Raw genomic sequence first — 144,179 nt, forward strand, 5'->3', positions numbered from 1 at the left:
CGGAGCACATAAGAGAGTGTGACGTGATTAAGATTTGAATAGAATTACATGCCCGAATATAGAGGGTGTTTTTTCTGGTCTGGTACATCTTAATAAAAGGAGGATCATGCTGTGCTAAGGAGATTGTCAGTTCGTGATCACCCGTGGTAAGATCAATGTCACATTCAGTTTATATATATTACTTGTGCACAAAAATATTTGTAGAATAAAAATATGATAAATTTAGATATGCGTTTTAAATAATTAGTCTAAACAAGATGGGGTTTTTTTTTGCTGTTGAAATTGTACATTAAAAACTTTATTGTTATACTAGAAAATAACGGTAACACATTACAATAAGGCCCAATTAGTAACATTAGTTAATGAATTAACTAACAATGAGCAATATTTTGACAGCATTTATTAATCTTTGTTATTGTTACTTAATAAAAATACAATTATTCATTGTTTGTTCATGTTATTAAGTAATGTTAACAGATACAATATTTGATTTTAATAATGCATTAGTAAATGTTCAAATTAATATTAAAGGTACACTATGTAACTTTTTTTGGTTCGAAATTAACACAGTTTAAATAATGAGTCATCAATACTTCTTCCAAAACATGTTTTTGTCTCACCCTGATTCACCATGGTAAGCCTGTTATGTGTTTATATTTTAGACCTGGTGGAATAGTTTTCGCTGGAAATTACATACTTCATTCGTCCGTGTGTGTCTCGTCATATCCATAAATAGAGAAAAGTTGCTCTGGCTACTTTGACGTGTTTGTGTTGTGGGAGTTGCAGAGGTTAGTTATAACAACGAGCAAGGAAAGTTTGAGATGGAGCCGCTAAATCTCCAGCCTCCGCCGAACAGAGGAGAGTCCGCTGACAAAAAGGGCTTGTAATAAAACAAGAATCAACATTGACTTATCTTTTCAGAGATGGCGAGAACTGAGGCGTTTGAAATGTTGTTAGAGTCGGCCCGGGCATTTTGGCCCAGACTGGCCCACTATATGATCATAAACACCACCCATCTTTGCACGCCCTTAAATATATGCATACCATCTCCTATTCCTTAAAACCACTAATGCCATGTAATGAGTGAGTAGGAACGAGTGAGAGTTAACAGATGAAATAAGTAAAAATTTGACATTTATTAATACAGTTGAACTATACTCCACAGTGATGAATCCTAAAACAAGCTGTAAGCTGCATTGGCATAGCAATACAAGTGTTTCTCACAGGATTTTTGGTAAAACTGTGGAGGGTGGACCTCGGTCCTTCTAGGGGGGTTTGGGGGCATGCCCCCCCGTAAGAACATTTTGTGCATTTTAATGTTAAATTCATCAATCTGGTGCACTTTGAGAGTTCAAAATTAAAAGCTCCAACCCATATTCAGTGTGCAAATTAAACAAAGAAAAATTTAAACCTCTTTTAGTTACAGTGTAGACAGTAATGTCTATTTACATTACATAATAATAGTTATAACATTAATCGTATGACAGTAATAGCTATATTTTGTAAAACAAATGCACTAAAAAATAAAGGAAACTTTCATAATTAGTTTTGTACCAATTTCTATACTTGAAAGAGATAAGCCCATGATCTTTTATTTTGAGATTATTTAAATAATCTGTAACTGGGTTATGGGTTCCTACACTCATGACATGGCCTAAGTGTTTTGAAAGTAGTTCTGCTTACCGCGGACTCTACACTCTCTCATCTCTCTCCTGATCCTCCTATCATCATCTGCCACAGGAGCTGATGAAGGTCAGAAAACATATATTTTGACACATAAAGTGCCTGTTTCTATTTTTTTTTTTACACTCTATGATTTTTTCACGCTATTTCTCTGCACATTCCTTGCGTTTCTTCTCCATCTCGCTGACTATTTTGACAGATACACACTGACACTGCTGTACGCTCGCTCACTCGCTTAAAGTTGTGATTGGGCCAGCCCAGTGTCAATCAAGAAAAGAACCAATGGGCCGCTGATCTACGTGTTTCATGGGCTGGTCTGTCAGAAAAAAAAAGCTAACGCTGACTTTTTTTGACCAATGCATTACACCGGCACAAACCCAGCGGCGCCAATTAAGCAAAACAAAACAAAACGAATGGGCCGCCGATGTACAAATTTTATGGGCCGTAAAAAAAGAAAGAAAAAATAATAATAATACAAATTCTGTATGAGTATGAGATGTATCGGCCTAAAAAGCACGTCGGCCCACCGGGAAAATGCCCGGTAAGCCCGATGGCCAGTCCAGCCCTGAGCCCCACCCCTTTTCAGCGCTGCGCTCGTTGTGTTCTGTCTTCCAGTTTTTATTTCCACAGCATGAAGGTAAGATCTTACGGATATATGAATGAACTGCTTGTTTTAAATCTTCCCGTTCTACTGACGTTTTGTTATGACATCCGCTTCAAACATTACAATGCTCCTGATAACTTTCGTTAACTATTCAATTTGTAAATTCACCTTATCAGCTAATCACTCTTCAACAGCAACGCCATAGAAATATACAGAAATACAGCAAAAACATACAGGTTCAAAGACAAAATTCTAAAGATGGCTGCTGTGCGCTTGTTTCTCTGGCACATAAGGACTATAATAATATAATAATATAATATAATTTTTTTTTCAGTGCAATCAATATCTAAACCTACTACTGGTGAGAATTTTTCCATTTATTTTTGTTCTGTTCATCCTCTTGGATTTGCATGATATTTTCACAACATCAGTGTTTTTTTTTCGCAGTTTCGGGTCATCATGAGCAGCGATGCAGAAATGGCCCAATACGGGCCAGCCGCAATCTACCTCCGCAAACCCGAGAAGGAGAGAATGGAAGCTCAGAATCGGTCTTTTGATGCCAAGACAGCCTGTTTTGTTCCTGATGCCAAAGAACTGTACAGAAAAGGGACATCATTCAAAACAGAGAAGGAGGCAAAGCAACAGTCCAGACCGAAACTGGGGAGGTGAGATGCCATGAAATCCATTTTGATTGAAGAGTCTTTTAAATGGCATTACACTGCAACCCATTCAATTCAAAATACAAAGAAATGGCATTGCATAGTGACTGCTTGAAGACTGCAGTTACATGACTTTTTCTCTGCAGACAGTGAAAGTGAAGGATGAGGAATGTCACCCAATGAATCCACCCAAGTATGATAAAATTGAGGACATGGCCATGATGACCCACCTCAACGAGCCCTCTGTGCTGTTTAACCTCAGAGATCGTTACGCGGCGTGAATGATTCATGTTAGTAATGCCTCAGTTCTGAAAAATGGTCAGACAGGAGCACTTAATATCAGTATAATGAATATCTGTGATTTCTCTGCAGACCTACTCTGGGCTGTTCTGTGTTACTGTGAATCTTTACAAGTGGCTCCCGGTGTATAACTCAGAGGTGGTGGTGGTGGCATACAGGGGCAAAAAGCGCATGAAGGCCCCACCTCACATCTTCTCTGTCTTACGATGCATTTCAAAAATTTGCTTACAGGTCGGTCTATTTCAGAACAACATTAAGGGCACATAATTAATTGAGGGAAAAGCTCTAAAAGTCAGTTTTTTAAAAGACACTGATGTTTATTTTTATACATTTTTTTTTTTTAAATCAATTTTATACTGCAGTTGAGTGTTAATCTGTATTAATCTGTCTGTCTACACTGCACAATGAATGTACTGTTTATTGGAGCTTTGAGCTAGATTCTTCTGCACAGTGACTAATTAAATGCCTCTGATTGGCCATTGCGTTTATGTGCTTGAGCATGTAATTACGATGCTCAATGATGCAAAAAACAACAACAACAACAAAAACAGGATAAATGGGCAGTAATTGTAAGCATGATCATTATTTTTCTGATTAACCATGTAGCTTTAATTTATTTAATGCACTGAGAAAATCGTGTCAAGTTGATCGATCATCTATTTGCAGAAGATTCTTGATGTGGAGATTCTTGATGTGGATCAATGTAAACACTGTGTTCTGATTGGGTGATGCTTCGATGACGTATTTTTGTAGGTCAAAAATAGTTTGCATTTTAGCACTTCTGGTTCCATCATCCCAAAGTCAATGGGGGAAACAAATGTAAATATGTTTTGTTTTTTGAGGACAATAAACCAGTGGGCCAATATTGCAGATGATTATGGCTAATGGAACCGTTTCAACGACTGTGATGACGCGTTTTAACGGTCATCAGCATTGTTTTACTTTTTATTTTATTTTATAAATATATATGTACATTTATAACACTATACTTTGTATTATACCTTTGCATCAGATTACAGAAAACGTCTCGGGTTATGACTGTAACCCCTGTTCCCTGAGAAGGAAACGAGACACTGCGTCGAATACGACACTTTGGGGAACGCCCCCCAATAGCGCCTCTGAAGCATGAATGAAACTAAGCCAATCGTGATTGGTGTCATGACGTGACGTGTGACGGCATACACGGAAGCTACAAAGGGACGCTGGTACACAACAGCGTTAGCTTCTGTGATGAAGCAAGTCGCTCCCAGGCAGAAGAAAGCATGGCAAAGGGACGCAGTGTCTCGTTCCATTCTCAGTGAACAGGGGTTACAGTAGTAACCCGAGACGTTCCCTTTCGAGGGAACTCAAACTGCGACGAATATGACACTTTGGGGAACGAGTACCCACTCTGCCACAACGAGCCCTGCCTGTCCCAGTGGTGGCCCATCCTGCTGCATCGCACACTTCTTGGATCGGGGCCTCTGAAAGGAGGGCTCTAGAGGACGCCATGCCTCTGGTTGAATGAGCCCTCACGGCCAAAGGTGAAGGCAAGCTGCGCACCTGATAGGCCATAGAGATAGCCTGAACGATCCAGTTACTGATGGTCTGTTTGGATGCGGGAAGCCCCTTCCTGGGCAACCTGAAACACACCAGCAACTGGTCTGACTTCCGCCATGAAGAGGACCTCTGGATATAAATCTTGAGAGCTCTGACAGGGCAGAGCAAATGAAGTCTCTCTTCATCCGCCGTCACTTGAGGTGGAGGATGAAAAGCCTGCAGAACCGTAGGCCGTCCCACATTAGATGGCACTTTGGGCACGTAGCCCGGCCTGGGATGCAAGATAGCCTTAACAGGTGATGACATTGTGTGAATGCAGCATAAGCTCATTGTTTTGGTTCAGGAGGAACTGTAAAATGCGGCTGCTGTTTGTTTGTAGCGCTTGGTGACTGTCTGTCCACAACTCTGTGATGTCTGCACGAGCTGAGGTGTATGGAAACACATATTTTGACTGGCAGGTAGGACATTATATCGTACTGAATACACTGATTGGACGAACATTTTTTGGTCCTGAGACTTCCACAGGAGATATATGTAGGCCTATATGTTTTAATATTTAGACCACTTCTATTATTGATTGCTGTCAGGATGTGAAGAGAGTTTCAACCAGTATAACAAAAAGTGTTTAGAAAACAAATTACTTTAACGTTTATATATGAATAAAAGCCTAAATTCAATCGTTTCATCACTTGATTCATAATGGATTCATTCTAAACCGCTTGATTAATATGGATTAGTTTTATAATTTCTTTATGAACATAATGAAGCGTCAAAGTGGTAGTTGTGTAACTGTCAACGGAGGGACAGAAAACTCTCAGATTTAATTTAAAATGTGATTTAGGATGAACAAAAGTCTAATGGGTTTGGAATGACATGAGTAATTTTATTTTATTTTATTACATTTTTTTGTGCATTTTTGGGTGAACTAACCAAACTAACTCATTGAGACCAGACCAGTACCAAAAAATGTAGGATAAATACTGCACATAAAACCTCAAGGTTGTTGACTATTAGCTTGCCATACAAATATAGTTATATAACCTATATTTATATGTCCCAACTTGTATGAAATGTCATCTACTGTATATCAATAAAGCCTACTAATTTCTCCGCAGCTTTATTGTTGTCTATCATAAATAGGAATAATAAGAATAATCATCTGAACATGAGTCTGTCTGATTGGAAAGTCAACTTAAGAGGATGTCCTAGTGGTTAGAGTGAAACATACCTGTGTTTTTAGTGCAAGCATGAATTGAGCACAGCACAATTGCCTGCTGGTTCTCAGATTAGACACAAACTCGTCCTGGTTTTCCTATGTTTCAAGGATAATGAATAATTCATGATTGTTTTTTGTTGTTGTTGTTGTTGTTGTTTTTTCAGCTGCATATGTATTAATAAATAAAGGGAATGAACAGATGTTGCAACAGGGTCTAGTCTTACAGAGTCAGAGTCTTGGGTGTAAAATCTGAACCGCACTGCATCTTCTGCTGGCAAAGAATCTCCCACTTAGACAGGAAGGAGCCATTTGACTGATATGTAAACATTACATTAATGCATGGGTGAATCAATGATGGCTCAATATTTGACCAATTATTGTAGAAATTGGTGGAACATAGACTTTGTGGCCAGACATTTCAGAGGTCCAAAAGTAATAATCACTATTATAATTTAACTTTGAACACAAAGCAAAATATACAGTTCTGCTCAAAGTTGGCTTGCTAGTCAGTGCTTCAAATACCATTTCAAAAACCCAATGCCACGAACATTCAGATTGGAGCATGTGAGGTTCGAACTGTTTTTATGTAGAACAGAACAGATGGTCTGTTAGCAGTCCATGGGGCTTCATCTGAGGCCGAAATTTTGGACAGATAAGCTTGGGAACTTCTTTCAACTTCTATTACCTACATAACTTCAATCATTTGAGACATGGAAGCAGATATTAGTTTATGTGCAAATTGTGTATGGAATGTAAGATTGTATATCACACACAGAATTGAAAGTTGAAAGTTCTAGAGCTTCATAATTTATTGCATCTCGCTAGAACATGGTGAATTATACCCACTTGGATATCATGGAATACTCATTCACTGCCTCACATTGTCACGCATGGTTGTAGAACAGAGGATGAAGAAGAATAGAGGTTCAGAAAGTAATTTAAAATCCAGTTAATAATGAATTTCTTTGTTCTGCTGAACACAAAAGGAAGATATTTTGAAGAATGTGGAAATTAATGTGGAATGCTGAAAAACACAGCGTATTTTATGGGTCGCCGAGAGTTGAAGAATATTCAACTTTGTTTGGGTAAAACGCAGTGCTCATCACTAGGGCTTTGACTCCGAACTTCGTTATTCGAATATAATTAGAATATTTAAAAAAATAATGATATTCAAATTAATATTAGGCAGCCTTTAATATTCGAACCTGTTATGGGCATTATTTTTTTGTAAATGTGTTTGCTTGTAAACATTGTTTTCAATTCAGATTCAGAGGCTTTTTTTACGCCTGGTGAAGTTGTGAATCGCGAGCTCATTAGCAAAGCATCCTGGTAAGCGCCTATTTTGTATAGCAAAACAATGTTCGAAATCTACACTCCTGTAGATGGGTGGCGAGGCAGGCCAGAATCGACTCCATGCTATCTCTGTCAAAATATTATTGATAAATATTTGCATATATTTGAATATTAATATTAATAAACAAACAAACTTCGAATATGATGTTTTGGCATAAGTCAAAGCCCTACTCATCACTGTCACTTTTTACCCAGCCGTCCAGTCACAGTGAAATGTGATGTTCACTAGTTCGCCTGCCCATTCAGTCTTAAAGCTACACTGTGTAATTTTTTTTGTTGATTCTTAGCAAAAACACTTAGTTCTTTCAAAAATATATGTGCTCATTCATGTATATTCACTTCTTTCAAGTAATAAAGTATTCTCGTAAGTTTATAATCTGCCATTGAAAGTACATACGGGTGAGGGGTTCGAATGCCAGTCGCCATGTTGCCCCTCCATCTTGAAACTACATTCGCCAAAGAGGGACATACCTGTAAATTCAAGCTTTGCCTTTCGCGCTTTACACGCAGTGACACAGAGACGAATGCGAGGGGGAGATTACTCGCGACTGCCGGCAGATTTGAAAGATTGCTGATGGAGGATCACGCCTATTCTCGAGGACATGTAGCAGAGTCGCCAAGGAAGCGAACGAGAGAATTAAAACGTCAACGCGACAGGCAAATCAGCAAGACCAAAGTCAATATTGGAGTAACTTTTCCCTGATGGAAAGAGCTCATGAGGAGCAAAGATTTTAAAACGGACGCCGAAGTTGCCTGCTTTCTTCTCGACAGGTAATTCAGCCTATTTGTGTAAATTCGAAGTTTTATAGTTGCTTTTCTAACCATAGCATGGTTGTGCATAACACCAGAATGACCTCTAGTAACTTATAACTTGCGTTACTTTTCCTCGCGTCAATGGTGAAAAAGTATTGTTTACCTTGTAACATAAATCTGTGCTGCGACGGATCACAGGTGATAGTTTTAAAGGCGCAATTGGACGAAGTCGAACTGGAAGCCATGTTAATCTTGGAATAATACGGCCACCGTAGGAGTTAAAATTGAAAGGAACGGAAACTAATATTCACTGGGTAGTCATATACAATTTTACCGCTAGATGGGGGAAAATATCACACAGTGTAGCTTTAAAGGTTAATAGTAAACTAACTTGGCTGGCTGTCCTTGGAGGAGACTCGAACCCGAGGCTCGGCTTGAGCTCTGAGTTAACGCGCATAAGAGGATGGAGATAATTTACTGGAGGAGAAGGGGAGGAGTAGGGCTGCCGGAAGAATTTGTCAATGGGATGACATGGTGTCTGCTGCTTATATAGTACGCTCGTAATGATGATTGACAGGACTGAATGTTTAGGCTCCTCCCAAACCTACATTTAGAACTTCATTTAAACTAAAGTAATTTATTGTTTATTCCTAAAGTTGAATGGTTAATAAAGTGAGATTAAGTACATAAAGTATATTTGTGTTAATAACAAATTTAATAATTGGAGGTTTGCCTAATATTCAGAATTACACGTTTTTATTCGTTGAGAATTATTTTGAGAAATACTGAATCTGTTTTTGTGCAAGTGAGATGAGTAAATGCCTGTTCACATTTAGTCGAAAACTACAATAAGCATCATGTTTACACACAGCGCACACAAACGCCTCTGCACTTTCTCACAGTTTCTCTCAACATGGGTACAGGAGAGCGGTCAGTCACTAAATGCGATAAAGTAACTTTTTTTCACATTTCAAAAAGTAGCTCAGATATTTTTATGTAAATTTCAAAAAGTAATGCATTACTCTACTAGTTACTTGAAAAAAAAAAAAAATCAGATTTTGTAACTCGCATTACTTGTCCGCAGAAATTCCTTATCAGCACATATAGCGTCTCAACTGTAAAAAACGCTGCAATGATAATGCGCTCTCAAGCGCCCACAGCAAGACGTTTTCAGAAGAGCGCTGCCGTTTTCAGCTGGCTAAAAACACTTAGACACACTGCCTAATTCAATTGTTGATCCTGTTTTTTAAACCGTTTCAGCTTTTAAGACATCTTGTGGCCCCGTTGGAAGTTTGCTGAGGCCCCCTGGATGAAAACCACTGCTTTAATAGATTTATAAAAATCCAGAATGCACAAAATATGTAACATTTAGTGAACAAAATAACCAATCAACTTTTAGCAGACTCACTTGGCACACACAATTGTAGCAAATTAGCCAACTGCAGCTGACTGCCTGCACAAAAGACTGTAAATGGGCGAGTGACAGAGGATTGTTTACTGTGACACAGCTTTTTTTACCCTCTCTGCACTGAAATGGAGCCCATGAGTACAGATAGCAGTGCCTGAGACCGTCTATCCACATCATCGTCTTATCATGTCTAATTTAGACGCCCAGCTTTAATCAGTGGTGCGGCTGTTCTCACCTTTAATTAGGATTGTGTTAATTAAAACTGGCCAAGTTTACTTCAGACTACAATGTCACAGTTAGGTGATTTTGCAGCAGAGCTTTGGTGGAGCTTGGTGGGGGGAAAACGATACAGGAAGGCTTTTGTTTCATGCTAATTAATCGCTTGACTTCTCTTGACAGGCGTGGAGTCTCAGACTTGCCACAACCATTTGTCAGTGCCAAGATTTACAGGGTTTCATTGCATCCACAAGAACACATTCAACACATTGTGGCTGATAAGCTGTTGCAATATGACGAGCCAAACCTGCTATATCAATAAATAAATAAATGCACATATAAATTGTAAATATTTGAAAAAGGACATGATCGATGCAATGCAAATAGGTTTAACCATGTAATGTCCACTACAGTCGCCAAAAAAGCCATTTTCACAATTACACGTTTAGCCTATACTGTCTGTGAACTTTATCCATAATTCTATGAATTTCCATACTTTCAGAGAATGTACTGAATTTGAAGAACCTTTCAGCTATGCACATTATGTTCTGTAATTACTGTATGTAAATGCAAATTACATTGTTTAAAACATTTTTTTTTGAAAAAGGTTTGAAATTCAAGGTTGAGTTTATTGTCATTCGGCTCATATAATGACAAAATATTGTTACATCAAGGGCTTCTTGAAATAAAAGTACTTTCAACAAGCTTTATTTCTTTCATGATTTAATAATGCATTAAATGCAAAAAAACAAAAAAAATGCTTTAGAGGACAGACTTAAGTTTTATCTCTTTTAAGACGACACTTGGCAGATTCTTAAGTTTTAAAAAGTGAACTTAAAAAAAGTTACAGAATTGTACATTTATTGTTATGAAAAATATTATATTTTATATGAAATATATATTTTCAAAATCATGTTTTACTCTAAAATGGCAAGAAAATCAAAGCTAATAATCAATCAAATTAATAATCAATAAATCTAAACAGGTTGTGTTCCAAATTTGAGCTTGATATCTCATAAAATGAGCTTTCAGTAAGATTTTGTTTGGCTGCAGTACCAAAAGTTTCCACTAGATGAAATTCGTCTCCCATTCATTTCCAATGTGGTCATTTTTGAGCACGAGCAGTACAAGGGTGGCTTTTTTTTTTTTTTTTTGGACCATTTACCCTGCTCGAATCATGATTTTTTGTGTGTGTGTGTGTGTGTGTGTGTGTGTTCACATAACAAGTGCCAAAACCTTTACTAAGTTTCGTACCATTCCGATAAAGAAAAAAAAATAAACTGCAAGTGTTGTACCTTCATAAAGCACAGCTGCTGTTAGGACCCTAGAGAATTCTTGTATTATAAGGGCACTGCTTTAATTCTGCATGTGTGTCTGGTCTGTACAGTGTTTGTTGACACTGCTTTTAGTCCTTAATGATGTGGTGTACAGTGCACAGTGCCCCCACAATCAGTGGGTGTTTTCTGCCCACAGATAGGTTTGTTTAACTAAAGAGGAGTTGCTGATGTGTCATGCACTAAAGATTATTTTGTTCATCTCCATTCAGACCAGGAATAAATGTGAATGCAGTCCCGTTTGTTTGTGAGCACACCAAGGGGTCAAGGTTTGGCTGGTTAGTTTGGTCCAGCAAGCCCCTGCTGGTCGATATCGTAACTACAGCATCTGGCAGTAAAAAGCATAATCAAAAGAAAATGATTCCACAGCATCAATACATTTAAATATATTAAAAAAAGTTTCGTTGTCTTAATTAAATAATTGTATTATAATTACATGAAATGACTCGTGACATGCTGTCGTGACTATACCCTTCTAGGCTCACTATTGGCTGATTGAGAGGTTGAGGGCAGCTATTTTGGGGTTGACATATGTAGTCCTTAGTTCACAACACATAAGTGCTTCAGTTAGCACCTAAGAGGCAGTCTTAAAAAGCATTCAGTTGCGTTCTAGACGCTGGGACAAGTCTGTGGCAAAACTCAAGTGTTTTCCACACACCATTCAGAGCAGAAAGAAGATGGAAAACACTATAGAGGCACGAAACATCTTTTAGCGTTAGGTAAGTGCCTTTTACCAACACAATCCAATCTGAAGTTAATTAATACATCGTTAGACCGGACATAACTGTTTTATATAAATATAGGTTGTTTGCACACGTGATATCAGGAAGCAACGTAATACACACATGAGGACAGGAGGGAGACGGCGATGCGCAAATTGAGTTACCGCTCCCACTTCAGCTAGTTTTACTCAGATATTTTATCCCGTGCGAATTGGCCATTAATATTACAGACGTCCTGTGGTCAAATTACATTACTCCATCTACCCTTGTAAAGTTAATCCCGTCCGAATAGGGCTTTAGACTTTGCTGTTAGCTTCTTTATAAATAACTCCTAAACAAGTCTTTTTTACTAAGAATTTTTTTGACACTCAAGTCAAAGCTTAAGCCTATTCTTAGCATTTTTGAGTAGTTTTATACATATGGCCCCAGGTATACTCACACACACACACACGCGCGCGCGCACGCACGCACGCACACAATGCCATTGAATGGGTTTCCATGTTTCATGGGGACTTTCCATAGACATATTGAATTTTATACTGCACAAACTGTATATTCTCTCTATACCCTTACATTACATTTTCAAAAAAAACATCAATTGGAATGATTTATAAGCTGTTTTCCTCATGGGGACAACAAATGTCCCCACATGGACAAGAATTTCAGATATTGCCATGTTTGAGTCATATTTTGATGTCCCCAAAATGTGTTTAGAACCACATCATAACCCTATAACTCCCAAAAAGAAAATATTTAAGTTTTAATTTTTATTGTCCATGATGTCACAAACAACGTAAACGTTTAACGTATTTATGTAGCACAGAGCAAGTATGTAGAGAAAGTAGAGAAAAGAATATTCATCTAGTCATTTTGATGCACGCATTCATTGAGGGTGGAAAAACTCTAGATTTAAAACTATTAGAATTAGTGTCTTGTAAGATTGACTTGGTCTGCAATTGCACAGCATATTTGTTTTAAATGAGTTGTTTAGCCTGCTCCTACATGTTATTTCAAGAGGAAACCATGAGAAAGTTTGATTTGGTGGTCTGTGGTCACCCAATTACAAAGATAGTTGTCGTATTCATTTCCTCTAGACTTCTGTAACATCCAAGGATGTGTCAGATTCCCTGCCAGTTAGTGGACTTGAGTTTGTGCAGGAAAACTTTCCTTCAAAATGCCCCATTTAGGCTGCAGTCTCAAGACAGCATTTTGTCTTCTGTCTTCCGCCTTTCCTTCCCTTTTAGTGATCCGTCTTGTCAGTGGCAAGAACAGTAGAGCACTTCTAGCTCTGTTTGAGAGTGCCATTAAAGGAGGAAGTGAGGGACTACATGGGCAGCAGGCGCCGCACACAAGGCTCAATTTGATTTAGTAGAAAAGGAGAGTTTGACAGCACAAAACAGGCCTTGTTGCTTAAGAGAGTGCCATCGGCCCATCCAAACAGTGTCAGACATTGTGCTGCTGTTCAGCCCTCAGAGAACGGCCAGATTACGGCACTAGACTCTCTTAGTTCTCCTACATCTGGAACTCCCAAAACAAAGGCTTTCAGAAATCACTCCAGCCCAGAAACCAGAGCAAGACATTTTTTGTCTGACCCCTTTTTTGTGAAACTTGAAAAGAGAGAAAAAAAAAAGTGCTAAGTGATATTCAGGCTAGTTCATTCTTTCTGTGTCTTTAGCTCTGACCATAGGCCATTTGATGCATGAAGGAGTGAGAAGTTCCATGTGTGAGAAGTTTGGCTGCCTCTCTTTGAAACACTTGGACGGCTCTTGGATGTGGGCCGTACGTACTTAAAGTGAACTACTTTTCACATCGCTGGGAAAGGCTCGATTGAAATATTATGGTAAGAGCTTTGTTATGTTTTTAAAGAGTGTATGCCTCTGTATGTTACCTAAAGGAATATTCTGGTTTAGGCTCAATCAATGGAATTTGTAGCATAATGTTGATTACCACACTTAAACGCACTTAAAGCTTAAAACGTGAAGCTCAGCATTTTATAAAAGAACTTACATTAATTAAGCTGTTAAAACATGTAAAGTTGTTCTCATCTTTTGTGCAGTCAGTTCAGGGTTTTAGATGTTATGTGGTAATGACAACAAATTCGTGAAATTGGATGTACAGTGTGACGAGCAGGACGGTGGTGTGATTACTAATGAGCGACACCTGCGCGTCCCACCGGTCTCGTATTTCTCACGGCCCTCGGCCTTGTCCTGTTCGCCACATACAGTAACTTTTACACACACACAAAAAGGTTGGTACGTTTTTTTTCACACTTACTTCATGTGAACATATATCATTTATGTATTATGGCAAGTGCTTGTTGTGTTTAAGTGTTCTGAAAAACTGATTGTGTCCAGTAGGGGGAGCTTTATGAGAACGTAGGGGGTGAAGAACGTAGAGAATAAAGTGAGTGAAAAGTAAGCAATGCTGCGTCCACATGTTCTTTGCTGATACTATGTGAAAAAATAACAAATTGGCGAGGATGGCATCTTCCGTCCCTGCCCCTGCTCCATTTACCCTGCCTGACGAGCCTACCCTTCCCTCTATGATTTAGTGAAGATGGGGGAGATGGAGGACGAAATGATCAGAGACCAATTAATAGAGCATGCACACCTTTGTCAAAACGCATCCATTCCCAATGGGGGTTATTGCAATCCATAGATCCACTTTCTAAAGGCAGCTTAAATTCCGCTCCGGGAAACAGCCGAGAAAGCCTCCACCAGAGCCTGATGGAATAAAACAGGAAACGGCCTCCTTCAGGTGTGGTTCACAGTATCATCTGGCAAATGCTAAAAGTTGGCCTACTGCATTAGTGACCTATAAGTCATGTGGAAAGAAAGGACGCTTCGCAAATATTTGCAAATCCACAGTTAACCCTCTGGGGTCGACAAATGCGCCGGCGCGTTTTGCTGCATTTTTTTTTCACATAGCAGCAAAATAGACTTAAAATACTCCATCATTAGACATACAGACATAGGAAATATTGAAAAATAAATGTAAAAATAAAAATAAGTTGTAAAATGTCTACTTTTTTATGTGTCCACTTACAATCGAAATAAAACATTGTGCTTTTTTTAAATAAAGAAAATAAACAGGGTATGCTTTCTGCCTCACCCTAATTTGAGTAAAAAAAATAAAATAAAAAATAATTCTCTAAGTTATATCATTAACCTTACTTTCATTTTATAAGTTTAAAAGATGTTATATAAAACTTAGTCTTGTCAACATTTTGGAAATAGTTTTTGTGTTCACTGAGATATTGTTTAAAATGTTACTTTTCAAAGGGGGTGAACCCATTTATGCTGAGCATTGTACATACATGTTGCTCACATTTTATGGTAGCCCTGTTTGTGCTGAATAGAGTGTAATGACACCTTTGTCATTAATAGGTTTATAAGCAACTGAAAAAAGCACAAATGTCAGGGCATGTCAAAACATCTCAAGGAAATCCCCAAAAACACCTTATACCCCTAAGGGTTAAAGATGTACATGAACTCATTGTTCCCTTACTATCTGTTACATGAGTGATGTGAGTATGTCTGACAAGATTCGTTGTAAAGTCCAGATAGAAGCACCACTTGTAAACACAAAATGTGTTGATTTAATAGTGGACACTGGATCGTCTGTGTTAATATTGCCAAAACAATTGTAACTGGAGTGTTTTGCTGAACGCCCCTTGATGGAAACGAAAGCTCGTCTAGTCACCTATTCAAAGGACAACATTCCAGTACTAGGCTGCATATCCGCTTCTGTGACGCTAGGATACATGACGACTTCAGCTACATTTTACATTGTTCAGGCATGTAAAATGCTGTCAGATCAACTGCTGTTGAGTTATTGCATCATTTGCCACTTTTCAGTCATCTGACAAAACTGCCAGAACGCATCCAGCTCCTCTGCAACCTGTTGAGCTTCCGCAAGGTCCCTTCCAGAAGGTTGCGGTGGATATCATGGGGCCGTTTGAGAAAGGGAGGTATGATTGTCGTTTTGCCATATGTTTGGTGGATTACTTTAGCAAATGGCCTGAAGTTGCTTTGGCCGCTAATGTCACTGCCACCACCGTGACTCATGTGAGGGAAATCCTACAATTGTGACCGATATTGGTCCACAGGAGGGCGGAATTAAACACATCCGCTCAAGTGTGTATCATATGCAGTCGAAGTGCTGTGTTGAACGTTTCAACAGGGTCCTGAAAAACTGCATCCGGTTAGCAGAATTACAACAGACACCCTGGAAGCCTGAGGTCACAAGGATGTTGCGAGATGGTACAGAGCAACTCCGCATGCCACTATCAATGCGACTCCTTTTCAGCTGATGAGAGGTCGACCGATGCATACTGAATCAAACATCTTGCCTGTTCACGCTAAAGATGACTACAGGAATGTTCACGACAGAGTTACAAAGCTGAAAAAGAAGAGTAAACAATACGTGGATAAAAGGAGAGGTGCCAAATGGCTTTGGCTTAAACCAGGGAAAGAGGTTCGCATACATAAATCTCAGCTAGTGAAAAAAGGAGATGTGAGGTCTTGTGCTGTTAAATCTGTTATCACTGTTATCATTCAGACGTTATCGTTGTCCATTTTCTTTAAGGTTAAAATGGTTTGAATAACAAGAAGGTTACAGATCTGTAGAATTCTAATATGTGTTATTGCTAGTGAGATTATGGGGTTATTTCATACGGTTCACTCTTTATTTCTAATATGTGCTTTCATTGCCATTAGTTAACTTGTGTATGTACTACCCCTTGATTTAAAGTTCAAAAAGCACAATGTTTGTTTTCATACTGTATGCTGCAGCACCTCTTTTCACCTTCTGCCTGAAATGCTCTATTTTATTTCCTGTCTCTTTAAAGCCCATCTTTCTGAAAAGCACAGTCTGTGGTGATTGGTCAGCCGGCCCCAGTCTTTTGTGATTGGTCTACTGCTTAGAGCATTTGTGGGAAATGTGACACACCTTACCGTAACCGGGTTTCAGCTCCTGTGGCTTCATGAGCAGCTGTAAACAGTATTATGTCTATGGTAACAATGGCATCGGTATACTGGAAGTTTATACATTGTTTTTTTTTCTCCTCACATACCAATACCACTTACCCAACTGTTCTTTGAGGGTGGGCCAAAGCAGCCAGTAGGCGGGTATTATGCAAATGTATTCATTGTGATAAAGCTACACAGAAATAATGGCAGGACAAACAAGGCGGTTAAGGCAAGTGTTCTTTGCTGGAGAGATTGACTCATTTGTCATGGACTTTGTTCATTTATACCATTTGATTTCATTCAATACATCAAAACCGAATTTTTAATTTAGTCGAAATTAAAGCTTTGGTAATTTTGTGTAACTGGGTAAATGAATCTCATCGTGATCTCAGGTGATAAATGAATCCAGCCATAGTAGCGTGTTCTTGAGCAACAAGTTGCCTCTTGATACTTCAGCGAACAAATTGTAAATATTGCAATAGCATCCTTTTTGGTCAATGCATTGTTATAGCTTATTATTATTAATTTTTTTTTTACACTCTTTAAAATAAAGGTTCCTAAGGGGGTTTTCACAGCAATGCCATAGAAGTACCATTTTTGGTTTCTCAAAGAACCTTTCAGTGAACAGGTCTTGTTTTTTTTTTATTACATTTTAAAGATCTAGAGAACCTTTGTGCAATGCACAGTGTCTATGGACGTTATATTAAAGGTTCTTCAAGGAATCATAGATGCCAATAAATAACCTATATTTTTACTTTAAATGATACTAAAGGGTCATACTGTACCGCCCCAGTAAAGTATGTCAGATTGTGGTAGTCTGCTGCATCCATTGTAACCTCACTCTCAACCAACCCGCAAGATAGGAATTTCATAGTTTAAATTGTGTTCAGCTCTGATATTTTGCCCATGTTTGTGCCTTTACCTGATTTATATAATTCCTTTAGTGAATTGGTTGCTAAAACAACACAAATAGAATGTGCAAATAAATGTGAATCTCTCTAAGCCTGTGTTCACCAATTTCAGTCATTTCTTCATATTCCTTAATGAAGTGCTGTCAAAAAAACAATAACTGTATCAAATTTCAGACCTTGCCATTGCATCTCTGTGAGTATCTGTATTCTCAAGCCCCTGCTGTTGACATTCCCCCGTCTCTATAAATCCTCCTCTTGTCGTGAAGGAGAACAGAAAAAGCCCACGTCAAATGAAGTCTGGTTTGTTTATAGTAATATTCATTGGCTTTCTCTAGTACGGCTCTTCTGTTAGAATTTGGGACAAAGCAAATTCCCTCATACATTTGTGAGAGGGTTATGTTAGTAGCCCCTAATGAATACAGCTCAGCTTATGAATTGAGTTAATCTTTTTTTTTTTTTTTCGGTCAAATCATTGATACTGTATGTGGCCAGTTGGTTTCTATGGATACTAATAGTAGAGCTGGAGTCAGAGGCAATATCAAATTAAGATTTCTGCTATAATAATATGCTTGGCTTAGTGCCTGTTGATCACTGAAAATCACAATAATGTTGAGTTTAAATTTAGGATGTGGTTGCACTATTTGTTGGGTATGGGAATGGGCCGTCCCTTGTAAAACTGAACACACATAGTACACACATAACATAATCATATGATAATCACATCAAAACATAATCAGCAAATTTGTGTGCCAATTTTGGAGTATTATTGTGTTTCAACTTAAAATGTAAGAAAATACTGTAAAATACTGTAAGTTTAAATATATATATATATATATATATATTTTTTTTTTTACATTCACATTACATTTTTACATTGTACTTTTTTCACATTCACATTCACATTCAGTCAGAAATCATTTGATTTTGTTGCGATTTTTACAAATATGTGAATTTATATGTGAGTACTAACTTTGAACAGGAAAAAAAGCATATGTCTGATACACTGTCAATGTAAAAAACAGAGTCAATATTTTTCAAATAATACTTTAAGAGTTTGCTGCATTAGCAGAGTTTGTAAAATGACGATAACTAATTTATATCTATTAACCTTATTAATTTTAAAGCGGACCTATTATGCCCCTTTTTACAAGCTGTAAAATAAGTCTCTGATGTCCCCAGTATGTGGAAGTGCGGTTTAGCTCAAAATTAAAAATGCCATTTTTGGGGGGTGAGCAAAACATTTTTTGGGGGGTGTCCTTATAAATGCAAATGAGCTGCTGCTCCCGGACCCTTTCAAGAAGAGGGCGGAGCTTCAAAAGCTCATTCTCCGGTGGCAACAAAACAGGACAATCTCACACACTGAAAAGGTCAGTACTGGTGTTCAGTTCGAAACAGAGTCGGACTACAGAGCTAGAAAATATATGCTGCATGAAGTTAGAACAGGTATAGTTTAGTTTAAATAACCATAAAGTTCAATTATAAAGTTGAAAAAAGAAAAATTACTTTATCTAAAGTAATTTCCTAATCTGATATCCTGAAAAAAGTTTGTAATTAAATTCTGTCAACTATAGCGGCCAGTTGAATGTTTTTTAGTTGCTTTTGCTGACGGATACTTCCCTTTTTCCTGGGTTTCACTAAACTGACTGCTTGTGGCATGGAACAAAAGCTGCTTCATGGAGAAAAACCTCCACTTTCCGTGCTTCCTTCACAGACTTTTAGTAGATGAGGCAGATAGATAAAGGGACAGATGTAGGTAGAGAGGTTCAGACAGAGAGAAAAGTGGGGGTGGACGGAGTGGGTGCGGAATCTCTTTTATGTTATGCATCAAAAGAGGGATCAGACCACAGTAGTCCTCACTGACTGCTGCTGTAAAATGCACGATCGCCTGTGCTATTCAGTTATTAGCCCTTAATATTTGCCTTATTCTATGAGTTGCTCTGTGCTGAGATGGCCAGTGTTCATTCTTTTTTGAAACACTGTTTAATTGCTGCACTAACATTTTTTGTTTTCAAATAGCTTTCCTGAACAGTTCCATATGGTCATATTTATATGCAAGTAACAAAGTTGGTGACTTAAACATATGGCTGCTTCTTCAGTAGAGACCTATTATTAGAATAATATTTTAAAATGTACTATTAAACATTTTATAAAAAAAAATTAAAATTTTTTTTTTTGGTGGTTAATTTGAAATGGAACAGTTAATTTAGACAATTTAAAACAAAACATGTGCAAGTGTTTTTTTGGTGAGTATCATTTGATACATCAGGCTTTATGGTTAGGATGATACATTTGAGCAAAAATGTGCAATTTAGTGCAGATTCTGATATTTATATGGCCAAAAAAGTAAGAATTTTTTTTTATCTCCCAGTAATATGTCCGTAAGGTCAAATCAGGTAAAGGAAGAGGAGATGGGGAGGTTGATCCAGAAGCAGACATAGAACTTTATTTATTAACAAAACAAACATAATCCACATAACAGGAGTAGTGAAACATAACAGCTTTGGCACCAGCAAGAAGCCAATACTAGACAAAACTGAGATGAAAGGCATGGCAGAGCTGAGGGGATGAAGACGAAGCTCTTCACCTCAAGCTTGTGGGACTGAGGTGGAAACGTAGGGCTTGCCAGAGCAGGTTGGAGCCGATGGGAGCATGGAGCCGATGGGTCAACAGGCCGAGATGGAGTCCAGGAGGGCCCAAGGTACAGCCAGTGGATCGACACACCAGGGTAGACCAGGAAGCCCAAAGTGGATCAGAGCAGCAGGGCAGAACCACAGAAGGCAGAGCTGAGAGGCTGAAGGGAGACAACGAGGGTGAGGCCGAACTTGATGGCTTTGCCAGAGGAGAAGGGAGAGAGATAGAGATGAGAGATGATAAACCATTAGCGACAAAGGAAACTTGGAGCTGGGCGGAACCAGCGGTGACGTAGAAGACTTGGAGCTGGGCGGAACCCTTAGCAACGAAGGAGACATGGAGATGGGCGGAACCAGCGGCGAATGAAGGAGACTTGAAGATGGGCGGAACCATTAGCAACGAAGGAGACATGGAGATGGGCAGAACCATTAGCGACAGAGGAGACTTGGAGCTGGGTGGAACCATTAGCAATGAAGGAGACATGGAGATGAGATCTCAGCAAACTCAGCTGGAGGATGTGTGGGACTCCATGCCCTCGAACTACCTAATGGGATAGACATTGGGGCTGGTTTAGGCTCTGGGTCTGCAGTGGGCTCTGGCATTGGGTCCTTGGTGGGTGCGGGAGAGAACATTAACAGGTATGCAAATTCCAAGCAGAGGAGGATAGATTCTCTTCATGTGAGATTCCCTGATCTCTGGTATGTCCAGCCACCCATAATAGTTAGCCCCAATCCAAGAAATTGATTTCAGAGTGATGTCATCAATGTTGGAGAGCTTGGCCAACTCCCAGAACCGAGCGGAATACTCCAACAAGGGAAGACCTTCTCGAACGAGATCTGTGAAAGCATCTGCTAGACCATGTTTTTTTGTGTTCCAGTATTCTATAACATCAGGTCAGGCAAAGGAAGATGAGATGGAGAGGTGGATCCAGAAGCAGATGTAAAACTTTATTTATAAACAAAAACAAAGATAATCTCATATCAGGAGTAGTCAAACACCTAACAGCTTTGGCATCAGAACAGAATCAATACTTGACGAAACTGAAAAGAAACACATGGCTATAAATACACAGGGGCAAACAAGCTATATTAACCAGACACAGGAGAACTGAATGGTATATAATTCCACATAAGAGTCCTTTTACAAAAAATCAAGGCAGACCATGACAATGTTTTAATAAGATAATATTTAAATGCTTAAAAGAATGCAGTTTTTATTGTTGGGGCTAATTCAACATTACATAACGGGTTAAACAAATGATATAATACACTAGAGGTGTGCGAAATGGCAAAAATATCATATCAAGTTTTTTTTTTTTCAGGCAGGATCACGATCTTATCACAATTCGTTTTCATGTTGGATTTTGAGTCTATTTTGCAAGTCATTGAGCAATACAGCCAGACAAATTTCCCTATTTTAAAATCTGACAAGGTAACAAAAGGAAAAAGAAAAACAATGACAGACCATTTAGACCAAAGGTGGGCGATACGACCAAAATCTTATTTCACTTTATTTTATTTAACTATTTTATCTGTTATTAAAATGAAGGATAAAGATGCAAATGACAAATTATAGGACAAATACAGTATACGGATCAAATGAAATGCTTTAATTTTTCTGCTACAGTAGTTGTATTTAAAAGTAGCATTCACGTGAGCAATTGTATGTAAAACACTTGACTTCACTGTATTAATTAAATATAACTGATTCTGATTAAAGGTAGGCTACTGAAGTTAATCAGTCAAGCCCAGTGAGTGTTTTCTCTTTGTATTTTGTTGTTTGATTAACATTAACGACATAGATGGCAGTAGATTTATTAGGCTGCCTGTCACTTTAAGACCAAAAGCACGGATACTGACACACATGCATGTCATACTCATAATATTCTGACACGCATCCGAACTATGTAAAGCTTGTGTGTATTTGACAGTTTAAGCGCAATATAAGACACGAAAGAGAACTAAGTTCACTACTAAAGCGGCGCTGTGTGGCTTTTGTTGTGCACGCGCTTCGGGTGAACGCGCTCAGAAAGGTAATGTGAGCTTATGTCAAGCTTGATTATAAATTTATTTATTTATATCTGTTTATATTTATATCTGTGCATCTTGTTGCTGCTTGTTTCTGTAGCAGAAGCCAGTAGTCTGCTGTATGCCAACAGAGGAAATCGAGAATGCATCTCTTCCTGTGGGTTGGAAAAGCTACAGATCACCTGAGGGACGGAAATACTATGTCAACCCAAGCACTAAAGGTATTATTACTGATGTCCTCTGTGTCTTTGTTGATGTCAGTAAACTTGTTTTGGCTGTCTAGAGTTTGAGCAGTATTTTTATGGAAGCTGCTTTTTTTTTGTTTGTTTTTTTAAGCTGCCAAAGCTTTTTTCTAGTCCCTTTCTTGGAATAGGCTCGCTGAATCTCTAGAACTGTTTTAAGAGACAAACAAAAACAAAAACAAAGAAGTTCGGTGATTTATTCATTCAAAGGTGCTCTTTTGTAGAGAAACATTACAATTAAAAAAACTTTTAAAAAACACATTATATAAAGCATATATTCAAATGGCTCATAACATTTAAAAAGTAGGTGACAAATAATATCTCAAGAAAAAAGTTCTCACAAGAAAAGGCTCTCTCTTGTGTGAGAACCTTTTTCTTGAGACAATTTTTTGTTTGTTTGGAGGAAGGCATTTGTGGCCAAAACACGGGTTTGCAGCCAATTATTTGCACTATCTTTTTGAAATGTTCTATTATGAAATAGCAAGTTGAATAATTGTATTTATTTATTTTTCAGAATTGGATTATTGTTTTTGGGTTGTCTATAGTGCTTTGAAAATGAAACCGCATTCCTTTCAATAAAAGTACGGGTTTTCCTGATAATACTGCAACTTTTCCCAGCATATCTTTTATGTTGCTGATATACTGATGCTTTAGGGAAAAATTATGCTTCTGGGCAATGTGCCATAGAGATAAAAACACTATGTAATGTTCTGTGCTTTGAGAATCCCGGTCAGGGTTTGTAGCATGATACAGTGATGGCATCCTATAATATCTCAATTTCAGTTAGTCTGAAACAAATGCAGTGTTTTTTTTATAAAGACCAGCATTTCTGACACCTGTGCACGTGACATGAATGGTCATACTGTATATAAAAGTAAAAAAGCTCCGAGCTAATTTCATTGGCCTTTCCAAATTTATCTCATTTACTGGTCTTTTCACTGCTGCTGTGGTACCAGCTACAGTGATTCATTCATATACCCTCAGGCTTCTTTTTACATGTGTGCGTTGCCTGATAAAAATGCGAAACGTTGATACGGTATCTCAGAATGTTGTTGTGTAATCATAGAATCCAGTTCTTCCACGTTCTGCGCCACAGGCTGGAAAACTTCATTAGCATTCTCCATCCTCTTTATAGCCTATTCATCTGAAGAGGGACCAATCAAGCTGATCTGGATTAATCTGATAGTCTTCTCATGTCCCTTCTCACATACTGTTTTCATCTTTATTCTTCCTCTTTTCTGACAAGTCCCAGCACGCTGCCTGGGACATTTAAAGCTGCAATGACCTCTTGTTTTCCACTGAAGCGTAATTGAAGTGAATTTTGAATTCATGGTGGTTTAGTCATGCCAACTATCAGCAATTTAGAAGTTCAGAAGCCAAAGGACATTTTGTATAATGCAGGATAAAGACCAGATGGATAGAAAGACGCACAAACTATACTGTATAAAGGCATGTTCAGCAAATAGGCCTATTTTCCCCAAACAATATTGGCGCTGTAATGTGGTAGTTATAAAGATGTCCAGCCGAACCTTGACACCTTGGTGCGACTATCCCTTTCGTTTGGGATTTTGATATTATATCCTGATGTTGTTTTTGCTCTTCAGGTAACTGGATGTTGTGAAGGTTAAACTTTACTTTAAAACAGCCATCCTGTTCAATGGTCTTTTTTAAACATGTGCTGTGTATTTCTGTTCATTCTGAGCTGGCAACCAGCATGATTCTCTAACAGTCTGGCACTAAACTATGACTGCCCTGTAAACACTGGCAGAACTGTCCAGAGGCGATCTGTTTGTACAGCGCCGCAACCATGTGCTGCTGTTCTTCCACTGTAAACACTTTCTCTCTATGCTTATGCTTTGTTTCTCTTTGCTGATTTTTTTTTTTAAATGCTGTAGTCTATTAAGGACTGGTTCTTATTTGATCAACTAAATTAGACCTGCGCTAATTTTAACATGTACTGTATCTTTTGGGCATCGAATTGTGTTATCAAATTTCCATGGGAGCTTTCAGAACTGTCAGAATCAGAACTGTTAATATATTAGTGGTTCTCAGCTGGTTTTGATTCAGGAGTAGTCTGGCTATCACCAGACCAAGCTCAATCTTTTAAGATTCAACATTAGTCTGGGGAGTCTGCTCTGTATTTTCTACTGCACAAGAGGCGTGATCAACGGGCATAGTTCAAATGACTCTTTACACAGTTGGATAGTCCTTCAACCAATCAGACCAACGATCCGGGTGAGGTACTTTGCCATTCCATCCGTGCGTTTCTGGGTGAGGTAGGGCTCTGACGGTCACAAGAGTTGTATCACGTGCCTGGGCTTAAAGCACGCTGAAACAGCTCTTGTGGATGAGTCATGTTCTCATTGCGGGAATTTGACCATCTCGGTGTTGAGGTCGAGACTCGCCTTTGTTCGCGAGGGTGGAGTCCCCATCCCCAGGCCCCGCTCTAGTGTTTCTTCTGGGCTACCTTCCCAGAAGAAGCCTGGAGTGCCGTCTGGGCTGGGTGACCTGAGGATTACAGTGAGGGATAATCCGCCCGGCAAAGCCCCATGGATCCCTCACTCCTCTTTCGCACCGAAGCCGGTGGAGCTCCCCGATGAGCATGCTGGTCCCTCTGTAGTGGACCAACCAGCTGTTTCATTCGGGGGCCCTCCAGAGGACAGGATGTCCATTGTAGCATCGGAGGGTGAGCTGGGCTCTGGAGATGACGACTTGGCTGTGCTGCCTCCCTCTGGGAGACCAGCGTTGCCCGAGCCGGATCCAGAGATGGCAGCTATGCTTAAAAAGGCTGCCGAGGTGGTAGGGCTCGAGTGGAATGAACCACCGTGTCCCGAACTGTCTCGGTTGGATGATTGGTCACTTAAGGAAAGAAAGGTAACGGAGCGGCGGGCTGAGAACCAGACCGACCCGCTCCATTACTTTTCTTTCCTTAAGTGCATGAGGAGTTGACAAAGGCATGGACGGGACCTTTCTCTGCCAGAAATCGCCTGAGTAGCTCCTCCCCCCTCCCCCAGGTCTCAGCATGGAGCCGGCCGCAGAAGGTGTGTGTTTGTCTGTTCTGCCGCTGGCTCCCAGAAAAAAAAAAGCGTAAAAGCGGAGCCAGCGGTACCCACATGCTCAAAGAAAGAGCAATTTCTCCATTACTGGGCCCCAAGAGGGCTAGTCTGGCGGTGTGTGACCCTGCAAAGCCTTGCACCCTTTCAGCCCCCTCTTATTCGCCAGCTGGGTGCGGTTCTAGGACCCGGTCATCCGCCTTCTCACGCATCCCCTGCCGCTTAGTGGAGTCAGTTAAGTGTTGCACTGCACACTCAGACCCCGCTTCGGGCTGCCTTAGGGCCTCTCGAACTGGATCCCTATCCTCCACCTCGCTGCCCTGGCCTTTGGTCCCTGGCCCTGGCCCGGTTTGTGGAAGCCTAAAAATGCTTCCCAACCAGTCCAGCTGGCCCCAAACTGTACCATCAGACTCGGCTTGCGATTCATTTCGCTTGGCTTCCGCCCAGGCTCAGTGATATCCATCATACATAGGTGTTGAGCACAGATGCTCCTAAAAATGTGTGATATCCATCAGTGCTCCTGCCCTGTGTGCGCACGTCGCTGTCCTACTGGCGAAGGATGCGATGTAGCCTCTCCCTCCAGCCGATATGAAGACTGGCTTCCATAAGCCCATATTTCATTGTACCCTAAATATGTGGAGGGTTATGAACATCTTGGACCTGTGTCAATTGAAACAGACCCTTTTTCGAAAGCATCTGTTCAAGTTGCTAACACAGAGATGCGTTTCCAAATCAGTGTTCGACCTGAAGGACATGCACTTAAGATCTCTATCCTTCCACACCACAGACCATCCTGTGTTCTTGCGTTCGAAGGTGCAAAGTATCAGTACAAAGTCCTACCCTTCGAGTGCTCCATAGCCAGTTGGGTCTTCAGATCAACTGGGAAAGAATAAACTCGCCCACGGGTTGAGGATCTCTTTTCTAGTTTGGAGGTGGACTTGGTCCAACGCATCTCTTAGCAAGAGTATGTGTCAGGTCAGTGCTGTTAAAGAAGTGAGAAAGGGTCCCACTGAAACTTTTCAGAGGCTCCTGGGGCATATGGCAGACGCAGCTGCAACCGCTTCCTCCATATGAAGACCGCTTCAGCACTGGGTTCATGACCGGGTTCCAAGGTGGCCGTGGCTGAGGGGCCACATACAAAGGGCATGCAGTAACAGAGGTCTCGGCGCCCTCTGACTGCATTGGCATCCATTGCCTCGAGTTGCTTGCAGTTCACCTCGCTTTGAGACACCGCTGCTCAGCGACCGTGTACTGGTCTGAAAAGACAACATTGCGCCCGTTGAGCTAGGCTCCCCTCGCATGTTGCAACTCGCCCGCCACCTCCTCCTCGGGAGTCAGAAGCTGCTGAGATCGCTTCATTCCACGTATTCCTGCTGGCCTGCTCAATTGTGTCGCAGACAATAGTGGGAGAGTGGAGACTCCGTCCCCAGGCGGTCCAGCTGTTTGGGACCACTTCAGGGCCGTACAGTTACATCTGTTGCTCCTCCGGACTCGTCCCTCTGCCAGTTGTTCTTTCTCCTGTCTGAGTGGACATCCCTTAACACAGAAAGACTCTGGCCACAGCTGTCCCCGGGGTCCTCACATAAATGTGTTCCCCAGTGAGCCTTCTTGCACAAAACTGTGCTAAAGTCAGGGAGAAGATGGAGCAGGTGTTGCTAGTTGCCCCTTATTGGCCCAACCAGACCTCTCTCCTCTCAACAGCCCTTCCTGACTGCTTCCTCTGAGTACATTCTCAGAGACGGGGCATGTTGGCACCCGCGTTCAGACTCTGGAAAGTTCCAGATCTGGTTCTAAGAAGAACGGGACGCGGAGGTAACAAGCTGAGCCATATCGCATTAATTATCGCAGGCGATACGTCCGTGATAATTAATGCGATATGGCTCAGCTTGTCAGTGAACTACGGCTCTGTGTAGTAAATGCCGCTCCATCTGAAAGCAGGTGATGGCGATTTACTACTAATCAAGGAACCGCCTTTACTGACGAGATGCGCATAACAATGTCATGCGATATATCGCCCAGCCCTATCCGTAACTAAATATTTCAGACAATTTAACCGATTTATCAGGGCCATCGCTTGTATCCGTTTGAACTATTTCATTTAGCCATTCTTGTTTGAAAGTCAAACAAACCTTTTTTTAGGCTGTTGCAGAGATGTTTCATCTTTTCGTTTTGCCATTGCTGAGTGGACGCACGTCGTCTTCGCGGTCTGAACAGCGCGGGACCTTCAATTAGTCTGCGCATCCGCGCATGCGTGCAGCTTAAAGGGAACATTGGTTGTGATTGGTCAACATAACCGGCAGTTAGGCCTAGGCCTCACCCCCTTTATTTTGCAAATTTATGAATACTCGCCGTTAACAGTCACTCTGTAGTTTGTGCAGCAGCCTCCTCCAGGTCCTAGTACCTGGCCGGTAGAATGTTATATTTATTTAGCGGGGGCGCTGTTGTCATAATATTAAAATGAAAAGTAGAATACTCAGACAACTTGATGTTACTTCAGTTTATGAATAAACAAAGCAGTAATTGATGTCTTAAATGACAAGCATTACACTTGTACATTAAATAATTTTATATTTCAGTTTTTTAATCTGTAAGAAATTTTTATCAAATGGATGATGAAAATAACTTGAATCCAAGAAGCTCTAAAATAATAGTAGAATTTTTATTTGAAGCTAAAGACCACATCAGCTGAAGTCATGCCACCCGCCGCACTTCATGTGTTGACGATATAAAAAAGCAAAGTTCTGCTTTAATAACATTGAACAAAAATACAATGAACTTCATAGGCCCAATAATAGACTAAATTATTAACATGACATACACATGTATTTACACATAGAACAAACACTGGGTGTATTCGTTTTAGTTATAATACCAAATGAATTTGCATGAAAATACCATAACGTTTGATTGGAGACACAACTATTAACGTCAACAACAAAATCACAGGCATTATTTACTTAGAAACTGCAGCAGCAGTTTATTTTCACTTTAATACGTTTTTAAATCGGTGTTATCCTGATTATGTACAATTATATAACCTCATTTAAAAAAAGAAAATTGCAGTTAGCATTGCTTTTTTCTGCGGATCATGACCCTATCACAACAGACAGAGAACCACTGCTGTACTGCCCTGGATGGCCTATCTGAGGCTGATTAGAAAATTATGTTTGCACAAGAATGTTTCTGTGTGGGAAAATCGTTTTTGACTGAGTGCTTGGAATGAGGGATGCTGTTTTGCAAGAGTTAGCATAAAAAAATCCATCTTGATTCACAGGAAACATGGGGCGACTATGTAAGAAAAATATGGTAACAATTTTCAGCCATGGCTGTGAAAAAGAAAAATTGCTTTTACAATGTTATTCAGTTCCTGCCCCCTACTTGGATAGACTATGAGGGATATTGATTGAAGAAGAACTTTAGTTTTATTTAATCAGAAACAGTAATATGGCAGCTCAAAGACAGAAGACAATTTATGTGTACCGTCCTAAACCTAATGTAGAGCAATCAAAACTAGTAAGCACTACCAATATGAGTGGGGCATCATACTGTAAATAATGCCTGTGTTTATGTTAGAGACAACGTGGGAACGGCCAAGCACATCCACCACCATCTCGAAAGCTACTGGGACTCACCGACACTCAGGTAATATTTCCACAAGAGCTTGGAAACAATATTGATTTTCAATTCAATAAAATAGCTTTTATTATATAGAGAGTTTACAGCTTCCACCGTTTTACAGTTTGCATCTTATATTCAAGAGATAACCTAATGAAACCTTGACAAACACAATTATGTTATTGCTAAAATACATTAAAGGTATTGCTAAATCATGCGATGACATACTCAGACCAATAAATCAAGATTTTACCATTTTAAGATTATCTAAATGGGTTCATAACTGTATCATTACCTGCTTTGGCAATTAACAGTTAAAGGCAAACATTTTAATTTTAAATTGCACTGGACAAAAATGTAAGGAGAGAACATGGTGGACAGAACAGGGGTTTTCCTGGACCCAAGAAAGGGAACACGGTCATCCACACACTCACAGCACACAATTTCATAAGAATAAACTATGTTTAATACAATGCTAATTGGCACAGCCTTTATTATTGAATAGAATGCTATAAAATAACATATTTTCTGCTACATTCTGTGATAAGAAGCTTCATCAGGTCACAAAAGGAAGTTATTTCAAACACTCGACTGACGTTGTATTGTGAGTTTGGAACAAAAATGGTATTAATGTAATAAATTGTTGTTTTGATGCTATGCTAAGATAACATGCTAGCTAGCCTTTATGCACCTGTTGCTTGGAGCAATTATGTTTTATGACTAATTTTAAAGAGTAAATCCACTTAAGATCATTGCAATATTTATTTAATGGAAGGGCATTTGATACAGAGACAAAGAATGTGAAGTTAGAAGTTTGATAAAATAGGGTGACCATATTCCAGGTCATGTCCGGCCGGGATTTCGAGATCGCCCGAAATTTCCGCGATTCGGCTTTTGCTTTCTCGTCGCCATTCATTTTGTTTACATGTACACCTTTTGATTCAGTAGTACTGAATTAATTCCGATTGGTTAATCTGAATGTAGTGTTTACATGAACGCTAAACAAGTGATCGGTTGATGTGCGTTCTAGCATTGCTAAGAAAATTCCTGTGTTTTCGTCTCGATCGGGATCCGTGTGAATCAGAATGCATGACCTGCAAAGCTGGCACGTACGTGTCAGTGTCAAATAACGTAATAATGTAAACATAATGAATGGTGACTGTAGAAAGCAAAAGCCGAATCCCAGGCATTTTGGGCGATCTCGAAATCCTGGCCAGATATGTCCTGGTTAAACAGGACGTATGGTCACCCTAGATAAAAGAAATAAGGGATTTTACAGCTCTACCGCAGTCATCAACAAGCTTGCCATGCCACCATTACAAGCAATGCAGTCATCTCATAAATTAAATCAAATGATCAGATAAAGTTAAGGTGGGAGAAATATTCATTTTGGGGGCCACCAAAATATTAGAATATTATATTAGAAAAGAGGTAGAAATAGAAGGGGAATGTGATATAGTTGTGGAGAGAGTAAAATGTGAACAGAGACAAACAAATAATAATACATGGTGGGCAGTAATATAGAAGAAAAAGATAGTAAAAAGATAGAGGACATTGTGGAGAGAGGCACAAGAGGTGACATGGTTGACAAAGGTTTAAATAGAAGACATGTTGCAAGATAACAGACTAAGAATCAGAGACATGGGAACAGCAGTAAGAAAAAGAATGTCCCAGTATTTCAGGAGAATGTAGTCTGTTTATCAAATGCTGGATGTCAGTGCTTATATCAGGGAAGGCTGACTCATTAATGCTCTGACTGTGTGTGTTTCTTCAGCCCTGAGGGAGGGAGAGGGACAACTCAAAGAAGAACAACATTGTACCACAGCCTCCATCATAATAATCACTCACCACTGGACACAGTCACTGAACACGCGCACACACAGGCTGTTCAGCCTTTGCGAGAGCTGAACGTTAGCCATCTGTGGGCCATGGGGCCAGACTCAGTGATATGAATACCATTTGGACATTATGTATTATCTTGCACGTTAGCTTCAGTGTAGTGTCAATAAGGGTTTATTAAGTCAGTGTGCACGCGTCACTGCTCGCATAGGCTGATGAAAACATAAAACAAGCTCCATTCCAAAATACAGACCTGTCTAAACCAGGGGTTCTCGACTCTGGCTCCCGAGGTCCACAGAGCACCAACCCTATCAAATACACTTGAACAAACTAGTCAGTGTCTTGAGAATTATTAGAAAGTTGCTGGTAGGTGAGTTTAAATATCAATATTGGATATAAACTCGGCAGCAAAGTGCGTTTTGGTTGATCAGATCACAAGTAGACGAGGGAGACGTATTCCTGTTTACACATGATGTTTTAATTTGTCTCTTTTGTCCACTTTCAACCACTTCTGTCCTGATTTCTTCAAAGGGAGGGTCTATGGCCGGGTAAATGTGTATATATATATTTTAGATCTTTCGATTCAATGGAAAAAATTAACTTTTTATTTTTACATGTGCAATTTACATGTGTACACGCCCGGAGACGACGGAAAAACACACAGAGAGCAGCAGCTCATTTGGAATCATTTAGAAATGATTAGAAATCAGGAATGATGAGAGAACGTTGTGCTTGGTACGTTTTTCGTCTTCAAACCAAACTTGGGTCTTCAGCCCTCAGAGTTTAAATCCCGTCTGGCTAGCACGCTTCCCATAATGTTTTCTTATTAAGTCAGTAGGCAGAGAGTAGGCGGTCTTTTGTGGCTGTTCGAACACATTCGACCACATGAGAATTTGCACTAGGAAAGCAATCTAGTCAAATGCATTTTCGACTTCCTCTGGAAGTGGTCGAAACGTTTTAGACCCCATTTACAGCTGTATTTAGCGCCGTCCACTTGTGATCCGATCGACCAAAACGCATCTTAATACCAGGTGTAAACAGGGTCTTATGAAGCACAGCTCACACAGTCAAGTTACTTTGAAATCAAGAAACTTTCTGTTGGTCATCGCTGTAAACCAAATTGAGCCTGTTCTGAAATCTGCATGGGGAACACCACCCTCACACCAAACCTGTGTACTTTTCAAATGACTGGATTTTGCACTATTAAAATATATAAAAAAAAGAAAAAAAGATCCCCCTTGTGATTGGCTCCAGGTCCCGTGAGATTCTTTCTGAGATTAAACCAGCAACCATCTGGTTATCAGTCTTGAAATTTAATCACTATTCAACTTTTGAACATATGTGAGGGAAACCTATGAGGTTAATGAAGATTCACTTTCTGCCTCTATGTTGCAGTAAATGGTCGTCAGTCTCTCGGAGCCTCCGGTCATGTGCTGGAACATCCAGATGTGTCCCTGAGGAAGACCAGCATAAGCAACCAGGTACAGTCCCATTTCGAGATATCACCTGCTCATGAATATAGCGTAAAGTAAATCTGAACTCCTGTGGAGTATCTGTGGAATGATTCCAAGAATAACTCGGAAACAGTTTACAAATACCAAATGATTTGGTCTTCCATTGCTGCTTGGATTCTGACAGAAATATATGAGTCAGTAGATCTGGTGCCATCTGCGCCAATCTGGGGACAGTAACAGTTAAAGATGGTGAAGCAGGGCCAAGTAAAACCCTCCCTATCCCACGTGATCTACGAACAGCCAGACAAGGGCAGCTCATGCCATCAGCAAATGGGAGCGGCAAAGAGTGGGCCATATGGGCGGCCCAGTTCTGGATCCTTTTACGCTGTAAGAGTTTGATCTCAGGCCAGGATTGGGAAGGTGTTGGGTTTTAAGCGGAGCTGGTGAGGGTTAGACGGATAGGACGAGGTACGCTGGGAGAGTCTGGGGTGCGGAACAGTTATCGAGCGGGACTGGGTGAGCGGCGAGGAACGAAACCGCAGGTTGCGGGCCTGCGCTGACATGTTCTGCAGGACGGTAAGACAGAAAGTGTGTGGTTGTGCACGTTCATCAGCTTCTCGTTATACGGAGTGCTGTGCATGCTGGATCTTTGGCCATGTACCGGCTATGTTTTTTATTAGAAAGATGGAGTGTGTACATAAGTGTACAGACGCTCTGCAAATAATGCAAACATGCACTTTGCTAGTACAGTTAAGCACAGACGGGAGGCAGTGTAGTGTGATGCATGCTGGGAGATGTTTGCTTATACACATGCTAAGCACAACGTCTCAAACACCTGCTAACACAAGGATGGTGATGCAGCGTCTGCAGCTTGAAATAAGGCTCATACACACACAGGCACACCTCTCTCGAATCACTAATACTGATGCAAAATGAATACAGATACCTTGAGGCATCAGCCAGTCTGAAAGATAAGCTCACACCAACACACACACACTCGGGCGGTGAGAAATGCTTTGTTTTCGCTGGTCATGTGTTTTTTTTTCTCTCGTCTGACAGCATGCTGTTGTTTGCAGCTTACCTCCAATGATAATTAGCCCCATTTCCCCCCCTCCTCCCTCTCTCTCCTCCCCTCCTCTCTCTCTCTCCTCCCCTCCTCTCTGCTCAAACACACGCACGTTGTACAGAAGGAAGAGGGTGTGTGGTTCTGTTTCAGTAAATCATTTGCCTCCCATCATTTTTCTCTCCTTATGTTTAACCTTATTTTGTTTGTTATTAATATTATTATTTAAATGAGTGGTGTTTGCTAAGACACATCGCTATTACTATCGCTTATTGAGCTTTGGCTCATTGCTCACTTCACACCTTTTGTACTGTGAATGATACCTCAATTATGTAGATTGTTGAGGGGATGTGTGTTATTACTTTTCTAAGACATATGATGATCTTTTTGCCTGGCATGCAATCAAACTGGTGAAAAAACCCATAGATTTACCCTGAAAAAGAGACCCGAGACATCTCTAAAGACTAGAATATCTTAGAGACTTGGGGGTGGACTCTTTTGACTTGGACCAGTAAGCAACTGCCTAGCAACCACCCTGAACTTCCTAGCAACCGCATAACAGCACGCTAACAACCACTAAGAGCATTTTTTCTCAGCTGTTCTCCATAATATGCATCTCTCATGTACGGCTCTTTTTAAAGGACAAAAACTCTGGTTGTCTGTTTTTATATTTCTGTTTTCTTGAGTGAATTTCACAAAAGAAATGTCCAGCCAATATTTTACCTCAGATTTAAGAGAAAAAAAAGTGTATTTGTTTTTTCATATTTTATATATTTTCGATTTACTTGTTTAGTTAATTATTTATTCACTGTGACTTTGTTTACATGATAATTAATTGTATTACCCCCAAACTTTTAATTAAACACTTACTTTTTTTAATACGTTTTTTTTTACAGTAGAAAATGTGCTATGAAAATTGGAATTGATTGCTGCATTAATCCAGTATTTAGAAATAAAAATTGTATTGGTCCAAAAAACAGGTTGTCTTTTTTAAACTCTTTTACGCATAGAGGTCACTACAGCGAACAGCTATTCAAAAAGCATTTTCTTGCGTATGCATGGGTTTTGATGGTGTAGTTGCACATCTACTTCCACAGTGGACTCTAGTGCATCCTATACACTGCCACCAAGTAACTAAAAATACAAGATGGCCGACGGCCAGTCAGATATGCCAAGTTTCTTTGGAAAATCAATCCATTCCTTCTATCCTATGAGACAAAATGTTGTAGCATCAAGTAACATCTAATGAGTCATATCATTGTTAAAGTTTCCAAGTATTGATTTTAGATTGGGAGGAAATTTATATTAATCATCTGTCCACTAAATTGGACATCATGCATCACTAGCTATATTTCAGCTACAATTCATACTATTACTGTGACTGTTGTTCTTGAAAATACTTCATCCGCAGTAGCTATTTTGGCTGTAAATAAATTTATTTGTGACCCTGGATCACAAAAATAGTCACATGTCGCACGCGTATATTTGTGGCAATAGCCAACAATACATTGTATGGGTCAAAAAATTATCGATTTTTCTTTTATGCCAAAAATCTTTAGGATATTATTAAGTAAAGATCCATGTTCCATGGAGATAATTTGTAAATTTCCTATCGTAAATATTTAACACATTTATTTTTGTGAGGGAATGCAGCACAATCGCGAACATAAATGGACAACTTTAAAGGCGCTTTTCTCAATGTTTTGCACCCTCAGATTCCAGATTTTCAAATTTGTTGTATCTCGGCCAAATATTGTCCTATCATAACAAACCATACGTCAATGGAACGTCTATTTATTCAGCTTTCGAATGATGTATAAATCTCAATTTCAAAATGTTTTACCCATGTGTCTGGTTTTGTTGTCCAGGGTCACATTTGTTATTAGATTACATCAGTTACATCAAAAAAAGTAATCTGATTACGTAAAGCACATTACTTGTCATAACATAATCAGATTACAAAATGAGGATATGATTCCATCAAAGATCTCTACGACCTGTCAATGTACAACTCTGTGGAAACCCAAATCAGATATGTAGAAAACTGAAAACATTAATTTGTAGCTGAAATAGCTAGTGATGCATGATGTCCAATTTAGTGGACAGATGACACCTCCAACACTGCTCATTTCAGATGAGATTGAAAACACTTGATTGCTGATTGTTTTTCCACAGTCTGAAAACATCAACAGATCAATGGAGATTTCAGTCTGAGGTTTTCTATGGTAGAAATATGCCCATTTTGAACATAATCAGAATTAGCAGCTAATAAGAGTAAATCTACATACTTCGGTAGACTGGGGGGACCGTAAGTATTTTCTACATTATCTGATTTGGGTTCCCACAGAGTTGTACATTCACAGGTCGTAGAGATCTTTGATGGAATTGAAGCTGTATTATATATTTTTTTGTATGTATTTTATAGTTTTCACATGAGTTTATATCACTTATTCATTGGTTTGTTAAAGGGATTCTCCATTTTTTTTGGAAATAGGCTCATTTTACAACTCCCCCAGAGTTAAACAGCATAGCTTAGCATAGATCATTGAATCGGACAGGACCATTAGCATCTCTCTAAAAAAATGACCAAAGAGTTTCGATATTTTTCCTATTTAAAACTTGACTCTTCTGTAGTTACATCCTTCTGTAGTTACATGTACTAAGACCGACGGAAAATGTAAAGTTGCGATTTTCTAGGCTGATATGGCTAGGAACTATACTCTCATTCCTGGGTAATAATCAAGAAACTTTGCTGCCGTACCATGAGTCCAGCAGGCGTAATGATATGACGCAGCACCTGAAAATAGCAAAGTTTCTTGATTATTACGCAGGAATGAGAGTATAATTCCTAGCCATATCAGCCTAGAAAATCGCAACTTTACATTTTCCGTCGGTCTTAGTACACGATGTAACTACAGAAGAGTCAAGTTTTAAATAGGAAAAATATCGAAATTCTTTGGTCATTTTTTTGAGAGAGATGCTAATGGTCCTGTCCGATTCAATGATCTATGCTAAGCTATGCTAAAAGTGGTACCGCCAGACCCGGAGATCGGCTGAATGGATTCGAAACCGGTAAAACTCAACTGTTTAAAGGTTGTATCAGCGATTTCTGGCCCAAACACAAAAACAATTGGTTTCACCAACCACTCAAAACCAAAATAATTATAACCAATCACCGACAGGGCGTGGGTGTTGTGAGGTTTTGCGCTCGTGCACAGCTGCACGCGAAGTCGGAAAACACGGAGAACACGAGCGCAAAACCTCACAACACCCTCCCCCTGTCGGTGATTGGTTGCAACACTATTTCTTTTGGTTTTGAGTGGTTGGTGAAACCAATTGTTTTTGTGTGCAGATCTCAGAGCCTAGGCTGCCTACAGAGACGCGGTTTTTTGACGGCCTGCTTATGGGGCGGGCAGCTAGCGGATCGTTAGGAAAGATTAGATGAATGTGATCATTTATGTTTGGGCCTGAAATCACTGATAAAACCTTTAACTCTGGGCGAGTTGTAAAATGAGCCTATTTCCCAAAAAAGTGGAGTATCCCTTTAAATACACACAGTATTGCTGTGTTATTACTGTATTATGTTTAATATGGTATCTCCTCAGTTAAAACCAAAAACGCATACTGTCCATCTGAAAATCTGTTTTGTATATGTGTAAGAAAAATAATAATCTTGTTTTCCATGCACTAAGAGCAATAAAAACACATAATAAAAAAACAAAAACATCCTGACTGAGAAAACAAACAAACACTTTATTTTTATTTTGGGGTAAAATATGACCTGGACGTGTTCTTGTCAGGTTTCATGAGATAAACCCTCTTTTCTGTTGACTGTGTGCCCTTTTAACTGTTATTGAAGTCTCGTGTACCTCACCTACTCTCTCTGCCTATGTCTCTCACTCCCTCTCACTCCGTCACGCTTCCACGACCCCCCTCCCCCTGAGACCCCCACCACACACACACACACACTCCACTCTGCATCGCTTGCCACAGCAACAGAGCCAGGCAGTCAGACTGCACGCGGGAGTCGAGCGAAAAGAGTGCAAAAAGAGTGAGCCAGCGAGAGAAAGAAAGAGAGGAGGCACGGATCAATGGAGATGGAGGAAAGCTTTGATGCGGAGGGCAGTTTTGATGATGCCTCCTGTCTGTCCCCCCAGAGCCCAGGGTCCACGTCCCCGGCCAGGAGGCAGAATAAGGAGAAGGAGATCAAGGAGACCAAAATCACTGTGAGTATTGACAATTGATTACAGATAGACACCATACACTCACACTGCTGTCAAGTGGACATATATATGAGACGCTCTAAATGCTCTTAATTCCACCAGTCACTCGATTTATTAGCTTTAATCATAACGTCGATCAGAAAGAGTCAGGATGTGCGTGTTTTGCAGAACTGGCCACTGGGAATTCAAATCAGTGTTTCCCTGAAGTGTTTCACAGATGTGAAACATCTGATCAGTGTTTTGTGCCACTCTTTTCACTGCTTTGCGTCTGTGTGTGTGTGTGTGTGTGTGTGTGTGTGTGTGTGTGTGTGTTTCATGAGTGATGTTGCTGGAAGTTTGTGTGTGCGCTTCTGTGAGTCTGAAGATGTACTATGACTACTGGATTACATCACCACTGTTTTGCAATACCATGTTTTAAAGGATTCACCAACATGGACTCATTCAAATAGGCTGCGATTATTTGCTATGATGGAACTCCCCGGGAACTGCTTTGAATGGAGACAAATGGAATAAAACGGAGTGGAAATAAAAAAATATCAGACACTTTTCAAAAACCACTCTTGTGTTTGTCCTTCTTGCACATGCATTCAATTTTCCCCACTTCCCAAGAGACCACTTGCTATTCCTAATGTTCTTGACCAGCGTTCAACCACAACAAGGAAGAGAGTATTTTGAATGCCAACACAAGCTGTGCGGACGCTCTGTTGTGTGGCATGGCTGATGCTCAACAGTGGGAATCTCGCGCACGAACGCGCCGCTCGAAGCCGCGCCACTTCTTTTCAAATTATGTATGCAGTGTGAGTGCGGGGAGACGTGGCTTTGCAGCTGTATTGGAACCCTGCTTTGATCCAGCTTCACCTGGAAACGTCGCATAAGGCTCACACAACTGATGTGCTTTGGGGTTTCATGGGAAGCCGAAGCTGTCGAGAAACTAGTTGTGTTGCAGTGCATTTGTAAACGCGGCTATGGTTCATAAAGCAGCGCACAGAAGGTCAGATGTTGCAGCCACTGCAGGTCATCTCGCAACACTGATTTATTCACACCCGAACTCTCGCAGGAAGTCTTTCACTTCTGAATAAGCCCTAACATCCACTTTGAGAGTGTGTAGCAGCCTGGGCGATATTTTTCTCATTCATGAAAACGCACTGATGGTCAGTGGTGATGACTGGCGCCTCTACAGTATGTATTTACATTAACATTCATTGAGGGTGTTTATGGCAGGCTTGGGTTGGTTAGTGTTATATAACCTGTAGTGTGAGAGATGTACAGATATTCTGGTGTGTGTGTGTGTGTGTGTGTGTATAGGGCAGGTGAGGTGTCCGTCAGACGAGAGAGAGAGACCGCCCACCAGAGAGGGGGAACTAGAGAACCGGGGAAGACATGGCTAGTCCAGTTTCCATGGTGACAAAGGCAATAGTACTGACTAATGGGTGTAAAAAAAAAAAACACACACACAAAGAGAGAAAAAGAAAGAGAGCGAAATGGGAGGGATGAAAGAAAGCTGTCATTCAAGCTGTCACTGTTTGTTCAGAGAGGCAGCATGCAGTGTGTTTAGTATGCTGCAGTTTTAGCGGCAGGTATAAGACTGCTCTAGTGTTCATACTGGTGTGCGTTAATAAACGTGTCATTTCATTTCCTCTAACAAAGGAAGTCTGTTCGCTTATTGAAGCAGAAGAGATAATGTAGCTACAGTCATTATTGCAAAACAATCCCCTATAGGGTGATAAGAAGGGTCTTGATCAAGGGTTGAAGGCTTTTATGGCTGTACATAAAACAGTTATTACACATATGGATATATATGGATGCACGCTCGCTCACTCGCACGTACGCACACACGCACACACACACATACACACATACTATTTTTAATCTTATGCTCATCAAGGCTGCATTTATTTGATAAAAAAAATACAGAAAATATTATTACAATTCAAAAATAATGGTTTTCTATGTTAATATACTTAAAAATGTAATTTATTCCTGTGATCAAAGCTGAATATTCAGCATCATTACTCCAGTGTTCAGTGTCACATGATCCTTCAGAAATCATTCTAATATATTGATTTATTATCAATGTTGGAAATAGTTGTGCTGCTTAATATCTTTTAAAACTTGTGATGCTTTTTTCAGGATTCTTTTGAAAAAAAAAAAAGAAAAAGAAAAAGAACAGCATTTATTTAAAATAGAAATATTTTGTAACAATAAATACTACCCTTCAAACGTTTGGGGTCTGTAATTTTTTTTCTTTCTTTTTTTGAAAGAAATTAATACTTTTATTCAGCAAGGATGTGTTGTTAAAAAGGGATCGTAAAGATTTATATTGTTAGAAAAGTTTTCTGTTTTGAACAAATGCTGTTTAAAAAAAACAAAAACTTTTTATTCATCAGTGAATCCTGAAAAAAAACTAAAACATTAAACAGCACAACTGTTTCCAACATGGATAATAACTGATGAAATCATCATATTAGAATGATTTCTGAAGGATCATGTGACACTGAAGAGTGGAGTAATGATGCTGAAAATTCAGCTTTGATCACAGGGATAAATTACATTTTAAATTATATTAAAACAGTATATTTTAATAGTGTTCAGTCTGTTATACAATGAATTATCCTTATATGTATATTACACGAGTGCACGCGCACACACACACACACACACACACACACACACACACACACACACACACACACACACACACACACACACACACACACACACACACACACACACACACACACACACACACAGATAAGTGCTGTCCAATTGAATAATCAATGTATGCACCACTTAAATTCCGTGAAATATATGACTATGGCAATCAAACTGCATAATGGTGTACAAATACTCTAGTACTACTCATATGATACAATCACTGAACCATGACACTTTTTGTATTTTGCTGAAATGCACCATTTATCAAAAATTTGACTAGAAATATCAATATTACAAAGCACATCACTAGAAGTGTAATGCATATATATGGATTTCTGTAAATATTACACCGTATTTTTAGCTCACTCGTAACGCACAAGCGATTCTCCATGACAACCACTGAATTGGAGACACGTTGAATCAATAGCGTGAGGTTGATGGAAAAGCTGGCCTAGAAGCTTTCACCTTTTGCTCACCTTCAGTATCTTCTGAGTATCACTAATGTGGAACGAGAAGCATGTCAGTTTGATTGATCCACGCTGGCTCTCGGTCCTCGATGCACTTTCCTGCGCTTGAAATAATAGGTAGCTGTCAATAGCTGGTCGTAGTGCTTGCGCTTGTAAACAACTGCATATTGTGAACTAGAAATACCTGGAGACCCCATTTGAGACATGTTTGTTTGCGAAAATGTTTTGCACTTTGAAATGATGTCATCCATTATTGGTATTGCACAAATATTGTTTTGTAATGGGGGAAAATGCCCTTACAGGGAAAGCAATTTGTCGCTTAGCAACAGAGGCTGAGGACCCTACAGTCTGAGCAGCGGTTGAGATCTCTGTATGTATGTATGGATGGATGTTGGAGTGAAGCTGACTGGATTTGTGTTTTGTAGATTTATTTGTTTGCTTGCCTGCTGCTTTTGCGTCCCTCATGCCTGCTGCATGCTATCATTAGGTCGGTGATATTTGCGGCTGTTCAGCAGAAATGTTTGGTTTCCAGCAGCCGTGTTCATTACTGCATTAAAAGAGAGTAGGGCAGAGGGTTCATGGGCCGGTGCCAGACATACGCTGGGCATAGACATTCTGCTTACCCAAACAAATAATGCGTCCGTTTTTTCCCTTTCCCCTCACGATCACTCACACGCACACGCACACGCACACACACACACACACACACACACACACACACACACACACACACACACACACACACACACACACACACACACACACACACACACACGCATAAACACAGTTATATACACATTGCTTGCCAGTGTTGTGGTTTATTTCTAAACTCCGGACTTAAAGGCAGTGATTGCTGCTCTGTCTAGGGAGTTTTTATGTTGAATTCAACAAAGAGCTATTTAACTCTTAAAGGGATAGTTCAACCCAAAATGTCAATTATCTCATCATTTACTCACCCTCATGTCACCCAAACCTGTATGACTTACTTTCTTCTGTTTTTTTTAAAATGTTTTACGTTTTACGCTTTGTGCTTTGTTTTGTTTTACATTTGTTTTGTTTTACATTTTGCACTTCGTGTTTTGTTTTGTGTTTTGTGTTTTGTTTTACGTTTTGCTTTGCTTTGTTATTTGTTCAACCAACGAAAGCCAGTGGCGTAGAATGTTGTTTTAGATGATGTGAGACTGAGTAAATGATGACAAAATATAAAGTTTAGCGTGACCCTGCTGAAAAATCCAGCATTGCCTCTCACAGTCCGTGATTGAAATTGAAATAACTGCGGCCCTCATCCAAGTTTACTACAATATCAAGAGTAACAGCCCTCCCCACACTTATGCAGAGTGCGGTGTCCCAAATGGTGATTCAAGTTTCACATTTGGTGGATGTGAACTGACCTTACATCAGCCCAGATGAAAAAAAGTATGTGGAGGGGGATGTATTTCATTGTGGACAGAGGGTGTAATAAGGTCCTGATAATGATGTATCACCTCGCTGAGGAGTTATTAGCAGAGGAGATGGACCTGAATCTGATGAATGGTCTCATTTGGTGGAGGATGAGAGGCTACGATAAACAACAGGAGTGATAGATGTGGCGGCACTGTAAGGGAAAATCTAGTGGCCACGACAATCAGAGGGATCTTCCAGGCATGAAATGAACATAGTGACGAGGCACGAATGAGTAAATCAGCTCAAACGGCATCAGATTAGGAGGTGTCTGGGGTGAGAGATATGGTCTTATCACCCTGCATATGTATGGTGGTCAATCTATTGAATGTCTTGATCATAATTGCGTTTTTTATGTATGTGTGTTTGAGTGTGAGTGCGTGTGTGTGTGTGTATCTTTGTGCTCAAGTTTACTCAATTTGCATTGCGCCATCTTTTCCTTTTGTGCAAGTGATCATTCAGTTAGCATTCAGAGATGCTTTGCTGAGACAAGATAGAAAAGTCGTAATTCATCAAGGCTTGCCCTGCAACATTGTACCTGCATAGTTTTGAAGGACAAATGTAATAGATTATATATACTATATATATACTAATTAACACAACAAACCTGAAACGAGGAACCTAATTAATTAGTAACCAAGGAGACAAACAGGTAGGGAACAGAGGAGAACTGATAAACAGACTTGAAGTTTAACAAACTCAGACATGAACAGAGAAACATATCTGAAACAAACATAACCCTGACAATATATATATATATATATATATATATATATATATTCCCTGTTATATTAATGTAACAGGGTTGAAGTAATTATAGCGAATAGGACTGTTAACAATACGTAACTATTGGTAGTTTGCAAGACAGAACTGGGGTAATTTTTTTTTTATCCGCCATTGAAAAACGGTGGTCCTTCAGTGTCTATGGTGGTTACTTTATTCCTGAGGTGGATTTCTTGAAAGTTTTACAAATTAAATTATAAAATAAAATACTATAAAATTGTTCAGCCTTGATTGATACAATTTTTTTTTTAAATAAAATAAAGATAATGATGACATTATTGTGTTAGATATCAAAGTTAATGGAATATCTTAATAATTGACATAACTTTGCAAAATATCTTGCTTACAAGAGGGTAAGACCAATTTGTTTACAGTGGAGTATTTGAGCATGAATATGTGTGTGTGTGTGTGTGTGTGTGTGTGTGTGTGTGTGTGTGTGTGTGTGAGGCACTGAAGGGCTATGGTAGGGAGCACATCCTGTTTGGCAGTGGCAGGGAGGCGGTACAGATGGTGAGCATTACATAATTGCAGTGCTTACAGGCTAATTGGAGACGCCATGGACCCTAGAGTGTACACGCAAACACTTTATGAGTGCACATAACTGCAGTCTGAGGTAGGAAAAGATAGCAGTTCTGTACGTGATTGTTTGCCAGTAATCTCACTCTGAACAACTTGTTTAGTGGTTGTGAGCAAATCTCTGGCTGTGTTTTGAGTGGAACGTTGTACTTGCATACCTGCATACTGTGCTAGAGTCCCGCCATTTTATTGTCTCTCAAAACATGATATATTTGCTACTATGCACTGCAGAAGTGTTGTCATAGAATGACATACAGTTGATTTAGATTTTGACTTACAAAGCATGTTGAAGTCTGTAATTTTAATCATAGGTACTCTTCAACTGTGAGTGATGGAATCTGATGGAATCTAAATCCAGAAAATCACATTGTACGAATTTTAAGTAATTAATTTGCATTTTATTGCATGACATAAGTATTTGATACATCAGAAGAGCAGAACTTAATATTTGGTACAGAAACCTTTGTTTGCAATTACAGAGATCATACGTTTCCTGTAGATCTTGACCAGGTTTGCACACACTGCAGCAGGGATTTTGGCCCACTCCTCCATACAGACCTTCTCCAGATCCTTCAGGTTTCGGGGCTGTCGCTGGGCAATACGGACTTTCAGCTCCCTCCAAAGATTTTCTATTGGGTTCAGGTCTGGAGACTGGCTAGGCCACTCCATGGAGCCACTCCTTAGTTGCCCTGGCTGTGTGTTTCGGGTCGTTGTCATGCTGGAAGACCCAGCCACGACCCATCTTCAATGCTCTTACTGAGGGAAGGAGGGTGTTGGCCAAGATTTCTCGATACATGGCCCCATCCATCCTCCCCTCAATACGGTGCAGTCGTCCTGTCCCCTTTGCTGAAAAGCATCCCCAAATAATGATGTTTCCACCTCCATGCTTCACGGTTGGGATGGTGTTCTTGGGGTTGTACTCATCCTTCTTCTTCCTCCAAACATGGCGAGTGGAGTTTAGACTAAAAAGCTCTATTTTTGTCTCATCAGACCACATGACCTTCTCCCATTCCTCCTCTGGATCATCCAGATGGTCATTGGCAAACTTCAGACGGGCCTGGACATGCGCTGGCTCGAGCAGGGGGACCTTGCGTGCGCTGCAGGATTTTAATCCATGACGGCGTAGTGTGTTACTAATGGTTTTCTTTGAGACTGTGGTCCCAGCTCTCTTCAGGTCATTGACCAGGTCCTGCTGTGTAGTTCTGGGCTGATCCCTCACCTTCCTCATGATCATTGATGCCCCACGAGGTGAGATTTTGCATGGTGCCCCAGACCGAGGGAGATTGACCGTCATCTTGAACTTCTTCCATTTTCTAATAATTGCGCCAACAGTTGTTGCCTTCTCACCAAGCTGCTTGCCTATTGTCCTGTAGCCCTTCCCAGCCTTGTGCAATTTTATCCCTGATGTCCTTACACAGCTCTCTGGTCTTGGCCATTGTGGAGAGGTTGGAGTCTGTTTGATTAAGTGTGTGGACAGGTGTCTTTTATACAGGTAACGAGTTCAAACAGGTGCAGTTAAAGCTGTAGTCTACGATGTTGAAAATCGGTCGAGAAAGCCTGAGACGGTTGGGAAGTTTTAAAAAACTCATGCCGCCCCTCCACACACACACCCCTCTCCTCTGTGCTACCTGATCCCTCCCACCGGGAAACGACCTGAACAACGTCACTCAGTCAAGCTGTGATCACCGGTAGTAAACATCGGACTGATAAAAAGATATTTATGTAACACCTCACACCATAAAAGTATAAATAAATGCTTACCTGCTCAACAAAAAGTCAGCCGTGTCAGCGTCGGTTTTCAGTCCCAAATCTCCCTGAAGCTTCCTCCAACGGTCAATGGTGGACCCTATATTGATTCTACTTTGAGTCTGGCGTTCTTCAAATTTTTTTTTTATCTCTGCTCTTTCCTCTACAGACTTTTCTCTTTCTTCCAACCTTGACTGTAGGGACAAGCAGGGGCCGCTTGCTGCTGTCGGTTTGTTTTTTCTCCATTGCTGAGCTGATGCTACTTTGCTAGCTACCATAGACTGTCAGCTGCTTGCCCGCAAAATTTCATGTCGCAGGAGGGGGGTGGGGTGGGTTGGGGTGGGTTGGGGTGCGGTGGGGTGGAGACGCGAGCGCCAGGTGGAGTTTCAAGTGGAGCGGGGGATTGGATGAGAGCAGTTGACCAATGTAAGCTGTCCGGCCGGACAGCTTACATTGGTCAACTTCTCTGCAGCTGTACACCCAATAGAGTGAATGGATTTTTTTCATTCTTTTTTCTCTTCATATTGTTAGGATTTTACTGTAGAACCATAACCAGCATCTAAACGAGGTTATTAATAATGAACAATCTTTGAAATCGTAGACCATAGCTTTAATACAGGTAATGAGTGGAGAACAGGAGGGCTTCTTAAAGAAAAACTAACAGGTCTGTGAGAGCCGGAATTCTTACTGGTTGGTAGGTGATCAAATACTTATGTCATGCAATAAAATGCAAATTAATTATTTAAAAATCATACAATGTGATCTTCTGGATTTTTTTCTGGATTCCGTTTCTCACAGTTGAAGTGTACCTATGATAAAAATGACAGACCTCTAAATGCTTTGTAAGTAGGAAAACCTGCAAAATCGGCATATAAAAAAAAATATATTAAGTTTTTTTATAATTATAATATATATATATCATATTTTTTTCCAAAACATTTTTTGGGAAACTGTGAGAAAATCAAAGCCAGATAATGTTAAAGTTAATATATTTTAAATTGCAACTTCATTATTACAAATCTGTAATTACAAATACATGAGTTTCAATATGACATTAACATATATTTTAGTTTACCATAAATGCTTCTCAGCACATTAGCCATATGCACTGACAAGCAAACTTTACACATATTTCAAAGACAATAGAAGTAATTATGAAATTACATATACATACTTAAAGAGATAGTTCACTCCAAAAATAAAAATTCTGTCATAATTTACACACCCTCAAGTTCTTTCAACCCTGTATGAATTTCTGTCTTCTGCTGAACACAAGAGAAGATATTTAGAAGAGTATGGGTAACCAAACAGTTGATGGACCCCATTGACTTCCATAGTATAGTATTCTTCACAATAACTTATTTTGTGGTCAACAGAAGAAAGACATTTTTTATTCTCAAAAAGGGGGGTGACAGTTAAGGGGTTAAAGTAAATTATTTAAAAAGAATGCTAAGTGTAGTTCTTTTGCACAATGGTATGTCCTACTGCTTAAGATCTTAAAAAGAAATGTGTGAAACATTATTAAACATGCATTAATGAGCTTTCATTCTTCACTCGTGATACAGTGTTTCATGCAGTGTGCTTTGATAAATGTACCTGTATAGAGAAAACTTGCAGACTCTGCACGCTTTACATAGTGCATACTCAAAATACTAGGCTTTTAAAAATAGTTTGCCATTCTAAACATACCCTTTCTTTCTCTCTCTTCCTCCATCACTCTGTTCATTCTCAGGCAGCAATGGGACACAGTCTATATGACCAGTCTTTCTCTTTTAAATCGTGACCTTTTGTTTGTCTCCCCTCTGAGACTGAGCCAGCTCTGTCTCACTCCTCTGAAAATAAAACCATCCTGACAAAACAACACACACACACACACACACACACACACACACACACACACACACACACACACACACACACACACACACGCACTGTGAACTGACCTTCCTCTGTTTTATCTCACTACAGATCAACTGCGTCACCTTCCCTGTGCCCATGTCTACGCCGGAGCAGCAGCTTCTCAAGCCCAATGAATGGAGCTACTGCGACTATTTCTGGGTGAGAGAGAGAGAGAGAGAGAGAGAGAGAGAGGACAATCATCCAGTGGCTGAGTGCTGATACCATACTAGGATTAGTATCCAACAGGTCACATCTAAAACCATTAGAAGGACAAAAAACAATTCATTGTGTACAAACTTATGCTATATTGTAGCAGACATAGGGTCGACCTGATGCTTTAAAGTTTATCCATTCATCCATCCAGAGTTTTGTGTTTTTAATTTTTTATATATATACTGTATTTTATTATATCTACACATTTTTTATTTATTTTTACATTTGTTTTTTAGTCCAACAGTTTAAACGAAATAAAAATGAGACATGATGCCTTTGAAAATTTAGCCTTTGAAATGTAGTTTTTATCATTTTAATATTATACAAATTTTAAAAAAAGTTATAAAAAGTTGGTTAGGGCCAAATTTACTAATGGTTTCAGGGCCAGATTCACTAACCGCTTGCGCCAGCACAAACGTTAAATCTGAGGTAGTAGACATACATTTATCTCGGTTGTTTAGTTTCGAGAAATGTATGTCTACTACCTCAGATTTAACGTTTGATCTGTATGTCAGCATCGGGGAATAACATTATAATCTTGTTCACGGAAGAGAAAGCTGCTTACTTGTACAAAGGTAACTATGACGAATTACATGTAAACACAGCTTTATCAGCTTTTCCATATATACTGGCCCTGATAATCATCACAAATACTTACCGCTTGCTCCATTTCTGTAAATCTGTTTTTACGAATGAATGAGTCTCACACCAGTTGCTCTAGTCTTCGTCAACAGCCGCTTGCACCCCCTGCTGGTGAGGTTGACTAACAGCAAATGGAGATTATGAATTGACAATCTATTGATATTCCTGCAGTTCCCGGATGTGAAATGTTGAATTTTCTGTTGAATTTGAACCACTGTAAATTGAATTTGTAAAGCGAAATAAAATGGACCGAAAATTGCCTGTCGAATATTATAGGTTGTATTTTTAAACAGAATTAATATTTTGGAAGTGAAATCCAAAACGTTAATATGGATTATTGGGTTTTTAATAATGAAAATGTGTGTGCAATGTTTTGAATTGACATATTCACAGCGTAAATATTCAACCATAATTTCAGCCCATAAATTGCAAGCCCTAAAAATACAATGCATTAAAATGCAAGCATGGTTAATGCAATGAATATATATACAGTATTTTTTCAATTAGTGCAATTCAACAAGCTTTTTTTGTTTCAAAAACATTTGGCATTATTTTACTTCCATACTGTAACAACATTCCAATCATCCAATCAGATTTTAGAGGCAAGTTTACAGTTTATGTCAAGTTTAGGCTTACAACCAAGGTTAGACGCTTCTACATCTGTTATTCACCGATCATTTTTACTTATGGGTAGGGTTAGGTTAAGGGGTAGGGATAGAGTTAGGACACATTTTTTTAGACAGGAATGTTGTTCCAGGATCAACAAAATATGTTGACCCATGAACATGTCTTACTTGGCAAAAATCACAGGCAAATGCTATGAGGAGTATTTTGTTGGGAGGATTCTTCCTGGCTGTTTCTCAAGTCAAGCGTGTGAAGAGGTTATGACACTTCTGTCATGTGTGGGTTGGCACATCAACTTCCATCACAACAGCAGACTCTTACACTCTTACACCAACACACACACACACACGGAAAAGCATATTCCATTACCATGCTGCGAACACACATTGCATCTGGAGCCCTCACGTTATATTAGTCATACCCTCAACAACCTATACACACCCTTCACCGAAACGCACACTCAGTTACACCCACAAGGCCGTACACCCCCTCCCACGTGCTCTGATTCATGCAAACCTACGCTGTGACTCACACACACTGATGGCGCTCACGTGTTGTTGACAGTCTGGTTCTGATGATGTGGTAGTGTGTGTGACGTGTCTCTGTCCTCTGCAGGCCGATAAGAGGGACCCTCAGGGGGCCACGGTGTCAGGGTTCGAGGTGCTGCTGCAGAAACAGCTGAAAGGAAAGCAGATGCAGAAAGAGATGGCAGAGTTCATCAGAGAAAGGTGGGAAAGCCTCTTTCTCATACTGACTCCTTATGTAACACCTCACTCTGTATTACACTGCAAACAAACATTTTCTTGAAGTCGGCATTAAACGGAAGCAGCGATAGTTGTTTCTTCCCTGTTGTGATATATATATATATATATATATATATATATGTGTATATCAGAGTGAAACGGCTTCTCGAAGAAGAAAAATGTAGGGCGGGGCTTGATTTTGTCCATGGGGAATTGATTAGATGGTTGTGGTTTGCTATTGGTGGATCTGATTTGAGTGACAGGTTGCCCCGCCCCCACACCAGTAAACACATCATCAGAGAAGAGAAGAGATGAGCTGCAAGAGGGAAGGGAAGTTATTTTCATTAAAGATTACGAGACACATGAATAATAAAAAAAAAAGCACAACGATAAATCATTTATATTAAATACTGCAATATTCCATCAAAAGAATAGGAATTATCCATTTTGATTTCATGGTGACTTTAATCAGTATTTGCTCAACCTTTTGGACTCTAAGGTTGCTAACAACATTCAAAGGACCCAACCACTGTTATTATCCATTAAGCCAGTATTTCTGCTGTAATTATGGCAAAACAGCTTTTTCCTATCTTTTTTTATTAACACAACTGATTTATTAAATTCGTAAATTAACCAAAATTCATTCTGTGATTCCGGAAGTTTTTAAAGAAGTTTTTATGTTCTTCAATTAAATCAATAGTTACTGATTGATTTTAGGTGTTTCTTTCTCACTGAATTTGTATTACTGTAGATTAGAGTGGTATTACTTGAATATATTAATAATAATTTATTAATTTAACTAGTTTTTTGGTCATTTTGCGGTGGAGTTCTTTCAGTAGTACTGTATGAGACTATATGCCACATTGAAATGTTTTGTCTTGATAACGCTTTATGTTTCAGGATAAAAATCGAAGAGGAATATGCCAAGAACCTTTCCAAACTCTCCATGTTCCCAATGGCAGCACAAGAGGAAGGGTACGTCACAAGGATGATTTAGAAGTATTATTGAAGGAGTTTGCATACTGGACACTTGTTAGCTGTTTTTTTATGGAAGCTTGTTTCTGCCATGGAATAAAACAATTAAAAAGTTAATTGCGACTTTTTATCTCACAATTCTGACTTTTTTTTCCTGACGATTGTGAGCTTATATCTTGCAATTTTACTTTTTTTTTCTTACAATTCTGACTTTTTTCTCGCAATTGCATGATATAAACTCACAATTGTGAATTATAAAGTCAGAATTGTGAGATATAAAATCACAATTGCGTAAAAGTCGCAATTTTTATTTATTTATTCAGTGACGGAAATGCTTCCATAGTTTTTCCATCCAGTTGAGGATAATTTTTACAAAATAATTTATTATATAAATAGCTTTGAGCTAGATCCATTTGAAAATGATTAAATCTATATATAAAAAAAAGGGATTTCAAGAATAAATGAACACATACTTAAACACATGCTTACACGTGCTTAATTGTATTGAATGTGCACTTGTGGTGTACTTCAAATCTTAAAAGTATCATTACAAAAAGCTGCACTTGCAGAAAATGTATAATATTAGTGAAATAAAAGGCCAACTGAGTGTACTAAAAGAGAGTACACTTTCATGACTATATTTAAGGAGACTTTTAAGAAGTGCACTTTGTAATAATGTCAAATTAAAAGTTTTACTTTAAAGTACATTTTAAATCATTATGTTTTAGTAATTTTTTGGGGGTGTTTTAAAGAAGTACACTTATTTTGATAACTCTGAAGAGTAATACGTTAGCTTTAACCTGGTTTGTTTGGTTAGGACTCTCGGAGAAGCTTGGGCTCAAGTCAAGAAGAGTCTAGCTGATGAAGCCGAGGTCCATCTCAAGTTCTCCTCAAAGGTGGGAAGTTCTCAGTTCACTCTTATGATGACATTTCTCAATAGAGGTGATATAAGATCCAGTTGAGAAACTGGCAGTTCAAACTCATGCATTGTCAGGGAAGATGAAGTATCTGGCCTTTATTTCATTCCTGTGCCGTACTGAATAGCTTCCCCTCAGAGATGTTATTAGCTGCCTATATGTAATGAGCTACACAGCTTTTCTCAGTCTGCTGTGATTTGTCTATTTCCACCGCTGTGCTTTCCCGCGTTCACACTTGCGTGCTCCATTTAGTGCCAGTGTGGGTGATTAATTGCAGAAAGAAGGAGGTGATTCTGTAGTCTCATTCCATCAGATCACATATGATTTACGGAGATGGCAAAACAAAAGCCTCCTTTCTTAAAGAACATCATCATCATCATCATCATCATCATTACTGAAGCAGAAACTTTTGGGCTTGATCCAAATACTGTATGCGCTGAAATGAAGTAAATGTCATCTTAGAGAACCACACACACCCAACAACTCATTTCAGACGCTGTTCGATGTTCAACTGATTTCAAGGATTTTGTCTCCAGCTCCAGAGTGAAGTCGAGAAGCCTTTCCTGACCTTCAGAGGGGACAATTTTAAAAAAGACATGAAGAAATATGACCACCACATCGCTGACCTGAGGAAGCAGCTGGTCAGCCGTTATGCTGCAGTGGAGAAGGTGCAAACTCTATAAATGTTTTGTTTAAACCCTAGTGAAAAAGAAGTGTACTTAATTCCTTTGAATGTGCACTTGTCAAATCTTAAAAGATTTAAAAAAATCTTAAAAGACAAAATCTTAATCCTAAAAGACAAAAATCTTTGTCACATTCAAATCTTAAAAGTATGAGTCTAGGATTGGATCATTATTATGTTTCATTATTATGTTTCTAGCATGTTATATGTTTGGCAACAGTTCTTCTAACACTAACTGATGGAGTGTGTAGCTTTTCATTTCTTAAACAATGTAGGAAGACACATCATGAGCTTATTACAGGATGACAATGTCCAGATTCATCAGGCTCAAACTGTGAAATGTTTGAAGGGAGCATGACGAATCATTTCCACACATGAATCGGCACCTCTGAGTCCAGACCTTAAATTCATTGAAAGTCTTTGGGATGTGCTGGAGGAGACTTTACAGAGTGCTGGACTCTTGCATTGACAATACAAGATCTGGACCAAAAATTGATGCACCTCTTGATGGAAATAATTGTTGTGATGTTATTTCCATCGAGAGGTGCATACATTTTTGGCCGGGATGCCATGTGCGGAGCTTCGGAATTTGATGTTACTAGGGGTGTAACAATGTATCGTGTCACAATATATCGCAATACAAAAATGCAACAATATGTATCTTGGATAGTGACAATATGTATTGTGTATAATTCACCCAAAAATAAAACGAGTTTTAGTGTCAGTGCTACATTAAACTTCTATATATAATGTTGAATATAATGTTATAATAATGTAGTGGGGGAATATTTGTGGGTCCTAATAATGCCAAATGTCTTGTTACCAGTAAAACATGGCCTACATTATTTTAAATATATCTAAACAGTGATCAAGTGCAAGTATATTCGTCTAAAATAACTCTGTATTTTCAGCTTCAGAATCATGAATATTTTTGGTCACCATTGTCCTGTGCATTGCGTTTCAGCACCAAGTCAAAGCCTATTCATTTACACCCACAATGTAATACTAAATTTAGTATTTTTGTTAACCTTTTACCACGTCTTGGAGTATCGCAATAATATCGTATCGTGAGTTCAGTATCGTGATATGTATCGAATCGTGACATAAGGGTATCGTTACACCCCTAGATGTTACATAGGTTAATATATTCTAAATGGGATAAATTGCAACTTCATCATTACAAATGTATAATTACAAATATATATTAAATTAATAACATATAAGTTTCAATAGAAATTACATCAAAGTATTTTTTGTTTATTTACAATAGATGTTAGTATAATTACATATAAATATGCACTTACTGTAAATGGGTTAAAAACACTCTTAAGCTCAGCTAATTGCATTTAATATAAATTTAAACGGAAATACATTTTCATTTAATTATAAATAACTTGCAATTAAGTGTTTGAACACGTTACATTCAGTTCACTCTTTAGTATGTTCTTTTAAAATGTATTATTTCCAGAACAAATACTGTTTTTTTAAAAGTATGCTAAAGTTTACTTCTTTTTCACAAGGGAACTTTGAGTCCATTGTGATTTTGTCTAGCATATTTAAACTTTCTTTTCACGTCAGTGTGTTGCTGGTACAAATGGCTCTAAAATGTTTTCCAGGTTGCACTTTATGTCTTGAAGCCTGTGTGTCGACATGTCTATTCAAACTTGTGCATGGACAGCAGATGGCTGGATGAGAAATGAGAACACATTAGAATGATGCCTTGAGAGATTCACTTGTTTATCCCTCTGATTAAACATTAGCAGTGACCCCAGGCCTCTTATCCGTCATTCATTTCCAGTGAGGATTGGCCATTTCTAGGCGACATGAGCAACAGTAACCAGAGGCAATGCATCGAAGTTTAGCACAGTTTAACTGTCGCAATGCGGCAGCTATCAATGGGATTGCAGACAATGAAGCTCACATGATCTATGGCTTGATATGATTGAATACAGCAGAGAACATCTACTAATACTCTAACAACCTCCAGACAACATGACTGTGTGAACGAATTCAGACTGAATTTGCAGTTCTGTTAGCCACTGTGACATAGTATCAATTATTTACATTACATTCTATTTAATTTATGTTCATTTATTAATGCTAGAAAATTACAAAATAACACAAATCAGGGTTTAATCCTTTGTTCAGTGTCTTAATTTAAAGGTGCTCTAAGCGATGTTGGGTGACGTCACTTCTTGTTGACGTTCAAAGTATTGTCAAACAAAACGGAGGCTAGCTCGACCCTCCCTCCTCCTCATCCCGTCCCCTCCCCCTCCCTTCCGTGCTTCCTGAAACAGTCGTGAACCATTTAGAAAAAACAAACTGGATTTACCCACCTGTCCAGCAAAAGCAGAGCCACCTGAATGTGGGATTGGAAGCCCTTCTGCCGGCGGAGTTCTCGCCACCTTCGGATGTAAATTTGTTCCTTCTCCTTTTCCCTATTCTTTGTCATTTGTTCATCGGAATGTCGTCTATTTGGTCTTGTGTCGGCCATATCAAAATTCTCAAGAATATAAATTTGTAACGTTAGTCGTTGTCGTTGTTTGGACATCTCTCCTCTAGCTAACTTCCCTCTTCATGCTTCTCTCTCCTCCACTCCCCACACACCCCCCTTCATGTGTACGCGCACTAACCCCCCAACCCCCACCCCAAAATCATTCTTGTCTGTTATTGGCTGGAACACTGTTTGTTATGTTTCGTGGTCCAGGCTGGGCCAGTTTGTTTTTCTTGCCGTTTGTGGAGCCTGGGCTGTCTACAGAGGCCCTGTTTTTTTTACAGTGTGTTCAGGGGACAGGCAGCTAGCGGATAGTGAGGAGATGTTTGCTGTATGTGACAAGAAAAGTTTTGGCCTAAAAAACGTGTGACATCGATTAGAGCACCTTTAATAAAAAAATTAAAATAAAAAAAGAAGCTAATTCCATTGCAATTGATTAGAAAATCTCTCAAGTTTTGGTTTGACCTTTTGAGGTTGATGGCCATTTTTTTTTCTTTTCTTTTTTTCTGAAGGTCAGACACTTCCTTTCTCTGATCATTTGTTGAAGAGGGAAAAGTACTATGGTATATTTTGTGCACTATTTGTGGAAAATTGCCACATATAATCTGGTCTTCGCATGACTTCTTTGTGTTGTGTTTTGCAGGCACGGAAGGCTCTAGCGGACAGACAGAAGGATCTTGAGGTGAAAACACAGCAGCTTGAGATCAAATTGAGCAACAAAACAGAGGAGGATATTAAGAAAGCCCGACGGAAATCCACACAAGCAGGTCAGAGCATCAGTACAAAAGCAGTTCATTAAGCCCAAACTAGTGTGATCTTACTACACACATCAAATGCTACCTAAGTATCATAAGTATGTATATAAGTATCATATGTGATTCATCAGGCTCATGTAATATACTAATATTGCTGCTGGCAGAGGTGTTAGTGAGGCCAGCAGGGGGTGCTCACCCTGTGGTCTGTGTGGGTCCTAACGCCCCAGTATAGTGACGGGGACACTATACTGTCAAAGAGCACCGTCCTTCGGATGAGACGTAAAACCGAGGTCCTGACTCTCTGTGGTCATTAAAAATCCCAGGATGTCTTTCGAAAGAGTAGGGGTGTAACCCCGGCATCCTGGCCAAATTTGCCCAATGGCCTCCTAATCATCCCCATATACTGATTGGCTTCATCACTGTCTCCTCTCCACCAGTAAGCTGGTGTGTGGTGGGCGTTCTGGCGCAATATGGCTGCCGTCGCATCATCCAAGTGGATGCTGCACATTGGCGGTGGTTGAGGAGATTCCCCCCCTTCTATGTAAAGCGCTTTGAGTGCAGAGAAAAGCGCTATATAAATGTAATGAATTATTATAATTATAATTATATACTGTAATATATGAGAACATGGGCTCACATTTAAGGGGGGAAAAACACCTACATTTTATTCAGAGGCCCAAACTGAGCAAAAATGTGCAATTTGGTGCAGTTGCTGATATTTACATGGCCAGAATAAGATACAATTCTGATGGCTTGTGGAATGTAAATCAATACATTTTTCAGCAAAGTTTTAGATCATGTTGATAATTTAGAAGCCTTTAGAATTTTCCATATCGAATATGATGCAATAGGCTTTATAGGGTTAAGAAGTTCATTAAAAAGCCCATCAGAACTATAAGAATCCTCCAGTCATCAGTCCCTCAATTTTCTCCAGCTGTCATAACACTGTAACAGACAAACTTTCTGACTTCCTCAATAGTTTCTCGTTTTAAAAACCTCCAGCCATTCTCTTCCATTTAGGATGGCTTTGCAAATGAATCAAACCCGTAATCAGGCATCAGTGCTTTTTACACTATGTTGAGTAAGGATCCATCTTTGTGGTAAAATCTTGTGCAGGGCACCACTCGGCTGCCAATGTTGAAGCGTGTTTTAGATGGGACTGTGTTTTTGAGCTGTGGAGAGAGGCATGACAAACAGGATGGGAGAGAACGGTGCATGGGGATAGAAGAGGACCTTGGCTCAGTCCCAGGAGTCTGTGTTTGAGAGGAGCCAGGCCGTATTGGTTCCAGACGGAGTTGGGAAAGGCATGGAGTAATGATCTATTTTTGCAGTGGGAAAACAGGCCTTGTGGGAGCGGACGATCAGCGTGCCAAGCGTCTTATTCCTCAGAGCGCCTACTATCAATGCCGGATTTGTCCTGAGCTGGACACTCACACATCCCTAACGCAAGAAGACCTGGCAGCCCTAAGGTTCACACGGGGGAGAATTCACTCACCCTTCGAGGTTCGGGACAACCTGTTGGTCTGAGTGACGGCTGCATTATTGAGGACTCTAACGGTGTCTAATGACACAGAGGGCCAAATGACCATGACTGACTCTCGTACAGCCACACTGAGTGTTTTAGTCTAGCAGCACTGTGAGAGAAGTTCCTGGTTCACTATTCAATTCCAAAACACAACATTCATGGGATATTATCCACAGCAATGCACTCACTTCAAAGTAATGAAAAGTAGGGTACCATGATATTGACATGTTTTGTAACAGAAAAGTTTGGGAATGGACATTTCATTGTTTTTTTGGGTTAGGTATTCCAAGCACTACGTACCATGGAATCCCATGTAAATCCCATGTCACATATGATGATCATTCAGTACCGTGGCTTTATTATTCAGGACCTGAATAATATTATATTTCAACAATGAATAAATAAATAATTTCAATAAATTATAAATAAATGTTATATATAACATTTATTTATTTAAATTATATATATATATATAAACTGTATAAAAACTACTATAAAAATATACCCAATGAACATTTTAATATTTTAATTAATTATTATTATTTTTTTATTTTTTTGCTTTAGTACAGTCACAATATACAGTAAGGGCAACATGTATTTATAATATCACAGTTGTATGATATTGTATAATCTCTCACACTGTATGGGTCAATATAGATAAATATCGAACTGCCTATATATTTTTAGGAAGGTGGTCTCTCGCAAGAGGATGATTATATTTAGAAGTCTTTAGGCATCAAAATGTCTGCAAATTTAACCCTCGCCTTAGACTGAATGTGGAACCCGCCACAGACCGGAGACTTGCGTTTATGGACCCTTCAACCAGTAAGCAACCTTCTAGTCACCGCCTAATATCCACCCAGAACACATTAGCAATGCAAAGCAATGCCCTGGCAGGCAGCCACAACACCCTAGCACAAATTAAAAAAAGATGTAAAAACGGAGTTTATATTATTAAACTCATTTGTTATTGATTAGAATTACTCCATTACAATAAGCCATTTGATATAGTGTAATTCAAAAGTCAGCTTTGATTTTCTTTGTTTGCAGAGATTTCTTCCAGTGCTCGACTGCAGGAGATTGTTTTTAATTGTGCTGCTGCCAAGAGCTTTACTGTGTTTTCCACTGCAGCTGAGCTCAGTAGAAAAACCCTGTATGATGTTATCTGCGTCTCTCTCTTTCTCAAACTCCCACGCACAGAGCGAGTCACAGTTCTCGCTATAAATCAATGGCCAAACATTAAGCAGGGCTCAAACGCCGTTTTCCTTCAATAATCATGGCAGTTCAAATCACTAATGCAAATGTCTTTAAAGCCTATACAGCTCATTTACATATAGATGGAGCAATCTGTTTTTTGTTTTGTTTTTTTCAAGATGTCAATACTCTCTCTCTCGTGCACATCTGGCTCCTTTTCCCTCAGTTTACCTTTAATTACGCACTTAATTGTAAAGCAGTTAAGTTTTTCCTGGTAAACAGCTTGGAGTTTGAATGTTAACTGTGATTGTTGTTACGGAAGGCAATACAATTAGTAATAAATAAGTTGAGACTGCCATCTGCTGGCAAGCAATGTGCCTACACAGCTATGAAAAATATTCAGCATCTTTGTTTGTTTTACCAGTAAAAATATCCAGATGGTATTTAAACAAGATATATTCCATTGAAAAGCAAAATCGCTATTAGGTTTAAAGACCCAGTAAAATAGTTACAGACATTAAGGCATGCTTGATGCATAATTGAATAATTATCTGATGTAACTGCATGATTGTAATGAGCGTCTCTGTGTTTTATCTGAATAGGTGATGATCTGATGCGCTGTGTGGACCTTTACAACCAGGCTCAGTCAAAGTGGTTTGAGGAGATGGTCACCACAAGCCTGGTAATTATTTCATGATGTTTCTCTCTCGTTTCCTTGAGCAAGATGATATATCATGCATATTTATGCAGAGGTTTTTTAATCTTCTTTGTGAGGCGCGTTTATCATGATAAATGATTTGTCCACGAGATGCCTTTCATTATTATTTTATAAAAGTATATATAAAAGTGCACAAAAGTTTATCTCTTAAAGGAACACTCCACCGTTTTTTGAAATAGGGCTTATTCACCTTCTTTCCCACATTTAGATAGGTGGGCAAATGCATTTTTGTCTCAGTGCATGCATTGTTTTAGTTTGACAGGGTCGGCGTGAGCTTAGCTTAGCATAATGAATGGAATCCTTTGTTGCCAGCTAGCATGTCCTGAATAAAAGTGATAAAAAAAAAAAAAACCTACCTAATTACTTCTTGTGGTCTGCGTATTCACAACAAGTACAAATAGCGATGCAGATTAACACTAGGCGATTTCCAAGGCAGATATTGACTTATATATTAAGGACTATATTAGGGGGAAGCACAGGCGAAGCACTGCTACTTGGGCGTGATATCTCTGCGCCCAAGTAGCAGTGCTTCGCCTGTGCTTCCCCCTAATATAGTCCCAAGTCAAAATCTGCATAGGAAATCGCCTAGTGTTAATCTGCATCGCTATTTGTACTCGTTGTGAATACGCAGGCCACAAGAAGTAATTAGGTGGGTTTTTTATATTTTTTTTATATCACTTTTACTCAGGACATGCTAGCTGGCAACAAAGGATTCCATTCATTATGCTAAGCTAAGCTAGCGCCAACCCTGTCAAACTAAAACAATGCATGCACTGAGACAAAAATGCATTTGCCCACCTATCTAAATGTAGGAAAGAAGGTGAATAAGCCTATTTAAAAAAAAACGGTGGAGTGTTTCTTTAAGCTTGATAAAATTGCAGTGCAGTGCAGTGCATTTTTGCTTAAAAAATAATATTCTATTAATAATATTATTTATTGAATAATTTCAATAAATAATACTATCATTTCAGCAGAACCTGATTTCACCAAGTACAACATGTACCTTGATCAACATCTTTGTTGATCCTGGAACAACATTCACAAAGATTGTGTGTGTAAATGTACATTTTTGAACAACTTTCTATTTTTTTCTATTTATTATTTCTATTTCTAGTGAGAAATTTGTATTTTAGTAATTAAATATAACTAAAGTGAGCTTTAGTTCTCACTAAAGCTCACTCTGTTTTGCTGTAGATCATTAAACTGTTACGCTGCATCAGAACAGAAGTCTGTCTGATATCAGTTTCGTGAAGCACCTTCAAGCGCAAACGCTGCCTACAAAGTCATTACCAGATAGGGCAGCGAGGCAACAAGTCAGCTGAATAAGCTTTCAGACGCAGCCATCTACTATGATTAGCGGATCTCTCTTAAAATCCCCCTGTGGTGAAAATCAAGCTTTTAATGTTGTTTATATGTCTATGTGGTGTTTTTAATATGCTTTAAGACAAACCATGTGCAAATTCATAAGTCAACATCATTACTGAGTATTTTCTCCTTAAAACTGCAGTGAACCAAAGGTTTGAGAAAGGTCTCAAAACGCGGTTTGAAATCGCTGGTGTTTCTGACTTCACAAACTACCTTGTAACCAATCAGATCAACGTGTGAACGTCAACCAGTGGATCTCTGAGCTGGTGTGAGTGAGTGGAGGCGGGGCTAATTTGCATATTCATAGAACCGAGTATATTAAATGAGGCAACGGTTTAGAGTTACATTCGAGCTATTTTAAGGCATGAGAAAAAAAAAATTCAAGAGTTTTTTTTTTAAATATGTCATTTTGGTGATCAAAGATGAGTTTTAAGGGATAAAATAATTGACTAAAGGGGGACTTCTTCACTGGGAATTCATAAATTGGAAAATAAGTTGAATTTTCACTGATCTGTGGCTTCTGTATTATGAATCTTCACTATATAACCCTGTGGTTATACTCATAATACTCATATGATACTCATGGCAGGTTTCTTGTAAGGTTTATACTTTACTGTGAATAATTAATTTCACCATAAAGAAAATGAGTAGTATTTTTGTCTAAGCCATCAGCTAAGATAAGAAAAGATGACTGTAAGAAACACTCTTAGAAGAAAAGGTTCTATATAGAACCTTAAAGGGTTCTTTTACACACTTCATATAGAACCTTTTAGGGCTTCCTATCCTAAGATTGTTTTTTTAAAAATGTTTTAATTCATTTTGTTTTAATTCATTTTAATTGTAATATTAAACAGCTCATTAACATACTTTATCAGTAGATTTTTTTTTTTTTAAATAACTCATTAAACATGAAAGTATTATGCAATCATTTAAGACATTTCTCTTTATATTGAACCTTTTTGGCATAAGAAGTTCTTTAAGATTGAGTCAAGAACCAGATTGAACCTTTTTTCTGAAGGCCGTGTACAGACTGATGCTGGACCTGTGATTGTCTGTGTTTGTGCTCTGAAGGAGTTGGAGAGGCTGGAGGTGGAGCGAGTAGAGATGATCCAGCAGCATCTGCGTCAGTACACCACGCTGCGGCATGAGACCGACATGTTCAACCAAAGTGTGAGTAACAGCAGGATGTTCTTCTGGGTAACAAACCCAAAACCCAAGCTTCATATTCACACAACATCTGCAGCTATCTGTAGTGCATTCAAATTTCATTAAAGCAGGTTTCAAATGATTTTTCAAATGATCAGAAAATCTCATTACATGAGCTTTATTATGTACGCAGTTTATAAGCTTATCATTTCAGAATATCTGAGATATTTTTGCTTTTACTCAACTAGTGTTTTGGTGATTTAAAAAAAAAATGGATGTACAAGTAAGTTCTCCTCAAGTTCACACAAGTTTTCTAGCAGAGTAAAGACGTATATATCAATACAGGAATATTATCAACATCGTCCACAAACGTTTGACATCCATAAAGCATCCAGATACTTTGCTGTCTTAAAAGGATAGTTCACCCAAAAATGAAAATTCTGTCATCATTTACTCAGCCTCATGTCATTCCAAACCCGTAAGACTTTCGTTCATCTTCAGAACACAAATGAAGATATTTTTAATGAATATAGTCCTCCATTGACAGTCTACGCAACTACCACTTTCAAGGCCCAGAAAGGTAGTAAAGTCATCATTAAAGTAATCCATGTGACGACAGTGGTTTACCCTCAATTTTATGAAGCAGCGTGAGGGTTTGTTTGCACAAAAAGCATAATTTTCCACTTTATTTATAAAATATCAATCTCCCACGTGTGTTCATGAGAGCACCACGACGCATGCGTGTTGTTGACGCGAGAGCAGACTTTGTTGTGTGAACGCGCGTTGGAGATGAATATTTTCTAAATAAAGTGGTAAATTATGCTTTTTGCTCAAACAAAGCCAAAGCACAAACATTTAATGATGTATTTACTGCCTTGAAAGTGGTAGTTGCGTAGACTGTCAATAGAGGGACAGAAATCTCAAATTTCATCAAAAAGATCTTCATTTGTGTTTCGAAAATGAACGAAAGTCTTACAGGCTTGGAACAACATGAGGATGAGTAAATGATGATAGAACTTAAGTTTTACCATCTACATTTCCTTTTAAAATCCTTCAAAACAAGTGTACACCAGCGGTGCAATAAAATAAATATATAGTATGAAATGGGAAAGTTAACTCTGCAAGCAGCTCTTGTAAATTCAAATGCCTTCATTTTTCTGTCTGCCTGTTAATATAATGTCGTATGTGTGGATCTCGGTTACATTACGATTTGCTGAATAATAGGTTAATGCAAGCTAGACACATTGTAAATACACAGGGTTCATGTTTCAGGGCAAATCAGTGTGTAAACACAAGCTCCAGAGCCCTTGGGGTTGTGTTAGAGAAAGCTGCTGTCTTCACAGAAGAGTAGCTGCCAGCACTCTCAACTTCACAAGCCCGCACAAACAGAGTAACACTCACCATCACTCGGAGTATGTTTCAACAGATGGATCTCAAACAGGATCTCAGCCTTAATGGACATGTTTTCTGTAACACTTCATGAAGTGGTCAGAATAGACATGAAGATATTCGAGTGAGCACATTTGAAGTCTGTCTCTGGTCAGTGGAAAGACTGAGAATAGCTGAGAGCACGCAGTCTTTTCCCATAGTGCACCTGTCCACATTCCATATAAAACATGTAGATGTTGGCTTACAGGGGAAGTTAAAATGCAAATTCTGTACATCATTTACCTAACAGTTTCTGGTCCCCATTCATATGATGGAAGTCAAAGGGGACCTGCAAATATTTAGTCACCGACATTCTTCAAAATATCTTCTTTTGTGTTCAACAGAAGAAAGAAATTCATACAGGTTTAGAGCGACTTGAGGGTGAGTAAATGATGACAGAATCTTCATTTTTGGGTGAACTATGCTTTTAAGGAGCTTTTGACCTTAAAATTACTTTTATTGGTGTCACCTAAATTAAAGTATTAAAATATAAATATATAATATAAAAAATACAGTAAAAACAGTAATATTGTGAAATATTATTAGTCTGGAAATCCAGACCTAAATCTGAAAGATTAATGGTCTGGCATCGACTAATGAAAATCGGCCAGCTCGAGGGGCGGCACCAAGCATGCATTTGGAAATCTCACTGCACGCAATTGGATAACACTACGACCAATCACAATAAGCCCCATGCGCTTAGCTACCAGCGGAGCTAACTGGTAGATTATATTTATGCCGTATCCGGTCGGCAAAACAGCAAAAACACCCCTCTTGCAAAGGAAGGATTCGAGCGGCGTCTTCTGTTCCACTTTTAGATAAAAAGCCAAGTCTAACTCGTTCATTGTAGCGGCCAAAGCCGTTTCAAACAGCTGGTGTTCATCCATAGCCATCTTGCAATGTTTACTAATGACTTCGACGTCACAGCGCTGTCGTCATCTGTTTAGCTCGCCTCTGGCCCGCCTATATCAGATAACCCGATGTGATTGGTGCAGCTCGGATACAAGGGAATGTTTAATGAGCATCATTACTCGATGCCAGAATAAACTCTTTGAGCAAATTCAACTTGTGCTCTCGCGAGAACTCTGGATTTCCAGGGTAAAATATTATTACAATTTAAGCTGTTTCCTACTTTAATATGTTGTGAAATGTAATTTATTCCTGTGATCAAAGCTGAATTTTTCAGCATCATTACTCCAGTCTTCAGTGTCACATGATCCTTCAGAAATCATTCAAATATGCTGATCTGATGCTCTAGAAACATTTCTGATTATTATGAATGTTGAAAACAGTTGTGCTGCTTTATATTTTTGTAGAAACCATCATACCTTCTTTTTTTTTGGACTATTTGATTAATAGAACGGACAGCATTTATTTGAAACAGAAATCTTTTTGTAATATTATAAAGGTCTATTCTGGCACGTTTGATCTATTTAATGTGTCCTTGCTGAATAAGAGTAATAATTTATTTTTTAGCAGTGTACTTGGTAGCTAACATCTCAGACCTTTTTTGACTGCTCTTGTTTCTTAGACGCTGGAGCCGGTGGACCAGCTCCTGCAGAGTGTGGACCCAGCCAAAGACAGAGAGCTCTGGGTAAAGGAACACAAGACAGGAGATCTGAGACCTGTGGACATGGACATCTAGACCAACCACACACACACACACACACACACACACACACACACACACACACACACACACACACACACACACACACACACACACACACACACACACACACACACACACACACACACACACACACACACACAAACAAACACATTATACGATATGAATCTACCTGCATGCCTGTCTACCTGAGTACTTCAACCTCTCAGCCAAAGCCATACAGGTATCACCCCTTGAAGCACTGCTTGTTTTGTGGATTTCCACTGAAAATATCAGATAATTACAAAATCAAAGCTTTATAGAAGATTTTCTTAATGTCATGTGGAATGAGTGTCAGGAAAGGACAGCAGACGCATTATGATATTGAGTAGCCATCCATATAATCCTGCATGTCCTTTGAATAACTTTAAGATGCTACTAAAGACTTCCCAGTAGGTCTATTACATTAACATAAAAAAAATAAAATAAAAATAGTCAAGGCTCCACTGATAAAGATCTGAACAAATACTGTACAGTAAAACACCTGTTTGTTTAATTGCAGCGGTGGATGCCTGTTAAACAAATTTCATTCAATCAATATTTTTTTTAATCTTTTTGGTGTTAAAGTGATAGTGTACACACATTGAACTACACAGCTAGATGTGGATATCTATACTTCCCTCGATTAAAGTGTGTGTCTAAAGCTGCGTTCACACTGCCAGCGACTCTAGTAACATATATGAATGACATTTACAGATGTTATTCCATGTTGTAGACACCGAATCCGTTTCCTTGCCGCTAAAAACAAACATTCTGGAGGGAAAAGACTAAATATAAATGGAATCGCTACATAAAATGCTTATAATAAAGATGAACGAGAAACAGCGCGTGCTTTGTGTCATCGCGGCTATTTATCTGCTGTGAAAGCACAAGCGCAGGTCTATCTGGGTGAAACTATTCGGCCAGCATGGTGAGAACCACCGTATGCACACAGAGACATACCATAAATTAGAGGAAAGCTGCTGACCAATAACTTCTCCTCCGACACTCCACTGACGGATCACGTGCACTCCAATGACTTCACTCCTATTGGTTGTTGCTCTCGAAAGTAAATTTCATTTGCATAAAGTTACACATATCTCAACTTTGGCCCTGTTTACACCTGGTATAAAGATGCATTTTGGTCGATTGGATCACAAGTGGACGACGCTAAATACAAGTGTAAACGGGGTCTAAAACGCTTTGAGCTTGTCAACTTTCGACCACTTCCAGAGGTAGTTGAAAACGCATTCGACTGGATTGCTTTCGTAGTGTAAACGCTCATGTGGTCGAATGCATACGAACAGCCACAAAAGACCGTTTTTAGACTTAATGCGTAAACATTAAGGGAAGCACGCTAGCCAGACGGGATTTAAACTTTGTTGGCTGAAGACCCAAGTTTGGTTTGAAGATGAAAAACATACCAAGCTCAATGTTCTCTCACCATTCCTGATTTCTAACACACACTCACAGCGTTTGGCGTGGTCGTTAGGTCCTTGCACACTGAGTCCGAATTAAAAACGACCTCACGTTCTGTCAATCACGTTTACACACTGCCTCCAAAACTTTCATCCGTCATAAAAAAAATTGTATCGGGTTCGTTTTGGGTTGTGTTTTGACAATTCAGAGCCACCGTATGACGAATACAAAAACACTCTTACGAAAATTTCGGACTCGGTGTGCAAGGACCTTTATTCTGTCAGAGCAGGAACAAAAGCTGCTGTTCTCTGTGATTTTTCCGCCATCTCCAAGCGTGTTCATATGTAAATTGCACAAGCTTATTTCATCTATTAGTTCAAAAGATCTGAAAAATCCCACAGATTTACTGACCCATAGACCCTCCCCTCAAAGAAATCAGGACAGAATGTTTGAAAGTGGACAAAAGAGACGGATTAAAAGACCAGGTGTAAACGGGAATGTGTCTCCCTTATCTACTTGTGATTCAATCGACCAAAGCGCATTTTAATACCAGGTGTAATGGTCACTGTACCGGGTGTAATGGTCACTGTTGCTCATGTCGTCTGAAATCGCCAGCTCTCCATTGAAATGAATGGGATCATGCGCGTCGCTGGTGGTGTGATTATGATGAACATTATGATGATTGTTTCAGTCTGAACAGACAGCTTATGAATGCCATATAGGTGTTCAAAGACTTCAAAAACAATCCATCCTTAGCATAACCAGCATCAAAGTTAGCATTGGAGGGGGAGGGAAGGGGGGGGATGCTAAAGCATATCATTGTTCAGTGGTTATATTGTTAAATCTTTATTGTATTGAGAAAAATTGTATTGGTTTTTTTTTGCAACAAGGAATGCAATGGAAATTTTTAATGCTATTTTCAAACTACACATAATCTGCTGGCAAATCTACAACCTTCCTTATGAAAGAGGGGCCAGGTTGCATTGTCGAAGTATGGAATTGATATATTTTCATATTTTTGCAGATTTATTTTACAGAAAAGCATGTTTTGTCTAAATGTAGGACTAGTTCTTGTATGGTTAATGGAAAAATTGATGTGTAATTTGAGTGGTGCTGGTTAGTCCATTGATTGTGTTCATGGAAGATGTGTGAACTGGCCAGGACTCGATAGCAAAGTCATATAATTTTTCCCAGTTAAAGCCAAGAAATTCTCTTATGCAGCCAGTTTTACTCTGATGGCATCCAAAATTTCTTCTGCAAGTTGCACTAAAGCAACTTCTAAACGATACTGTTTCTTAATGGTGAAATTATATGGTTTGGCTGTAGAATCCCGGTGTCAATCAAAGGTGGATCATATGTGAATTATAATGATTTGAGTTATAATGTACACCTTTTAGTGCCTAAAGGTAAACTGCCTTGGAATGTTCACAATCTATTCTGTTACGTGTTTGTACATAACTGTAAATATGTGCGTGGCGTTTTTTTTGTCTGTAATTGTTGTCAGGCTCATCCTACATCATGCTCATCTCTCTGTAGTCTTCGTCATAATATGTTTTAACTGATACGTAAACATTTGACTGATGGATGCCACAGTTTTCTGCTGAATGCACATTATCATAGGCAGCTAATAATCACACTGTTCAATCCGCTCAGCTATAATACTGGAAGATATATGACACATTTCAATTTTCAAACTTTATACAGTAATATTGAGAAATTTGATATATTTATATAGGCTAGCACAGGAAGTCAAAGCACACTTTGGGAAAAGAAAAAATATCTGTGCTTTCGTTTAGATTTGTATTTATTTTTACTATTGGTCAATATGACAAGAAATAGTGGTTAGAGTTAGATAAATACACAACCCAATCAAATCAAGCATAGAATTTGTTTGAAAAAATGCAAATAATATAGTACTTGTTGCCTGAGATAAACTCACAGTATATGTATGCGCACCAGGAGTACATGAGGGGAATTTAATTGGATTTTATGTACTATGTAAAATGCACATAAGCATGTCCGATAATGTGAAAGTAAATCTAAAATGGATAAGTAAAAAATGCTGTACCATGAAAGGTAATGCATTCAGGTTATCGTTTACTTTATTATTTCCTTTATATCAAGTTACTAACAATCATTCTCTTTTCACCTAACATATGTATGACTGGTTTACATTTGCTGTTTAGCATGTAACAAGTTTTACTGTATTGCATTGCCCAAGCTATTCTAGAACTACATGTTGCAGAAGTCGTATTGAAAATTGATGTCAATGGTGTGCATTGTGTATTCTGAAAAACTGTTCAGTTGAATGTCTGTGTTCCAAACTAGATCTTTTATATATATACAGTATATACATAATATTGTAAATGTTGATTTATTTGATCTCAACTTAATAGTCTTCGTTGATAAAATTCATTTATCAACATGTTTATGAAGATATGATGTTTATGTTGAATTTGCCCTGGAAATCACTACATTGTCTATAATAATAATAAAAAACAACTAATTGTTTATCACCACTGAGGTTTCTTCTTTTGAACAACCTTAGCATGTAGCATTTCTGTTTAGCTCAATATTGCTCATCTGGCACATGCTGCCATCTGGGCCTGCAGTTCCATATTTTATTTTATTTTATTTTATTTATTATCTTAAAAAAAAAAAAGTATTATTATTTTATTTGATTTTTTTGAGCCAGCCATCCAAATAACTGTTCACTGAAGAAATATCTACCATAACTTAATGCAAAAATTTTGTATTTCTTCAGAATGCATGCCAACTTTTGAATGGCCGTCAATGGAGAAAGATGTTTTTTGCCTGCAAAGTGTGTAGAGGCTGACAGCTCAAGCTAACCAGCCAAACCTTGACCCGCTGGTTCAAAACAAAGGCCGGCCAAACCAAAAACCAGGTGATTCAGGTTTAATGCAACTCTAGTAAAAATGATCCTCTGTGTGTTTTTGCATGTGACCATTCAGCCTGTTTTTCATTGAGCCAAAAGCAACCATGCTGCAGAGCTTTGGCCATTGTTTTGCAGCTCATTGTCCTAATGTTGAATCCAGGCCATGCATTAGCCTGAGCCAAAGACGGCTTTAAGAAAAGAAAGAGGTAAGCCCCTGCGCTTCAGGCTTGTCCTTAGAGATTTGGCCGTAAGCAGCGTCAACATGATAAAGATATACTTGGGGTGAGAGCCCTTTCTACCATTCAAGTTTAGTACGTCTAAACGTGTTTGGAGACTCTAATCTCACTCCGAACTCAATCGGTTGATTAAAGTTCCAGCTAAATATCCATTTTGAGACAGCTTTGTTTTTATGTGATAATATCATGTACAAAAGTAGGTCATTGACAACAAGTAGTGGTTACATGATATTACCAATTATTTGCACTGAAAATCAACTAAAAAAATATTGATTGATTGAAAAAGAAAAGAACAAGGACAACACACGTTAACATTTGTACTTATCTAAAACTTCAGGCTGCTATATTATTTTTCAAATACATGGACAGAAACCACAGTCAATTGTGACTGTCATGTCCACTTTTGTTCCAACACTACAATAGTAATCTTTTGATCTAAGTGTTTGGTTACACTCAAGGTGTCCTTGTTACAGAGTAATTATACATTTGTACACGGAGTAATATCAATTAACAGCATGCACTTACTAAAGGGTAGGGTTAGGTTTTGGTTTAGGATTAGTTGCTTGTTATTATGCATAATTTACTGCTACTTATTACTACAGTAAGTAGATGTAACATATGTAGCAAGGACACTGTAAAACAAAGTGTTACCCCAAGTCTTTATATTGCTAATTGGCATTGGTGGATTGATGAGTAATGACATGGACTTAGAATAGATATGTATTCCTAAATTTTTCATGTAAAAATTCTCTAAAATTGTCATCACCATCACTATACATCCTAAAAAAACACAGTACAAGAAATTTGTTCTATAAAAATGACCCAGTCAGCTGCTAAACAGATTCTGATGAATGCATGTTGAGCGCTTAAACCACCTTAACCCTGAAGGGATCTAAAAGAGGAGAGCCACTGGACCCTGCGGATTTGTCTCACCCGACCTTCAGATCCTAAGAGGATTGCATACGCTAGAGTTGGACTGTTAACATGAGCCTAATTGCTCTTATTGATTGGACTCTGAAAACAATGGAAATAGCAATGACTTCAAAGGCCCTTCAGGTAGATGTGGTGGTGGTCCAGGACAGAAGTCTTGTGTGTATTATAAGAAAAGCTAGGTTTGTCTGGTTCATAACTCTGACGTGTTTATGGATAGCGGATCTGTATGTGTCCAGTATGTGACCTGGAGAAGCAGTCTGGTTCGTGTAGGTTTGGTTTCAAATGAATAGAAACGAAGCTCCGATCAGTCTCATGGGAATGTGGTCATTAATGCTTCTTTTCCTTGAGTTTTTCCTGAATCTTCTTTGGCTCGTCGAACTGTATCAACCTCAAGATGTCTTTGTTTTCCATGACACCCTGAATGAATTCCCCCTCTTCGATCTTATCTGTGAAGACAATGAGACATTGTGAAAATGCATGGATTATGAGCACACGGCATGATTCACGTATTCTATAGCAATAGCACATATTATGATGAGTTATTACCATCATCTTTCTTTCCGAAAAAGGTCCAAATTTTGTCTGCTCGCTTTTCTGGTGTGTCCTCATCTTCCGGAAGGTTTTTCTGGTCTTCGTCCGGAATCATGTTGAATATCGACTGTTCCCAGAAGAATGCAAAATATAAAAATTCTGTCACTTTTAACATAATAATAAGAACTGACACATTTACTACTAGTGATTGAGACTTGTATTACACCAGGGGGTGTAATCTATCCTGAGCTTCTTGAGCCATCTGTTCACAACTGTTGGACTGTTACCTACATGCTACAACTTGCTACTAAATGCCATGAGCAGTGGCTGCAAACAAACCCCTAAGTTTTGCACACTTTCCATACTCAGTCAACAGCTAATGCATTAAAAAGTCTTGTATGTTAAAGCCAATATTGACCAGTACTCACCCGTACAATCTCCTGCACCTCGTTTTTACTGATGGTCCCGTTGCCGTCTACATCATACAGAGCAAACGCCCATTCAAGTTTGCGTGTGGTCTTGCCTGACGAGGTAAGGTGCAGCGCCACAATGTACTCCTTAAAGTCCAAGGTTCCGTCTGCGTTGGTGTCAAAGCTGCGGAAGACATGCCTAGCGTAGGCGGAAGGATCCGCATCTGGGAAGAAACTGGCGTAGATGCCCTCAAACTGTTCTTTGGTGATGCGTCCAGTGGGACACTCTTTGAGGAAGCTGGCGTACCATGTGCAGAGCTCTTCCTCCGTGTATTTGGTGTTCAACTTCAGATCATCCAGAATCTCTTTGGACAAAGCACCGCTCTTACTGTTCCCCATATTCCCAAGCTGTACACGAGTAAAAGGGACGGATTTGCTGAGTTTCTTCTTGCTTTCACCCACCCTCCTCGATTACCTCCTCCTTTCTCCAACCAGAACAACAGGATGGCGTTGTGCTGAGTGCTGGCGTTGGCCCCTCTTTGGGCTTGGCTCCCCCTGACAACTCCTCTAAGTGCTGAATGGGATTATGTATATCTCTATTTAAATCCAGACAGGCTTTCTGAAAGATTAGTTAGTTACGTAACACCACTTCTGATGAGTGCTGCATTATGTTGCTTTGCTCCTTTATGACGTGGTCTAACAATACAAGGATGGCAAACAAAACTCTGCACTTTGCTATAAAATTACCAGTGTCATCAAGTGTGATGAGCAACTCGGCTGCCATTTTGCTCAGAGAGTCGGTTTCTACATGTGGTTTGGGGGCTCTACATGGGGGTTCATTTTACAATAAGACCCACCAGCTTACAAGACCATCTGCTGTTACTCTAATTGGACTAGGTAATTAACAGACAGGGTTGTGTTACTGTAATACCTTAAACATCCCAGAGGTGCATTTATGAATAGGAAAACACTGCACAAGCTGCATTGTTGTTATTTTACAAAAATATAAACAATGTGTAGTTTCATGTTATATACTGTAAGTATGGTTTGGGTGTCTTCAGGAAGCATTATTTTGGTGCTTTGCAGTTACAATTTAAGTCTCCAAACCAGCAAAATCAAACAACAAATGGTGCTAATACACACTTGTGTGCTGTAATACTACCGAATCATGATCCTAACCTTCATTTCCATACCGAAACCTCATATGGCCAGACAGTGATTCATTTTTTTTTGACTTGTTAAGTATTGGTGTCCAGGATGCCGTGCGTCCATATGTAATCTACAAGTTTTAAAAGCGTAGCTTAAATATGTGATGTGAATAAATAGTGTTCTCAATTACAATGAGTAGAAGCTTGGACCCAGAACCAGTATTCCTTATGTCATGACTTACCAAGCGGATAGAGAATTGAATCAAGTCATGAGGCCTGACAAGGGCATCCATCTTGCTTCCAACATCTTTGCACAAATTAGATTTTTGTTATGATTTTTTTATAATGTCCCTTGTGTTTCAAATAGGATTGTTGCATTTTGCAGTCTGTCTGACCAGTGTTGTACAGCTTATGACCTTAATCATAGGTTTAGTTTGTCATCCCTCCATAAATGTACCTCTTTTGTCAGCCATGACCTGTCAATGATCCTTACTTGATTTGCTTCCCAATCATAAAAGTAGATCGGTTCCATTCACTCGGTTCCATTCCGTTTCTTTATTGGTATCTATGGTTCCATGCAGAAATCCATGAAAACTTTCCATAACACAAAAAGTTCTTTATAATGGAAAAACGCTTCTTCAGACTAAGAAATATATATATATATTGTTGTGGTTTGGGGAGGAGAGTTTCCTTTAGTAACATCAGAGGACATGACTTTAATTAGAATACTATTTTCTATATTTCTAACACATTGGATGTTGGAACCCTGTCATATGTGTCATGTTGATTAGTGTTACTTTTTAAAATATTATTATTATTTGATTATTTGAGTTATTTTGCTGGGTGGGTGTGCTATTGTTTGGAAGGTGAACAGCTTGAGCTACTGACCTCTCTAAACTCATTAGCACACATTGCCTATTTGTGTTGCCTCAAGTCATGGAGGTCAGTAGTCAGTACTGCTCTACTAAGCAGATTATGACTGACGACAGATCTGCCAGCCAAAAAGGGAAACTGATCTTATTGATAGTGTGTCTGCTGTGCTGTAATTAGCTTAGCTTTTTAGGGTATGTTTACACCACAACGATGTACTTAAAAACGTAAACGTTTTTCCTTTGCGCTTTGAAAAGTTTTGTGTACAGATGACAGCGTTGTCAAAACCATCCCCGTTCACATGGATCCGCAAAAACGCTGTATTATGCAAAGCGTCTCTGCTGGTCGTAGTAGTGGTGCAGTAAATATACACTTTGCTGGAGAACTCTGTATCTTGAGCAGCACAAAAACCTGTAGTCCACCATTGTTGTTTTGTACTTGTGCATGCCTATAGACTGAACATGTAATTTACATGGAGATGATAATGGCGTCAGTGGGTTGGGAAACTGGGCTTATGTCTGACACCATATACATCCCTATGACTGTTGCACTGAAGAAGCCCAGACTACTGGTCAAATCCAGGACACACAGACTCAGCTATTAAACCATAACAGTCAAGTATCCAGCCTCCTATCCGCACCAGAACCTTCTCAAAATTTTGATGATAGGGTTCCTTAAAATGTTTTGTTTGTTTGGGGACCCTAGTGAAAAATAAATTGTCACAATTATGTTCTGTCTTGTCTGCACCTGTTCCTGTTAGTCCCTGATTTGTTAACCTTCATCCACCAGTGTCTAGTTATTTACCCTGTGTATATTCTCCCAGTTCAGTTCAGTCCCTTGTCGGTTATTATTCGTGTTTATGTATTATACACGCTGTTGTGTCCTGTTCACCTGCCTGTGTACATTAAAGCTTTGTTATATTTTGGAATCAAGCTTCGTCTGTCTGCTTCATCAGCCAAAGCGTGACATAAATATACTTAACTCTATTTTAAATACATTTATTTTATGTTAAGTATTCTACAAATACATTTACATATTATGTACTTAATATAAATACCCTGCAATTGTTTTTTTAGTAAACTAAATTGGTATACTTAAAGTCTGCTAAATTGGAACAGCTAATTTTGTACTTAGTGTAATTTAGTTATCCAGAAATAATGCTGAAGTTCAACTAAAGATCTATTAAGTATATTTGATTGTGCAAAAGTGAAGCTATAGCAGGTATACTTTAGGAACACTTTAAATATCTTGCATTTAAAGACTGATATCATACAGAGATAATATGATCCTTACTAATAGTGATATTAAAACATATTTTTGGCTTAATATTAATAAATGTGCATTGTGCAATAAAGAAGTACTCCAAATAAAGTTTAATTATAATATGTATATCATTAAGTCACAAGCGATATGTCAGTAAATATGTTAATGAATTTGTAGTTTACTTTTGTATAATATCAAGGAAATGCACTTACCCTGCCTACTTGTCTATTGTAGATAACCTTTTTGTTACACATATTTAGCCAGTGAATATAATGCATTGTGTACAATGTATACACAATGCATATACTGTATTGGCAGAGATGTACAGTAATTGTTAGGTATGTGCGTTTGTGTGTGTGTGTGTGTGTGTGTGTGTGTGTGTGTGTGTGTTCAAGGACACAAAAGACTGTGGTTCTACTCCTAGAAAGGAGTATAAAGGAAATCAGCCATTTTGGTTGAGTTTACTGGAGTTCAAGCACATGAAAAGGTGGACAGCTTGCACCTTCAATGCCTTGAGAAGGATCTTGGAAACTTTGGGAAAGTTACAACTTGTGTCAATCAAGAAGATTAGAACCTAACTTTGGTGGGAAACAACAGGAGTATAAAAGACTGATGAGTTGATTGCCTCTTTGGATACTGATACGTCATTAAACACTAGACGCCTAGAAGCCCAGAGCTGAGGATAATAAACCCAGAGCTGAAGACAAGAAACCCAGAGCTGAAGACAAGAAGTCCAGAGCTGAAGACAAGAAACCCCAAGCTGAAGACAAGAAACCCAGAGCTGAGGACAAGAAACCCAGAGCTGAGGACAAGCAACCCCAAGGTGAGGACAAGAAACCCAGAGCTGAGGACAAGCAACCCCAAGGTGAGGACAAGAAAGCCCAAGCTGAAAACAAGAAGCCCAGAGCTGAAGACAAGAAACCCCACGTGGAAGACAACAAGCCCAGAGCTGACTACACCTTTGACTCAAAGCGTGATTATAGTTTTATTTGCCTTTATATTTTTGTTTATTATAAAAAGAAAAGTAACCAATTAAAATAAATTTAATTGACTACAAATACTGCTTGAGGATTGATTTATAGTGTTTTTAAAGACTTTGAACAAGAACATACAGTATATTACAGAGAAGTCTTCTGACCGAATTGTTAGTAATTTAAAATGCCTTATAATTTAGGCCAGACTCGAATTTCTTTACCTAACCTGAGAATAATCAAAAATAAGGTTAAAGGTGTTAAGATAAAAGTACACCACACAAAACAATACATATGAAATACATGCATTTTGGTATGGGTTTTTTTTTTTCCATTGTTTATTTTTTTTATAAAAAAAATTAAAAAAATTATCACTAGGGAACATTACTATGCTGTAAGGGCAGAATTTCCAAAGACAACTTTTGCCAACAGTGCAAATGTAACAATGAGCAATTTGTAAATACAATTAATTTACTAAAATATTGAAGTACTACTTCTGTAATTTAGTTTTGTTTAATTCTCTGTTGACCTGATATGATTAAATGTACAATACAATGAATTGTATTTGAGTTCTACTTGTTGAGTTTACAGGAAATGTGTTTAGAGTGCCAAAAAGATAATCATGAAGTTTTATAATTATGACATTTACCGTTTCAATAATTTACCCACACTCTATATTAGGTAGACTATTGCTTAATTCAATTCAAATTTATTTCTATAGCACTTTTCACAGTTTTGCATGGTTGCAAAGCAGCTTACATAGCCTAGATATAGAATGTACTGTAGTCACAAAAGTATAGTTATGACAAATAATGAAAACAAAATATAGTCAATTTGAAATGGTGAAAGACATTCATGTACCTGATCAGAAGTTTTATGCACTGGAGTGTATTATTCATAATATAACTACTGTAGGGGAGAGCCGGGACGATTGAAACGCGGGACGGATGAAACACTGAGATTTCCTTGAAAACCACTCACGTCATGTACGTCAAATTTCATCAGCACGTACAGCACGCAATGCCTACCACCCGCGAAAACATTTCTTCTTTACGTCATGCCGTTTTAAAGTTAGAGCCGGAAAGCTGTGTTTGAGTGCGATTAGTGAATTCTTTCGTGCGGTACTTTTTTTTGACTGACAAGTTGTATTTATTGTTTCATGTGCCATTGTAATTATAATACGGAAGGTGTATTAGTACTACAACACACCCTTAAGTGTGCAATATCAGAGTTTTTTAGTTTAAGGGCAAAACAGGTTTAACGGGTAGGAGGCGCTGTCGGGACGGTTGAAACAAGTGTTTCAACCAAGGGGGTAATCCAGCATCCGGAAAGCGTACCTTCTATGGGGGCATCCATTGGCTAACAAGCCATCACCTGCTGTTAGCATTCCATTGACTCCCATTCATTTTGTCGTCACTTTGACAGAGAATAACTTTACATATGAGGTGTTTAAAGACTCCATTTGTCCATTATTTATTTCTAAAGAAACACGACAATGTATAAAAGGCTCCATTACCTTGTATCTTACGTTATGGCCCCGTAGAAGCAGTCTTTGTAAAAATAGGCTAACGATTGCGTCTTAACCACGCGACTCTCTGTCGCACAGTGGAGAAATTACCGTATAGACAGGAGGAGAAGCTCGCAGGCAATCGGAGGGACGTGGAGGCATAATTCAAGAATACTTACCAAAAGTTGCTCCTGCTCCTAGCTCATGGACACTTCCTACTCACTCTCTCCGTCTCTGCAAGATTTGGAAGGGAATGATTCAGATTTCTCTTGCCACAGCTAATAGAAGACTTACAACTGTCAGACAGGCTGCTCAAGTCACATCTACGTCGGAAAGCTCAGTTTGAGTCTGCGCAGTACGCTCATCCATCAGGAAGAGAGTGCTTCTAATTGACTTCACTGGTCTCCGTCGAAGTCTATGGGGTCGCTGTGTCCATTTCTTTTACTGTCTATGGTTTCAACCGTCCCGACAGCGCCTCCTGCCAGTTAACCTGTTAAGCTGCAACGCCACTTTTGAAAAATCCCCAGAAATGACATACCCAAACTAAAACAGATACAGTTCATGAACCCTTTGCACTAAAAGCACAAGTATGATCTCATTTGAAAGCTGACACCTGGTAGTTTATTGTAAATGTAGAATTAATTATTGTCATAATGAAAAAAACATTTTTTAAATAGCTTCAAAGTTTTGTAAAGTTATTAGAAATTAATTTTTATTAAACATATTCATGAAAATAAAATTGAAGTGGGCCCTGGAGCAATCTAGAAATGCACTGCAGCTAAAGCCATATGTGTGACCATGTTATATTTAAAATCTGAAAATGATAAGTCTAAAACTCTGTATTTGGTTAAATGTTTTTCAAGATCATGTCAAATTACTTTATTTTGATTAGACTCTAAAAATGCTACTGATGTTTAGTCATCATCTAAGTCATCTATTCAGTCTATTGTCTCTATTGTTTTGTGGTGCAAACGAGCCCTATTCAGTCTCAGTCTCCCCAGTACACATTCACACACCTCTCCAGCCTGGTTATGGATCTAAATATGCATATCTTTTGTCTGCATTATAGTTACTAACGACTGGCTATTCACAGGCTATTCATAGGGTTTCAATCCCTAATTTATTTTATCAAAGTTCTCACTTATATTTGAAACTGTATCAAATGCACTAAAACATTTCAGAAAAGCATTACTATTTAGAAAAAACCCCCATAAAAGAATAACTTCTAGGTGACAGGTGCACCTGAGCTAGCTAGCATGTTAGCTTAGCACACCATCAATACACAACCATTTATGAGATTAAAACTATGTTTGTGCTTCAAACTTATTTAATAACGCAAGTCGATTGTTTTAAATAATCTTCTGTGATCTAATTTGGCTTCAGATAAAAAAAAAAATCAGAAAGAAAATATATTATTTATAGTATGCACGATGATAAAGTCTATATCGATTAGCATTACATTATAAATATAATCTATTATTATAAAAATACCTGGCATTGCTTGAAGAACACTCAAATATCAAATATCATTTGCAATCATGTTTATTGTCTTCAAAACGTCTATATCTGCATATTACAGCGATCTCTGTGTTAGCTTTGTGTGTAGCTGCTATCAGTGACGTCCTTGAAGGTCACATGATTATGTCTCTTCTTCATGTTCCATATATGGAGTATTATTGTGCATATAGCGCCCTCAGGCTATAGGTATGAATTGAAAACACAGCACATCTCAGTAAGAAGCGCTCATAATGATTACATCGACGCATTTGGGTATAAATTCAATAAATATTATTCCTGTCTATAGAAATATGATGTGAATCAATGAGAATATATCAATATTTCTCCAAGTCTGCACATTTTTTAGCTAAAAGCCCTGAGGGACGTTGTTTTGTGAATCGCTGTCATGACAACAGCACGGAGTTTTTTTTTCTGAATGGACCAGCTGACGGTCATAAATCATATTAAAGGTATCAACGCATTTTTCCATTTCATAACTCCTGACACAAAATAAGACATAACTGTCACTATAAGTTTCTCAGAATACAATAGTTGTCAAATACTGAAACTTGAGTCTTATATCTTTTTAATGATGTATAGTTTGTCAAGGTAAAACATTTAATCTGATAGTTACTTTGAACTAAATAAATAAAAAAACGCTTCAGTGCGCCGACGCACTGCTGAGGGTTAACAGGTTTAAACCTGGTCATAGGAAAACCGCTGTTAATGTGGTCACACTATGTGTTTAAGCATTGAATAAAAAAGTGTTTTGCAATAAATAACGAAAACATTTTTAATGCATAAGATGTGTTTTCAATGTTTAATAGTTATTTAACCATATGAACCTACAGAAAATGGCAAGAATAAGGAAAAAAAAACTACAAGGAGAGGAGAGGTTGAGCCAGAGTACTGTATATGAAAGGGCCTATTTAGATATAGTGTCTAGGGAGGTCAGCATTAGGTGTGCAGCTGAAATACATGGCCTCAACCATGTCACCCTGCCGGAGAGCTGAGACACTGATTTCACTGCAAATGCCCTGCCTCCTGGGAGAACAAGGAGATGGCAGGGAAGGACTGGCTCACATCATTTCTCCAGTGTGCCACCTCGCCATGCTGCCCCCAAGCCACCAGCATTCAGCGCGCAACCAGTTTCAATGAGAGCAATGTGAACTCCTTCTATCTCAATTTGCAGAAGGTCCTGGACCGCCACAAATTCACGGCGAAGGATATTTGGAACGTGAACGTAATTTGTTTTTGCAGGCATTACCATGGTGCCGGACAGAGTGATAGCCGCCACGGGGGAGCGGCAGGTAGGAGCAATGACTTCTGGGGAGAGGGGGACATTGGTCACCATCGCCTTCGCGGGTAACGCGCAGGGTAACCATGTCCCCCCATTCTTCATATTCCCTAGGATGTTAATATGAACCTTTAAATTAAAATAAATTACAAAATATGTTTGTAATAATATGTGCATAAGTTACTTGTCAGTTATTGTTAATAAAAACAAGCATTAGATGAATATTGAATATATGAATGTTTCATCCGCTCCACCCCTGTGTGTCACAACTACCGTTCAAATTCAATTTTTACTTAAATCATTCTATATTTGTACCGAATAACACATGGTACTAAGAGAACACATATGTGAGTTGCTGATCACCAAAAAAAAAAAAAAAAAAAAAAAAAAAAAAAATATATATATATCAATCTGTAACCTTATCTTATAAAACGACGTTTATCTGAAAAGTGTTTCAACTGTCCCGGCTCTCCCCTACTAATACACTTTTCCTTTTAATTGTACTTTAATGGCCTGTTAAACTTTGAAAAGCCCTTTAGGCTGTCAAAATATTATGAATTATTAAACAAATTTTTTAAATGATCCCAGTCCTCAAATAAATACACAAAAAGTTTGTCAAATAAATTCAGAAACGTTGCATGAAATGCATGCAAATAATTTCAATTCATGAGTCATATTTAAAACCGCACTTCTGTATTGTAATGCGAGACCGTCAAACCGCCAAATCATTTCATTGCGTTTTACATCAGGAGTAGACAGTTCTGCAGTAGCCTACATTGAGAGTTGAAGCTAGCAGTGACAATCAGGCGGGTAATCCATCGACCGGAAGTTGAAGCCGGCCGCGTGCCGCCATCTTGTAGTAGAACTTCACTTGCGTTAGCATTCCATTGACTCCCATTCATTTTGTCGTCACTTTGACAGCGAATAACTTTACATCTGAGGTGTTTAAAGACTCCATTTGTCCATTATTTATTTCTAAAGAAACACGACAATGTATAAAGGGCTCCATTACCTTCTATGTTACATTATGGCCCCGTAGAAACAGTTTTTGTAAAAATAGGCTAACGATTGCGTCATAACCACTCGACTCTCTGTCGCACAGTAGAGAGATTACCGTACAGACAGGAGGAGAAGCTCGCAGGCAATCGGGGGGACGTACTGGCGTTACATTTTAAAATAAATACTATCGAAAATAATTAATCAGAATACTTACTCCTGCTCACTCACGCCAAAGAACTCTTTGCTCAAGCTCGCCGTCTCTGCAAGATTAACGTTGGCAGTTTGCACACACAGCTACTAGAAGATTAACATCTGTCAGACAGGTTGCTCACGTCATCAAGCTTAGTTTGAGTCGGTTTGAGTCTGCGCGTCAGAAACGGAAGTGCTAAAAAATCGCTAAAAATGGGCTTCACTTGTCTCAATTGAGTTCCAATGAGATGACTCTGTCCACTTCTTATACTGTCTATGGTGACAATCGGCAGAGAATTGTCAGTGGCGGCGTTTCACAAAAACCTAGAGTAGGCCTATGGCATTCCCTCTGGGCATAGGCCTACAACAACGACATTACCGAACGATATACCAAACAAAATGCACGATGCACTATTAACTCTATTACACTATGAATTAAAACTCACAGTGAACAGCATTGAATATAAAAACACTGCCTTTACCTTTTTATTGCTTAAGTGTAACGTTTTGCTGACAGCACTACAGTCCTATTTTTTTATTTTATTTATGTTTTGCTGCTTCTATTCTCCTGATTGCTATTATTTAATTTCTTCGTTAAAAATACATCCAGGGAAGATTAAATAGGCCTGTTTCTTTTCATTTTTACTCAGTATCTGACAGCTAATCAAAAAGACGCGCGATAAAGTGATGCAAAAAACTGCGGCTACGCACACTCACTCCACGCAATTATTTTTATAATAATACTCTTGCAATAATATATACATGTATGTGTTCATTTAAAATCTGCCATTGTGTTTTCGACGTTGTTAAAATAATAATAAAAATACGTTTTTGTTTTTCTGAAGTGGGATCCAATCAGAGAAGTCGGCGTTAAGATCATAAGAGCAGCGCTCATCGTGAATGGTGCACTTATCGCGTGTTTTGCCTTTGGATTTATTATCAAATTAATATTATAATATATTTTTTAAGCAATTTTATTGCACTGAAGTGTGAAGTATAGGAAGAGTAGGAAAAGTCACAAAGTCTCATGCCGTTTGGATGAAAGGAATTTCATAAATAAATAAATAAGCCCAGATTTTACAGTGGGAAACCGTGTTGAATTGCTACAGCATCATATTATGTCATCTGCATTTATGATAAACAAAGAACTACACAGATGCATGTATATCATAACGATCTATCAATAAATGCACACACGTTGTCCTCAGCTTTTGTTCTGACGCTGACGCTGCGGAGATAGGCTACTGGGAGGAGCCGGGTTCATATGACTTTTAATGACATATGAGGCGATCACGAATTAGTGTACAGTAAATAGCACATTTTTAGGGGGGCTGGGTGGAAATTTAGGGGGGTTAAAGCCCTACTAAAATTTTTAACGAGCATCATCATTAGCTGATGTTTTATCTAAACTCGATCTGACTGCTAGGGTCTCATACTCTGCCATACGCAAACGCCGCCCCTGTACGGATGTTCTCTTACGAGAGGTCTCTCGTACTTGCGTAAGTATCTTACGCTAGGGGAAAACCTCTTTTCCTCGAGATATTGAAGCCAAAAATTATCCTTAATTTTGCAATAATGTAAAACGCATTGCAGCAGCATGCAGACATGGGCGAGACAGCTCGCGCGCCCATTGGCTGCTCTGCGGCAACTGCACCAGCCTATCGATAGAGGCCCCTCATGACGTAAGAACCAATGAGGGTGCTTCGCGCCCATTACGTCATGTCCCGCCGAAATCGGGTGGGGCTGGGGCTATAAATACGGCCCAGAGAGGCTGGTTTGGTCAGTTTTTCATCTCTTCAGCGGGCTTACGCATCGCTGGATCCTGAGAGGAAGCCGCGCCGTCTGAGTCAAGCACCCAGCGGGATTAGTCTGCATCTGAAGCTGCCGGTCGACAACTCGCCGCCTTCAGTCGCCGTTCCTGCTGACGCTTTCCGGTGTACATATATCCTTTTATTGCTGTGTGTGTGTTCGCCGCTGCGACACGCACACTTATTTCCTCTAAAAGAGCACGAGCGTCTTTTTCAAGATGCCTCGTTCATCCTGCGGCTCATGCCGAGCTCCACTCAGCGACGGGGACCACCATGTCATCTGTGTTTCCTGCCTGGGTGAGGATCACGCAGCTATCGCGCTCGCTGAGGGCGGCTGCCCTCACTGCGAATTAATGTCTATGGTGACTCTGCGGACTCGCCGGGCATTTTTCTGCGAAGCTGCGCCCGCGCCTTCACCCGCTGAGCTGCCGCGCCGTAAAAAGCGCCGCGCTCAGCGGGTCCCTGAACCTCCTCCATCCCGCGAAAGCTCGCCGGTGCGCCAGCCAGCTTCGCCGCCTGCTTCACCTCAGTCTCTCACCGCCGGTCAGCGGCCGCCGTCTGCCGCCGCTTCCGCCATTGAGGATTACGAGGAAGCTGTACGGGTGGAGGACGACAGTTGCTCTCTCCTAACGTCGGGCAGTGAGGACTGGTCGAGCTCCGCGGACCTCGCACCATCTTCTCACCGGCCCTCTGGGAAAAGAGCCAGCATCGAGGCGGAGCTTATGCGTCTGCTCGAGCAGGCCGTCGAGAGCCTCGGCCTTGAGTGGTCGATGCCCCAGCAGCCTACACTCAACCGCCTGGACGGCTGTTTTCTACAAAGGGACCGTGCTTCACAGCCTTCAAGACCAGCCCCCTTCCTTCCTGAGCTTCACGAAGAGGTAGCTAAGTCTTGGAGCGCTCCCTTTTCAGCCAGAGTGCGTGCTCCCGTGTCCGCAGCATTCTCCGTAGTCGAAGGTGCTAAGGACAAAGGGTACCACTCTCTTCCTCCCGTCGAGGAAGCGGTAGCCGCCCATCTTTGCCCGCCCTCTGCTGGACGGCGTGCTAAGACGGCGCTGCCATCAAAAGCCTGCCGCACTACCTCAGCTCTGCACGGTCGCGCTTACACCGCCGCCGGGCAGGCTGTCTCGGCGCTTCATTCAATGGCCATACTCCAGATCTTCCAGGCCAACCTTCTCCCCAAAATGGACGAGGAAGGACCGGGAGCTGTGAATCTCACGGATTTGAGGAGCGCGACGGATCTCGCCCTTCGCGCCACTAAATCCGCCGCGCAGGCCATAGGGCGGAACATGGCTTCTCTCACCGTGGCTGAGAGGCACCTATGGTTAACGCTCTCGGAGATGCCGGACTCGGAGCGCTCTGCGTTTCTCGACGCCCCCGTCTCCCCCGCTGGCCTCTTCGGATCTTCTGTCAAGGATTTCGCAGACAGATTCGCCGAGGTTCAGAAGACATCGCAGGCCATGAAACATTTCCTGCCAAAGCGCTCGAGCTCCGCAGCAGGTCGCTCTAAACAGCCGTCTGCTCGCAGCTCCCAGCCGCAACCCTCAGCTGCCGCCGCCCCACAGCGCCGACAGACCAGGGATCAGAGACCGCGCTCTCGCTCCGCCGGCCGCCGGCCGCCGCCCCCCGCCGCGTGGGCCACGGCCGAAGATTGAGTTAAAGCCCGAGGCCTCTAAGTCTTTCTAGCCAGTTTACGGAAGCGACGGTGTTCAAGTCCCGCTGCGGCCGGACTTCCACCAAAAATTTTCGCTCGCTCAGTTCCAGTAATTGCGACTGTTCCAGCGTATTCTGCAGTAAACAAGTCGGCAGTACAGTCCGCTTGCCTGCACACAAACGCCGTTTTTACGGCGATCCAGATAAATCCCAAAAAGAGTGTATTTTCTGGTATTCCGGCCACGGCCGATGGTGTTATGAGTGTAGTAAAAATGCCCACTACCCAGTGCCCATTCCTACACACAGACACGGCCCGCCACACACGGCCCGCACAAATAAAATCGACTCATGTCGGTTGTGCACCAAATGTAGTGATTGTGCCCACGTCCCAGTGCCCGCAAACACTACATGCTACATGTCTCACGGTTTTTGTAAAAACGAAACCAACGCACATACAGTCTGCACAAACAGACGGTGTTCTCAGCGTTATGCATGGGCCCGTTGTCCCGCGCCCTCATTCGCTCACAGACATATTAAACCCCACGGGGCTGACCACGCTCGCTCTCTCTCAGCACACAGCTGCAGGAGAACTGAGCGCGGGCAGGTGATCAGCGCGCCCCCAGTCTCGCACGCTGCAAACGCGGCGCTCATGTTACAGCACACTGTTGCTCTCCGCTCGCCACTTGGCCGCGACCAGAGCCCAGATATCATTCTACCCCTAGCCACTCACGCGAAAGCATGGGCAGAGCTCCCCGGGGTATCAAAGTGGGTGCTGAGCATTATAGAAAGAGGCTATTCGCTACAGTTTGGTCGACGCCCGCAACGCAAAGCGGCCCGAATCGAAACTACGGTGAAAAAGGAAGTAGCACACCTACTTCGAGCCGAAATAGCGAAGTTACTGAGCAAAGGGGCTATAGAACCCTTATCACAAGCTCAGAGCGAAGGGGGCATGTACAGCAGATATTTTCTGGTACCCAAGAAAGACGGGGGTCTCAGACCCATTCTAGATCTAAGACGCCTAAACAAAGCACTTCTGAAACGACGGTTCAGAATGCTCACGACCAAGAAAATCCTCTCGCAAATTTGCCAAGGGGACTGGTTCATGTCGATAGATCTGAAAGACGCTTATTTTCAAATACAAATAGCGTCACGTCACAGGCGATTTTTGAGATTCGCCTTCGAGGGCCAGGCATGTCAGTACACAGTCCTGCCATTTGGCCTTTCCCTGGCACCTCGCGCATTCACGATGTGCATGGATGCAGCGCTCGCACCCCTCAGGCTCCGAGGCATACGAGTGCTGAATTATTTGGACGATTGGCTGGTTCTAGCTCGATCACAGTCAGAGCTCATAGAACACAGGACCATATTACTCGATCACCTCGAGAATTTAGGTCTCACAGTCAATTGGGCGAAGAGTTCGCTGTCTCCCAGTCAGAAAATATCTTTTCTGGGCACAGATCTGGACTCGCTGTCTATGACAGCACAGCTGTCGCCGCAGCGCAGACTAAGTATTCAGCGCATGACAGAGATTTTTCGCCACGACGCTTTGGTCCCGCTCAAAAAATTTCAAAGGATGCTGGGTCTCATGGCTTCAGCATCCTCAGTGCTTCAGCTGGGTCTGCTTCGCATGCGCCCGCTGCAGTACTGGTTGAAAGCGCGCGCGCCGCGCAGAGCTTGGACCTCCGGTCTCGCGCGCCTCAAGGTCGATCAGAAATGCGTCGCAGCTCTGAAACCTTGGACAGTGACCGACTGGTACCGGTCAGGTGTAAGCCTGGGGACTTCCTTGAGTGTGAAGGTGGTGTCTACGGACGCCTCAACCTCGGGATGGGGAGCGCTGCTCGAGGGCAGACCGTTATTCGGCCAGTGGTCGGAACGGGAGAAGCTTCTGCATATAAACTGCCTGGAAATGATGGCAGTCGACAACGCGCTGGGGCGCTTTTGTCCTCAGATAAAAAGACACCATGTCTTAGTCCGTTCGGACAAAATGTCAGTGGTGGCTTATATAAATCACCACGGAGGTATCAGATCCAGAATCCTTCACAGGCTGACGGAACGCCTCCTGGTCTGGGCTCAGCACAATCTGCGCTCACTCAGGGCAGCGCATGTGCCCGGCCATCTGAATGTGGGACCAGACAGGCTGTCCAGAAACAATCTTCCGGCAGGAGAATGGTCTTTACACCCACAGACAGTCGAACTGCTATGGAGGACATTTGGCAGAGCGAAAATAGACCTATTTGCGTCTCAAGAGAACGCTCATTGTCAGGATTTTTTCTCCAAGAGCAGGGACGCGCTGGCTCACGTCTGGCCCCGCTGCCCGCTCTATGCGTTTCCCCCTGTCACGCTCCTACCCCAGGTGTTAGAGCAAATCAGGAAGAGCGGATGCCCAGTGCTACTCGTCGCCCCATTTTGGACAAACCAAGCCTGGTTTCCAGTCCTGATGTAGCTGACGAGTACCGCCCCGTGGCCGATACCGGTGAGGAGGGATCTCCTCTCGCAGGCAAACGGCTCGATCTGGAATCCTTGCCCGGCTCTATTCCTCAAAATGGTCTGTGTTCACTAGTTGGTGTACAGCGAGTGGTACTCCGCCCTCACGCTGTGGGGTGATGGAGGTTCTCTCCTTTTTACAAGAGCTTCTGGATAAGGGCAGAACCCCATTCACGCTCAAAGTTTATGTGGCGGCCATAGCAGCGTTCACTGAACCACCGCTCGGCCAGTCATTAGGAAGGAACGATCTGGTCATTCGCTTCCTTAGGGGAGCTAAGAGGCTGAACCCTCCCAGACCTCCCTCAGTTCCCGTTTGGGACCTTTCCACGGTTCTGGAAGCCATGAAAGGTGCCCCATTCGAGCCAATACAGTCAATAGACCTGAAACTCTTGTCTTTCAAAACAGTGTTTCTTCTGGCTCTCGCTTCAGTGAAGCACATAGGGGATTTGCAAGCGCTCTCAGTGAGCGTGACGTGTATGGAGTTTGGGCCTAACGACTCGAGAGTCATACTCAAACCAAAGCACGGATATGCTCCTAAATCCCTCAATACACCATTTAGGGCACAGGTGATCTCCCTGTCGGCCCTGCCGGTATCTGAAGAGGAAGGGGACGCAGGCTTCCTTTGCCTGGTCAGGGCGTTAAGGGCCTATGTGTCTCGCTCATCTGTTTTCAGACAGACAGAGCAGCTCTTTGTTTTGTTCAGCGGACGTTCTAAGGGACTAGCTGCGTCAAAACAGAGTCTATCCAGATGGATAGTTGATGCTATAGCGCTAGCTTACACATCCAGGGGCCTGCAATGCCCGATAGGTGTCAAAGCGCACTCCACAAGAGGCATGGCCTCGTCGTGGGCTTGGTCCAGTGGGATTGCCTTGCAAGATATCTGTATGGCGGCAGGCTGGGCCTCCCCGTCTACATTTATAAGGTTTTATAACCTCGAGGTTCCCGCTTTGCAAGCTAGGTTGCTCTCGGTTTAATTTTTCAGTATTGCCCGCCCGATGCTATCGGCTCAGGATGCTGAAACTGCTAGAGCGTCGATCACGGATCGTCTGTATACTTCTGTGGGCAGTACGTAAGTCCCCCATATTTACCAGTCCAGGCCGAGTTCGCCCTGGCTGTGTGGAACACTTGATATAACATGCTCTTATCAGAGCTCCATATTACAGGAATGATGCTATTCTAGCCCCTCTTCCCGGATTCTCTGTGAGTCCCTTGTGATTAGGCACTGTATGAGCCCCGGGCACCTGCCCTTGGGACTTTAGTGTTATGTCTCAAGCACGCACGGCGTTTTACATTGTGTTCCCCTAGCGTAAGATACTTACGCAAGTACGAGAGACCTCTCGTAAGAGAATGTACTCGGTTACTAACGTAACCTCGGTTCTCTCTAGAAGAGGGAACGAGAACTTGCGTATCTTGCCGTGCATGCGTCATGTTCTGATTCGCTTCAGCGATGAAAAACTGACCAAACCAGCCTCTCTGGGCCGTATTTATAGCCCTAGCCCCACCCGATTTCGGCGGGACATGACGTAATGGGCGCGAAGCACCCTCATTGGTTCTGACGTCATGAGGGGCCTCTATCGATAGGCTGGTGCAGTTGCCGCAGAGCAGCCAATGGGCGCGCGAGCTGTCTCGCCCATGTCTGCATGCTGCTGCAATGCGTTTTACATTATTGCAAAATTAAGGATAATTTTTGGCTTCAATATCTCGAGGAAAAGAGGTTTTCCCCTAGCGTAAGATACTTACGCAAGTACTCGTTCCCTCTTCTAGAGAGAACCGAGGTTACGTTAGTAACCGAGTACGTTTTTATTCCATCCGCACGCACCGAGCGAAACTCAAGCAGTTCTGCACGTTCACATTCTTCCACAACGAACGGAACTGTCTGTGTTTTAGCGTGTGCACAATAATAAAACGAGTGCATTTGTATTAAGCGACTCGGGCGACCCGGGTTTGATCCCAGTCCGAAGTGGTTCCTACATTCAATGTGCAAATATCTGTTCCCATTGTCTCACTGATGTTCTCTGGATAAGTAAGTTACTGGTATATGGTAAAGGGACTGCATTTATATAGCGTACAGACCTATGGCCACCAAAGCGCTTTACATAGCCTCACATTCACCCTGAGGGTGGCCTGAGGGGAGTATACTGAGGCAGGTCAGTAAAATGCAATTTCTCATATAGGGCCCTATTTTAACGATCTGAAACGCAAGTGTCAAAGCGCAAAGCGCAAGTAACTTTGTGGGCGGGTCTCGGCGCTGTTGCTATTTTCCCGGCGGGATAAATGACTCTTGCGCCAGGCGCAAATCTAAAATGGGTTGGTCTGAAGTAGCTTCATTATTCATAGGTGTGGTTTGGGCGTAACGTGAAATAAACCAATCAGAGCGTCATCTCACATTCCCTTTAAGAGCAGAGGCGCTTTTTCCATAGCGGATTGCTATTGTAACGGCGGATTTGCCAGACGCGCGCCAGGAGCGGTTCACAGCCAAGGAGAGCAACGCTCTCGTCACGGCCGTAAAAGAGAGAAGTTACATTGAAATGGAGAAACCCACCCAAATTAACTTCGGTTAAACACGCGTATGGTAATTTGGGTAAATGTGTAAGCTAGATGTATGCTTTTATAATAATTATCTATCTATCTATCTATCTATCTATCTATCTATCTATCTATCTATCTATCTATCTATCTATCTATCTATCTATCTATCTATCTATCTATCGTAATAATGTATGATTTGCAAAAATGAAAACTGCTGCTTCTGTGTAGATTAGAGAATCAAAGTGCGCGTTGTGCACAGGCTACATTGATTATGGCCAAGCATGCGCCCTTAAAATAGCATATGAATAACATGCGCAACGCGCCACTGACTTTAAACTATTTTTTCCTGGTTAGTGGCGCAATTGTTTTCTAAACCTGCAAAATAGCATGAAGGAACGTTTGCGCCGGAACACGCCTCCTCTTTTCGCTGAACCGCCCCCGGGAGCGCAAGTGTATTTCCTAACTTACCGACGTGCTTCTGTGGAGGGAAAAGTCCGCTTTGCGCGGGTGCAAAATAGGAATGATACATGCGTCGGTGTACAAAGTCACTTGCGCTGGGTGCAAGATAGGGCCCATAGTGTCATTATTTATAAAGATGACTTTATTGTAGCCTATTTGAAGCACACTATAATGATGCCAGTAGCACATTTCAAGTTTACTTGGAATGCCATTGCATTGTGTAACAATGTGTAACACTCTTACAGTGCAATTGAATTGCAATTGTAATGTCACCAAAATATATTAAGCTGAGTTACAGTTTAAGCTGAGGGAATTCTGCATTTTAAAACTTAAATACAGGAGTAGGCTATATATTAAAGTGCCTTGGAATTCTTGGAATAGTTCCACTTTAGCACAAACAAGTATATTAAATACAACTTTAGTTGAACTTCAGCACTGCTTTTGTACAACTAAAATGCATTTAGTACAAAATTGGTTGTTTCAGTTTAATAGACTTTAAGTATATCAATTTATAGTGTAGCATAAATACACGTAGTAATAAATTGTGCTTCAGTATACAATCTTTTCACTAGGGGATGAGGACTGATTTTATTTTTCATATGCGCTCTGCTGTTGAGGCTTGGCTTGAGAGAGGTCAAATCTGATTTATGTAATCAGTTGAATTCAGTCATTTAACAGGATTATCTAATGTTGACATTGTGATTTTAAAAATGTTCAGAAACAATTGATGTTTTTCAGAATTAATTTGCCGCTTTACATGGATAAATACGTGGAATATCTCTTAGTCATGAAGCCAACACTTATACTGTCTTTTACAGTATAGAATAAACAACAACAACAACAACAACAAAAGCAATTAAGTTTGGGATAGGAGGATATGCAGGTAAGGATTACATGCTTTAGCTTCTCTTTTCCAGGAGGTTACAGCAAAACCACAATCAAGAGGGCAGCGTGGTCATGATTACAATCTGTGTTCATGCCCTTTAACATTTAACCAAGCACAGATATTGAAGGATTAATTCTGAAATGAATGTATGAAAAATGCAACGTACAGAATAAGTAAAACTGACTCATCACAAAACTGGTTTAGACTTTTAAAAAATTCAACTATCAAACCTGCTGTGGTGTTTGACTCAGCGACAGTTTGATACATTTTTCTTGGTGTTCTATGTTCTACGTTTCTGATCACTTTGATAATTAGGTTGTTTTGCATATTTCACGAACACGTCATTTTAAAGTCAAAATTAAAATCCTTGCAAAAATGCAACTCAATACGTACTGTGTCTAACAAGGAGAGAGCAATGTTTGAGCAATCGCTATTATATAGGGCATTGGATGTAGTTTGTATATGTAGGACATGGTCCTCATCAAATGTCAGCGCAGATAATCCTCAAAGCATCTGAAACTCCTTTTAAATGAGGTTTGTAGACAAATCACCTGTGTGTTATTATTCCTGAATTTTTTATTAAAATTAAATTTTTTATCATTATTATAACTTATCCTAAATCTATATTGCATTAGAGTTTGTAGTTTCTAGGACAATGGAAGACAATATGAATGCACTAGGTTGAATATTATTGTAATCTGTGTTTATTTTGTTGAGCATCAGAAATCTAATGGTAATCATATGGATTATTTGTTGCATAATTTCACTCCTACAGAAAATACTGAATACTTCTGCCATATTTCATCGGTCATTATCAGATATTAGTGTTCATAGCTAGCTTTTTAAAAATACTTATTTCAGTGAATCATATTTTTCATAGGCCTGAACAATAAAAAAATAAATAATAATAATAATAATCAGCATTGAATTATATTAATATGCATAATATTAATATGGACATATGCTGAATAGGATAATGTAGATGTTTGGTTCTAAATATCTTTTTTTAATGGGATCATTCTCTATTTTTGATGGTTTCTCACTCTTGAAGGTCAATAAATCACCTCACAACATGCACTCTGGTCAGTACAATCCTTGCTGCAACCTAACCCGTATTTAATTTAGTCTAAGACATACATTTTGTATAGTTTTGTTTATGGTTTTCAAGGATTAGAGGATAATATGTATCTTGTCCAGCAACCTGATTTGGTAAGTTTAAATGGATATTGCACCCAACATGTTTGTTTTTTTGTCAGTTAGTTTGTTTTTGGATGTCAGTGGACCAAACGGCGACTTGATTGGTTACCAGTAATCTTCAAAATATCTTCTTTTTTGGTTTCAAATGTAACCGGTGACAGAATCTTCATTGGGATGAACAGATGCATTTTGTTGGATAAATAAAAAATAAAAAAAATAAAAAAATAAAATTGCCTTAACAAAAGTAGGTACAAGCAATACAATGTTGCATTTTCTAAAATGAATATCTCTGTGACAAAGCATGAAATATCCGGAAACAGATAAACCTCAGGATTCCATATTACATAACATCCTTCACTGTTCTTTTATATCATGAGCTTTAAACCTGTATTGGTATTTCCGGTTCAACAGCACCTTGGAAGAACATGGGGGAAAAAAAGTAATTTCCTCCTTTTCCCTATATATCCCTCCTTTATCCTCTGCTAGGATCCATCCCTGTAAAAAATCTCTTTTCACCTGTTCATGAAATTACTTTGGGAAAAAATCACATGGACAATTATTATAACCTACTGTATTATTATAATACCCTTGTGATATTATATGCCTTACAGAGATTAGTTTTTTTTAAAAAGAAGAAAAAACTGATGTCATGCAAAAACCCATATGACTTGCGTAGAACACAATACCTCCGTTTCTTCCAAATACTAGTGCATAGTGAAATAGACTATGTTTATGGCACTTTCATGGTGCTTTTTTGGTCATTTTTGTTGTTTGACACCCCCAGAAACCGTTCGCTTACATTGTGAAAGTTTTTTTAAAAGAACAGTGTGGACATTTTTCTAAACATTGCAAAAACTTTAACTAAAAAAAAAAAAAAAAAAAAAACCCTCTCTTTATTCTCTCCAAGATAATTTGTGAATTCCTGAATAATAAAAGTTAAATAATAATTTACAGCATAAGCCCCTGTGGGCTTAATCCAGTGTCTGTTTGTGCTGACATCTGTCTTAAAGCCCTTAAACATATTTCCCATAGCCATTTCCCTACATTTGTATGAAATATCCCACATTAATCATCCAGCTGTCAAATCAGACAGGATTTGCTGTGTGTGTGTGTGTGTGTGTGTGTGTGTGTGTGTGTGTGTGTGTGTGTGTAGCAATAATTTTTGCATGTGCAAACAGATGTAAGAGCTTCTTCGCAGCATCAAAGATGTTACAGATTTATCTTTATCTTCTTTACTGTAAACCATTGTTGAACAAACTGTTGCACTTCATTGACATGTTCACTGAGGCAGTCTTGAAAATGGAGGAAGTTCCCACTGAGATTTGGCAGATAGCCCTGCATCAGATTGAAGAATAATCTGATTGATAATCTGTTTTATTGCTATGCTCACAAAAATAAGCTACGGGTTTAGATGGAAGAACAATTTCCCCTTTGAAATGATAACAGTGAAAAGGATGGGGGGAAGGGAACCGTGGGTGGGGTGGGGAAGGGTAAGTTAGAGCGAAACATAAGAGACTCATAGCATTAGAGCTAGACATGAAGTAGAGCAGCTGTCATTTGTGAAAGCTCTGAGTCCGTCCAGTTGGTCTTCCAAGGAGAAGAAAGCACAGATGGGACGCATTAGCAAGCATCTGCAAAACAAAAGTTTGAATGTCTGAAGCAAGGACCTCGAAACCAGGATCACTCATCTCCTTGTGCCTCCCGGAGCACGATGGGTATACAGCGTGCTCAGAGAGCATCTCTGGCGCTCACGCTCAACTACGTGGCATTGGCCATGGCGATCTCCGCCGTCACCACCAGCTACTGGTGTGAGGGGACCAGAAAGGTGGTCAAGCCTTTCTGCATGGGGCCGGTGAAAGTCAAGCAGACGTACTGCATCCGCTTTAACAGCTCCGACATCAACGACACACGGCTGGTGCAGTACATCTATGAGACCGGAGAGGAGAAGTTCCTCATGAGGAAGTTCCACGCAGGCATCTGGTACTCCTGTGAACAAACCATGGACTTACAAGGTAAGACAGCATTACTGCCTCTTTCTCATGGCTACTGCCTACAAAAACCACTGGTGTTTTCATTTAAAGTGCAGTGCAGAAGTTCATTCTCCAGATCTGGCTCTGGACTCTGGAGAAATGGATGTGGGTAACACTTTACAATAAGGTTGTATTTGTAAACATTAGTTCATGCATTGGTTAAAATTAGCAATGATCAAAATTCTGCATACAGCATTAATCTTTGTTAATGTTAAATTGTGCATTTACTATGCATTTCTTAGTAAACAGCTTTAGTTAATCGAATCATCTCTTAACATTAATAGCTTACATTTTTAACATTTGTAATGCAATAGTTAACGTGAAGTATAAAATGAATAACACCCCTTTACAATGTGAATTAATCTTGGTTTATGTTCATTTATAAAGGCTATTTACATGTCTGGAAACAAATCACAATAAGGTTTAAAAAAAACAAAAAAACAATGATTAATGCTTTTACAGGACTGTTATTATTCCTGGGTTATGTTAAATTCTACACAATACTAATACCACCATTTCTAAGTATAAATTAAAGCACTGGTTCCCCACCCTGGTCCTGGAGGCCCTCCAACACTGCACATTTCTGATGTTTTATCTGACACAACCATCTGAGGTCTTGCGGTCTTTACTAATGAACTAAATGAAGGAAGAAAGCAGTAAGAACTAGCATGGCAAGCTACACAGCATCTCGTTCTCTGTTCGGGGAACCGAGATGTTCCTTTCAATAGGTTTGCATGATGCTGCATCATGAGCTATGTGCCAGGAGTGGTGCAAAAACAGCAATTCTGGAGAGTGTAGTTCCATCAATGCAAATTCAAGATGGGTGTAGTCTCCCATATACTTTTTCAACATCAGAAAGTGGACCAGATATACTAAACAGGGCAAATTAGCATGAGAGCGAAATTCGAACAGAGCGCAAATGGAAAGTACTGCGTGTGATCTACGGAAGACGCGCAAATGAAAGAACACCAATTTCATAATGACCAACAAGAGCAGCGCAAATTAGCCTCTGGTTTAAGACTTGCTTTTTGGGGGGCGTTAAATAATGGCGCAAATACCAGTAAACTGACAAGCGCCAACCTTAGTAAATCACCTTCCATGATTCATTTAAATGATGTTTTATTAACAAAGTTCGGGAGGAGCACGTTCAGATAATTAACCTAAATTAACTCAAGAGGAGCGCACTCAGTTAATCAACCCATTACCTAAATAAGAGGTATATGTACAGCAGACTTACCTCCGTTCGTCCACAGTTTAACAGCATCCCTCTACCACCCCATCTCCTCACTTCTAGTCCTAACTACTCTTTCAACAACCGGGGGGAGTACTCTGGGTTCGGGCAAAAATTCCGAGCTCGGAGCCCTAACTTATGCATAACCTTTACTCCACTTAATTACATGTAAGTGTGAACTCATGAAATACTCTCCTCCCATAAATTTTGAGTCTGAAAGGGAAACTCCTACAAATGCATATGCAGTAAGGTGTCCACGCCTTTTCACCTTTTTAACTGTGTGTCTTTAGTAAATCCTGACAGTAGTTTTTTTATTAGTAAAGATTTAGATTTAGTTAGTAAATCTGGCCCGGTATCGGCTGTAAAAGCCAGACTCCCTTTGAGAAGGAGACACTTCTTCTACGGCTCCTCTTTCCAAAGGGGAAGAACTTAGAACTTCCTGCCCCAAAATGAGAGCCTCCCAACCCGCAGCTATAGGGAACAGTCCATTGAAAAAAAGCGGACCACGATGGAATTGGATGATGTTCCCCAGTTTTATGGTTCAAAGAATCATCCCATTTGGCAAAAGTCTCCTCCTTGCTAGATGAAGGAGAGAGGCATCAGTCTCTCTGAAAAGCATAAACTCCAAAAGTCTTGTAGCATGGAGAAAACAGGAGTACATTGTCATATGGGGCATCACACGGTCTGCTTTCGTCAAAGACACAGGTTGTGATGGAGCTAACCATAGGCGACATGGTCACCTGAAAATGTGTCATAGTGAGAGAGCCTGAAGCGTCTCCAACCACTACATGAGAAATGAAGAGTATAAAATTGGTTTAACTTGATTGCCGATCTTAATTTAATGCACCTACGTGGGTGCTGGTGTGCCTTTGGACTAGGCCCGTTTCTTGGAGCGGGACGGACCGCATTGCCTAACCACGAAATAGTAGTCTTGTGAGTGAGCCATCTTTAAAAAATACATAACTGCTATCGAACTGCTATCATCTGTAATGCCACACAGCAGAGCTGACAAGCAGAATCAGCCGTGAGCAACCAATCATATAAACCAAACGTTTAGTTGCACAAACACCAAATCAATCGCACACTCCCATAGAGTATTTAAACAGGCTTCAAACAATCATCACTTCTGGTAGCATCAAGTGAACCTATGAAAAGGAACATTAGTTTGCAAAAAACGAACAAGCATGAATTAACAATGAACAATAGCATTTATTATTTATAACAGTAGCCTATAATATATTCTGTAAAACTTGTTCCTTCTTAAAGAATGTGAATCCATTTGTTTGATGTACATTTGGAGCCAGAAGCCAATGTTTACCAGAATTGTCTTTTTATAGGATTTACCTGTAGGAGCTTTTTAGAGATTGCACCAGATCATGAAAGAGGTGGGTAAGTAACAAGTGTTACATGTTATTTATATGAACAATAAAGACAAATAACCTAAAACAAATTCCGTTACATCTACTAGTTCATTAAAGGTATAGTGGAGGATTTTCTTTTTCCGGGTGGATCATCAAGACTATTGGTCCACCTAAGTGTCAATCATTCTGGTGATATGTTTACGTAAGGCCGTCGTACGTGCTCGTCCTTTCTGCGCATGCGCACTTTCAGGTGTATGTGTGTGGTGAACTATGGTTTCAGCCATTCATTGAAGCTCGCCGTTCTCACCGGGTTTTTTCAAAATGTCTGAGGGTCGCAAGAGAAAAAGTGTCTACGAATTGAATGACACGAAGAGAAAGGCCTCTGAAGAAAGAAACAAGACCAGTGTTTTTGGGAGAATATTTCACACGCTGGCGTGCGCTAAAAGCACAGGTTGGGCTTCCCACTGATGCCTCAGTCGCGAAGTTTCTACTCGACAGGTAAAGTTTGGCATGCTATTTGGAGAAATCCATTTAAAATCACTGCTAGTAAAAGTTAATGTAAGCTATGATTAGCGATGCTAGCTTTTAATAGGCGTTCCCTCTCGGGAGCAGGTAGAGTGTTGCGCATGTGCATTTTTCTCAAAAAGTCGAGAGGGCGGTTCTTTTCTAAAATTCGGGAAAATCCTCCGCTATACCTTTAAATTCAAAAACTAACACCACCCAAACACTTCTCTAGACAAGGTCATCAGATTTTCTTTTGCTTACAATATGTGCAAGTGTGCATGTAAGCTTTGATGCTTGTGAGAGGTCAAAGATTACTTGGAATGAGTAACAGTGTTCAGTAACTGAGGATAAAGTAGCCTAAAGGTGGTTCACATCAGTTTCTGTGTAATAGACGGAAATAGCTACATTTTAAAGTCATTAATCCCCTTTTCATATTTTTGTATTTATTAAAAAAACTATTTTTTTACTGAGAACAAAGCACAACTTTTTTAGCGGAATTATATATATATATATATATATATATTTAAAAAAGTCTACAATAGTAGAAAAGAGGAGCATGTTCTTAAAGTATGTATGGAATAATGTATAAATGTAAATGCTAATTTAAAAGCAAAAGGACAACAATGTCTCTCTCTCTCTCTCTCTCTCTCTCTCTCTCTCTCTCTCAGAAGTACTCTGGCTGTGTATTGTGGCTGAGTGTCTGTACATTGGTCTTCTGTTCACCGGTGGAGCTATGATGGTCATAGAGATGTGTCCATGCTTTAACATGATGAACAGACTCAAGCTCAATGCCTTTGCAGCTCTATGCACCGCTCTCTCAGGTAAAAATAAATAAAACACATAAGAACAGTTGGGGCAGTACATATTTAAGGGCTTATCTTTTTTTAAATAAACAGTTAATTGCATTTAGTTTAAGATAGCCTACTGTTAGTTTTGAATGTATATATCTGCTATAGGGCTGGTATGACGGTACTGTATATCGTGACCACGGTATAACGTCTATCATTAGAGATTTTACAATATCATCTATTTCTCTGTATGTAAATATATCTGCATAGCACAGTACTAGTGATAAAGAAACATGCATGAATGAGAAACTGAAGAGTGGGACATGCTTGATGATGAGTGCAATAAACTGTAAAAAAGAACTCAATGCGTTTGGTGCTCGCGCTGACTGACATTCACCAGAAGTGTGCTAAGACAGTAGTTCCTTTGCAAAGACCAGACTGTTAGGATTTGCTCTGGTTGTTGATGTAGTTCAGACTGTTGTGCATCAGAATTAGCCAAATTGCTGAATACTGAATAAGCACTGGTTTGTAAATGTTGGCGGTAATGTTAATATTTTCATGGATATGACATTCTGTGCTGCGTTCCAGTCCAAAATTGTCATGCCCTTCACTCGCTAACTTCCCTCCGTCTCGTTCACTCGGATGTACAGTACGTCATGCTTATGTTGCACGAGTGCCCACTACTGGCGGAAACTGCAATGGGCTGAACTGGAACGTCCTCAGCCCTTGATCACTTGGAATCAGCTATGGAGTTTATTTATTTATTTATTTATTTTTCATTTAAGAATTTGTTTAATGCGGCATCCAAATGTTTATAGGTGTGTTTGAGTTGTTAAAAAAAAAAAAAGAAAAGAATTAATATATAATAGAGTTGTTTGTTGTGGTGGTGATTAGATGAGATCTGTGGGGACGTATCGGTCACAATCGTACTGCATTGTGGGACATATATGTGCCTGAAGTGTACATATGAAGTAGACTCGCTCCCTCGGTCAAAATCGAGGGAACGAGGGTCTGTCCATATAAACTTCCCTCGTCCACCTCATGAAGTGCTTAGGGAAGTCTGCAAGTGCGTGTCTAAAAGTGGACTGGAACGCAGCCATAGTGTCACAATCAGGGCTTGACATTAACTTTTTTACTCACCTGCGACTGTGGCTAGTGGGTTTCCAAAGTTACTAGTGACTCAGCATTTTCACTGGCCACCATTTTGACAATGATACCATGGTGAATAACTGCCATATGGATATTTTTAATATTATCAGGTAAATTAGGCTGCTGTCACTTGAAGCATGGATCCATTATACTGTTCCACGTGCATTTTCTTTCTCAACTGTTTACGTTCACTTAAAACATAACTGACTGTGTTTACGTGATTACTCACCAAGACCGGCATTTTGTCATTATGTTTTGTGTATTTGACTGTTTAAGCGCAATAAGCAGCGAAAAATAACAACATTTAGTACTAAGAGGCGGCTTTATGTGGTGCACTTTGGGTGTGAGCACAAAATCTGCGGGAATTAGTCAAATGATGCGCAATACATGCTGTAGCAACTCATGTAATAAGTATTACATTATTATTGTAACAAAACTCAATGTAATAAAAAAATTACGTTATGAGAAATGTATTACATTATAAACTCATCAAAAATATGTCATATTTTTACAATTGTCATAGCTTTTAAAACATAAAAAAAATGTATTCCATTACAGTACACCACTGTCACATTTTGGTTTTGTCATTGTCATGTTTCTGTGTCTTGTCATGTGATTCCCTGTAGACCACTGTTTGTAAGTTCATGTTCATGTCTTCATTTTGAGTTTTTCATGCCACGCCATGTTTTTGTTTCAAGTTTGATCTTGTTTGTAATAAACTGCACTTGGGATCTCAATAAGCTTGCCTCCAGTGGATCCCGGCTTACAGAATACTTGACCGTCAACAATGAACCCAGCAGTTGCCCTCCTAAATTATAAATCTACGCCAGGGGAATCATCCCCTGGAGGACTATGTTGAGGACTTCTGTGAACTTTGCGATGTGGTAGATTTGAATGACGTGGCTCTAAAGGACATTTTTCATTTTGGGCTGAATGAACCCGTGCGGTCTCGATTGCCAGGGGGAAAACTTCATTTTTCCCTGGCCCAATAACATTGACTATGCCTTGTTGGTGAGTGGCTCAACTTTTACAGTGTTTTTTGCGGACGAGGAGCCCCGCAAAACCACAGTACCCTCCAAGCCTGAGTCTCTTCACGTCACATCTGCCAAGCCTGAGCCTCTTCAGGTCATGCCTGTCAAGTCTGAGCCTCTTCACGTCATGCCTGCCAAGTCTGAGTCTCTTCACGTCATGCCTGCCAAGTCTGAGTCTCTTCACGTCATGCCTGCCAAGCCTGAGCTTCTTCACATCAGGCCTGCCGAGCCTGAGACTGTTCACGTCATGCCTGCCCAGCCAGACAGTGTTCACGTCATGCCTGAGTGCCTGTGTCTTCAGACAGGATGGGCGCCACGCCTGAGTCAGCTCTGGAAGATGCAGCGCTGATCGTGGTGGACACAGCTATTTTGTGTGTGTGGGCAGCACATCGGCTACAACCCGTGAGCCCTCGGTCAGGATGGCCGCCGCCACACCAGTAGGTCCCTTGATAGGGCCATGGAGGCCGCGCCTCTATGGCCCCCTGAAGTGTCGGATCCGCCCTGGCTACCTGAACTTCTGATGTCACCCTGGAGGCTTCATAGCCTGCCAGGTCCGCCCACGCCATGCCACGATCCAGGCCCGTCCATGTCCTGTCCCCCTGCACGGGCCTGGCCCACCATCCCTCCCCCACCATCCCTCCCCCAAGACCTCCGCGACTTATGTATGGTTTTGGTTTTGTTTGGCGTCGGGAGCCGCCCTAAGAGGTTTTGTGACCCTCTGTCACGTTTTGGTTTTGTCATTGTCATGTTTCTGTGTCTTATGTGATTCCCTGTTTGTCATGTGATCCTGCCATTTGTCTTGTCATTGGATAATTGTCTGATCATTGTTCACAAGTGTCCCTTGTCTTGTAATTAGTCTGTGTATTTAAGCCCTTATGTTTGCCATCCTGTAGACTACTGTTTGTAAGTCTATGTTCATGTCTTACCATGTTTTTGTTTCATGTTGGTAAATGGACTGCATTTATATAGCGCTTTCAACAGACCCATGGCCACCAAAGCGCTTTACATCTTGCCTCACATTCACCCATTCATTAATTCACTCATACACCGACGGTGGTGTCAGCCATGCAAGGCGCCATCCAGCTCGTCGGGAGCAGCTGGAGTTAGGTGTCTTGCTCACCTCGACACTTGGTTAGGTGTCTTGCTCACCTCGACACTTGGTTAGGTGTCTTGCTCACCTCGACACTTGGTTAGGTGTCTTGCTCACCTCGACACTTGGTCAGGTGGATCCGGGGACTGAACCACCAACCTTCCGGTTTGTAGACAACCTACATGAACCACTGAGCCACTGCCGCCCCATCTTGTTTGATCTTGTTTGTAATAAACTGCACTTGGGTTCTCAATAAGCTTACCTCCAGTGGATCCCTTTAACTTGCACAGATTAATTGTTCACCACAAGACTAGTAATATGCGCTAACAAAGTAAATAGGGTAAATTTTGTCGGTTTTGAGCTGCGCCCTCTACTGCACAGGCGTAAATATGCATTTCCTTCTGCCTGAGGCTTATTCATTTAACTTTTGGTGTGAAAGGGCCTTAAAATTTGCCAAAAATATAACTTTTTTTGATGTTATTAAAAAACAAACAAGAAAGCCCAGCCCAGGAGAGAAAAAGTAAATCAGAAGTAATGTAACGCGTTACTTTTCATAAAAACTAATTAAGTAATGCAATTAGTTACTTTTTTGGGGAGTAACACAATATTGTAATGCATTACTTTTAAAAGTAACTTTCCTCCAAACTGTTTAACAGTATGTATACAAGAAGTAGCAGCAGCAGTAGTAGTAGTAGTAGTAATAATAATCATAATAATAGTACTAGTCTGGTGGATTTTGTTGGCAGGTTAAGATTGGATTTAGATTTTTTAAATGTACTGTAAAGGAATAGCACTGCTTTATGTTTATTTTTAATTTATTTTTAAATCTATTGCAGGTAGTTTAAGACTATTTAGATTTTTTTAAATGTACTGTAAGGGAATACTAATATTTTTTATGTTTTAAAAAGCTATTACAATTATGAAAATATGACATGTTTTCGGGTGAGTTTAAAATGTAATACATTTCTCATAGTGTAAAATGTTTTATTACATTATGAGCTCAAGATTTTCTAACGTTTTGAGAACATTATTACATTATGAACATTTTATTGCAATAAAAATGTAATACTTATTATGTGCAGTTTTTACATTATGTGCAGTTACATAATGAGTTGCTACACACGCAATCCCATGCCGAAATTCAAGCCCTGCAACAGAAACAATACTCATCTGGAGCAAATGAAGCGAGTGAGTGAGGAGAGGAGGGTTTGAGTGTAACTCGCTGTCGGAGAGATGAGAGAGCAAGAAAGCACAGCTGGTATCGTGTATATATTCTGCGGAAAATAAGTATTGGAAGTATTTCAGTAGTGATTTATACCGAAAAAACTATATTTTTGACACTACATTGTACTTAGTTTATTATTTCACATGCTTTTTTAAAAGACTACAATTAAAAAATGTATATATTATTTATAAAATTCAACCTGCCAAAGTGGCTAGGAGTGACTGCGCTACACGCCACTGCTGAAATACACCTGCATTGTTCATCAAAAGAGTTGCAAAGAGCAATAATATCCTGTTTTTCGAGGATGTGACCTTTTAAGTAAAAATCAAAGAATGTGGGTGACAACTTTCCCTGTTAGTGGTGTGTCTTCTATTAAGGTGTCTTTGATCATGTGAACTGACTATTTTAATATTAAGGACATATTATATTTTTTAATTATAAGGAAATGGAAACGAATTGGAATAAAATAACAGAGAGCAAAAATAAATCAGGCCAGTTGGTTTAACGATCTTCTTTGATAGTTTGACCTGTGTCTGTGTGGCAGAAGACATCCAGAATATTCAAATCTTAAAGGTCTTATCTATTTACCACTGTAAGAAAACCAATCTGTAGAAAAATGGAAAAAGCAGTGGAAATTTTCTGCAAAGATTTTCCATTATGTTTACGGATATCTCCAATGACCTAAAACACAGCACAAGGCGATGCATAATTCAAAATACGGGGAAACATCTGTGAAAAATCAACATAGAAAAGTATTAACACCGTACATCGGGCCCTATTTTAACAGACTTTTCTTTCTTGCTTTCACATTTTTGGCAGACAGAGGAACACTAGTCCCTGTTGAATGCTCATTTACCAGAAAATCCTGCAAGCTCAACTCCTGCCAGTCATCCCCAGCTGTGAAACCGAGATGAGATTATACAGCACAAATCCAACCGCTTCATGGCGCTTTAATGGCTAGATATATTGTTGTATATATATTGTATATATATTGCTTTGCATTGTTGTAACAAAATGTAATGAGGTTTACGCTCAAAACAACAGAAAATGCATCTAAGGAAAGAAAATCGTAATTTAAGCATAAATAATCTCTGAAAAGTTTTAATATTTTACGCTTTTTTATGTGAAAAGTATTTCAATATTTTACTGAAAATAAGAAAAAATTGTGATTAAGAAAAAGTTGTCTTGCAGTGAATGTGTATTTGTGGCAGTGGTGGGAGGTTGTTTTGGACGGGAAGCTATCTCTCTGGTCTGTCCCAACAGCGTGGGGATTTGGTAGTTTGTGCTGTAATCGGATTGGTGTGGGGGGTTAGGGGTTTTGGTACGTGACATGGCCAGCCGAGACCATCATCCCTCCCCCTATTTTTTTTTCCACTATAATCCTGGTTGTAGGAATGCTCACCAACACACTTGATGTACATCAGCACCTGCCATGAGAAGAAACGACACTGAAAAAACACAATAGCCGCTTCATCACATGATGCATGTGCACTGCAGCGGTGTGGTCGGCTTCTGAAATATTTGCATTTGGGTTTTTTAGTTATAAATAAATGTTTCATTTAATGTTTACTTGGTTTCAATTCATAATCAATAGCCTAATATAACATTTCTGTCACAATAAAAAAGTAATCAAGTGTTTCTACCTTATTTTCAAACCAGACAGTGGTTGTAATGAGTGTAATGGTGTAATGAATGTTGCAGGCACTCTAACTTAACTTTGGTGAACGGTAATTTGACCAGCTCACTCGCAGATTTAATTCAGATGTGACTAACTTTGGTCTTAGAAAGCAATCCGTTAACATTCTCATTGATCTCAATAGGACTGATTCGTGGTGTTCGAGGGCAAAGCCAAAGCAAAGTCTGTGTGTCACTGTTTAAAAAAAAAAAAATACATATATGTAAATGTAAATTCATATTCATGTTACGCTTAATGTTGACACTTCAAGGTTAAATAAATGTTACTCACACTATTACAAAAAAATCAACAACAACAACCAATAAAATTATATTTTGTATTTTTACAGTAATAATGCAATTTATGTTTTATTTAATGAAACGAAGTATAAAGATAGTGCTTATTATCATAATTATTCCATAATGGATACTTTATTTGTTACCTGATGTTCACCTGTTCTTTTTAACAGTTAACTTCGGATCATCAGTCATCAAGACTCGGTAAACACTGTAGGTCTCAGACATGAGATGTAACTTAGGCTACTTTTAATTTCACCATACAAAACTGATTGCTCACTTAAAAAAAAAAAAAAAAAAAAGCCCTTGCAGGTCATTTTTGACGTGACAAAGCGGTGATATCTGAGTGGGTGAGTTGTTTACTTACTTTTTATTTGGTCTTTCCATTAACATATTTCTTCAGACTGATTCTCACGAGCACTAAATTGAGAGGCGCGATTTTTACCCGCACAAACAGTGCAATAGCCAATCATAGTGCGATGGACACTTTGCCTCCTCTCACGTGACTTTTCCAAATTTAAGCCGGTAACAGAGAATGTCTAATATGGCCGGTAAGGTTTTTTTTGTTTTGTTTTTTGGGGGGGGGGAGTTGTCAAAACTCAATGGGACTTAATATGGGACCAGGTGAGGCAAGAGAGACTCTTCTCGCCGTAACTTTCACCGCTGGTGTTGCTGTTGGACAGTGCACACTTTTTAAATGTCATATTTCACAATCTGCATTGTTTTAGTTTTCTACTCATCCAGTTCTTTGAGGAGAAACTGCCTATCTTGCCTCCTCGGAGGAAACAACCCTATCACAGCTGGTCAAGTACTCGCTACTACGCCTATTAATTAATATACAATTATTAATAATTTCTACTTCTTATTAAGTTGGTTTTGCAACTGGACAGTTTACTCTTTGAATAGACATTATACTGAAACTCATACTGACATCTTGTGGACAAAGCCAAAAATGACAACATATGCGATGTCATTTTTCTGTGTCCCAGGCCTTTTCGGGATGGTTGCACATATGATGTTCACCACAGCTTTCCAGCTGGCTGTTCAGCTGGGTCCAGAAGACTGGAGACCTAAGACATGGGACTACAGCTGGTCCTATCTGTGAGTCTCATGTATGACACTTTGCAAATAAATTTGCCAGCAGACGTACATTAATAATTGTCAAGCCAGATGCACTAGCAGGATAGTTGATCTTATAGACTTGAAAATTTCTTTTTTGCACAAATACATCAAGTTCTCTACATACAGTGAGTAATGTGAACTTTTATTAATATTTATATATATATATATATATATATATATATATATATATATATATATATACAGTCAAACCAAAATGTATTCAGACATTTAACATTATACATTTAACAGACATATAACATTTCCCACATTATGACAGTTTATATTTCACTGGTTTTTGCCATCCTTCTGTTAGACTGTCTCACAAATTAATTTGGTTAAATTTAAATACACAATTGGGTAATACCAATTTAGGTCAACCAATTACCAAGCAATACTTAATTTTGATCAGTCTGTGGTGTAAAAAGGTTGCATTAGCAATTAAAGAAAAAACAAACAAACACTTAAGCAAAACATGGTCAGGTCAAAGAGTCTGAATAATTGTTGGTCCCATATATTTTATAAATTTCACTGGTAGTCCACTGTATGAAGAATTTTTGACTATATGTCACAGTTTACTTTATTTTGCTATCCTCACATACATAAATGTGACCCTGGACCACAAAACCAGTCACATGGGTCAATTTTTTTTAAATTGAGATTTATACATCACGAAAAGCTGAATAAATAATCTTTCCATTGATGTATGGTGTAACGCAGGGGTGGGCAACTCCGGTCCTGGAGGGCCACTGTCCTACAGAGTTTAGCTTCAACCCTAATCAAACACACCTGAACAAGCTAATCAAGGTCCTCAGGATTACTAGAAAATTACAGGCAGGTGATTTTTTCAGGGTTGGAGCTAAACTCTGTAGGACAGTGGCCCTCCAGGACGGTCACCAGCTGGAGTGCCCTTGAGTGCCACCAGAGGGCACTCCACACCAGACTATCATATTTCACTCACACTACATTTCCCAGAACTCACTGCCCGGACTCATTATCATTGATTGCATTCACCTGTATCTTATTGCCCTGTTAGTCTCAGCCTATTTATACCTTGTACATTCATTCATTCCCTGCGAAGTCTTGTTTGTGTCACACTGCATTTCTGAGCGTTTATCCTGTGTTTTGTTTATCTGGTTTTTGATCTTGGACTGTTTCCTTTGCTCTGTTTGCCCTGTTTGACCCCGCCTGTACGACCTTCCTTATTAAAAGCTGCATTTGGATCTCAACCTTTGTGTCTCGGAGCAGTTCGTGACATATGGTTTGTTAGGATAGGACAATATTTAGCCGAGATACAACTATTTGAAAATCTGGAATCTGAGGGTGCAAAAAAATCGAAACATTGAGAAAATCTCCTTTAAAGTTGTCCATTTATGTTCGCGATTGTGTTGCATTCACTCACAAAAATAAATGTTTATATGTTTACGGTAGGAAATTTACAAAATATCTTCATGGAACATGATCTTTACTTAATATCCTAATGATTTTTTTGACCCATACAATGTATTGTTGGCTATTGCCACAAACCCGTGCGACTTATGACTGGTTTTGTGATCCAGGGTCACTTAACTATAGTGTCCTGCACCCACTAGTAAAAAAAAAAAAAAAAAAATTATATCTGGTGTCTGAATCATTTTTGGTTTGACTGTATATAGGCTAACTGTATTTATTGGAATGCATCAACTACAGTAAATATACAGTATGTGTCAGTTATGTTTTACCCTCTTTTTTTAGTACTAAAATAAAATAAAAAAATAGAATATTAAATATAATCTTCTCTCCACTTTTTCTCAGTCTGGCATGGGGCTCGTTCGGCACCTGCATGGGCTCGGCGGTCACGGCATTAAACCGCTACACCAAAACCATCATTGAGTTTAAGTTCAAGCGGAGGACGATTGAGAAGAAACTGCGCATCAAGCAGATTCTGGAGCTGGACGTGCCAGAAGACTTATGGTACACCACTTCATTACAAGAGGAAGCAGACCAACACGCTGCTCTGTATGTGAACGGCACCGACCCGTCCTGCATCAACTCCACAATACTGGACAATTGGGGCAGAGCATACTGCTGAAAACTCATGAAGGACACTGCCCCTCTTCAGCACAGACATTTCTGTGCATTTATATCATAGGGCTTCTGTCAACAGAGCAGGATATGGACTAAAGTTATTTTGCAGTGCCACATCTGTTCTGACAAGACTCGCTGTGCTACCGTGAACTTTGTTCATATGCTGATAACTGAGGTTTAAAGTAATGTTCTGAGTTTAAAAAACAAGTTAAGCTCCATCGACAACAAATGTGACTAACGTCAGTTATCACGGAATATAATTCATGCTGAAACAATGTTGGCATTCTTGACAAAAACATAGTTTGACATTGTTGACTTAATGGACAGTTCTTATTTTTATGGAATTTTGAAGTATTTATAATAATGGATTTATCCAAGCACATCATTATTATAATTTCCATGCGGTCTCTTTAATGATAGTAACTTTAATTAATTGTTCCTCCTATAAATATACACTATATGGGCAAAAGTGTTGGGACAACCGACCTTTGCACCAACAGGGACTGTAATGACATTGCATTCTAAACACATAGACATTAAAATATGGAGTTGGTCCCCCCTTTAATTGAAACAATTGAATTAAATGTGACCCTGGACCACAAAACCAGTCACATGGGTCAATTTTATGAAATTGAAATATACACATCATATGAAAGCTGGATAATTGATGTATGGTTTAGGACAATATTTGGCCGAGATACAACTATTTGAAAATCTGTATTCTGAGGGTGCAAAAAAAAAAAAAACCTTGGGAAAATGGCCTTTAAAGTTGTCAATTTATGTTCGCGATTGTGCTGCATTCACTCACAAAAATACATGTTTTATATATTTACAGTAGGAAATTTACAAAATATCTTTACTTGATAGCCTAATGTTTTTTGGCATAAAAGAAAAATCGATAATTTTGACCCATACAGTGTATTGTTGGCTATTGCCACAAATATACGCGTGCTACTTGTGACTGGTTTTGTGATCCAGGGTCACAAATAATTAAGAGGTGTGTCCCAATAATTGTACATTTAGTGTATATGGGAGTGCAGCTATATGTATTTAAAAGTAAACTATTTTATGTATTATGGTTTTTAATCCAAAAGCAAGGTTAGTTCAAATGGAGTAACTCTATTAAAGCACAAAGCAAACATATTTTCTGTGATGATTGACACCATGTCACATGTACTGTCATTAGACTTGTTCTCTAACCCAGAGTAGCCTATTATACCATGCATTGTTTATTGTTATATATATTTTTAAACATTTAAAAATTGATTAATGCATGTCTATTCATTTGAAATGTCATTATGTCTCATATGAACTTTAAACCACAGAGGTACGGACGCCATCTTCTGGACCGACATTTCAGTGCCTCTGGCAGAAATAAGACTCCTTTAATAAGACATGCTCCAGTGCCACATTTATTACACACTTGTGTCAATGCCAACCATCTTGTATATGCACTTGTTGTAGGATGAGTGAAATCCCTGAATCTCTTATGGATGTAAGCGTGGGTTTCTGGATTAGTTCTTCTGTCTTTGATCGCACGGAAAGCGGTTGAGTTTTACTTGTATGTGTGGTGCATGTTGATGAAGCGCTGCTTATTAAATGGATAATTAATATAAAAATTACATCTGTCATCATTAACTAACCCTCACATTGCATTTTCTCATCACTGTCATGCGTCGGATTTATGATGTGTTGGTCTGATTGTTAGAGTTTTTGATATATGCATGAGTAGCCTATAAGAAATTTGATGGATGTGATAGCATTGATTAGATATCACAAAATCCTGTTAATTATAATGTGGTTTTGTGCATATGAAATATATTTCTCTGTGATCTGTGCAGCCGGTGACTTCTTCACAGACTAAGTTTGTGTGTTTCAGTTCTGAAAGAGCTCAGAGGAACATCATGATTTACATAAAGCTGAAATGATGAGGCACATTGTGCAGGTGTATCCTGAGAGAGAGTCATGCATGTCTATGAAAGAAAATGCAAACAAATGCATTGCCAAAGATCTTTAATTGCAGAACCAAAACCAAAAATTTAAGTATATACTCTTAAGTCTCAGATATGGCATCATACAATTCAAATAATATAAAAAAATTAAAAAATCTGTTATTTTCATTCAGACAATATTTCAATAACACTGTGAGTTTTTGATACTTTTCTTAGTGAATTTTGAGCCCACTGACACTTGACATGAGAAATCCACATTATCGGTCCAGTCCGAGGAGTCGATGGTCAGAGAGCTGCTCATTTTGAAGGTTTTGTCTTGTTGTTTCTCAGTAGCACTGCTCCAAACTCCATCTGTAACAGAGCGTCCATTGACTGTCCAGCTGACATGTACCAGAGCTACAGAAATATCCTCAGCCAGACACACAAGTGTAGCTTTACTCTCCTTCAGAGCCTCAGGGGGTGAGGGACCTGGGTAATGGATAGAGGGCACTGGCCCAAAAAAGGTAGAGAGCCACTGGTGTAGAGTTATAGGCTTTTCAAACAATTTTAAGGCATGCATATATATATATATATATTTTTTTTTTTATATGTAATTTTGGTGATCAAAGATGAGTTTTAAGGGATACAATTATTGACTAAAGGGGGACTTTAAACACATATTTTAGGACAATTTTAGGAGAAGCTTACAGATACAGAGGCTATGTGTGATCGCTTACCTGATATGTTATGGATGCCATACTATCTGACTTTCTTATTGGTTACTTGAAAATGTTTTTGCTTGTATTTAAATGAGTCTTTGTGTATCTGCAAGCTTTTAGCGCTCATGAAGGCTTGTGTGCCAAAATGTGTTGGTGAATAAAAGTAGTATTTTCTTATTAAAAGAATTCATGCAAGTATAAAACGCAAGTAACAAATGCAAGTTTTATTTTTTTCAAAAAACCATCTGATGTTCTGAAATAATCAAAATCTGAAACTTAGAAACAGTAAGAGCCAAAAACAGTCACAAATTTCACTAAATACTATATTTTTAAAGCACTGAATTTTGCTTTGTTTTGTATGTGATTTATTTATTTATTTTTTGAATTCATTTTATTGCTCCTTCATTATTGTTCATGTACAGATGAAGATCCCCTGATCATTTGCTGTTAATGCTCTTGTCTGGTTGAATGAACAGATAAAAAGAGACAGAGAAACTGCTGATTTGCATAGAGCTGATTATAACAGCAGGTGTTTCCTGTGTGTCAGAATCAACTTCCTGTCCTGAAGAAAATCTCCACAGCTCACTGCATCTGCTAGAAGACACACTTCAGCATGAACTTTACAATCCAGATTCACATGATGTCGGATCACATGAATGTCAGGCCATCAGGAGCATTTTGTTTCTCATAGTTTAGATCGTAACTTTACTGTATCAAATAATAGTCATTTTTCATTTGTCATTGAGTCACTCTTCATTATCAGTCATGTGATCGTCTCCATATTCAGACGACATTCATCTCTGCTGTGCTCTGAACAAATGATATTTACTAGCAGTAACACTCGTTTAATTTGCTCTTTCCTCTGAAGATCTGAGGTTTTATGGCTGAGATTAAATATATATCCGAAGACATGGTTTATTTGAGTATTTGTACAATGAGTCTTTAATATTACTTTCAGTGTTCAGTCTTTCATTGCTTATAGAAGAGAAAATTGACTCAGTAATGAATAAGAAAACTAAGAAATCAATAAGAAAACTGTTTGTTCAACATGCGGTTTATTAAACAGGTTGTAAATCATCTTACATCATTAAAGCCAGAATATTGTCTGCAGAAAATGACAGTTCAGACTACTAAGTTACATTCTTGAACTATCTTTAATATATATTCATGATTTCTATTCCACTACGTCAGAAGATATTATCACTCGCTATCATAATCACTCAAACAACACATCAGATCCTCTGTTTAGTCGCTGCATTCAGATTTCTTGATGCTTGTGCTGGTGATTTTTGAGGCAACAGACGCTTCACATGTCAGAACTTGGTCTTTGTCCCACTCTGAGCTCTCAATGGTTAAATAACTGCTCATCTTGAATTTCTGATCAGGCTGCTGTTCAGCAGAGCCGGTGAAGACGCCTGTAGTAACAGAGTTCCCGTTCACAAGCCAGCGCACATCAGCAAAAGCCACAGACATGTGATTGATCAGACACACCAGAGTGACTTTACTGGAGCTGATCAGATCTTCTCTGGATGGACGGAGGATGTTCAGCACAGGAGGAGCAACATCAGCATCTGCATCAGCATCAACACAAATCACCATTAACATGGACAAACATCTGCATCAGCATCAACACAAATCACCATTAACATGGACAAACATCTGCATCAACATCAACACAAATCACCATTAACATGGACAAACATCTGCATCAGAATCAACACAAATCACCATTAACATGGACAAACATCTGCATCTCAGACACACATCTGACATATTGAACTCTGACTACATTTAAACTTCGAAAATTTCACACATCACCATGTCAACTATTCATATTTTCTCACATCATTAAAGAAAAAAATAATATCATAATTATTTATGTTTAAAACATGCATCTCAATGTCTTTATTGACTTGCAACACAAAAGTCAAATAGTGCATGTATGTCGGTAGTTTGTTGGATTGTTATTTTCTACATCAAGATTTTAGGTTGAAATGTGAATATATTTGTCACACAGTGTATATTTTAGATGCTGACACTATATTTTCTACCATTTTTAATAATCTTCATGCCTTCACTAGCTCATTTTCAACTGTCCTACAGCGTGACATAAAGGTACAAATTGAGTAATATAATTAGTTAATAAAAGCTTCATGTATAATCATTATTAAAAAAAAAAAACATTTAGCAAAACAGTTTTAGATGTAATACAGCACGTCACACCGCAGGTCAACTTCTCATGTGTTGTTTCACAGATACTGTACATAATTAGTTCAATGAGGATTTAAAAAAAAAATTCTTTAAAAATACATCAAATTAAACACAAAGTAGATGCTTGTCCTTAAATCACAACATGAAAAAGACGGTTCTATAATAATAATAATAATTATTATTATTATTATTCTTAATTGAATAAAAAGTACAACTAGATAAATACACAGATGAAAGTTAAAGCTGCAGTGAAAGTCTTGTCAGTGTATTTCAGGACTGTTCACTGGAGGTGCTTGATAAAACTGTCTCTGACTGAATTCACACATTTAACTAAATTAACTACAATAATGAGTTTATATATCTATAATAAAGTTTAGGCTATATTTAATACAGTAAAAAGATTTAAAATATTGAAAATACAGTGTAAAGATCACTTACCAGTCACAATGAGTTTTGTTCCTTGTCCGAATACCACAGTGACACATTTCATATGTTCAGTCGTACAAAAACCTCCTCAGTCTGTGAAGAGACACAAACAGAAGTGAAACACTCACTCAACCTCGGCTGACTGTGTCCTTTACACATTTATTTCATGGAGAAATGTTTCAGATTCAAACACAAACACATTTATGTTGCTGTTTTAGTCTTCATATTTGCTGTATTTGACGGCTGTGTATTAAAGTGCTTTGAAACACAATCTCATACGGCTGTTGTTATTCTGAGGTGTCAGTGACTGCAGTGAATCCTGCTGTTGTCTCAGTGTGTTCACACTTGTAGTTCGGTTCTCCTGGTTCTTTTGGTCCGGACCGAAGAAAAGAAAACAATACATAGTCCTGATTCACTCAGCATTCACACTGTAATTTTTAACACTGGAACTAAAGATACAAAGAAAAGAAAAAAGAAAATATTTCATGAAATGTTGCGATGGAACTTGTCGAACATCCAAAACAATGCTGTGTTCTGCGCTAAATTCAAAGTCAACCACAACTCTCTTCATTAAAGCTCTTCAAGTGATTAAGTGTCGTGATGTCAAGAAACAAGTTCATAAGCAACTGTTTTTATGCAGTTTTTTTTAGCATGAGGAATTTCTAGCTTTAAGACACGAGATAAAGTGTTTGTGTGTCTCTTTTTCACCAATTGCTGTCATTCATTCTTTGTTATTATTGTTCATTTGTAGATGAGATTGCATGATTAATTGTAGCCAAAGATGAGAGTAATCTGTTGTGAACACTGAATTCACTTTAGGAAGGAGAAGCCGTTTGTCGGGTCCAAATGAATCCATCACATATAAGTCTATTAGTGAAGGGAACATGCTATGGTCACTTCAAGAAAGTGTGTCTTTACACCTGAGGACCAGAGATGAGAAACTGCTGTCGCTTCAGAAGTCCTGGAATACAGAACATTCACGAGTTTGTGTGCCCATATAATCTTAGCGTAAGTGGTAAACGGATTTGGCTTGCTGTCTGCTATAGAGGGGCTCAAGTCAAGTCAAGTCAAGTTTATTTGTATAGCGCTTTTCACAATACAGATTGTATCAAAGCAGCTTCACAGTATTAAATTAAAATAATACAACAAAGTTTGTTTCAAGAGGAATTTATTGATTGATAAAATTAAATTAAATATCCCCCAAATATCCCCAACTGAGCAAGCCAAAGGCAACAGTGGCATGGAACCGAAAAACTCCATCAAGTGACCTAATGGTGTCCTAAAACTCCATCAGGTGACCTATTGGAGAAAAAAAAAAAACCTTGGGAGAACCCAGGCTCAGTCGGGGGCCAGTTCCCTTTCGAGGGAACTCGAACTGCGTCGAATGACACTTTGGGGGAACGCCCCTTAGCGTAGCGCCTCTGAAGTATGAATGAAACTAAACCAATCCTGATTGGTGTTGCGTCATGACGTAATGTGTGACGGCATATGCGGAAGCTACAAAAGGACGCCGGCACACAACAGAGATAGCTTTCTGTTCTTCAGCAAAGCGCTCTCTGTCTGAACTTGAATGTCTTATTTGGTGTTGTTTGTCTCAAAGTCACAAGCATATATATATCATGGCGAGCAGCAGTTACACGAGATGTGTGCATCCCTGCCCACGTTATATTACGGGTGGGGACACACACCGTATGTGTGTACACTGTTTGGGAGCGCAGCACGCGCGGGCAGCTCTCGAGGGGGCTGCTTGCGAGGATTGTGAGAGATTACCAATCCGTGTGCTGCGCTCCCGCCTGGCCATTTTCAATGAGGATGGCCAGGCTCACGAGCCCCGTGGTGCGGGACCCCGTGGTGCGGCAACGCTCTTCATGGGGCTCGCAGATGGATCTGGCGGGGGATCCCGAGACTGCCGAGGCACGCTCTCGTGATTCATCCGCCAGTTCCGATGCTCTCCCGCCTCGCGCGGAAGCCCGCCCCGCGGCTTCTTCCGCACGAGTGGAGAGCCCGATGCTTGAGCTGTCTGCTTCCGAGGAAGTAGACGTGCTCAGCATCGAAGGCGGGGATTTTGGGGATGACTCGCCACCCCATGTCCCCGCATATGAGGAGCTGGTGGAGGTTGTCTCTCGTGCAGTGGCCCGTCTTAATATCAGTTGGCCACATGAGAGGCAGGAAACGCTTATTAAAAGCAAGTTGGACGAGCGTTTCCTGCAGCACAGAGAGCAACCTCACCATCGGGGTTTACCGTTCTTTCCTGATTTGCATAATGAGTTGTGTAAATCGTGGAAAAATCCACACTCATCTCGCGTGTCCAACCCCCCTGTTTTGAACTACAGTAACATCTTGGGGGCGCGAGAGAACGGTTATGGGATGATGCCTCGGGTGGAACAGCCGCTTGCCACCTATTTAGCCCCCGAGTCTGCATCATCCCTAAAAACCCCGGTGCTGCCCACTAAACCGTGCCGTGATACATCTACGTTAGTGGGCAGGGCTTATATGGCTGCGGGTCGGGCTGGTGCTAGTCTGCATACAATGGCAGTACTACAAGCGTACCAGGCCGACCTTCTTAAGGATATTGATGAGGGCGAGGGTCCAACTCCGGAAGATATTGCGGAGTTGAGGAAGGCTGCAGATCTCTCTCTCCGAGTCACCAAGGAAACGGCCCGTGCTATCGGCCGTTCCATGGCGGCAATGGTGGTCTCGGAGAGACACCTATGGTTAAATCTGTCGGGCATCAAGGAGAAAGACAGGGCTTTCCTCATTGATGCCCCGATTTCGCCTTCTGGCCTGTTCGGCGACTCAGTTAACATCGTTAACGAAGAAACAATCTGCAGCCTTCAGGCAATATCTCCCTCGCCGCTCCAAGCCTAAGAAGCCTGCCCCCAGTGGGCAGCCGCAGCCATCCACCAGCTCCTCCGCCTACAGACAGGCGCAAAAGGAGAGCGTCGCTTCTAGAGCCCCCCCCTCAAACAGCATGGGGGCATAGACGACGCTCTCAGTCGAAGCCTCAGCCTAAGCAGGGCGACCTGAGGGCCGTCCTGCAGGCGAAGAAGGCTTCGACAAAGAGGTCCTAGCCAGCCTAGGTCCTCTGCGGGCGGCCCCACCCGTGGGGGAGCGATCGAGGTCGCCTCCTCCGCGGAGCCCGCAGGAAATCGATGTCGACTTCCCGCCGTCGAGTGCGCTTCGGGACGCATCGGTTTCCAGCGAACGCGCCCTGCACTGTCCGCCCCACAGGCTTGCGGCCAGGCAGCATTCGCGTCCGCACATCGAGAATCGTTTTCGGTCGAACCCTGCCGGAGATCCGCTTCAGGGGGCCAAGAACGAACCCCGATTAATACCCGAAGCCAGCCTCGAGAGCCAGCCTGGTTCCCTTAGTAGAGTATTTCGATGCATGGAAAAATCTCACGAATATTTCTCCTTGGGCTCTGCGCACCATTCAAAAGGGGTACAGACTACAGTTCGGTTCCCGCCCACCAAAGTTCAACGGGGTGGTCTGGACTGTAGTCGACCCAGAGCAGAGTCGGGTATTGGAACAAGAAGTAAACTCTCTGCTGGTAAAGGAGGCTATAGAACGTATTCCTCCTCCAGACAGGGAGTCCGGGTTTTACAGCCGCTACTTCATAGTTCCCAAGAAGGATGGGGGGTTGCGTCCGATAATAGATCTCAGACACTTGAATCGGTCTCTGAGGAGATTCAGGTTCAAGATGCTTACTATTCCTATCATCGTGAACCAAATTCAATCCGAGGATTGGTTTGTCACGATAGATCTGAAGGACGCGTACTTCCACATTTCCATCCTTCCATCTCACAGGAAGTTCCTGAGGTTCGCTTTCGGGGGCGAAGCGTACCAATATCGGGTTCTTCCGTTCGGCCTAGCTCTCTCCCCTCGCACATTTACAAAATGTATGGATGCGGCTCTAGCACCGCTGAGGCTTCAGGGTATCAGGGTCCTCAATTATATCGACGACTGGCTGATCCTGGCCCAGTCACAAGAGCTGGCAGTTCGGCATCGAGATGTTGTCCTTGCCCACATCCAGAGCTTGGGGTTGAGACTCAACACGAAAAAGAGTGTGTTGGCACCAGCCCAGAGAACCATGTTCCTGGGAGTGGTGTGGGATTCGGTGACGATGCGGGCACAATTGTCTCCTGCACGGATCGAATCCATCCTGGCCACGGTGACCAGGATAAAGCTAGGCCAGGCCATCACTGTAAAACATTTTCAAAGAGTGTTAGGACTCATGGCAGCAGCATCCAATATCATTCCATTCGGTCTCCTGCACATGAGGCCCCTGCAGTGGTGGTTAAAAACCAAGGGGTTCTCCCCGAGGGGAAACCCATTTCGCATGATCAGGGTTACGCGCAGATGCCTTCGTTCCCTATCTATGTGGAAGAAAGCTTGGTTTCTGTCCCAAGGTCCCGTACTGGGAGCGTCATGTCGCCGGAGAGCCGTCTCGACAGACGCCTCCCTCACGGGCTGGGGCGCGGTCATGGACGGCCGCTTTACGAGAGGTCTATGGCAGGACCATCATTCCTCCTGGCATATAAACTGCCTGGAAATGTTGGCGGTGTTCCGAGCTCTGAGGAGCTTCCTGCCGGACCTCAAGGGTCATCACGTCCTTGTGAGGACGGACAATATGTCGTGGTGGCCTATATAAACCATCAGGGGGGTCTGAGGTCTCGCCCTCTATGCAGACTGGCGCATCAGATCCTCCTGTGGTCCCAGGGGAAAGTGTTGTCTCTCAGAGCAACATACATCCCAGGGAATCAGAATCAGGGAGCAGACATCCTGTCGAGGCAGGGGCTGAGGCCCGGGGAATGGAGACTCCATCCCGAGGTGGTGAAGCTAATATGTCAGAGGTTCGGCCCAGTGGAGGTGGATCTATTCGCGTCTCGAGAGACGACTCACTGTCCACTGTGGTTCTCCCTCACACATCCAGCCCCGCTGGGGTTGGATGCCATGGTACAGACGTGGCCGAGGCTGCGTCTGTATGCTTTTCCCCCGATCGCTCTGCTCCCGGGAGTTCTAGAGAGGGTTCGTCGTGACGGGATCAGTCTATTATTGGTAGCCCCGTTGTGGCCGGCCCGAGTATGGTTCTCAGACATAATATTACTCCTGGACAGCCCTCCATGGGAGCTTCCCATCAGGAGGGACCTGCTGACACAGGCAGAGGGCTCAATATTTTACCCTCGGCCCGAACTATGGAAACTGTGGGTCTGGCCCCTGAGGGGGCACAGTACCGAGAGGCCGGCCTGTCAGCAGGAGTAGTGGAGACCATACTCAGCTCTAGAGCTCCCTCCACGAGGAAATTGTACGGCCTAAAATGGAATGTTTTCACCGTATGGTGTAGAGAGCGTGAGTTAACCCAGTTAACTGCCCAGTGGCTTCAGTGCTGGAGTTCCTCCAAGATCGCTTCTCGGCTGGTCTTACCCCGTCCACTCTCAAGGTGTACGTGGCTGCCATTTCGGCTTTCCACGCTCCTCAGAGTGATGGGCCTCTGGGGAGGCAGCAGTTGGTCGTACGTTTCCTCCGTGGGGCTTGGAGGATGAGACCTGCGGCTCGTACCAGGGTTCCCACTTGGGACCTGGCGGTGGTTCTCGAAGGGTTGGTTGAGGCCCCCTTCGAACCGCTGGAGTCGGCTGAGGCCAAGAACCTTTCCCTAAAGGTGGCTTTCTTGTTGGCCATTACTTCTCTGAGGAGGGTAGGAGATCTCCAGGCGCTCTCTATATCTAACGGGTGCCTGGAGTTTGCTCCAGGCAACATCAAAGCCATCCTACATCCTAGGCCGGGCTAAATAGACTGGAGCTAAGCCGTTTAGGGCTTTATAAGTCAGTAGCAATACCTTATAATTAATACGGAGCTTTATAGGTAACCAATGCAGTGATGATAAAATCTGTGTTATATGATCATATTTTCTTGATCTCGTAAGAACTCTACCGGCGGCATTTTGGACTAACTGTAGCTTGTTTATTGAGGATGCAGGACAACCAGCTAATAAAGCATTACAGTAATCTAGTCTCGAGGTCATGAATGCATGAACTAACTTTTCTGCATCAGAAACTGATAGCATATTACGTAGCTTAGCAATGTTTCTAAGGTGGAAAAAGGCTGTTTTTGTAACATATGAAATATGATTTTTAAAAGACAGGTTGCAATCGAGTATAACATCCAGGTCTTTTACTGTAGAGGATAAAGTAACAGGACATCCTATGATGTTAAAGTTGTATTGTGCGAGGTTTTGTGGGCGGTTTTTTGAACCGATAAGTATTACCTCTGTCTTGTCTGGATTTAATAAAAGAAAATTACGCGTCATCCAATCTTTTATATCTTTAACACACTCTGTCAATTTGGAAAATTTAGCGTTTTCATCCGGCCGTGATGAAATATATATTTGAGTGTCATCAGCATAACAATGGAAACTAATTCCATGTTTCCTTATAATATTTCCAATATATTGAAAATAACAGAGGGCCTAATACAGATCCCTGCGGCACTCCATAGTTTACCGGAGTTATAATCGATTTTTCTCCATTTAAATAGACAAAATGGTAGCGGTCAGATAGGTATGATTTGAACCAGCTTAGTGCTAGTCCTTGAACACCAGTATAATTTTGTAGTCGATCTAAGAGTAATGTGTGATCTATAGTATCGAACGCAGCACTAAGATCAAGTAAAACTAGTATTGAGATACAGCCTTGGTCAGAAGCTAAAAGTAAATCATTTGTGATTTTAACGAGCGCAGTTTCAGTGCTATGATGCGGTCTGAATCCAGACTGAAACTTTTCATAGATATCATTTTGTTGCAAGAAAGAGCCCAGTTGAGCGGACACCACTTTTTCTAATATTTTAGACATAAATGGAAGATTTGAAATGGGTCTATAATTTGCTAGATGATTATGATCTAATTGTGGTTTCTTAATGAGAGGTTTTATAACTGCCAGTTTAAATGTTCTTGGAACATGACCTAAAGATAAAGACGAGTTAATAATATTGAGGAGAGGCTCTTCCACTACAGGTAACACTTCTTTCAGTAGTTTAGTTGGTATAGGATCTAATAAACATGAAGTGATAAGTTTATTTAACTCTTTTTGTTCTATAGTTGTAAAGCACTGTAATTGTTCTTGCGGGGTGATAATTGAAGCTGAATTATAAGGCGCAATTGAAGATTGAACGTTTACAATTGTGGTTCTGATGCTTTCTATTTTCTCAGTGAAGAAGTTCATGAAATCATTACTACTGAACTGTAACGGGATATTTTGTTCGGGTGACGTCTGTTTATTTGTTAGTCTAGCCACGGTGTTAAATAAAAACCTTGGATTGTTTTGGTGGTTTTCTATTAGTTTGCGGCTCATAGTGCTAGTTAGTTCTTCTAGTTCATCTGTTTGTTTGGGTTCAGGCAGCAGCTGAGACAGATTAGATAAGCAATTTGAGAAATTATCTATGGTGGATGGGAGGATTGTTCTGCCTGGTTGATAACGCGATGCCGCATGACATATTACAGCAGTACGTAATATGCAAGTTACCATGTAGTGATCAGTGACTTCATCACTTTGTGGAATGATATCTATATCGGTTAGATCGGTTCCATGTGATATAATTAAATCGAGTGTATGATTAAGACGATGTGTTGGTCCAGTGACGTTTTGCTTGACCCTAAATGAATTTAATAAATCTGTAAACGCAGCTCCAAACGGATCATTTGGATTATCTACGTGTATGTTAAAATCTCCAACAATTAATGCTTTATCGACATTGACTAATAGGTCTGAGAGAAAATCTGCAAACTCTTTTAGGAAATCAGCGTAAGGCCCTGGCGGTCTATATACGGTAGCCAAGGCTAGAGATAATAGGGATGTTTTTCTAACATCTAAGAGCGTAACATTTAGTACAAGTACTTCAAATGAAATAAACTTATAACCCGTTTTCTGAGTAACATTGAGAATATCTCTATAAATGGTTGCAACACCTCCGCCACGACCAATCAGAAGGGGCTCATGCTTATAACAGTATCCAGGAGGAGTAGACTCATTAATACCGAAATAATCATTTGGTTTAAGCCAGGTTTCAGTAAGGCAAAGTACATCGAAGCGTGTCAAAACACTTTAAATCTGACATCAGAAATGAGGAAAACTTACAGGTCAGAAGAGTAAAGAAAGCACAGAATATCGTGATCATCTTGTGATTTGGTCCGTGTGACGTGTAAAGATGAGCAGTGCTGTAGAATAATGCTGAGATGATCAGAGAGAGAAACTTTAAGACAGTCAAGATCTCTGAGAGGGAGGAGCCACTGAAAGACCCGCCCACCTCACACAATAGACACACCCACCTCATACAATAGACACGCCCACATCTGACAAACTACACATGAGCTTCTCACTTCATCACTGAGGAAAATGTGTTAAAGTTTTTTCTCAATCGATTTGACACATTTCTGCATACTCAGATCACTGCTCTCAGAACAATTAACACAGTGATCTGAACACTTTATAATTGTCCTAAACAGATTGTAAGTTTGTCATATTCTCAATTGCACATAGCATGATTTCAGCTGACCCCAAACTAGTAGGCCAATCTGGTGGTTAATAATACACACATCTCTAGAAATGCATTTTTTATAATTGTTTACACAGCTTTCACAATTGTATTAACAATATAAACTATTTTCAGAAGTAACAAACATTGTTATGCAAATAAAATAAAAAAGTATGAATAAGCATGAGAAGGGGAAAAGAAAGGTATAAGAGTGGAAGAGAGTTGAGGAATGGGAGAGGAAGAGTGAAACAGGAAGAAAGAGATGAAGAGAAGAGGAGGAGAGAGTTTAAGAAAAGGAGAGGGAGAAGAGATGGGTGAAGTGGAGGACATTGGTGAAGTGGAAAGAATAAGAGGAGAAAGTGTACAAAGACAAAAGGAAAGAGTTGAAAGATGAGTGAAGAGACGTAGAAGGTACAGGCTTTCAAATGTAATGGAAAATCATCCTAATTGACCATGTAATAAATAAATCTTCTTGAGAGAAGCTGAAACAGATCCAAAGTGTTACTAAGACATTCCACTTCTATGAGTGTTTTACTAGATAGTGTACATTTGTAGTTTTGAGAAAGACTCAGAGGAGAAAGTTCTGTAAATGTCCAAACATATTTCATCATTTAAGTTGAAGAACACTAAAGATGACTAAGTTTGTTTTGAATGGAATAAGAGCAAGTCATTTTTAAACAACACCATCAACCACAACAGAAGAGCCCTGTGAAGATGTTGAGGCAGAAGAACCATGGATGATAATAATGCATGATTACAATATATTCTGTATGAAATTCTCTGTCCAAATCAGAGCCGTGATCAATAAAGTTGAGTGATCGCAGTTCTGTACAACAGCAAACATTTGTGTATTGTGTATAATTGTTTGGGGGGTAGGGGAAAAAAGATATATCTAAACTCATCATTTAAGAATGTTATGATAAAATGCATTTTCATTATTATATTTTTGTGTCTATAGATGAATATGTTATGAAATCAATAGAGAATACACCTGTAGTTTTGATGATAGTAATAAAATACAGAGCTTCATGAACTGTTTGACTATAAGATAAGAGTGTGTTTAGAGCAATGAACTGAGTTTAGAGAAATGTGTCCAATCGACTGAGAAAAACTGTAATACGACAATTTAAAAATTAATCGAAAAAAGAAATTAAAAATTTGATTTTTCTTTGGAATATAGTGTTAATCAGTGGTTTATATAATATTTCTAATACATGTTAATATATATTTTTAAATGAGTCACTGTGATATTTGAATGTGGTTTACAATATTAGGCTTTTTTAAAGGTCTATAATAATAAGCTTCTCATGAATGAAATTAAATGATATGAAAAAGTGTGTTAGGGAAGCACAGTCAATGTTCACTAGATACTTCATATGTCACTAGTGCACATCTTTCCTTTTTCAGATATAATACTGTATAATGTCTTAATATATAATATAGAAAATAGATATCCAAAGTAAATGTATGTATACATCCATCAAAATATTCATTTTAATGTTCAAATTGTATGTTCAATTTTCCTGACTGTTAAATAAACGAATATGAAATAAAAATAAATATACATTTCCAACATGTCTCTAGGTGACTCTAGGAGTTACACTTGATTTAATTGATATAAATATACTAATGTAACTGTAAACTGTAAAAAATGGCCAAATTGTTTATTGAATTCAAGAACAAGTGAGATGTGTGTAAAAGCAGAAGTGAATGTGAGGAGGTTTTTGTCATGGTGTGAATCACTGTGATACGAACTCACTAGCAGAGCTGTCCAATGTGCCACAGTAATACACTGCAGAATCACCAACATCCACATTACTGATGATCAGACTATAGTCAATCTTTGACTGAGCTCTAGATGTGAAGCGGCTGGATGTAAAACCATCACCATATTGGTCAGGAGAGCTGAGTGAATGATAGAATCTCAACACATACTGAGGAGCTTCATTTGGATTCTGTTTATACCAGCTGACATAGTTCTCATCCTTCACAACGTTACAATCCATAGTCACAGATTTGCCTTTTTGTTCTGTCAGCACAGAGGGTTTCTGTGTGATCACTTTCACAGATCTGACACCTGAAAAATTATAATCAATAAAATGAATTTCCTCAACTTTGACACTCCTGAGAGAACAACATGTTTGTAGTGAAATAACTTACATGACAGAAGAGTGAGGAGAGTGAAGTAGAAAATGATCAGCATCTTCCCTGTGAAGCAGTTTGAGTTTAGTGGAGAGATGAAGAGAATAAGAGAGACTGAGAGACTCATATATGAGGAAGAGAAACTCTGAAAGAGTGACGATCACTGGAGTTCAGCCAATCATTTCATCCAGAAACTGCTTTAATATTCTCAGTTACTTCACATATGGAAAAAAACAAACAGAGAAAACACAATTTACATCCAGCTGTAAATGTGAGTAATTTTGAAGGAGCTTCGAACTAAAGGACAGAATAAAACACATGTAAAAGAAAGCTCAGGTTCACCTAATAGTTAAAGGTTTCATGATATTGACTTCACTTATAATGTTAATAAAGGTTTTTTTTTTTTTTTTGCACAAAAATGTAGAAAAACAGTGATCTTCAACCTTCACTCTGACCCTCTGTCTGAAATGGTCAGTTTTAAAGGGGCGGCTCCTATAAGGCTTGTCAGTAAACAGCCACTGTTATGATTGGCTAAAGTTTTTGACACACAGTAGTGCATCCTTATGTGCTTTCTTCTATTGTCTCTGAAATATAGTTAAAGTGTCCTGCAGAATGTACTGACATGCATAGCAGACTAAAATATATTTTTAATGCAATTTATATGAATCATGTATGTCATGTATTTAAACATAGGCCTACTTGTAATTACTCATTTGTAATTATCTGAGTTGCAATTTAATACATTTAAAACATATTTAGGCTGCTTGACACTATAGTTAAAGTAAGCTATTTTACATGTGCCAACACATTAAAATAAGTGTACTACTTTTAAGCACAACAATTTTTTAAACATAACGATTCAATATGTACTTTTTAGTATACTTTTTTAAAAGTCTATTCAAATGTGTTAAGAAATATAGTCATGAAAGTGGCCCTTTTCCGTTAATATTATATTAACTGCAAGTTGGCCTGCAGTTTTTAAAAGTTTTTTACTTTTATGACTTGAAGTACACTACAAATGTACATTTAGTACAACAAAACACTGCTCTTTATGGATAGATGGGTTTGGAGAGCAATTCTGCTACAGCTCACCAGAGGGCGCGATGAATCCTCACAAATAATCATACAGGAAACATGGAGACTTTTATTTTGTAAATAGCATCGTTGCCGTGGCGACACAGGAAATCTCTCCATGTAATGCTTGTATGTGTAGAACAGAAATCTTTAAAACAGCGCTATTATTCTGAGACAGAAACTGTGAGCAGACTGAGTGGTCGAGGCGATGTGTTTATTGCTCGGTGCAACTGGAGTTGGAAAAACGCTTTTACTGAAACGACTACAGAATATCCTTTACCAGCTGTTTACACAAGACAGACTGCCTTCCTAAATATATAATAGTTTCTTATTATAATTTCTCACCCACTGTCAATGAATATGACTCCTTCATCTGGACTAACAGTTGTGTCAGATGGACACGCATGCGCATTTGGGAGAAGCGCCCGTCACTCTTCCCACGGTGAGCTTCTCCTCCTCACACTAATGCTGTTCAGCTAGTAAAATAAAGCTTTCTGTAATATTTTAAACACAGTTTAAAGCAAGCAGTGAGTTTTAGTGTTGAAGTCAATTGAATTATGCGATCTAAAACTAAAGTAGCCCAATACAAAAGTTGGGAAAACATTGGAAGTTAAGATAATGTCTGACTTTTTCCTTCTTCTTTCTTTGTTTAATAGTTTCTTTAAATCACAATAAAGTCTGTTAAATACAAAAAATAAATACAAAATACTAGTTTTTTATTTTAATATATATATGTGTGTGTGTGTGTGTGTGTGTGTGTGTGTGTGTTGGAAATATGTTGGGTGGGGACTGGTCAAAAAGGTGATTAGAAAAAAGTGTGTGTGTGTGTGTGTGTGTGTGTGTGTGTGTGTGTGTGTGTGAAATACCTTTTTATTTTATTTTATTTTTTAGGTCGGCACCAACCTCACAGACCTCATATGTCGGAGGAAGAAAATAACAGTTCGAGAGTTGGGAGGCTGTATGGGGCCCATTTGGCCAAAATACTACTTAGATTGCACATCCGTTATAGTGAGTATCAACAAGTCAAGAAATAAGAGAACGAGAAAGAAATCCGTTTAAATATATAATAGTACAGAAGCCAAAATAGAGGTTTAAGGTTTGATTCGCTTAACATTTTTGGTCACTACTTAATTCCTATATATCCATATGTGTTGTGAGTTATGAATTTACTAGTATATAAAAATGTGAAAAACAGACTGTCATATTGAAGAATGAAGTGTGTTCAAACATTTGACTGGTAGTGAATATCTCAGTAACTCAGATGGCAGAAGGTAATGGCTTTGTTTGTTGAATCCCTCGATTATCAGCCACTGGACGTGAAGATTATTGGCAGGTTTTCTCTTCATTGTTTTGAGAGTCCTGGAGAGAGACTGTGTGTACATTTACAGTATGATCATGTTGTCCATCACTATTGATATGCATTTGTTCTTTATGCCTTGTAGTTTGTGGTGGACTGTGGCAACATTGGCCAGATTTCATCGTCCTGCGTCCAGCTGCTGTCTGTTCTCTCTGCGGAGCCGCTTCACGCTGCTGCTGTGCTCATACTCTTCAACAAGAGGTCAGAGGTCACACACCAGCTACGCTTACATCCAAAGTTAACACTTTAACTTGACTGGAATGTCACATAATTAATTTGCGAATAAAGCAGAGTTTCCATCCCATGTGTTCAAGAGAGCAAAATCGTTAATTCCTGGGAATTTGGCGCAAAATATCTCTAATAAATGGAAGTTGCTGAAATTGGCGAAGCCACTGTGACTCTTTATTCTGAGCGAGACTCTATAAACGCGGTCGTGTTATCTTGAGTTCAGATGCCTGATGTTTGGGAACGCAATCGTGTGAGACGCTTCTGGGAAGGAATTAAAAAAGATCATTCATGACCGACTTTGGCTCAGGCATTTCAGAACGATCAAACCAACATTTGAGATGCTGTGATGCGATTGGTCTGTTGATTAGTCCAGTTATCCAATCACATCCTCTGATGAGGCAAAGTCACATTTATTCAGTAAATGTGTTTCCGTTGTAGTTTATGCGCATGTCTTCTTATCAAATAAAAACTTAAATTGAGCATATACGTTTTTTTATGCACATTTTAAGAATTATGCGCATCTTATAGTTTCTATCCAGTGTTTTTTTTTTTATGTGATTTCCCAAAATAGGTGGATGGAAACGGCTGCTCTCTCCCTTGTTGATTTAATTCAATAAATCCAGTAAGTCATGCTAAGCCTATCGCTCCTCACTCCATTAATACATTTCTTTCTTCAGGGATCTTCCGTGCACCATGTCTCTTGTGGAGCTGAAGTCGCTGTTCAGGATTGATGACATCATTAGAACTGCGCCTCAGTCAATCACAACACTAGAGATCAGTGGGCGCTCGGGACAGGGCCTTCAGGATGTGCTCGCCTGGCTTTTTCCAAACCGCTCTGATACATGAGAGATGTGGATGCAGAGAACTGGGGGCTAATATTATATCACAGGTCACATGTTTGTGGAAACATTAATTTGAGGAACAACCGTGGCAAAATGTAGAACTGGTGGTCTTTTGACGACTCTCGTGTGACTTCCTGTGCTCTGTGGGATAGTCAGTTTGAAGAGTCTCTGAGCGGCTCTTTTCCACACAATGAAAGCATATTTTCACCAGGATCCAAAGTGGTCAAAACACAACCATTAAACGCTTGGATTTTTCCCTCCACTGTAAGCTCCCAAATCCCATGTGTTCCACAGTAGAAAGAAATTGTATTGGTTGGAGTCTTGAAATGTTGTGAATGCATCCTAGGATCAGTGGTATAAAGTATTTAAAGTCCCCTGTAGTCAATCATTTTATCCCTTAAAACTCATCTTTTATCACCAAAATTACATATTTAAACGTTTTATTTTTTCTTGACAAAAACACGGTTTGGAAAATGGATTCATGATGTACCATTTTATAATTGTTGTCCCCGAGTTCAATATGTGCAACCCCCTTTTTCCTGAGCATGTTATTGGCCAAGACTTTCCGTCCCTGGAACGAGCTTCTCATCTATTACAATCCTCTATAATAAACAGTAGATGGCATCATAAAGCCTGTTTTTATCACAGATGATTGCTTTTAAATATATTATTTGGGGTTTAAACCATTTTGCCCAAATAGAAGAAAAAAATATCAGGTACAGGATCTTTAAGTATCTTTTTGGCTACTTTGTAGTTTTACTGAGTATCAAAGATATTAGCAACTTTTACTCTATACTTGACAACATTTTGCATAAGTATAGTCTTTACTCCAATACATTTGTGATGTAATGCAATTACTTGTTTACATTTTGCTTTATTTCTGCTACAAAAGAAGCAGTATCGCCATCTACTGGACATTTAAGGTACTTTATCCTGTGTGTTTTGCCCTTACTCACCCAAACTTGTCAACAAGGCTACTTTATACTTTATACTTTCACTGTGCATTATCAGGTCGTTTCTGAATCTCAGGGGTTTCATGTATGAGATGAGCAGTCGTGACTGCAGCCGAAACCAGCACATCTAGTGCAAGTGGGCTTTGACTATTTAATTTTACTCATCATTATTTTATCTAACTGTTATTTTGAAGAAACCTTTTTGAAGGATATTGGTTTACTTATGGCCTTTTTGAGGACTGAGACTTGAGTGTTTGTAGACGTTTAAGAGGCTGTTTTGTCGACCTTGATTTATTGCGATATTGAGGTGTTTCGTTTTATTGATTTTAGAAAATAATCATGTGATTGCCCTCCTCACAAATCAACAGTTTCTTGTTTTTCACTGGCATGTCTCTTAGGTGTTACAATCAGTGCAAGTAAAATACTTGAGTAATGTTCAAATCAGATACTCTATTAATGACTAACATGCATGTTTGAGCTGTTTTAACTGAAAGCAACTTGTGCTGGAATATCTTAAAATACGTAAGTCAGTGATAAAAACAGTGAGAGCCAAAAACAATGTCACAAATTTCACTAACTATTATATAACTAACTAACTATTATTTATTTTTAAGTTCATTTAGTTTTTCTTCTTGCCAGTATTTTGAATTCATTTTATTGCTCCTTCATTATTGTTCATGTACAGATGAAGATCCCCTGATCATTTGCTGTTAATGCTCTTGTCTGGTTGAATGAACAGATAAAAAGAGACAGAGAAACTGCTGATTTGCATAGAGCTGATTATAACAGCAGGTGTTTCCTGTGTGTCAGAATCAACTTCCTGTCCTGAAGAAAATCTCCACAGCTCACTGCATCTGCTAAGACACACTTCAGCATCAACTTTACAATCCAGATTCACATGATGTCGGATCACATGAATGTCAGGCCATCAGGAGCATTTTGTTTCTCATAGTTTAGATCGTAACTTTACTGTATCAAATAATAGTCATTTTTCATTTGTCATTGAGTCACTCTTCATTATCAGTCATGTGATCGTCTCCATATTCAGACGACATTCATCTCTGCTGTGCTCTGAACAAATGATATTTACTAGCAGTAACACTAGTTTAATTTGCTCTTTCCACTGAAGATCTGAGGTTTCATATATTTTAAAACTGAAGACATGGTTTATTTGAGTATTTACACAATGATACTACTTTTATTATTCATTCTTCCATTGATCGTAGAAGTGAAAACTGACTTAGTAAGGAAGTAGTTCATACATTTTGAATGGTTAAATGCTTAATTTCCCTACAAAAAAACAATAAGAAAACTGTTTGTTCAACATGCGGTTTATTAAACAGGTTGTAAATCATCTTACATCATTAAAGCCAAAATATTGTCTGCAGAAAATGACACAGTTCAGGCTACTAAGTTACATTCTTGAACTATTTTTAATATATATTCATGATTTCTATTCCACTACGTCAGAAGATATTATCACTCGCTATCATAATCACTCAAACAACACATCAGATCCTCTGAGTTTAGTCGCTGCATTCAGATTTCTTGATGCTTGTGCTGGTGATTTTTGAGGCAACAGACGCTTCACATGTCAGATCTTGGTCTTTGTCCCACTCTGAGCTCTCAATGGTTAAATAACTGCTCATCTTGAATTTCTGATCAGGCTGCTGTTCAGCAGAGCCGGTGAAGACGCCTGTAGTAACAGAGTTCCCGTTCACAAGCCAGCGCACATCAGCAAAAGCCACAGACATGTGATTGATCAGACACACCAGAGTGACTTTACTGGAGCTGATCAGATCTTCTCTGGATGGACGGAGGATGTTCAGCACAGGAGGAGCAACATCAGCATCTGCATCTGCATCAACACAAATCACCATTAACATGAACAAACATCTGCATCAGCATCAACACAAATCACCATTAACATGGACAAACATCTGCATCAGCATCAACACAAATCACCATTAACATGGACAAACATCTGCATCAGCATCAACACAAATCACCATTAACATGGACAAACATCTGCATCAACATCAACACAAATCACCATTAACATGGACAAACATCTGCATCTCAGACACACATCTGACATATTGAACTCTGACTACATTTAAACTTCGAAAACTTCACACATCACCATGTTAACAATTAATCTTTCCTCACATCATTAAATAAATAATAAAATTATTCAAAATTTAAAACATGCATCTCAATGTCTTTATTGACTTGCAACACAAAAGTTAAATAGTGCATGTATGTCGGTAGTTTGTTGGATTGTTATTTTCTACATCAAGATTTTAGGTTGAAATGTGAATATATTTGTCACACAGTGTATATTTTAGATGCTGACACTATATTTTCTACCATTTGAATCATCTTCATGCCTTCACTAGCTCATTTTCAACTGTCCTACAGCGTGACTTAAGGCACAAATTGAGTAATACACTAATTCATAAAAGCTTCATGTATAATAATTATATATAAAAAAAAAAACATTTAGCAAAACAGTTTTAGATGTAATACAGCACGTCACACCGCAGGTCAACTTCTCATGTGTTGTTTCACAGATACTGTACATTATTTCGATTTTTTTTAAATACATCAAATTAAACAAAGTAGATGCTTGTTCTTAAACCACAACATGAAAAGTCTGTTCTATAATAATAATAATAATAATAATAATAATCATTATTCTTAATTGAATAAAAAATACAACCAGATAAAAACACAGATGAAAGTTAAAGCTGCAGTGAAAGTCTTGTCAGTGTATTTCAGGACTGTTCACTGGAGGTGTTTGATAAAACTGTCTCTGACTGAATTCATATTTAACTAAATTAACTACAATAATGAGTTTATATTTCTATAATGAAGTTTAGACTATATTTAATACAGTGAAAAGATTTTAAATATTGAAAATACAGTGTAAAGATCACTTACCAGTCACAATGAGTTTTGTTCCTTGTCCGAATACCACAGTGACACATTTCATATGTTCAGTCGTACAAAAACCTCCTCAGTCTGTGAAGAGACACAAACAGAAGTGAAACACTCACTCAACCTCGGCTGACTGTGTCCTTTACACATTTATTTCATGGAGAAATGTTTCAGATTCAAACACAAACACATTTATGTTGCTGTTTTAGTCTTCATATTTGCTGTATTTGACGGCTGTGTATTTGTGGCACGTGTACAGTTCAGTGACAGGATCACACCACAGGAATAAGTCCTGCAGAGATGCTGTTGGGACGTAAACTGCGTTCCACTCTTGATCCATTGCATCCAGACTTGCAACAGAAGGTACGAGACAAACAAAGTAAACAAAAGCAGTATCATGACAACAAATGGCAAGTTAGGGGTTTTCAAGTTGGTGATGCTGTTTTGACAAGGAACTTTAGTTATGGACCCAAGTGGACTCCTGGGTTCATTGCTAGGGTGACGGGCCCTCTCTCGTACCCGGTCATGCTCACAGCTGGCAAAATAGTGCGTAGACACGTGGATCAAATTCTCTCTCAGGAGGAGGAGAGTTCAGAGTCAAGAGACTGTGTGTAGATGTTTCCTTGGACAGTGTGTAGTGGGACTGACTCCGTTTGGACCGGGAAAAAAAACAATACATAGTCCTGATTCGCTCAGCATTCACAATGTCATTTTTAACACTGGAACTAAAGATACAAAGAAAAGAAAAAAGAAAGTATTTTATGACATGTTGCGATGGAACTTGTCGAACATCCAAAACAATGCTGTGTTCTGCGCTAAATTCAAAGTCAAACACAACTCTCTTCATTAAAGCTCTTCAAGTGATTTAGTGTCGTGATGTCAAGAAACAAGTTCATAAGAAGCTGTTTTTATGCAGTTTTTTTAGCATGAGGAATTTCTAGCTTTAAGACACGAGATAAAGTGTTTGTGTTTCATCATTCATTAATTGCTTTGTTATTATTGTTTATTTGTAGATGAGATTGCATGATTATTTGCAGCCAAAGATGAGAGTAATCTGTTGTGAACACTGAGTGAATTCACTTTAGGAAGGAGACGCCGTTTGTCGGGTGTTTCAAACGAAAGTGAACAACTGAATCCATCACATACTGTAAGTCTGTTAGTGAAGGGAACATGCTATGGTCACTTCAAGAAAGTGTGTCTTTACACCTGAGGACCAGAGATGAGAAACTGCTGTAGCTTCAGAAGTCCTGGAATACAGAACATTCACGAGTTTGTGTGCCCATATAATCTTAGCGTAAGTGGTAAACGGATTTGGCTTGCTGTCCGCTATAGAGGGGCTCAGAGAGGACATTCTCCTCCAGCTCCGATCGCCCCCTATTACACAGGCCAAATATGGTACAAATGGAGGAGAAGGAGAGGAGGAGGGATGCCGAAAGAACTAACCGAGGAAGACGTGTTGGTCAAAGGAATGGCAAGGGACAGGCACCACTTCTGAGAGGTGGTCGTGGGCCTCGTTTTAGAGGTGTGGGGGAACGTAGTAGAGGACAAGGCCACGGACCAAGACAGCGGCAGCAACAGCATAGAGTGTCCAATGAAATTCGGGCAATAGTTGTAGACCATTTCATAAATCATGGCATGACAATGACTGAGGCGGCTACAATGATACAACCAAACCTCAGAAGGTCAACTGTGGCCTCAATAATCAGAACTTTCCGCAATGAGAACCGGTAAGTTATCAGCATGCACTAAACATTATGTTACTCTCAATTGTCAAGTGACTGCATACCAATGTGTATCACAGAATAGGTGATGTGACCAAGTGTCTTCTTACTCTAATGTTCCCTGTAGAATTGTGACCAGGCCAAATAGTGGAGGCAGAGGCAAAATTCTAACTGACCAACAAGAGCAGGCTGTGGTCGATTTGGTTCGGGCCAGAAATGATATTCGTCTTACAGAAATTCGCCAGCATATCTTGGACAATGAAGACATGTTCAACAATGTGGGGTCCATAAGTTTGCCGACTATTGCACGCATACTGAAAAGGCACCAGGTATCTATAAAACATCTATACCGTGTGCCTTTCGAAAGAAATGCAGACAGAGTGAAGCAAATGAGGACTGAGTATGTTCAGGTAAGTTCAGTTTCAAGATGGCTGTTATAAAAACATTCCCAAAAATTCTACATTGTACAGTAATCTCTAAACCTCTTTCCAAAATGTATTTTTAGAGGGTGATGGAGCTGGATGCTGATGACGACCATCACAAATTCATATATTTGGATGAGGCAGGTTTTAATCTGGCCAAGACAAGGAGGAGAGGTCGGAATTTCATTGGCCAGCGGGCAACCATCCAAGTACCTGGACAACGTGGGGCCAACATTACCATGTGTGCAGCTATATCAGAAGATGGTGTGGTGGGACGCAGACCTCATATTGGACCATATAATGCAGCTCTCCTTGTCACCTTTCTTGATGACCTCGATCAGGTTTGTAGAGCTGAAGGTGTGACTTATGTCATTGTGTGGGACAATGTCAGGTTCCATCATGCTCATGTGGTGCAAGCATGGTTTCAGGCCCATGCACAATTTACCATCCTGTGTTTACCCCCATACTCTCCCTACCTTAACCCGATTGAGGAATTTTTCTCTGCATGGAGATGTAAGGTTCATGATAGGCACCCTCATGAACAAGTCACTCTTCTCCAGGCCATGTATGACGCCTGCAATGACATCACAGCAGACCAGTGTCAGGCCTGGATTCGCCATGCCCGAAGGTTTTTTCCAAGATGTTTGGCTAATGAAAACATCCATTGTGATGTAGATGAGAACCTGTGGCCAAATCCACCACACAGAGTTGATGACAATGTAGAAGTACAGTAATCACTCCTGTTTTGTTTCTTACAGTGCAAGCAAGTTGAGGAACACTGCATTTGATGTTTTACACTACTGTCTTTTCTTTTCTATTTCATAGCTAATTATTTTTGCTTTGATTCAAATAAACCCATGTTGTGATTGTACTGTAGTGTTTTTCATCAATATATTACAAACTTTGGTCAATGATTCCACTGTGTCTGTAGTATTATCTCTACTACTGCAGTACTTTTACAGAGATGTATTTACTGTACATGTAGTACCATAATGAAACCTATATCACCTATTTTGTTCTACAATATTTAATGATTGTATGAACAATGACACTTGTGGTTGTGACACACAATCGGTTGCTTGTGTGTGTGATCTATAGTTATGTTTCAATGGTATTTAAATTTGTTTTTTGAACCAATGATTGTGCAAATGCACGATTTCTTTAAAGATGTGAATGCACAATGCAATGTTTTGAACATTAGACAGCCTGTGTTACAAGTGATAACCGTTTTGTGTCTAGAGTTTTGAAAAATTACATCAAGGTTCTGAAAATAGTAGCAAAGTGATTATAAAAAAACTGTAACTTATGTTGATAAACATATTTTTCTAAAGAATTACTTACAGGACAGAATAGTAACGTTTTAGTTAGTAAATTAGGTTAATCATCATGGATCAGAGAAGTGAAGTAGTGCTCTTATCATCTGTTGTCTAAAAGCAGAAGTGAATGTGAGCAGGTTTTTGTCATGGTGTGAATCACTGTGATACGTACTCTTTAGCAGAGCCGTCCCATGTGTTACAGTAATACACTGCAGAATCACCAACATCCACATTATTGATGATCAGACTATAATCTGATTTAGATGAATGTGTTGATGTGAATTTAGGAGCGGAGAAACCAGATCCATATGATGGAGACTGAGAGCTCGAGCCATGATAAAAGACTAACACATATTGAGGAACTCCTCCTGGAGTCTGTTTGTACCATCTAGCACCAGAATCAGTTACTGTCCCCAGATTACAGTCCAGTTTAGCTGTTTCTCCTTTATTGACTGTGATTAATGGACTCTGAGTCACTACAGTCACTCCACTGACACCTGCAGAATAAACACATCCTTTATATGAGATTGTGTGTCAAAACACTTTAAATCTGACATCAGAAATGATGAAAACTTACAGGTCAGAAGAGTAAAGAAAGCACAGAATATTGTGATCATCTTGTGATTTGGTCCGTGTGACGTGTAAAGATGAGCAGTGCTGTAGAATAATGCTGAGATGATCAGAGAGAGAAACTTTAAGTCAGTCAAGATCTCTGAGAGGGAGGAGCCACTGAAAGACCCGCTCACATCGTACAATAGACATGCCCACATCATACAATAGACACGCCCACATCTGACAAATTACACATGAGCTTCTCACTTCATCACTGAGGAAAATGTGTTCAAGTTTTTCTCAATGGTTTTGACACATTTCTGAAAACTCAGATCACTGCTCTCAAAACAATAAACACAGTGAACACATTACACATTATAATCAGCCCGTTCTCATCCCAAGGCGTCATATACTGATGCTTTTGACATTTCGTCTACATCTGACGCACATGTCACCCTTTAGCGTCAATATGAGAAGCAGATAAATATGGTCCAGAAGGCGCCTCCTAGCGGTCTAACCCTAACCCTACCCCAGACCTAAACCTACCCATAATCTGCGTCTCATATTGATGCTAAAGGGTGCCATGTGCGTCAAACTTCTCAAATGTTTTTACTGTTCACATATCCAACCAAAAATGTTATGTATCTGAAAAAAAAAAAAAAAAAAAAAAATGCAGCTCTTTTTATTGAATTTACAAAAATCACAAACATTTACGTACCATTTTTCCAAACACAGCAAACAAAACTATAATTTGTCATATTCTCAATTGCACATTGAGGCCAGCTAGTGAGAGCTGTGCAGTAAAACCTCACTCCTCTGATCTCAAGAGACTCGCTACACGGTTACACATGGAATGATTTCAGTTCCCAAACTAGTATCTGCCGGGTTCATAGAGTTTTTTTAAATGCTAAAACTGGTACTTGAGGCCCACTTAGCGAAACCATTCACTCATGTACCTAATCCTCAGACCATGTCTGCAAAACACTTATACAGAAATTAATCACTTAGAAAACTCAATGTTTTGAGATACAATACATTTTTGACCCTTGCATTTCTGTTTATTTTGTAAATATTTACTGAACTGCATACAAGTTAAGTCATCTTTATTTCTGTAGATTGTTTTAAAGGAGCTTCACAAAAGTAACAAATTCAAATTCTGCTGTAAAGCTCTAACAAGGCAATGGTGTCATGATTCAGCTCAAGTTCAGTGTTGATTCAGTTAATTTCAATAACTGTAAAGTTGATCAATTGTGCATACATGCCGTATATATAGTGTATTTGTGCACATATCCGTGTGACAAACTCCTGTACACTCCACTGCGCACTGAAACAGCAAAAGACACAAGAGAGTAGTGGTTTACATTAGAGGTCGACCGATAGTGGATTTTACCGATAACGATAGCTAGGTTGGGCCATACTTGCCGATAACCGATTAATCAACCGATAGTTTTTAAAATTGATACTGGATAAAAACAAACATAACACTCCAAGTAAAACAGTGCTGAACTTTATTATAAAAATAATAAAACTGTATTGAACCATGAAAACATGCTAAATGAAATAAATATATAATATGAATATATATTGAAGTCAATAAAAGACATTCATTCAAACTGAAACAAAAAGTAATACTCTAAATAACAAATAAAACCAGTTACATTCAAAATGTAACTATTAAACTGTTATTTTTCAAGCCAACTTAATGAATAAAAAAGTAACAAAATTTGATCTGTATAATATTTGAGCAATACAATTGCACCTTGATCATTCATGTTAGTTTGATAGTGCATTAACTATGGTTAACAAATAAAAACCTTAATTTAAAAATGTATTAGTACATGTTAATTAACAAATAATGAACAATCCTTATACAGAAGTTATTAACCTTAGTTAATGTTACATATGGAATTTTATTGTAAGTGTTATCATTTCATATAAATCCAAACAGTCATGCTTAAATATCTACAATGCCAGAGCATTGAAATGACATAAATATTAAATGTATAGTCTCACACTTTTGCTTCTATTTTATAAACACTTGATGATTATCTAATCAAAATAACAAAACATGTATTAAAGTGATGACGAAAAAATAACCGAAATCGAATGCTTTTCTGATTTGTTTATATGTTTCTGTCGGCTGTATTAACATATCAGTTTGCTATCTTACGTCTCTAGCTTTAAATATGCAACTTCTCTGCATATTAAATGCATAAAAGTGACCAGCTCGATATAAACTAATGCAAATAGATGGTAACAATTGTGACATTAAACATTCGGGTCGGACTTACGTTTATTTTTGTCAGTGTTTTAACCGCTTGAGGTAATACTAATGTTAGCGTCCTCTCAGCCTCGAAGGCAAACAAACATACTGTTGCGCTGTTCTTTCTCTACTAATGCAGCATTTAGTCAACAAATTAATCACTTTATAATGATATGACAAAATGTACTGTATACATAGGGTACCTTTTAGCTGTCGGTGCTTTAAACGCGCATCTGATGTCAGCGCTCTCCACGCAGCGTGTGCTCTCAGTGCAGCACGCAGAATCACGTGTCGAAATAAACAACACGAGGCATCAGCGATAGTTTTTATTACACCTGTAGAGGCCGCTCTTGTACTGCAAGATGCTAGCAGACCCTTCTCAGCTCTCTCTTACTGTGTAATGAATGACAGCGCGCGCTTCTCAGCCGCTCCAGCAACGGACGCAACCAGGAAAAACTATCGGTATGTATTTTTGCCGATAACGATAGTTCCACCAATCAACTATCGGTGCCGATTAATCGGCAAAACCGATGAATCGGTCGACCTCTAGTTTACATGTTACACACCTGTGTGTAGTTTCATGTGTATGTTGCCAATCCTTTAATGGTTTGTGTATAGAGTTACCATGCAAAAACACAGTTTTTAGAAGAGTTAAATAATTTTGTGTTGGCTTTTGCAAGAGATGTTTGACGTTTTGCATCTTGTGTGCATGTCTTTGATTTTGTGTGTAGAGTTTTGAGAAATGGATCCATAGTTTCAGTAATTGTGTACTGTAAGAACATGACTGTGAAATTCACTTTAGAGTAAAACTCACTCATTTGGCAGTTTATTTATTCATTTTGATTATTAGACAGGACTGTGTAGTGATTGACAGGAAAGAAGGGAATGGGATCAGCAAAGGACCTCGAGGCAGGAATCAAACTCAGGTCACCAGAGGCACAATTGCACTATATGTCAGTGTGCTAAACACTAGGCTATCGGCACCAACTTGTTCTTAATGTTTAAGTGTTGTTTAGTTATACTGTTTCAGCCCAAATTAATTGATAAATAAAATAAGCATATCACATGATTTGAATATGAATATCCATTTGTCTTCAGTCAAAGTTAAACAGCTCATCATCATAACAAGCTTTATTCTTCACTTATTGCTAGATGTGTTGAAAACAATAAAATGTGCTTCCTGTATTCTCTATTCAGGGTGAAAATGTAATTGATTTAGTCTATTTAAATGCACTAATTGCCTGGCCACCCAGCTGCCAGTATACTGTGTATTCCTTCTCTATATACATAATAGGTTACTGTGATTTTCTACAGTACATAATTAGTTATTGTGTTTTCTACAGTATGTTGGAATTAATGTGATTTTCTACAGTAAATAATTAGTTATTGTGTTTTCTACAGTATGTTGGAATTAATGTGATTTTCTACAGTACATAATTAGTTATTGTGTTTTCTACAGTACATTGGAAGTTAATGTGATTTTCTACAGTACATAATTAGTTATTGTGTTTTCTACAGTATGTTGGAATTAATGTGATTTTCTACAGTAAATAATTAGTTATTGTGTTTTCTACAGTACATTGGAAGTTACTGCGACTCTCACAGTGCTTTCATTACTGCAATGTTTGACTGAATCTTCAGTATTCTACTGTAAACATGTATACAGTAATTTCCTGTGCACAAACAGTGTTTTTTTTACAGTGTGTATAAGAATTTTTAAAAACGTACTCGGTTACTAACGTAACCTCGGTTCTCTCTAGAGAGGAAACGAGTACTGCGTAATATCTTACGCTAGGGGAAATCTCTTTTCCGCGAGATACTGAAGCCAAAAAATTATCCTTAATTTTGAAATAATGTAAAACGCGTTGCGGCAGCATGCAGACATAGGCGAGACAGCTCGCGCGCCTATTGGCTGCCCTGCGGCAACTACAGCAGCCTATCGATAAGGCCCTATCGTCCCGCCGAAACGGGCGTGGCCTGGGGCTATAAATATAGCATCGAAAGGCTAGCTTACCGGTTTTTCATCGCCGGAGCGAACCGGAGCGTGCGCAGGCACGGCAAGATACGCAGTACTCGTTTCCTCTCTAGAGAGAACCGAGGTTACGTTAGTAACCGAGTACGTTCTCTTACGAGAGGTACTCTCGTACTGCGTAATATCTTACGCTAGGGGAAACAGTGTAAAACGCCGTGCATGCTATGATCCAGCACCAAAGTCCCAAGGGCAGGTGCCCGGGCTCATGTAGTACATGATCATAAGTGACTCACAGAGAGCCCAGGAAGAGTGGCTAGAATAGCATCATTCCTGTAATGCAGCATCCTATAAGAACAGTTATAGTGATGGTATTTACTCAGTCAGGGCGACCCCGGCCTGGACTGATGAATATAGTGGGTCTTACACATTGCCCATAGAGCTGCGCGATCTAAACGAGCGTTGCTCGCGCTATTTTGGTATTCTGGGCCGGACGTACTCGGGGCAGACAGTACCGATTTCTAGACTGAAAACAGCTTAGCTTGCAGAGCGGGAACCTCTAGGTTATAAAACCTTATAAATGTAGACGGGGAGGCCCAGCCTGCCGCCATACAGATATCTTGCAAGGCAATCCCACTAGACCAAGCCCACGACGAGGCCACGCCTCTCGTGGAGTGCGCTCTGACACCCAATGGGCACTGCAAGCCCTTAGAGGTGTAAGCCAGCGCTATAGCATCGACTATCCATCTGGATAGGCTCTGTTTCGAAACGGCGAGTCCCTTAGAACGTCCGTAGAGTGAAACAAAGAGCTGCTCCGTCTGTCTGAAAACAGACGTGCGGGACACATAAGCCCTTAGCGCCCTGACTGGGCAAAGGAAGCTGGCGTCCTTCTCCTCGTTAGAGACCGGCAGGGCAGACAGGGAAATTACCTGGGCCCTGAACGGTGTATTGAGGGATTTTGGGACGTACCCGTGCCTTGGTTTGAGTATGACTTTCGAGTCATTTGGCCCAAACTCCATACACGTCGCGCTCACTGAGAGCGCTTGTAAGTCCCCTATGCGCTTCACTGAAGCGAGAGCCAGAAGAAACACCGTTTTGAAAGACAAGTGTTTGATATCTACTGACTGGATAGGCTCAAATGGGGCACCCTTCATGGCCTCCAAGACCGTAGAAAGGTCCCATATGGGGACTGAGGGAGGTCTGGGAGGATTTAACCTCTTAGCTCCTCTAAGGAACCGAATGACCAGATCGTTCCTTCCTAGTGACTGACCAAGCGTTGGTTTGGAAAACGCTGCTATAGCCGCCACATAGACTTTGAGCGTGGATGGGGCTCTGCCTTCATCCAGTAGCTCTTGTAGGAAGGAGAGAACCTCCGTCACTCCACAGTCCAGGGGTGAAAAGCCGCGTGCTGTGCACCAGCTGGAGAACACTGACCATTTTGAGGAATAGAGCCGTCTCGTAGAGGGAGCTCTAGCCTGCATGATCGTGTTTAACACTCCCTCTGGGATATCAGAGGGTACCCGTTGATGGCCCACGCATGTAGGGACCAAAGCTCCGGGCGAGGATGCCAGATCGAGCCCCTGGCTTGAGAGAGGAGGTCCCTCCTCACTGGTATTGGCCATGGGGCAGTGCTCGTCAGCTGCATAAGAACTGGGAACCAAGCCTGGTTCTTCCAGAACGGAGCAACCAGTAACACTGAGCATCTGCTTTCCCTGATCCGCTCTAATACCTGAGGTATGAGCGTGATGGGGGGAAAGGCATAGAGCGGGCAGCGGGGCCAGACGTGGGCCAGCGCATCCCTGCTCTTTGAGTAAAATTCCGGGCAGTGAGCGTTTTCTTGAGACGCAAACAGGTCTATCTTTGCTCTGCCGAATGTCTGCCACAGCAGTTGGACTGTCTGCGGATGCAGTGACCATTCTCCTGCTGGAACATTGTTCCTGGACAGTCTGTCTGGTCCCACATTCAGGTGGCCAGGCACATGCGCTGCTCTGAGCGAGCGCAAATTGTGCTGAGCCCATACCAGGAGGCGTTTCGCTAACCTGTATAGGTTTCGGGATGTGATGCCTCCCTGGCGATTTATGTAGGCTACCACTGACATGTTGTCCGAGCGGACCAAGACGTGGTGTCCTGCTATTTGGGGACGAAAGCGCCTCAGCGCGTTGTCGACTGCCATCATTTCCAGGCAGTTTATGTGCAGAAGCTTTTCCCGTTCTGACCACTGGCCAAAAAACGGTCTGCCCTCGAGCAGTGCTCCCCATCCCGAGGTGGAGGCGTCCGTGGACACCACCTTCACACTCGAGGAAGTCCCCAGGCTTACACCTGACTGGTACCAGTCGGTCGCTCTCCAGGGTATCAGTGCTGAGACGCATTCCTGATCGACCTTGAGACGAAAGAGACCTGAAGTCCATGCTCGACGCGGTACTTGCGCTTGTAGCCAGAACTGCAGTGGGCGCATGCGAAGCAGACCCAGCTGGAGAACTGTGGATGCTGCTGCCATGAGACCGAGCATCCTTTGAAACTTCTTTAGCGGGACTATAGTGCCGCGGCGGAAGGTTTCTGTCATGCGCTGAATAGTCAATCTGCGCTGTAGCGATATTTGAGCTGTCATTGACAGCGAGTCCAGTTCTGTGCCCAGGAAAGATATTCTCTGACTGGGAGACAGTGAACTTTTCGCCCAGTTGACTTTGAGACCCAGATTCTCGAGATGTTCGAGTAAAATGGTTCTGTGTTCTATGAGCTCCGTATGTGACTGAGCTAGAACCAGCCAATCGTCCAAGTAGTTCAAAACTCGCATTCCCCGAAGTTTCAGGGGAGCGAGGGCTGCGTCCATGCACTTCGTGAATGTACGGGGTGCTAGGGACAGGCCAAACGGTAGGACTGTGTATTGATAAGCCTGGCCCTCGAAGGCGAATCTCAAAAATCGCCTGTGACGTGACGCTATTTGTATTTGGAAATACGCGTCTTTCAGATCTATTGACACAAACCAGTCCCCGTGGCGAATTTGCGCGAGGATTTTCTTGGTTGTGAGCATTCTGAACCTGCGTTTTGAAAGCGCTACGTTCAGTTGTCTCAGATCTAGAATGGGTCTGAGACCCCCGTCTTTTTTCGGAACCAGAAAATATCTGCTGTATAGCCCCCCTTCGCTCTGAGCTTGAGATAAAGGCTCTATTGCCCCTTTGCTCAACAGCTTCGCAATTTCGGTACGAAGTACACTTGCTACTTCCTTTTCTACCGTGGTTTCGACTCGCACCGCACAACGGCGGGGACGTCGAGCGAACTGTAGCGAATAGCCTCTTTTTATAATGTTCAGCACCCATTCTGATACACCGGGAAGCTTTGCCCACGCATGTGCGTGCATAGCTAAGGGTTGAATGAGATTGGAGCTCTGGTCGTGACATAGTGGCGACCGGGGAGCTTCGGTATGCTGTATTATAGACACCGCATTTGCAGCGCTCGAGGCGGGGAGTGTTTTGATCACAGCGGGCGGTTCGCCCGCGCTCGGCTCTCTCACGGCAGGTAGCTGAGAGACGGCGAGCGTGGGGGAAACCGAGGGATTCGTCATGTCTGTGAGTGAATGTGGGCGCAGGACAGCGGGCACATTTGCACTGAAAACACCATCGACCTGAGTCGGTTGTATGTGTGTTGGTTTCGTTTTTACAGAAACCAAGAGACATGCAGCGTGTAGTGTTTGTGGGCACTGGGACGTGGGCACGTTCACTACATTCTGTGCGCAATCGACATGAGTCGATTTTATGTGCGCGAGCCCTGTGGGGCGGGCTGTGTCTGTGTGTAGGAATGGGCACTGGGCAGTGGGCATTTTTACTACACTCATAACACCGTCGGCCGTGGCCGGAATACCAGAAAATATGCTCTTTACAGGATTTATCTGGGTCGCCGTGAAAACGGCGTTTGTGTACAGGCAAGCGGGTAATGCAACCGACTTGTTTACTGCAGAGTACACTGGAACAGTCGCATGTAATGGAACTGGACGAGCGGGAAGTTTTGGTGGAAACCCGGCCGCAGCGGGGCTTGAACACCGTCGTTTTCCTAAGCTGGCTAGGAAGACTTTGAGGCCTCGGGCTTCATCTCAACCTTCGGCCGAGTCCCACGCTGTGGGGGGCGGCGGCCGGCAGAGCGAGAGCGTGGTCTCTGGTCCCGGGCCTGTCGACGCTGTGAAGCGGCGGCGGGGGGCGGTGGCTGCGAGCTGCGAGCAGACGGCTGTTTAGAGCGGCCTGATGCGGAGCTAGAGCGCTTTGGCAAAAAGTGCTTCATGGCCTGCGACGTCTTTTGTACCTCAGCGAATCTGTCCGCGAAATCTTTGACGGACGATCCAAAGAGGCCAGTAGCAGAAACGGGGGCGTCGAGGAACACAGAGCGCTCCGAGTCCGGCATTTCTGAAAGCGTCAGCCAGAGGTGTCTCTCAGCAACGGTGAGAGAGGCCATGTTCCGCCCTATGGCCTGTGCAGCGGATTTCGTAGCGCGGAGTGCGAGGTCCGTAGCGCTCCTTAAATCCGCCACGTTGATTGCTTCCGTGCCTTCCTCGTCCAGCTTTCGGAGAAGGTTAGCTTGGAAGATCTGGAGAGTGGCCATAGTGTGTAGCGCTGATGCAGCCTGCCCAGCGGCGGTGTAAGCGCGACTGTGCAGGGTGGAAGTAGCGCGGCAGGCTTTTGAAGGTAGCGCCGTCTTAGTCCGCCGTCCAGCAGAGGGCGGGCAAAGATGGGCTGCTACCGCCTCCTCCACTAGAGGGAGAGCGAGGTATCCTCTGTCTTTGGCACCGTCCACCACGGAGAATGCCGCCGAAGCAGAGGAACGTAGCCTGGCTGAAAAAGGGGCGCTCCAAGACTTTGCCAGTTCTTCATGAAGCTCAGGAAGAAACGGGGCGGGTCTTGAGGGCGTGGAAACGCGGTCCCCTTGCAGAAAACAGCCGTCCAGACGGTTGCGTGTAGGCTCGGCGGGCGCGGACCACTCGAGGCCGAGGCTCTCTGTGGCCTGTGTGAGCAGACGCATCAGCTCAGCTTCAATGCTGGCCCGTTTTCCTGACGACTCGCGGGCAGAAGAAGGGGCGAGGTCCACAGAGCTCGCCCAATCCTCGCTGTCCGAAGCCAGGATAGAGCAGTTGTCCTCCTCGAAAACTGCCGCTTCTTCCTTGTCATCTCCGGCGGAAGCGGCGGCCAGCGGCGGCCACTGTCCGGGAGTGAGAGACTCGAGAGAAGCAGACGGCGAAGCTGGCAGGCGCACCGGCGAGCTTTTCTCGGTGGGAGGCTCAGGGATCCGCTGAGCACGGCGCTTTTTACGGCGCGGCGTCGAAGCGGGGGGTGCAGGCTCGTGGAAAGTTGCCATGCGAGTCCTCAGAGTCGCCATAGGCATAAGCTCGCAGTGAGGGCATCCGCC

General features: G+C 40.2%; 7 protein-coding genes across 13 annotated transcripts in view; 4 read left to right on the forward strand and 3 right to left on the reverse strand.

The window, feature by feature from the left end:
* Positions 1-13,499: 13,499 nt before the first annotated feature.
* Positions 13,500-66,287, forward strand: gas7a (growth arrest-specific 7a). Of its 3 annotated transcripts, none has more exons than XM_082180337.1 (14): positions 13,500-13,627; positions 22,427-22,547; positions 29,195-29,263; positions 32,471-32,556; positions 37,750-37,818; positions 47,451-47,540; positions 49,476-49,588; positions 50,504-50,578; positions 51,396-51,474; positions 52,032-52,163; positions 55,315-55,438; positions 58,748-58,827; positions 61,300-61,398; positions 64,334-66,287. In XM_082180337.1, exons 1-14 carry the CDS (start codon positions 13,625-13,627, stop codon positions 64,445-64,447), a joined length of 1,254 nt encoding a protein of 417 aa, XP_082036463.1. In that variant the 5' UTR covers positions 13,500-13,624; the 3' UTR covers positions 64,448-66,287. The 3 variants fall into 3 exon arrangements, with proteins under 3 accessions (XP_082036463.1, XP_082036461.1, XP_082036462.1); XM_082180335.1 differs by lacking the exon at positions 13,500-13,627 and adding an exon at positions 15,993-16,263; XM_082180336.1 differs by lacking the exons at positions 13,500-13,627; positions 29,195-29,263 and adding an exon at positions 16,000-16,263.
* Positions 66,288-68,883: 2,596 nt separating this feature from the next.
* On the reverse strand, positions 68,884-72,586 carry LOC309476465 (recoverin-like). Its single transcript, XM_082139637.1, has 3 exons — positions 70,894-72,586; positions 70,481-70,592; positions 68,884-70,380 (listed from the first exon to the last, which is right to left on the reverse strand). The coding sequence occupies exons 1-3, from the start codon at positions 71,272-71,274 to the stop codon at positions 70,262-70,264; spliced, it is 612 nt and encodes a 203-aa protein (XP_081995763.1). The 5' UTR covers positions 71,275-72,586; the 3' UTR covers positions 68,884-70,261.
* A 19,926-nt stretch (positions 72,587-92,512) lies between these two features.
* On the forward strand, positions 92,513-108,177 carry LOC309481145 (germ cell-specific gene 1-like protein). The gene is made up of 5 exons (XM_082145989.1): positions 92,513-93,641; positions 96,228-96,275; positions 97,424-97,576; positions 104,999-105,110; positions 106,923-108,177. Exons 1-5 carry the CDS (start codon positions 93,341-93,343, stop codon positions 107,197-107,199), a joined length of 891 nt encoding a protein of 296 aa, XP_082002115.1. The 5' UTR covers positions 92,513-93,340; the 3' UTR covers positions 107,200-108,177.
* A 2,704-nt stretch (positions 108,178-110,881) lies between these two features.
* Positions 110,882-123,302, reverse strand: LOC309481241 (immunoglobulin lambda-1 light chain-like). Its single transcript, XM_082146088.1, has 4 exons — positions 123,170-123,302; positions 122,757-123,086; positions 112,495-112,524; positions 110,882-111,416 (listed from the first exon to the last, which is right to left on the reverse strand). Exons 1-4 carry the CDS (start codon positions 123,276-123,278, stop codon positions 111,091-111,093), a joined length of 795 nt encoding a protein of 264 aa, XP_082002214.1. The 5' UTR covers positions 123,279-123,302; the 3' UTR covers positions 110,882-111,090.
* Positions 123,303-124,291: 989 nt separating this feature from the next.
* Positions 124,292-127,519, forward strand: LOC309481322 (ADP-ribosylation factor-like protein 16). The gene is made up of 5 exons (XM_082146206.1): positions 124,292-124,494; positions 124,609-124,667; positions 125,117-125,233; positions 125,668-125,783; positions 126,488-127,519. Exons 1-5 carry the CDS (start codon positions 124,434-124,436, stop codon positions 126,654-126,656), a joined length of 522 nt encoding a protein of 173 aa, XP_082002332.1. The 5' UTR covers positions 124,292-124,433; the 3' UTR covers positions 126,657-127,519.
* A 1,401-nt stretch (positions 127,520-128,920) lies between these two features.
* The window catches only part of LOC309481201 (immunoglobulin lambda-1 light chain-like), a 38,993-nt gene continuing 23,734 nt past the window's right edge, over positions 128,921-144,179 (reverse strand). For 2 of the 3 annotated variants that reach the window (XM_082146034.1, XM_082146032.1), the window contains exons 3-4: positions 130,549-130,578; positions 128,921-129,457 (exon numbers count right to left, since the gene is read on the reverse strand). In XM_082146034.1, the coding sequence (XP_082002160.1) occupies positions 129,132-129,457; positions 130,549-130,578 (356 nt within the window). In that variant the 3' untranslated portion in view covers positions 128,921-129,131. Of the gene's footprint in view, positions 129,458-130,548; positions 130,579-134,168; positions 134,502-134,581; positions 134,707-144,179 lie in introns of those variants that run through there. The other variant, XM_082146033.1, reaches the window with a different exon arrangement.
* The window catches only part of LOC309481110 (uncharacterized protein), a 16,915-nt gene continuing 4,456 nt past the window's right edge, over positions 131,721-144,179 (forward strand). The window contains exons 1-3 of one of the 3 annotated variants that reach the window (XM_082145922.1): positions 131,799-132,272; positions 132,394-132,676; positions 132,772-134,141. In XM_082145922.1, the coding sequence (XP_082002048.1) occupies positions 131,938-132,272; positions 132,394-132,676; positions 132,772-133,422 (1,269 nt within the window). In that variant the 5' untranslated portion in view covers positions 131,799-131,937 and the 3' untranslated portion in view covers positions 133,423-134,141. The other 2 variants (XR_014199901.1, XR_014199902.1) reach the window with 2 other exon arrangements.

The sequence above is a fragment of the Leuciscus leuciscus genome (assembly GCF_965113295.1).
Source record: "Leuciscus leuciscus genome assembly, chromosome: 1".
Lineage (NCBI taxonomy): Eukaryota > Metazoa > Chordata > Actinopteri > Cypriniformes > Leuciscidae > Leuciscus > Leuciscus leuciscus.

What these genes read in the sequence shown, in the direction of transcription:
- LOC309476465 (XM_082139637.1), bottom strand. Translation starts at nt 71,274, where the DNA reads ATGGGGAACAGTAAGAGCGGTGCTTTGTCCAAAGAGATTCTGGATGAT. An exon ending in AGGTGCAGGAGATTGTACGG is followed by an intron (nt 70,593 to 70,893) that starts GTGAGTACTGGT and finishes TTCTGGGAACAG; the next exon opens with TCGATATTCAACATGATTCC. An exon ending in TTTCGGAAAGAAAGATGATG is followed by an intron (nt 70,381 to 70,480) that starts GTAATAACTCAT and finishes TTGTCTTCACAG; the next exon opens with ATAAGATCGAAGAGGGGGAA.
- LOC309481145 (XM_082145989.1), top strand. Translation starts at nt 93,341, where the DNA reads ATGGGTATACAGCGTGCTCAGAGAGCATCTCTGGCGCTCACGCTCAAC. An exon ending in ACAAACCATGGACTTACAAG is followed by an intron (nt 93,642 to 96,227) that starts GTAAGACAGCAT and finishes GTCTTTTTATAG; the next exon opens with GATTTACCTGTAGGAGCTTT. An exon ending in TCTATGCACCGCTCTCTCAG is followed by an intron (nt 97,577 to 104,998) that starts GTAAAAATAAAT and finishes TCTGTGTCCCAG; the next exon opens with GCCTTTTCGGGATGGTTGCA.
- LOC309481241 (XM_082146088.1), bottom strand. Translation starts at nt 123,278, where the DNA reads ATGAGTCTCTCAGTCTCTCTTATTCTCTTCATCTCTCCACTAAACTCA. An exon ending in TCTCCTCACTCTTCTGTCAT is followed by an intron (nt 123,087 to 123,169) that starts GTAAGTTATTTC and finishes ATAATTTTTCAG; the next exon opens with GTGTCAGATCTGTGAAAGTG. An exon ending in AACAAAACTCATTGTGACTG is followed by an intron (nt 111,417 to 112,494) that starts GTAAGTGATCTT and finishes ATGCTGATGCAG; the next exon opens with ATGCTGATGTTGCTCCTCCT.
- gas7a (XM_082180335.1), top strand. Translation starts at nt 16,099, where the DNA reads ATGAGAGGTCGACCGATGCATACTGAATCAAACATCTTGCCTGTTCAC. An exon ending in TCAAGGAGACCAAAATCACT is followed by an intron (nt 37,819 to 47,450) that starts GTGAGTATTGAC and finishes ATCTCACTACAG; the next exon opens with ATCAACTGCGTCACCTTCCC. An exon ending in ACGGAAATCCACACAAGCAG is followed by an intron (nt 55,439 to 58,747) that starts GTCAGAGCATCA and finishes TTATCTGAATAG; the next exon opens with GTGATGATCTGATGCGCTGT.
- LOC309481322 (XM_082146206.1), top strand. Translation starts at nt 124,434, where the DNA reads ATGTGTTTATTGCTCGGTGCAACTGGAGTTGGAAAAACGCTTTTACTG. An exon ending in TTTACTGAAACGACTACAGA is followed by an intron (nt 124,495 to 124,608) that starts ATATCCTTTACC and finishes ATCTGGACTAAC; the next exon opens with AGTTGTGTCAGATGGACACG. An exon ending in CTCATACTCTTCAACAAGAG is followed by an intron (nt 125,784 to 126,487) that starts GTCAGAGGTCAC and finishes TTCTTTCTTCAG; the next exon opens with GGATCTTCCGTGCACCATGT.